The following is a 143059-nucleotide window of genomic DNA, read 5'->3' as shown; positions in this document are numbered from 1 at the left end:
CTCTTACCTAATGGAGCAGCTGGAAAAAAAGAGAGTTAGCTCTTCCTCTTCTTCTTCTGGTTGCCTACCGCCAAGTGACTCTTCCGAAGAGCTTGGCTACGACACTGTCGATATCGGGGATTTTTTTGTTGAGCCACCACCAGTTGAAGTTATGCTGCAGAGACCTTTGGGGCTCGCACGAGACGAATACTGTCTGAATGCGAGCGGGTCTAAGGCGCTGCAGCTCGGCGTGGACTTGCGGACAGGCAAAGCTTACGCACTGCTCCGCGATAATCATAACCACTTTTTGCGCCTCAGCTTTGAAGAAGCCGCTATTTTGCACCATGAAGATATTTTCAAACGGCTGCTGAGTGGCTTCGATGATAAAGCCTTGCAAAACGAGTTTAATATTGGAGGCTTGCGCCTCAGCTGGGTCACCGTAGGGGAAACGGGGCGTGTTGTGCTGCGAGTGCAGCGTGAAGGGCGGCTTGTATCCCCCTACATGGGTTTCGCTCCTTCAACACTTACTTTGTGGAGTCAAATGCGTGAATCCATAGCGGCGAGTCTTGAGAGAGCTCGTCAAAACTGCAAGAATGTTTGTGCATTACTCGGTCAGGTAGTAGAGCAGACTGCTAGCGCTTGCCGGGTCGGCAAAGTACTTCCCAGCCAGATATCTGAGGTGCAGAGGCGCTGCTTGACGGAAAGCGGGAGCTTGGTTTATTGCAACCAGCTCGGTCATGAAACCATGAATTGGGAAAAAGCCCGGGTTGAAATGGCATCGCTGCACTTTGGCTTTCTCTACCCCAAGATTGTTGTGGCTATGCAGCTGAAACCGAAAAGAAAAGCGTAGCCCGCGCAAAAGATGCGCAATTTAAAAAAAAAACATTTAAAATTTTTTAAAATAATTAGATGTGCAAAAAAATATTAAAATATTTTAAAAAGATTTGAAAAAATTTAATAAAACTGGTGAATCAAACTTAAAAACCCTTCTTTGTCTGCTTTTCCTTTTTCCTTCCTACTTTATCTGAAAACTTTCTTTCCCTTCCTTCTTCCTCCTTAATGCGGCATTGAGAGTGACAAGCCTCTCACACAAGCAAGACTTGTGACGCAGAGTCAAGGGGGAATTTTAAAGTACTCAGGTTGGTGCAGAAAGGCCACACTAGGCCAAAGCGCACCCGATCGTCGCGTGAACGGAGCGCCGTGTAGGTAGGCAACACCTTCTTCATGGGTGCTACTTGTGTTGCGTTTCGGCGCGGTAGGCTGACCGCCGCTCCTGTCCACCTTCCGCTCCGCAGAGGTGATGTTTTCGAATTCTCGGTGCTCACTCTGCGTAAGCACATTTTTTTTTTTGTTGTGTAAAAAATTCAAACAATAATTTTTTGCTAAACTTTTTTTGAATTGTCTGTCAGGCTTTTTTCTACCTGCTTCTTTTTCCTCAAATAAAAATCAATTTTCTTTCTTATTGTCCTTGTGGGGAAATAAAGCAGCGCTAACAAATGGTTTTAAAACAACTCTTTATTTGCGAAACATTGTCACTTTATAATTGAATGAAAAGAGGGCTCGCGCCATCAGTGCACCGCGCCTACTCCCCCGCGCGGACCCGCCCCGCCCTCTTGCTCCAGCACCCCGCCGCGGTCCAATTGTTGCGGGAGCATCTATCAGATGCACCAGCGGCCCGTTCACCCCTCGCGGGCCCTGTGATTCAAACCGGCTCGTGCGTACACAGCAGTTGACCGCCACTCTCGAGCCGCCTCTAGCGCCCACACCTCGACGACTCCCTCCGCTGGCAGGGCTCGGCTGCCCCGACCTGCCGTGCGGAGCAATGCCCTTCGCTGCGTTCTGCCACGGCCTCCATATTCCCGCCGAGAACTCTGGTGCAGGCGGTCGCATCGGCACGTGCGCGATGCGCTGGCGTGGACCGCGAGCTTGGTAGGGAGCAGCCCGCGCACGCGCGGCCTCCTCCAGAGCTGCCTGAGAGCGCAAGTGGGCAGGACAGGGCCCGGCCTGCTCGTCTTGGGAGCCACCGTGCGTGTGGCGCTGGCGCGCCCCGCCTCCGCTGCTCCATTCATGGCGTGGAGGGGAGCTCACAGCTGCTCCATTGGAGGGACGCGGGTAGGGGAGGCCCCGCGAGTGCGCGGCGTCGCTGGCCACTGCCGCGGGCGCGGAGCGGCGGTTAAGCCGCAGCACGCCTGGCCGCACGCCGCTTCCGCTGGGCGCCGACCAGCGCCGCGACGAAGCGGCAGGCGCCACGCCTTCTGAAACTTGCTCGCGAGGTGGCCTCGCCGCAGGCGTGCAGACTCGTCCCCGCGACGCCTGCCGCCGCACGGGTGAATCAGGAAGTGCCTAAAAATGAGAGAGAGAAAAAACGATAAGAGGCAAAGTCCGTAATGACGCTACGTTGTGCTTCGCAAGCGCTCACACCCTCGCCCGCCACAGCGGGTCAGAAACAAGGACACAAACACGCGGCACGCTCGGTCGTAGGCCACTGGGCGGCCCGCGAGTGGCGGCAATGGACAAAGAAAGGCAACAAAACAAACGGCTTGGCCGGGGCGGCGGCAGGCACAGAGCTCTCACTCTCGCTTTCGGAGGGTTTATGGTAGGGGCACGAAAGGCGAGGTGGCGGAGCGCAGGCTCAGCGCGGCAGCAGACGGATTCCAAGAGTCGTTTTCGCCGCTCTGCCTCCCTCGCACTCATGGTGCGTGCCGTACAGGCGCGAGAGAGACAGAGCGCAGAGGACAACGCATGGCGGCGCAGCAGACTGATTCCGAGAGTCGTTTTCGTCGCTCAGTCTCCTTCGCACACAAGCGCGCTGAGCCGCGCGTTGCAAGGGAAATAACTCCAACCAGATTTGTCACCAAAATTCATTAAAATTATTGAATTTTAACTGAAATTCATCGAATCTCGGCTAAAATTCTTCAAATTTCGGATAAAATTCTTCGAATTTCGGATAAAATTCTTCGAATTTCGACTACAATGCTTTGCGCACCCCTTGTGGCGCCCCCCACACGCAAGGAGCGACCGTGCGTTCTCCAGGTGTTTTTCCCCCTCACTCGCGAGCGCACACAAGTCCTCTCGCCTCTGCACGCACACAAACTTACCTGTAGACGAGGAACGGCGCAAGAAGTTGGTGGGAAGGGTACTCCGCCGCAGTGGGGCTGCCGCTTCTGCGAAGCCACGGTGTTCTTCATGGCATGGGCTTCACTCCCGCCGGCGCGCAGGGGCTCACCGCACGTGATCACTGCTTCAAGATCCTCCGAACTCACGGTAGCCGCCGCCCGCCTTATCTCTCCCTCGGGCATTTGAAGAAGCTGCTCCAGCTGTGTACAACGATTTTCAAAACGTTAGCCAGCCGCACACGTGCCCAATAAATTACCTGAGCGCACACTCAGAGCGTCTTACCTCTTCGTAAAGGCTGGCGTCTGCCAGCGTCAGCTCGGCCATGGCAGTGCGGAGTCCAGCAGGGTGAGGGACGGAGTGACGGAGACCCTTCTTGGCGAGCAGGGCCGCGCTCCGAGGGCGCGAAAAGGAGGGAGGGGGGAAGCGCCGAGCGGACTTCGGCCGCCGAAAGACATCCGAACAAACCCCCGAAGCCGCTCCAGATTACCGAAGGAGGGGGGCGGGGTGCCACCAAATTGCTGATAATTTCTTGTATAAATATCTGACTCCGGCAAAAATATTTTAGTTGTGTCATGACGGCCATACTCATAGCATGCCTTGTCCTCTCCGCAAGCGCTCTCGCGCAGCCGCAAAACAATGATTTCTGCGAAGAATTTTCAGAAATATACGGCTGTTTTCAAGAATACAAAAACTTTTGTGAAAATTTGACTGACGCGATTAATGAAACAGAGTTCCTAAGCGCCTGGGAGCATGCTGAGCCACGCGCACGGAGCTTCACCTGTGTCACGCCGGAAAATGTTTTTCTGTTCTTAGCTATATTTTTTTTCGCGACAATCGGACTAGGTTTGTGTGGTATCTGGCTTGACCACCGCGTGGGGCTAAGTGGCCCTCCGCCAGTCTTGCAGCGGCGCGCCACAGTGTAGGGGCGCTGAAAGAGCACCATGGCGCTGGACTTTACGTGCTTCCACGCACCAACAACGTGCCTCATAGCTGGTTCGACAGGTGCTGGCAAAACGCACCTCATGTGTGAAATCATCACTAACAGAGAAAAATTGTTTGATCGCCGGATAGAAACAGTGTACTGGCATTACACCGAGGAGGCTGCGGTGCCCACGGCCCTCGCCGCACAAAATGTTGTTTTCAGAGAAGGTGTGCCAAGTTTAGAAGATTACCCACCAGGGCGCGGGGCAGCCATTTTGGTTCTCGATGACATGCTCAGCCAGATTGATTCAAGAGTAGTCGATTTCTTTTTGAAGGGGTCAAACCATAGGGACTTATGTGTGTTCATTTTGGTGCAAAACCTGTTCAATAAAAAAATTCGAGAAATTTCTTTGAACTCGCATGTTGTGATCCTTTTCAAAGCGCGCCGTGATTTGTGCCAGGTCAAAGCGTTTTGCACACAGATAGAGCCAGGAAACACTAAAGCCGTTTACGCTGCATACCTGGACGCGACACGCCAATCCGCCCATTCCTATCTGCTTTTTGATTTTCATCCAAAAACACCAGATGCCTTGCGTTACCGCACGCAAATTATACCGGGGCAGGCTCAAATTGTGTATGTCATGAAAAAAAAGCTATAAATTGGGTGCGCAGCGCGCGCCACTGTCATTCAAAAAGATGCATTGCGTGAAGCCTCATCTCGCCATCCTCCAAGTCTTGGCGAAAGCGAAGCCAAGCCTACGCAAGGCGATCCTCAAGGACCTTGACAAGGAAACGATTCGAGTTCTGTGTGAAATATCACACAACATCGTTTCTGGGGCGGTGCCGCTTACGTCAGCAAAGAAAAAACAGTTGGCGAAATACAAAAAAGTTTTGCGGCAGCTGGCTTTGCGCGGTGAAAAACTTCAAAAAAAGAGAAAAACTCTGCAGCAGCGAGGGGGTGCTTTCTTGCCAGTTCTTCTGGGTACCATTTTGAGCTCCCTCGTGTCTTCTGCATTTTCCAAAACATAGTTGGAAAAATAAAATGGAGAATGTCAAGAAAATGTTGCTCGTTCCCGCGGAGCTGACCGCGCGCGCAGCTTCAAAGCCTCCAATTGTTGGAACAAGCGGCATAATTGAGCGTCTCGATTCTGACATGAACGATATACTTAATGTAAAAAATCTGACCGCGGCAGAAAAGTGGCGGAAATATAGCACCGCGCTGAATCAGTACCTCCATTTTCTGCAAGATTCGACAAAGCCCATCAGCCTCGAAGTGGGGGGCGCTTCGGAGCTCGCCCCAGTGGACGGGGACAGACCGCACCAAAACGACGCTTCGGCGCTGCAGCCGCGACTCATGGAAGCGGTGCCTAAGTCGTATCGCGGAAAAGCTGTCGCAATTCTCAAAGCCCTGAGCGCCCCGGAAGTCGCCGCGACGCTGCGGTGGGACTCGGAAACGGGGAGCGTGACAATAAATGGGAGGAAACTCGACAGTTCGAACATTATCGACTACATCAACGATATGACTCGCTATCGCAAAGGGTTCAACCCACCCGGTTGGAAAACCTTTGCAGAAGCCTTGCGGGAGGCTTCCATTTCTCCCGATTTAATCGGCAACCAAAAATATGGTGACGTCATTCGCGCACAGCACGGCGCAGGAGGCGGTCACGCGCGTTCGACCCACAATTACGCGTGCGCGCACGAAGGCGCGCCCATCCCACACGGGGCCCCAGGCGTGAAGCATCATGATCCTTCGCGCTCGAGCCGCGCCTCGCCAACGGGACGGCGGAGGGTCGCAGTGCTCGCCACCAGACCGCGCGGCGCGGCGGCTCGCCCAAAGGCTGCCAAAGCGAGGCGGCAAGTTGTCGCCAAAAACAGGACAAAAGCCCGGGCGCCACCTTTCCAGAAATGGCAGAGGTGGGTGCCGTAAAGGCGTGAAAAAGGCAGTGCCGCAGCGCGCCGCCCGGCCCGCCGCCCGGCCCGCCGCCCGGCCCGCCGCGGCGGTGGCAGAGACTCAGGGAGCAGTAAACTTCGCTCCACTTTATTACGATGCGGCCGGACACCTCGGGTACGCGACGGCGGACCGGCTGAGGGCTGGAACCAAGAGAAGTGCCACCGAAGTTGAATCCTTTCTTCGTGCTCAGGACGCCCACACAAAGCATTTCCCGCGCAGACAAAATTTTCCACGGAATAGAGTTGTTGCAACTAATATCGATGAGACTTGGGGGTGTGATCTCACGGATTTTCTGTCAATAAAGAGTGAAAATAATGGCTATAGTTTTATTCTTTGCTGTGTAGATTATTTTTCAAAATACGCTTTTGTTGAAATGCTTCGGAGCAAATCAGCGAGCGCTGTGCTTGCAGGGTTAAAAAATATATTTAAAAGGACAGAGCGCCGCCCAGCAAATTTGGCAGTTGACCGAGGAAAAGAGTTTTTGAACACTAAAATGCGCAGTTTTTTGGAAAGCACAAATATTGTATTATTGCCCGCCAACAACCCTGACATCAAGATTAGCATAGTTGAACGCTTCCAATTAACCCTCAAAATAAAATTATTCAAAGCTTTTACTTATCTTGGCTCGTATAGATACTGCGACGGCCTTCTGCGTGACGTCGTGCATGCCTATAACCACACAGTTCATAGGAGTACAAAGTTTCGTCCTTGTGACGTCACTGAGGAGCGCGTTCTAGAAGTGTACAGAAATTTGTACGGGAAACTTAATCAGCTGCCGCACAAGCAACCCAAATTAGAAGTTGGACACATTGTACGCATTCATCGCGAAATGGGCGTTTTTGAAAAGTCTGTTTATGGCGGGTGGTCAGATGAACTGTACCGCATAACTGCGGTTATACGTCACCCGCGACCAGTTTACAGATTAGAAACTGTAGATGGCGACCCTGTTATCGGAAATTTCTACGCCGAAGAAGTACAAAGAGTCGCGCCACCAACTTAGCCCCCCCACCCCCCCCCCCCCCCTTTCCCTCTCCCCCTTTCCCCCTTTCCCCCTTCTTCTGCAGAAGCAAGGGGCTATAAATACACCAGCTAGACATGCATGGGCTCATTGGCGTGGCGGGGCGCAAAGCGAAATGGCCGCGAGTGAGCAGTTTTTTATCCATTTGCCCAGCAACTCCTCGCTGCACATTTATGAGGATAATACGATAGCTACCTATACTACAGCGCTAGCGAGACGCATAACACTGCCGGGCGAAGGCTGGACTGCCGCTCTCATCGAGCTGCAGTACACGCAGTCACTGTGTAATGTCGCGCCTGGCGAAAACAACTTACGCGTGCAGCTGGGTTCATATGACAATGATACGGATGAAGACCCTTTAACAGATGTATTCAAAGAACTCGAAATTCCGCCAGCGTACTACGCAAACCCCGCGGCGCTGTTAAAAGCAATAAATACTGCAATAAGAGGGGTTTTTCTTTGCATGAACCAAGATTATTTTAAGCTGGAAGAAAACGGGTACGTGGTGACCAATCAGTTTCAAGTTAAGCGCGCGGAGAAAAAGGAAGGACCTGTTGCGCTGGGAGAAATCGACTTTTGCGGCGATCTCACAGCAGAAATGAAGGTTGGACCGAAACTACTTCGCCTCGGCGAAACCCTAACGCGCCAACTCGGTTTTGCGAGTCGGAATTTCGATCTTTTTCGAGAGGGGAGCTACAAAGCGGAGCGGCCGGTGTCACTGGATCTCGGCATCGCTCCCATGTGCTACGTTTACTGCGACCTCGTCGAAGAATGTCTTGTGGGACATTCCCTCGTGCCCTTGTTACGCACAATACCTATTGAGAGGGGGCAGTACGGGCAAACAATGACACACTCAGTTGAAAATCCCCTGTATGTACCAATCCGGACACGTGAGTTTTCCTCAATCGAAATCAATTTAAGGGACCACGCAGGGCGCGCGCTGTCATTCGAACACGGGCAGGCGACGGCGGTGGTGGCTTTTAAACGCCGCGCGTGAACATTTAAAATACAAAAATGTCACAAAATCGTTACGAGGAATACTTCCTGAGGCAGGCGGGCTCAGGGCTACCCGTATTTGCGGGCGCACCACACATGCGCGGTTACGGAATAAGCGGGACATACGCCGGAGCGCCGCACACGCAGCGCGGCTTTGGGATCGCGGACTTTTTACGCGGGATATTTCGAACTGTTTTGCCGTTTGTGCGATCAGCGGGGCGAGCAGTAGCAGGCGAAGCAGCACGCGCCGGCATGAATGTTTTGTCCGACGTTACGAGCGGCCAATCAGGCTTCCGGGACTCAGTAAAGCGGCACGCAAGCGATGCAGGTGATTCGCTGAGAGAAAAGTTAGAGAAGAAGGCAAAGCAGCTGCAAGCGGGGAGCGGCTATAAAAGCAAGCACTCTCTTCTCAAACCGCATTTGCAACGCACAGTCCGCCCAGTAAACACGAAGAAAAGGAAACCAGCAGCGAGAAAAAGTGCAGCAGCTCGTGTAACACTCGCGCGAGACATTTTTTCGAAGCGTTAGAGGAAAAATGGCATTTTTACACAACCAATCGCAAGAGAGTATTTCCAGTGCACTGGACTTGTGGGCACTCCCACCGTCACAGGCAGGAGTAGTGGAAGGGAGCTACGTTCATTACCAGCCTCTGGCGAGCCTGGACGACGCCTCGTGTGTCGAATTCAATGTAACCAGCTCGGCTTCAGAATATATAGATTTACCGCATTCCATGCTCTTTGTACGCTGCAAAATTTTGGGTGAAAATGATGCAGCACTCGGAGAAAACGCGGAAGTCGCCCCGGTTAACAATTTTCTTCACTCACTGTGGAGCCAGCTGGACGTAAATCTAAATGGAAAATTGGTGTCTCAATCAAGCCAAACATATGCCTACCGGAGTTATCTCTCAAATCTTCTAAGTTATGATCGTGGTGCTAAAAAATCGCACTTGACGGCCGGAATGTTTTACGCAGATTCTGCTGCCCATATGGATAGTTTTGACAACGCAAATTCGGGTTACACTGTTCGAAAAACACTCTCCGCTAGAAGCAGAAGTTTTGAACTTATTGGCCCGATACACGCAGACATTTTTAGCCAGGACCGCTTTCTTCTCAACAATGTGCAGATGAATTTAAAATTCACTAAAAACAAAGATGCTTTTATGATAATGTCGAGGACTGCAAAAGAGAAGGTAAAACTACTCGACGTGCGCCTTATAATAAGAAAAGTAAAAATACAGCCTGAAATATTATTGGCGCATACAAAGGCACTAGAAGTCGCACCAGCGCGCTACCCAATTACTAGAACAGAAGTCAAATCATATGCAATCTCGGCAGGGCTGCAATCAAAAACTATTGATTATCTGCATACGGGTACAGTCCCACGTCGTGTTATAATAGGTTTTGTTACTAATAAAGCATACAACGGGGACTATGCTTTAAATCCATTTCACCTCCAACATTTTAATTTAAATTATTTGACTCTCCATGTGGACGCCCTGCAAGTGCCTAGCAAACCTTTAACTCCTGACTTTAAGCAGAATAATTACGTAGAAGCTTACTATACACTTTTTAGCGGGAGCGGAATACACTTTTCAGATCATGGAAATTCCATAGACCTTATGGATTACGCCATGGGGTACACGCTTTACTTGCTAGACCTGACGCCGTGTCTGTCGGCAAGCCAGGACTATTGGGACTTGCAAAAACAGTCGAACATGCGCCTAGAATTACGATTTGACGACCCGCTCCGAGAAGGTATAAATTGCATCGTTCTCTCTGAATTTGATAATTTGATACAAATCGACCGTCAGAGATCGGTCATTGTTGACTATTCAACATAAAGAATGGACGGCTACACTGTGCAAGCTATTTTGAAAGGCGAACCACACTTGGCGCCGCACTTCGTCGGCGTTTTCGCAGCGGACACGCTGCCGCGACGCCTAACCTCTTTTCCTGCGCTACTGGTCGCCAACACACACTGCAGCCACCTGCCCGGAGAGCACTGGGTCGCTATATATATAACCTGCGACAAACGAGGGGAATACTTTGATAGCTATGGGCGCTCCCCGATGGTGCAATCACACGAGCAGTTTATGCGCCGAAATTGTATAAGTTGGCGTTTCAACTCGACGTGCCTGCAGTCCATCGGGAGCACAGTGTGTGGGCATTATTCTGTTACATACCTCCTGCATCGCGCACACTTTTTTACGCTTGCCGAATTTGTAACAGATTTTTTTTCTTCGGATACGAAAGAGAATGACCGCATTGTTGTTGAATTGTTAAAACATTATACCAAGCGCGTCAAATATTGTAAAAATTTTCCACCTGTAAATCAAGTGTGCTGCGCACGCCGCTCATGAAAGTGTTGTAAATAAACACTTTATTTATAAAAAACAACTTTGTGCGCTCTTTTACCCCTCCTCCATAGCCTTCTCCCACCACGTACCCTCTCCCACCTACGCAACTCAGAAAAAGGGGGGGATACATCTCCCAGTATAAGAACCGGCGCAGAGAGGCGCGGCGAAGCATTCGTGCACCAGCCATGGCGCTGCACAGAGCAACCGCACGAGCCGTGACACTGAACACGAGCAGCGGGAAGAGGGCCGTATTCGGCGCAAGTGGGCTCGAGATATGGAAGCACGAAGAGCTCCAAGATATTTTCACCCCAGAAGAGCTTCAAACATTTTTGCGGGAAGACCCCCTTTTAGGAGGGAAAATCACTGCACATCTCAACAGCGCACGAGACATGACAGGCGCTGCAGTCCTCCTTGATTCACATGATATACTTTTCATTGCACTGAGAGACAAGCCGTTTATCTTAATTGAGAGGACCAGCTTTACGGAAAATAGCGCTGGCGTACCCCTATTCAAACAAACATACATTGGGCAGACCGCATGGGCGAGCCTCTGCAACGCGCAAGATGAGATCCTCAAAGCGTACGGCGCACGTTTTTCACCGAGAGCTTAGGCCACCCTTCCAGCCTGCGAAAGCGTGGAGAAGCCTAGCGCCAACTTAGGCAGCCACACTGCCACGCAGCGCAATTGGGTGGCCTACTCCCCCGCATCCAGGCGCGCGCCGCCCCTGGCTCGCAGGCGACACCTTCGGGAGAACGCCGCCAGGGGGCGGCAGCAGCACTCAGCCACGCCCCCGCACGGCAGCGTAGTGAGGCCATCTCCACCCCACCACCGCGCCACCCCCACCGCTCAAGCGACAGTTCAGCGGATAGCCACCGACATTCTGCACAACGAGGACCCAAGAGTCCTGATAGCGCAGTGGTACCGCGCACGTTCACGGCGCCGGAGGCGCGGGTTCGAATCCAAACCACGTCAGGACCCAGCCTTTTTTCACGAAGCGGGAATGGCTGACAAGGATACACAGTCAGAAACTTCACACGAGAACGTGAGGGTAACATACAGACGGACACTGCAAAAAATCGCTAAGAAAAACTGTACACGGCAAAAAAGGTAACGGCGCAAGCGCTCCCCTCCCTCCCCCTCCCTCCGTGGGGTAACGCCCCAAACCCTCCCCCTCCCCTCCCCCAGGGTAACGCTTGTAACCCCCCCCCCCCCCCCCCCCTCCCCCCTCCCCCAGGGTAACGCCGGTACGGTAGTACTACTCAGGGAGAGGCGCTCGCACGGGATCCGGTGCACTCACACGAGATCCAGAGAGAGCCGCACTGGATCCGGAGAAGTCTGACGGCACTCTAAGTGTCTTACGAAGAAATTTCCCATATTACGAAGGAAATGGCGCAAGCAGACTCCAGTGGGACTAGTGAAGATAACCTTTCACATGTAAACAGGGAGAACCTAGTGCTCAACCTGCAGCATAAAACGTTTTCATGTCTTGTTAATTTACTGCCAGTGTTTCCTACAGTAATTGAGTCGCGTACACTGTTAAAGGCCGTAGGAGCGCAATTTTTTTTCACTAATTGATAGTGATCGACGTGGTAACCCACCATGTCATACTGCCCAGGTGATTTTATTTTTTATAAAATTTTATAAAGGTTCTTATAAACATTTATAAATGTTTATTAACTTTTAATTAAAATGTACAAACTTGTATTAAAATTTATAAGGGACCCTGTATAAACCTTTATAAAACCCTGTATTAACTTTTATAAAACCCTTTATAAAACTTTATACACACCTGTATGAAACAAAACTTAAGTTTCTGAGTTCACTTTTAACAGAGCAACGAAAACAGACTTTTTAGCTACAAAGAAATAATCAGTACTTCGCAAAAAATGTTTTGTCAACACTGCAAATCTATCGGTCTGACTTCGTGCCGCTGCAGGGGCGTGAATAAAGTGACATGCTAAAAAACGGCATGACAGAAAAGTCACGCCAAAAATCGGCGTCACTCAAAAATTCACGCCAATTTTCGTTGTGAATTTCTTGTCATGCCTCATGCTAGTTTTTGGCATGACTTGTCTCTTTAAACGCGTTGTCATTCACGCCAAATGACGGCGTGACTCACAATGTCATGCCGTATGCCGTCATGCCGTGACTCCGCAACTTTACCCCTCAAAATTGAGAAAATTGGCCGTCGCAATGGAAAAACGGCCGTTGCGCGTTGTTCTTTATTCCATTGTGAGCAAAATCTTAAATGGTGACGTTTGTATGAGTTGTACTTGTGCCCCTTTTGGACTGCTAAAAAATGTCCACCGTGTGTCAACTAAACCAGTGCTCACACCAAAAAAAGACGCTTAAGCCGCATTTCTTCAGTGTTTCATGTGTGGTAACTCTTCGTGCCGAAAGTTTTACTCCTCTCGCATGAGAAAATCGGTGGGGAAGACGTTTGCAACGCATCATTGATTGACGGCACACCCAAGTATCTGACAAAACGGTGGGTTGTAAAAACGATGTAAAATTCCGTATTGGCTACCACAGCGTAAGCTAGGTGAGAGAATAAACCAGTCGTAGCGTGGAAAGTTGTGTTCTTGGATAGGGAAAACGGGGCCGTGAAGGTATTGAACTTTTAGAAAGGAACATTCCGTTGGACGCCTAAAATCTTCACTTTGTAATTTTCCGTCCTTTGTAAATTCCGGCATCGTCTTCGCTCGTTTGACCTCTATTATACTCCAAGGACCTACCAATGCATTCTTTGATGAAAAAAACCAACAAAAGGTCATTTTGATCCATTTCGAGCAATGTAGTCAAAGCTGAATTTGACCTTGAACTTCAATTAATCTTAAAATATCCGGTTATTTTGGCACGCTGCCTCTCTAAGACGGTTAGAGCTAGAGGGTTGAAATTTTTCAAATTCGTTATGGTCAAGACATGTGTGATGCACACCAAATTTGAACGTGCTAGCTCGAAAGGAGGCGCCCTGGTAAGTGGTGTGTAATTTTTCGTCATCACGCTATAACATTGGTTAAAAAAAATGTTTGTATTTTTGTCTGTTGAAAAACCAAATTCAAAATCATTCTTTTTGCATGCCCGTGGTACAGACCATGGCCACATGTGAGAAATTTTCAGATCCCATGCCGTGCTCGAGGCTCAATCCAGAGAGGCGGAATCGTGGCAGGAGTGAAGCAAGGTCGCAGAAAAATGAAGTGCACTGGCGCGCGCGTTTTTTCGTGTTATTTTATGGCTTCGACTCGAATCGGATTCGAAGAACGAACAGACATAACATTTGATTCGAGTAGAAAAATAAAACTTTGAAAAATGCCACTTTGCACACCACTACACAGCTAATGCGTTTGACGCAATCCTATCAGCTCTTCGTGAGTGACGCTGGTGGAGTCGTGTCACTCGTGCATCCACGAAGTGCGCGTCTTTCGGGCGGGGTGCTTTATAAGGGGAGAATTGGGTTGTGCTGGCATATTGCACAGGATGGTCAGGGTCTGCGTTCTTCTGCTGTGCGCCGTCACCCTCTGGGCTGTAAGTTGTACAAATAAGGGGGTCAACTCGAGAGTGTCACGCCAAACATAAAATTTCAGCTTTTTATCGCAACCGATTCGACAGGGAAAAAAAACGCGGCAGAGGACGACAGCTGTTAAAGGGAGTTTCAGGTAAAAATATCACTCGCTTCAAAATAGATCGCACTGTAAAATTAAAAGAAAAAACTGATATCTTACCAAGCGAGCGCCGCAGGTGAAGATACGGGTAAAAGCCTGACGCGAATTGCTGAAACTGGAGCAGCATTGCGAAGCTAGGTTGCGACAGAACGCGGTCTGGCGCCCACCCAACACTACAGGAAATAACCACAACAAAAGTACACAGATTTCTGGCAAATTTTTTATCAGGAATTTAGTGTACTTTTCAAGTACAACAATTGTTGTACAAAGTACAATGGAACCGGCATGACGAGTGCTGTGCAGTCCAGGGCTCGTTGTGGTTTGTACAATTCTCGTTGCACTTTCTACAATCCCTGTTGTACTTTTGTTGTACTATCCACACTTTTTCTTGCAGTGAAGGTTTTTTTCTATCCGTGTGTCTGTCTGTCTGTTTGCACACCAAAATGCAGCTTTGTATCTAAATAAGTTCGGTCATTACAGCAAAAAAAGGCACTTAAAACGTCAGATAAAGTAAACGTCTTCATAACTTTTGTTCTCCGGCCAAGGTTTACACCATTTCATAAGTTTTAAGAGGAAGCTGATGAGGAAATGGAATTCATTTTCACTTCGGTACCAGGTGCCCTTTCCCAAAAAAGGGCATAATAGCTCCAGATTTTCGAGGTTGCCTTCCCAAAGATGTCAGGCAGTTTGAACAGCGAACCCTGTCACACCTTACTTGAGAGGGGGGTCAGCCCTCCAGCTTAAATGTCAAAACCGAATGCCTTTGCGACTTGCGATCATCACTGAGAATAAAAGGGTCACGATCATGACTAAATTTTGGGCGAGGAATTTTTTACTACCCAAATTTGGGTGAGGAAATTTTCCTCGCCCAATTTGGGTGAGGAAATTTTCCTCGCCCAAATTTGGGTGGGGAAAGTTTCCTCACCCAAATTTGGATCATAATCCTATGGTGCTATATAGGGAGCTGATACACCCTTCCTCCCCCAAAAATTGGGCGAGGAAGCTTTCCTCGCCCAAATTGGGCGGGGAAAACATTCCTCGCCCAAATTTGGGTGAGAAAGTAAACCTCGCCCAAAATTGGGTATTGATCATGACTTTTTCATTCTCAGTGATGTCTCTTCGAGGGCCGTGGAAAAAGGGGCTTGCCGAGGGCAGGGCAGGGCCGCAGGCAAAGGTAGGAGTGAAGGCCAGGCGTGGATTGTGGGAACTGGCGCAGCATCGCGAAGCCTGTGACGACACGAAAGGTCATACTTTTGACCGCTTAAACGGTCTTACTTCGATGTATGACCGAAAAACGGTCATACTTTATAGTGTATCACGGGTAAAGGCTGATATATCTCTAAGCTAAACAATAGCCAGTCTCGGTGATGTCTGACCTTTATTTTGGTCATACATTTAAGTATGACCGTTTTTTCGGTCATACATTTGTGTATGACCGTTTTTTGGTCATACTTTTTGCATCACCGAAAATCGGTCAGATGTCTCCCCTTTAAATTTTTAGTGAGCATGTCATTGACTTTTTGATCATTTTGTCAGTACTTATGCAAGTAATTGTACAACCCTACTACGTACGTTTCCTTTTGTAAAGAAATACTTAAGAAGTATTAAAAAATGTACTAAAAATTTTGTTTAGAACCTAATTTTACAAAGGGAAAATATGTCAACCTAAAAGTGCTAAGTATTAATGCCGTTTACGAATACGTAATAAGTGGGGAAAAAGTCAGTAACGTGCTGAGAGTGTATCTGCCGTACACCTACCTTGTCTTAGCTATGTAATGCTGGTTCCGTTTTTTTTTTTTTGGTGATTCTTCTTGATCTCAACCCGGCGCCCTAGAATTCTTTTATGGTGGTGGAGCCGGCCACCTGTTTTTCTCTTCAAGTCTCCCGGGAAAAAAAACAAGCTAGGGCCCGCCCTTCCGTCGAACCGAGTTGCCAGCTCCGCTTCACTGCGCCGGCAACTCGGTTCGACGGGGGGCCGGCCCAGCTTGGCCTGCCGGCGGCCTTTTCTCGGGCCTTGGGCCCCTCGCATCAGACCCAACTTGGCCAGTCGAAGGCCCGGGCCTTCGGCCCGCTCGCATCACACACACCTGAGGGGGAAAAGCAAAGTTATCGATGTACCATCGTGACTTAGGCCCCCCTTCTATTCACAATATGCAATAGCCCCTTACACTTTTTACCCCAAACTGTCCTTAGAATATGCCCATTTCATTTGTCTCTTCGCCCTCATTCTGAAAATACCCATATTTGCCATGCTACTGCAACTCCTTGCAATAGAGGCACAGCAGGAGCGCAAAACGAGTCCGTCGCACTTTTTCCCAAACTCATGAAGGCGGGCTCCTGGACCCCCCTTCCGACCCCTCGTTGAAGAGGTCTTGCCACGACCTATCCAAAACTTAAGAAAAAATTTTCAGTCGGTCGGCCCCCTTTTTTCACGGTCCTGATGTGACTAATAGACGAAGTCGGGCTCCTGGACCCCCTTTCCGACCCCTCGTTGAAAAGGTCTTGCTTAGACCAATCGAAATCTGCAAAAAAATTTTTTAGTCGGTCGCCCCCCTTTTTTTTGAAGATCCTGATCTGGCCAACTTGTAAAAGCGGCCGAGGGGGTCGGGACCAGGTCCATTCATCTTGTCTCGTCGCCCCGATTCCAAAAATCCCCCTATGTGCCCTGCTAGCACCAATAATGACGGAAATCCCCCCCCCGCTCATGTAAACCATGATGCACCTGCAGCAGCCCTTGTGCGACCCGGACGGGATTTGCACCCCCGGGATTATTTGTTTGGACGGTACTCCTGAAGTACCCTCCAAATCTGGTTACTCTAGCTCAACTCCTTCCTTGTACACAGACGCCAACAACAAAACAACAACAACAACAACAACACAACAAAAACAAAAGACACAAAGGCAAATGCATAGGCCCTCCCCCTATTTTTTGAATAGAAGGGCGGGCCAACAACAACAACAACAAAAACAAAAAGACACAAAGGCAAATGCATAGGCCCTCCCCCTATTTTTTGAATAGAAGGGCGGGCCAAAAAGGATTTGGGTGTCAGTGGACACACATGCATCTCAAAAGCCGAGGTGCTTTCGTCCCCCCGCAGCATTTGAAACCCTCTTCGCTTACACCCCCTTTAAACTTCAAAAATTTGAATATTAACAAGAGGAAACTCCGACTAATTCTTCAGATTGTAGTTCTCTGTTGCCCTAGGTTCAGACTTTGCTTTCGAGTTTTGTTGCTATAAAAAATACATTTATTTTGTGTTTTGGGGACTGTGTTTCAGTTGTGCCCAGAGTCCTCGGCGCACCCTGCCCCAACCGGCATCGAAGTCAACTCGGGTAGCAGGGACAAGCGAAATCCAGATGCCGGCACCGAAGTCAACGCGGCCCGTAGAGACAAGCGCAGTCCGCCAGGACGAAGGGCGCCCCCCTTTATCCGAACCCCAACCCCAGGCCCACCCTCGGCGCACTGCGTCCTAAGGGTGCACCTTGGAAAAGGACCGGAAAACCTGGCGGCCTTAAAGAACCTGACCCAAGGATCCCCAAAGGGGAAAAGGGAAAAGACTCTGCCGCCCGGGGGTCGCTGATTTTTTTCCCTTTTTTGCTACGTGTGCTCCCCGAAATAAATAAATTTGGAGTGCCCCTGGAACGGATAGAGAATCTTTTGCATTAAGGTGCACGTTCTTCACTTTAAAAAGAAATAGCAGAATCCGTAGTGGTCTGTGACTCTCAAACTTCAGAAATCGACAGAATGGATATGTCACACACATGCAAGCATTACACGCGATGTCCCACACTGAAAGCGTGGAGCCCGTGGAATTGAACCACAGGGAACCATAGGCAGCGGCCAAAGCGTGTCTCAAACTTCCAAGCGTTGGAAAAGCCGTGTCTGACACGAAAAGGTTGTGGCGCCGCACACTTGGAAGCGTGCGTCATTGACGCCAAAAAGTGTGAGAGTGCCTCACACGTGTATACCCAGTGTACTAGTAAACGCACTGTCAAACCAAGCGGGAAAAACTGCGCTGTGCACCCATTCCGCTTACACGAGTTTTAAGTCATCACGCAAAATCTCGACAAATTGCTGCCACCGTGCGACCGCGGCGGAGATGGCGAGCGCCTGCGAAGTCCAGTGTAGGCAAACCTCGTGGCTACAACGCAACGGAGCGCAGCGGCACGGCCTACCTCCCAGGCGCTTGCCGCTGCACTGCCAAACCAAGTGTGGAATTCCGCACTTGCTGGTGCATCTCTAGCAGGCGGGCCCAGAAACAAGTATTTGTATTTCCCATTATATGTATCATTTTCAACATTCACTGTTTAAAAATCTGAAAATTCAGACAAATTGTCAGACTTGGGGGTCACAATCTATTTTCAGACTTGTTTCAGACTGTTTGTCTGAAAATTTAGCCTTTCGGTATGAAAATTGCGACCTGACCGTCTCAGACCTTGAACAGGGTACTTCGGAGGAAACCTAGACCGGAAGTCAGCGACACAACCGGAGACACAAAAAATCGACGGACAAAACCGAACCGGACATTTATCAGCGGACATTTCTTCACTGTACCGGGCTGGCGGAGCAATTCGATTGTGACCGACTCAGTTGCACTTTTGCTATCATATTGGTACCGATCGATTCGTCTTGAGACGCTCTAACGATCTGCTCACGTATTTTAGTGTACAGGTTAGTGTATCATGAAAAAATGACAAAAAGTGTTCAAAAACTTATGTTTACGCCATCAGTTCCCATTTGAAAACAAAGTCTAGGTCAAAATTAGGTAAGCAGAACTAACAGGGTACTTCCAAAACCAAAATTACCAAAAAAACCGTAAAAAAATATAAGTTTTGACTCAAAATTATTTATTTTAAACAAATTCTTAAAAACCGTCGCACCGTGGGCTCGCTCAAGGCCACGGACAATGCCATTCGGTTTAAGCCTAAAACTGTCGACCTGGACAAGCTTCGGATTCTGTTGGCTGCCCCTTACTTCTCTCTCTTTCCCACATGGTCCAAAGCCGTGTCCCGCGACCCCTCAACCTGTCCCCAATACCGGATATATTGTGTGTTGTTTCAGATGAATTTCAAGCTTTTTGTCGGAAGCTGTCGCCCTTTGCTAAGCTTAGGAAGTTCTTCGGAATCTGTCGGCGTTTCCCCCGGCGGTTTTCTCACTTTCCCAACCCTGAGGGGTCGAGGGCGAGGGGTTTTGATAAGTTGGGAAAGGGTGGAAAACAGCAAGGGGCAGCCGACGACTTGCGATTCTCTTCCGAACCTTCCTGAGGGCGACAGCTTGAGACCATAACCGAACAAAAGCTTGAAATTCGTCTGAAACAACACACAAGTTATCCAGTGTTTGGGAGGTTGAGGGGTCGAGGGCGGTGGTTGGGCAATGTGGGAAAGGAAGAAGAAGAAGAAGAAGAGAGAGAAGGGGGCTGGAGATTGCGGCCGACAGAATCTAAAGCTGTTCGAAGGCGTTAGCTCGCTGTCTGAAGGTTCAAACAGGTTTCCCGTTTTCGTTTTCCCTGAATTTGGCCTACTTAATAGGGTTCAACTTTATATTTTCTCTGACCTTTTTCTCTAGTTATATTCGCAAGGTTCAATACTTTAAGGAGGTAAAAATAGGTATCAAATTAGATATTATTGATTTCCGGAGCGAAACGCATGAGCTAAGCAAGCACCCCTACTTCGCATGCCAGCCTTAAAAATTTTCCCTGTCCTGGTTGCGATTTTCCCTAACCTTATTACGGTGTTCCCTGACTTCCAATACCCCTTTAAATTTCCCTTACCTTACTATGACTCCCCTTATTTCTCTGACCAGTGTGAACGTGTGAACCTTTCGTTGTCCTCAGGCTGTCGACCGCACTCTCAGACTTGACTTGTCTCTAGTTAAAGCGCATTTTACACAGCAATAAAAAGTACTGTTAATGTCTATGTAAGATTTTGTTCGTTATATTGACCTAAAGTTAGTTTCCATTAGACAAAAGGTCAGTAGGCAATCGACTTAAAAAATGCAAAATAATTAATGAAAATTAAGTTCCTTTAAAGAACAATATTGTACATGGTTACAAAGGAAATACTGCATATTATTGCTGCTTAAAAAACTACGTTACCAAAGGACAAAAGCAGATAATGCAGAAAAAAATGTCCAAACGAGACTGAGAGTGCCCCCCCCCCCCTTTCTTCTTTATCCTTTCCCACATTGCCAAACCACCGCCCTCGACCCCTCAACCTCCCAAACACTGGATAACTTGTGTGTTGTTTCAGACGAATTTCAAGCTTTTGTTCGGTTATGGTCTCAAGCTGTCGCCCTCAGGAAGGTTCGGAAGAGAATCGCAAGTCGTCGGCTGCCCCTTGCTGTTTTCCACCCTTTCCCAACTTATCAAAACCCCTCGCCCTCGACCCCTCAGGGTTGGGAAAGTGAGAAAACCGCCGGGGGAAACGCCGACAGATTCCGAAGAACTTCCTAAGCTTAGCAAAGGGCGACAGCTTCCGACAAAAAGCTTGAAATTCATCTGAAACAACACACAATATATCCGGTATTGGGGACAGGTTGAGGGGTCGCGGGACACGGCTTTGGACCATGTGGGAAAGAGAGAGAAGTAAGGGGCAGCCAACAGAATCCGAAGCTTGTCCAGGTCGACAGTTTTAGGCTTAAACCGAATGGCATTGTCCGTGGCCTTGAGCGAGCCCACGGTGCGGCGAGTGCTTTCCAAGCGTCGTTTGGTGAGCTTACCAACCCTCGGCTGTTCAGGCGCTCTAAAGAGGACGCTGTTCAGTAACGCTGTGCCGCTTCACCCTCTTCTTGACTCCCATTGCGCACGCAGACCTCACCTCGAAAGCAGGGATCATGGCTGGTACGGCTCGGGTGCCGGACATTGAGCGAAGAGGTCAAAAGTGCCGGTTTTCAGGCCCCCTAAAAAAACCTCCAACTTTGACGCCTCACAGCTTCTAAACGGTTTGAGCTACGAACCTGGGCGTGTGCTCATTGGCTTCATTAGCTCTTTTTCTACAAGATGGCGTCAACGGATCGTAGATAAAAAATATTTTTGACCGTTTCCCCAAAGTTTGGGTATTTTCAATAAAATTTGGTCGTTTTGGGTAAGTATTTCTCAAGATATCGGTCGTAGGTCAAATCTGTGACCATATTCTTGTTCCTTGGGCAATTTTACAAAAGAATACCAATTTTCAGCCACTTAGCACCAAAAACCTCACAGTAGTAAAGAAACTCCCAAATTAAGTAAAAAAAGTGGCAAATTTAGAAAACATTGGTTTTCTCGGCCAATAAATTTTTTAGCGACCTAATATTTTAGGATGTTTTTTCTTACCATAAGGGCATCTCAGAAAAAAAAATTTGGTCAAAATCGGAGGGGGTCATGGGAAGGCGTTGCACGTATTAAATAAATTAGCTCTCACGTACTCGAATCGTCGCACCGTGAGAGGGGTGAGACCGGCAGCCCGGAATCGGCCCAAGATCGTTTTCAGCTTTCTTGCAAGTGGAGCACCCCGCTTTGCCAGGAACGGGGTGTTATGAAACGGTCCGGGCACGGAGAATTGGTGAATGCCTTGGAAAGGTGCCAGTCGCGGAGCACACACTGTTAAAAATTCACTGTAATATTACAACACAATCACCTACAGTAATGCTGTTAAGGGGAGGTTCTGGTGAAAATCGTGCCATTTTCCAAATGGATCCTTCAGTCATAATTTGTTCCAAATATGAAATTTTTCATTGAGGAGACTAAAATTTGACTTTTGAAGGCACATGCCAGGCTGTAAACCCAGTCGAAGAGTCTTTTTGAGCCTATTTTGGCTGTATCTTAAAAAATCTCCTTGCGCATACTATTTTGTCGTAAAAGGATGACCTTGACTTTTTTCACTTCTTCGACTCATTTTCAAAAGATTCCGGCATGCAGAGCTCAAAACTTCCATTATAATATTAGTTATTAGCTTTTTAAGCTGAAAAGTCCCTAAAATTTGTCTATTTTGTACATTTTTGATCAATTATAGTGAAATGCTTGGTTAGAAAGCTTGGGAATAAAATTGCAATTGACATTTTGAGATGTGCATGCCGGCATTTTTAAAAAATGAATCGAAGAAGTGAAAAATTTCTAAGCCAACCTTATACGACAAAATAGTATGCGCAAGAAGATTTTTAAAGTTATGGCCTAAATGGGAGAAAAAGGTTCTGCGAATGGGGTTAGGGCATAGAATGTGCCTCCCCAATGAAAAATTTACATAAATACTTGATAAGACATCAAATTTTTAACAAATTTTCACAGTGGGACCTATTTAGGAAAAAATAGCGTTTTCACCAGAACCTCCCCTTAAATAACAACCGTATTGTTTTGTATCTGAACGGGAAACCCATCCAGAAACAGCACTTTCGTTTCATAACAACTTCCTTGTCAAGTGACAATAATGTAATCGTGATTCAAAACAGTTTTGCTGTCGTTGAAAGGTTTCATGTTTAAACAGCTTTGGGAATCTTAAAACATGTATTGTTGTCAGGGTTTCAAGGGTCTTGTTTAATAACAGCACGATGAAAACAACACAAAAATTGGGAAGACATCGTCGAAGACCTTAAAGAAGTATTGTTTTATTACAATCGAACTGTCAGAAAACAGCACCGAGGGCTACAACATGCTTGTAATAAAACAAGTCGTGTTGCTATCAAACTTAACAGCATAAGGGTGATTCCGTGCGTAGAGGGTCATTTTGGATGTACCAAATGTTATTTTTTAAAGTTCAACTTAGGGGCTAAATTTGGTGTAGATGGCATACATAGTACCCCACAGTACCCCTCTGAGCGTGGCAGCGCTACAACTTTACTTTTAATTTCACCCCCTAAGAAATACGGCGGAATTTACAGAAATAATGACGGAATTTTTCAGATTACGGAATTTACAAAGCGAAGTGTTTAGTCTCCTGCCCCTTGTTACAAGATAGGTAAAAACTGTTGACGGTGTCATTTTGAGCATCCAAAATAGCGTTTTCCAGCGAAGGTTGTGGGAAATTTTTTCCCTCAGATTTAGGAGCTACGGCCCGAAACGGAATTTTCATCTATTTTTACACCCTTACCGTTTTGAACAATTCTGACGGCCTGGAAGCGTCGTTTCACCGCCCCCGGGCCCGCGGCACGGGCTTCTGGAATCGTTTTGGCCCGCCCTTTTATTTAAAAAAAGGGGGGGGGCCTACCCTTTGCCTTGTGTCTGTGTGTTTTTTGTTGTTGTTGTTGTAGTTGTTTTTGTTGTTTTTTGTTGGCGTCTGTGTACAAGGAAGGAGTTTAGCTGAGTAACCAGATTTGGAGGGTACTTCAGGAGTACCGTCCAAACAAATAAACCGGTGTGCAAATCCCGTCCGGGTCGCACAAGGGTGCTCCCGGTGCATCATGGTTACATGAGCGGGAGGGGGATTTCCGCCATTATTGGTGCTAGCAGGGCACATAGGGGTATTTTTTGGGAAACGGGGCGACGAGACAAGAAAAATGGACCTGGGCCCGACCCCCTCGGCCGCTTTTTCGAGTTGGCCAGATCAGGATCTTCAAAAAAGGGGGGCGACCGACTAAAAAAAAAATTTTTGCAGATTTCGATTGGTCTCAGCCAAAACCTTTTCAACGAGGGGTCGGAAAGGGGGTCCAGGAGCCCGACTTCGTCTATTAGTCACATCAGGATCTTGAAAAAAAGGGGGCGACCGACTGAAAATTTTTACTTAAGTTTTGGATAGGTCTTGTCAAGGCCTCTTCAACGAGGGGGCGGAAGGGGGGTCCAGGAGCCCGCCTTCATGAGTTATGGGGAAAAGTGCGATGGACTCGTTTTGCGCTCCTGCTTTCCTCTATTGCAAGGGGGTTCAGTAGCATGGCAATATGGGTATTTTCGGAATGAGGGGGAAGAGACAAATGAAATGGGGATATTCTAAGGACAGTTGGAGTAAAAAGTGTAAGGACTATTGCATATTGTGAATAGAAGGGCGGGCCTAAGTCCCGATGGTACATCGATAACTGTGCTTTACCCGCTCACGGGGTGTGTGATGCGAGCGGGCCGAAGGCCCGGGGCCCTTTGACTGGCCAAGTTGGGTCTGATGCGAGGGCCAAAGGCCCGAGGGAAAAGGCCCGCCGGCAGGCCAAGCTGGGCCGGCCCCCTGTCGAACCGAGTTGCCGGCGCAGCGAAGCGGAGCTGGCAACTCGGTTCGACGGGAAAGGGGGGGCCCTAGCTTGTTTATGTTCTTTCGATCCCAAGTGGTCGCGGGGGTTTTAAAACGAAAAGGGACCCCAGTAGACCGTCAGTTGTGAAAGCAGCATAGGTCACATGGTCACACGGTGGACATTTTCCCGTAGGCTGTTTCGGGTTCAACAAGTGATGATACAAAGGTCACCTTCCGTAATTTTGCGAAGAATAAGCCAGGGAAGAGAGTGAAATAGCCAGTTTTCTTTTAATGTGGCAGAGTCATATACTACAGCATGGCAATGTTGTCTTAAAGGTTTGGGACCAGGGCGGAACGTACAAAACGACACTTCAGCAATTACGAAACCTAGAAAAAAAAAAGTTAGACTGACTTATCCACATGAGGACATGGTCTTCGTTTTTGTAAAACAAATTTTTAATTGCTCAAGCTACCAAATCAACCTCAGTTCAGGCGCAAGGCCCCGGTGACCTGAAATGACCCCCTACGCACGGAATCACCCATAAGTGCTGTTAATTTACAGCACTTTTTTTAACAGTGCAGAGTGGACGGATATTCTCCGTCGTTACTATGGCAGCGCTGCGGTTCTGCACGGCGTTCATGTAGTTCTGCGTCCACTGCTCTAAAGGCGAATGCGACCCCATGTCTGAAAATCCAGTTTAAATAGGCCAAATTCGAACACCCATTTATACCGGATCCCGTGTACGCGAGATCCATTACCGCACCGGGTCCGGTATGGTAAAGGGGTCCAGTAGACTACCTGGATCCCGTTTAAATGGGTGTTCGAATTTGGCCTATATCTAGTGGATCCCTCTGGCGTTACCGGGTCCGCTTTGGCCTACCGGATCCGCTTTGGCCATATCGGAGCGGCTTGGCGGATCCTGTATGATAGTGGATCCTCTAAGCAAGATGTAATATGTATTTTAAAGACTTTAACAGGGATTTGAGTTTTGAAAAGAGGGCTCCGGGGTACTGAAACTGAGTCCGATCCAAATCTGCAAACCGTTTTTGCTACCATCAGCGGGTTTTTGAGATAGCGAAATCATGTTCTTCGATTGCAAAGAAATTCAAAAGGCCCCAGTGAATTCTCTTCAACATGCCCCCTTTTAAATTTTGAGCTCAAAATTCCAATAATTTCCGATTTTACAGCCACTTTATTTCGGGACGCCCGTAGAGGATCCGCTTAGGTATTGGGATCCGGTAGGGTCTTAGACGATCCGGGAAGGCCAAAGCGGATCCGATATGGCCAAAGCGGATCCGGGATGGCAAAAGCGGATCCGGTGGAATCTTAGTGGATTCGCTACTTTCCGGATCCAGGGAGAGGCGCTCGCACGGGATCCGGTGCACTCACACGAGATCCAGAGAGAGCCGCACTGGATCCGGAGAAGTCTGACGGCACTCTAAGTGTCTTACGAAGAAATTTCCCCTATTACGAAAGGGAAAAGGCGCAAGCAGACTCCAGTGGGACTAGTGAAGATAACCTTTCACATGTAAACAGGGGGAACCTAGTGCTCAACCTGCAGCATAAAACGTTTTCATGTCTTGTTAATTTACTGCCAGTGTTTCCTACAGTAATTGAGTCGCGTACACTTTAAAGGGCCCTAGGAGCGCAATTTTTTTTTTACTAATTGATAGTGATCGACGTGGTAACCCACCATGTCATACTGCCCAGGTGATTTTATTTTTTATAAAATTTTATAAAGGTTCTTATAAACATTTATAAATGTTTATTAACTTTTAATTAAAATGTACAAACTTGTATTAAAATTTATAAGGGACCCTGTATAAACCTTTATAAAACCCTGTATTAACTTTTATAAAACCCTTTATAAAACTTTATACACACCTGTATGAAACAAAACTTAAGTTTCTGAGTTCACTTTTAACAGAGCAACGAAAACAGACTTTTTAGCTACAAAGAAAAACAGTACTTCGCAAAAAATGTTTTGTCAACACTGCAAATCTATCGGGCTGACTTCGTGCCGCTGCAGGGGCGTGAATAAAGTGACATGCTAAAAAACGGCATGACAGAAAAGTCACGCCAAAAATCGGCGTCACTCAAAAATTCACGCCAATTTTCGTTGTGAATTTCTTGTCATGCCTCATGCTAGTTTTTGGCATGACTTGTCTCTTTAAACGCGTTGTCATTCACGCCAAATGACGGCGTGACTCACAATGTCATGCCGTATGCCGTCATGCCGTGACTCCGCAACTTTACCCCTCAAAATTGAGAAAATTGGCCGTCGCAATGGAAAAACGGCCGTTGCGCGTTGTTCTTTATTCCCTTGTGAGCAAAATCTTAAATGGTGACGTTTGTATAGTTGTACTTGTGCCCCTTTTGGACTGCTAAAAAATGTCCACCGTGGGGTCAACTAAACCAGTTTCTCACACCAAAAAAAAACGCTTAAGCCGCATTTTTTCAGTGTTTCATGTGTGGTAACTCTTCGTGCCGAAAGTTTTACTCCTCTCGCATGAGAAAATCGGTGGGGGAAAACGTTTGCAACGCCTCATTGATTGACGGCACACCCAAGTATCTGACAAAAAGGTGGGTTGTAAAAACGATGTAAAAATTTCCCTATTGGCTACCACAGCGTAAGCTAGGTGAGAGAATAAACCAGTCGTAGCGTGGAAAGTTTTTTTTCTTTGGGTAGGGAAAACGGGGCCGTGAAGGTATTGAACTTTTAGAAAGGAACATTCCGTTGGACGCCTAAAATCTTCACTTTGTAATTTTCCGTCCTTTGTAAATTCCGGCATCGTCTTCGCTCGTTTGACCTCTATTATACTCCAAGGACCTACCAAAGCATTCTTTGATGAAAAAAAACCCCCCCAAAAAGGGCATTTTGATCCATTTCGAGCAATGTAGTCAAAGCTGAATTTGACCTTGAACTTCAATTAATCTTAAAAAATCCGGGTTTTTTTGGCACGCTGCCTCTCTAAGACGGTTAGAGCTAGAGGGTTGAAATTTTTCAAATTCGTTATGGTCAAGACATGTGGGGATGCACACCAAATTTGAACGTGCTAGCTCGAAAGGGGGCGCCCTGGTAAGTGGTGTGTAATTTTTCGTCATCACGCTATAACATTGGTTAAAAAAAATGTTTGTTTTTTTGTCTGTTGAAAAACCAAAATTCAAATCTTCTTTTTGCATGCCCGGGGTACAGACCATGGCCACATGTGAGAAATTTTCAGATCCCATGCCGTGCTCGGGCTCAATCCAGAGAGGCGGAATCGTGGCGGGAGTGAAGCAAGGTCGCAAAAAAATGAAGTGCACTGGCGCGCGCTTTTTTTTCGTGTTTTTTTATGGCTTCGACTCGAATCGGATTCGAAGAACGAACAGACATAACATTTGATTCGATAAAAAATAAAACTTTGAAAAATGCCACTTTGCACACCACTACACAGCTAATGCGTTTGACGAAATCCTATCACTCTTCGTGAGTGACGCTGGTGGAGTCGTGTCACTCGTGCATCCACAAGTGCGCGTCTTTCGGGCGGGGTGCTTTAAAAGGGGGAGAATTGGGTTGTGCTGGCATATTGCACAGGATGGTCAGGGTCTGCGTTCTTCTGCTGTGCGCCGTCACCCTCTGGGCTGTAAGTTGTACAAAAAGGGGGGTCAACTCGAGGTGTCACCCCAAAACAAAAAATTTCAGCTTTTTATCGCAACCGTTTCGACAGGGGAAAAAAACGCGGCAGAGGACGACAGCTTTTAAAGGGAGTTTCAGGTAAAAATATCACTCGCTTCAAAATAGATCGCACTGTAAAATTAAAAAAAAAAACTGATATCTTACCAAGCGAGCGCCGCAGGTGAAGATAGGGGTAAAAGCCTGACGCGAATTGCTGAAACTGGAGCAGCATTGCGAAGCTAGGTTGCGACAGAACGCGGTCTGGCGCCCACCCAACACTGCAGGAAATACGTAGTGACTATTCGCACCATGGTGCGGATAGATATGGTAATGTTAATCCGCACCACTGGTGCCGCCAACCAAACAGTACTATTCGCACCACCAGTGGTGCGAATATTAAAAAAAAGGGAAAATTTTCACCCCGGTGCGACTAACTCTTAAAATACTATCCGCACCCCCCGACAGGTCTTGGAAAAAGGGGGGGGACGGGGCTGGTGCAAATAAAATACCTTCACAATTTACACCCCTGGTGCGACCAACCCTTTAAAAAACTATCCGCACCACCCCCCAAAGGTCTTTCGGGTAGGTCCGGGATCCGCACCACCTTTTCCCGGGTGTAGTGGTAATGTTGGCACCAGTGACCGGGGCGAGTACCATAGGCATGCCCAAACCCCAAAGCGTCCCCACCATCACGTCACCCTGCCCCGCCTCACACCCGCGAGCTGCCGAAGCCTGCCGCAGGCCTGCCGTAGCCCCGCCTCACCCCGCGCTTGGGGGGGGAGCGACATCCAAGCGACGTGCTAGCAGCGTCGGCCGCTCCCCCGCCCCCCCCCCCCCCCGTCGCGCTCCTTCCTCTAGACCGGGCCTCCTGGATGAGCCTTACGGGACGCACGGGTGGCCGTCGAGGCAGCCCGGCCCCGAAAATGGGGGGGGGGAAACGCGCTAAGGCGGCATGCGGCCATCCTCCACCCCCCACCCCTCCTCACCCCGCATCCTCGCTGTTTCCGGGGCTCGGAGGTTCCCCCACTCCGTCCAAAAACCCAAGCCCCTTCCGGTCTAGCCAGGGGAGCGCGACGGGGGGAGGGGGGGCGGGGGAGCGGCCGACGCTGCTAGCACGTCGCTTCGACATCCTCCACCTTGCGGGGACTGAGGGGGCTGGTGCGGGTGTAGTAGGATAGAGCGCTATAGCACCGCCTATCGGGGTTCCCCAAAGTGTTTACATTTGAATTTGATGTATTTGAATTGGAGCTGTTCATTTTTACTCCTCTCACTTCTACCTTTAACAAAGAGACAATAGTTTGCCTTCTGAAAGGCATGCAGTCTCTTCTCGAAGTCTGCGTAAGAGTGCACCAGCCTCATCTCGGCCCCTACCCGAAAGACCTTTGGGGGGTGGTGCGGATAGTATTTTAAGGGTTGGTCGCACCAGTAGTGTTAATTGTGAAGGTATTTTTATTTGCACCAGCCGCATGCCGGCCCCTACCCGAAAGACCTTTGGGGGGTGGTGCGGATAGTATATTCAGGGTAAATCGCACCGGTGGTGCAAGAAGATATTTTTATTTGCACCAGCCCCCTGGTGCGATTAGCTATTTATTAGTTGATAGCACCACTTCGTGGTGTGAATAGTATACAAGATTGTATTGGCACCACCTGGTGCCAATAAATATAGCCCAGGAAATAACCACAACAAAAGTACACAGATTTCTGGCAAATTTTTTATCAGGAATTTAGTGTACTTTTCAAGTACAACAATTGTTGTACAAAGTACAATGGAACCGGCATGACGAGTGCTGTGCAGTCCAGGGCTCGTTGTGGTTTGTACAATTCTCGTTGCACTTTCTACAATCCCTGTTGTACTTTTGTTGTACTATCCACTTTTTTTCTTGCAGTGAAGGTTTTTTTCTATCCGTGTGTCTGTCTGTCTGTTTGCACACCAAAATGCAGCTTTGTATCTAAATAAGTTCGGTCATTACAGCAAAAAAAGGCACTTAAAACGTCAGATAAAGTAAACGTCTTCATAACTTTTGTTCTCCGGCCAAGGTTTACACCATTTCATAAGTTTTAAGAGGAAGCTGATGAGGAAAATGGAATTCATTTTCACTTCGGTACCAGGTGTCCTTCCAAAAAGGGCATAATAGCTCCAGATTTTCGAGGTTGCCTTCCCAAAGATGTCAGGCAGTTTAAACAGCGAACCCTGTCACACCTTACTTGAGAGGGGGGTCAGCCCTCCAGCTTAAATGTCAAAACCGAATGCCTTTGCGACTTGCGATCATCACTGAGAATGAAAGAGTCACGATCATGACTAAAATTTTGGGCGAGGAATTCTTTACTACCCAAATTTGGGTGAGGAAATTTTCCTCGCCCAAATTTGGGTGAGGAAATTTTCCTCGCCCAAATTTGGGTGAGGAAAGTTTCCTCACCCAAATTTGGATCATAATCCTATGGTGCTATATAGGGAGCTGATACACCCTTCCTCACCCAAAATTGGGCGAGGAAGCTTTCCTCGCCCAAATTGGGCGAGGAAACATTCCTCGCCCAAATTTGGGTGAGAAAGTAAACCTCGCCCAAAATTGGGTATTGATCATGACTTTTTCATTCTCAGTGATGTCTCTTCGAGGGCCGTGGCAAAAGGGCTTGCCGAGGGCAGGGCAGGGCCGCAGGCAAAGGTAGGAGTGAAGGCCAGGCGTGGATTGTGGGAACTGGCGCAGCATCGCGAAGCCTGTGACGACACGAAAGGTCATACTTTTGACCGCTTAAACGGTCTTACTTCGATGTATGACCGAAAAACGGTCATACTTTATAGTGTATCACGGGTAAAGGCTGATATATCTCTAAGCTAAACAATAGCCAGTCTCGGTGATGTCTGACCTTTATTTTGGTCATACATTTAAGTATGACCGTTTTTTCGGTCATACATTTGTGTATGACCGTTTTTTGGTCATACTTTTTGTATCACCGAAAATCGGTCAGATGTCTCACCCTTTGAATTTTAGTGAGCATGTCATTGACTTTTTGATCATTTTGTCAGTACTTATGCAAGTAATTGTACAACCCTACTACGTACGTTTCCTTTTGTAAAGAAATACTTAAGAAGTATTAAAAAATGTACTGAAAATTTTGTTTAGAACCTAATTTTACGAAGGAAATATGTCAACCTAGAAAGTGCTAAGTATTAATGCCGTTTACGAATACGTAATAAGTGAGGAAAAAGTCAGTAACGTGCTGAGAGTGTATCTGCCGTACACCTACCTTGTCTTAGCTATGTAAGTGCTGGTTCCGTTTTTTTTTTTTTGGTGATTCTTCTTGATCTCAACACGGCGACGACTAGAATTCTCTATGGTGGTGGAGCCGGCCACCTGTTTTTCTCTTCAAGTCTGCCGGAAAAAAAAAGGATTTAGGTGTCAGTGGACACACATGCATCTCAAAAGCCGAGGTGCATTCGTACCCCGCAGCATTTGAAACCCTCTTCGCTTACAGCCCCTGAACACTTTAGAAATCAATGAATATTAACGAGAGGAGAACTCCGACTAATTCTTCAGATTGTAGTTCTCTGTTGCCCTAGGTTCAGACTTTGCTTTCGAGTTTTGTTGCTATCAAAAATACATTTATATTGTGATTTGGGACTGTGTTTCAGTTGTGCCCAGAGTCCTCGGCGCACCCTGCCCCAACCGGCATCGAAGTCAACTCGGGTAGCAGGGACAAGCGAAATCCAGATGCCGGCACCGAAGTCAACGCGGCCCGTAGAGACAAGCGCAGTCCAGCCAGGACGAAGGGCGCCCCCCTTTATCCGAACCCCAACCCCAGGCCCACCCTCGGCGCACTGCGTCCTAAGGGTGCACCTTGGAAAAGGACCGGACAACCTGGCGGCCTTAGGGAACCTGACCCAAGGATACCCAAGGGCAAAGGAAAGACTCTGCCGCCCGGTGGTCGCTGATGTTTTTCCTTTGCTACGTGTGCTCCCCGAAATAAATAAATTTGGAGTGCCCCTGGAACGGATAGAGAATCTTTTGCATTAAGGTGCACGTTCTTCACTTTAAAAAGAAATAGCAGAATCCGTAGTGGTCTGTGACTCTCAAACTTCAGAAATCGACAGAATGGATATGTCACACACATGCAAGCATTACACGCGATGTCCCACACTGAAAGCGTGGAGCCCGTGGAATTGAACCACAGGGAACCATAGGCAGCGGCCAAAGCGTGTCTCAAACTTCCAAGCGTTGGAAAAGCCGTGTCTGACACGAAAAAGGTTGTGGCGCACGCACACTTGGAAGCGTGCGTCATTGACGCCAAAAAGTGTGAGAGTGTCTCACACGTGTATAACCAGTGTACTAGTAAACGCACTGTCAAACCAACACTCTGAGAAAAAATGACCGTAAATCCTGGATAATTTTTTTTGCCAAACTTTACCGTACTTCAAAAACCAGTATCCACCGTACAGTCTACAGTATTTACCGTACTTGTTTTACAAAATATTCCGTAGTTTTTTAACAGTAGTTACCGTTCTTTCGTACAGTCCATGCCGTAGGAAGGACCAGATCTGGTCCCAACATAGGCCGCTCCCAAGAATTGTCCACATCAGGATCTTGAAAAAAGGGGGTCGACCGACTGAAAAATTTTATTGCACCTTTCGATAGGTCTCGCCAAGACCTTTTCAACGAGTGGTCGGAAGGGGGGTCCAGGAGTCCGACTTCAGCAGTTACATACATCAGGATCTTGAAAAACGAGAGTCGACCAACAGAAATAAATTATAGCAGTTTTTGATACGTATTAAAAGTACGGGATCGCCGGGTAAAAAAGTACGGGATACCTTGTAAAAAAGTACGGTGTTCCCTGTAAAAAAAGTACGGTATTGCCTGTAAAAAAACGACGGTATTGCCTGTTAAAGAAAGTACGGTGAAGTCTGGAGTAATCAGTACAGGATTTACCGTGATCTTTTCTCGCAGTGAAGCGGGAAAAACTGCGCTGTGCACCCATTCCGCTTACACGAGTTTTAAGTCATCACGCAAAATCTCGACAAATTGCTGCCACCGTGCGACCGCGGCGGAGATGGCGAGCGCCTGCGAAGTCCAGTGTAGGCAAACCTCGTGGCTACAACGCAACGGAGCGCAGCGGCACGGCCTACCTCCCAGGCGCTTGCCGCTGCACTGCCAAACCAAGTGTGGAGAATTCCGCACTTGCTGGTGCATCTCTAGCAGGCGGCCTAGAACACAAGTATTTGTATTTCCCATTATATGTATCATTTTCAACATTCACTGTTTAAAAAATCTGAAAATTCAGACAAAATTGTCAGACTTGGTGGTCACAATCTATTTTTCAGACTTGTTTCAGACTGTTTGTCTGAAAATGTAGCCTTTCGGTATGAAAATTGCGACCTGACCGTCTCAGACCTTGAACAGGGTACTTCGGAGGAAACCTAGACCGGAAGTCAGCGACACAACCGGAGACACAAATGAGCGTCGCGCGGCCGTGCTGGGCGGTGGTGGGGGCCGGAATGGGCGGAGTGGAGGCAGCATGCGCGCGGCGCCAGCTTCGTGCCCACGTTCGATGCGACATCTGAGAGCATTGCACCATTCGTGATTTGTGCATAGCCTTTGAAGTCAGTGTTCATAAACGATTTATCAAAACGAGATTTAACAAGGATTCCGTAATCCCGGTACCAGTAAAGTTGTGCACAAGATTAACGGTGTGGTGCCCTCCTCGTAATCGACGTTTGAAAGATCTAATAAACACTTTGAATACATTCAATGTTATACGGCACTAGCGCTAATGCTTGTAAAAACTGCAAATACTGGCAAACTGTTTTAACCTGAAATGAATTCTTGAAAGATCATCATTGGATCTGGAAGTTCCGGTACTGATCTACGTGATCACCCATCCCCAAAACACAGAACACCATTAAAACTGAAATCACGGTCGAGTTTCAACAACATCGCTCTTTCCAGGGTCACAAGCAAACCTGAAAGAAAAGGCTTTCGGTACACTCTCGATGTCTTACGGAGAAATTTCCCATATGGCGCAAGCATAATACGAAGGTGGTTTTTCTTCGTATTACGAAGGTTTTTCTCTGTATCTTACAATAATAAAGCTAAAAAGATTCATATTACGAAGGAATATTGCTTCGTATTATGCTTGCGCCGCATTCACTGTATCATACGAATAGCTTAGGTCCGATTTCATTGTAAGATATTTAGAGTGTACACCGGTGCACACTCAGTCCCATTCAATCTTTTAGACGTCTGGAAGGCCCCGGATAGTCAGTGGATCACCCCACTATCCCTTATTTTAGCTTCTCGTTTCATCTTGAGAGTCTTCCTCAGTTGCCTCCGTTTTTCCTTGATGTTGGACGCGTTCAGAGTGACCGTGGAGTCACGGCGCCCCCGCAGCCCTGCAGGTGGGCCAGGCGCAGTGGGGCGGCACTGGGTGTGTGGAGCGCCGACTCTCTCTCCATGACGCACTGGCTGATGTCGCTCACGTACTCGAATCGTCGCACCGTGAGAGGGGTGAGACCGGCAGCCCGGAATCGGCCCAAGATCGTTTTCAGCTTTCTTGCAAGTGGAGCACCCCGCTTTGCCAGGAACGGGGTGTTATGCGGGGTTGTTAACGTTACTTTCTAAAGGTAACGCGTTACCGTTACCGTTACTTCAGGTTTGAGTAACGGTAACGTCGTTACTTTACCGACTTCTGAAAAAGTAACGCGTTACCGTTACAGGTAACGCAGTAACGCCGTTATCGTTACTTCAAATCCTAAAATTCCTTAAAATCCACAATTTTACCGGTTAAAAGTGCTGGGGTGAAGAAGGATTATTTTAAAATTTAAGTAAAGACAGTAAAATTTAAATGTTTCACATTTTTTAATGTAAACTTCTGCACCTACTTCTCCCAATATTGCCAATTCATGGCCAATAGGACCTCTATTTCAAGTGATGCATCGCTCAATCTGTTTCTGAAAGCAACAAATAAGCGTCCACACTCGGAAAAGTGCAAGTGTTGAAAGATTTTTTTCTGAGTGGACGCTTATTTGTTGCTCTTAGAAACAGATTGAGCGCCTTGGCAAATGAGCTGACCACAGCAGGGAGAGAAAGGGAGGAAAATATTGGTTTGTAGCTCTTTTTGATGCCTCACGGTAACGGTAACGCCGTTACCGCGTTACTCCTCTTTGGTAACGGTAACGTCGTTACTTTACTCATTTTTAAAAAAGTAACGCGTTACCGTTATCGTTACAGTAAAGGTAACGGTAACGCTGGTAAAGTCTTTACTCTTTAAAGTAACGTTAACAACCCTGGTTATGAAACGGTCCGGGCACGGAGAATTGGTGAATGCCTTGGAAAGGTGTCAGTCGCGGAGCACAGAGTGGACGGATATTCTCCGTCGTTACTATGGCAGCGCTGCGGTTCTGCACGGCATTCATGTAGTTCTGCGTCCACTGCTCTAAAATCCAGTTTAAATAGGCCAAATTCGAACACCCATTTATACCGGATCCAGTGTACGCGAGATCCATTACCGCACCAGATCCGGTATGGTAAGGGATCCAGTAGACTACCTGGATCCCGTATAAATGGGTGTTTGAATTTGGCCTATATCTAGTGGATCCGCTCTGGCGTTACCGGATCCGCTTTGGCTATACCGGATCCGCTTTTGCCATACCGGATCCGCTTTGGCCATATCGGAGCGGCTTGGCGGATCCAGTATGATAGTGGATCCTCTAAGCAAGATGTAATATGTATCTTAGAGACTTTAACAGGGATTTGAATTTTGAAAAGAGGGCTCCGGGGTACTGAAACTAAGTCCGATCCAAATCTGCAATCCGTTTTTCGCTACCATCAGCGGTTTTCGAGATAGCGAAATCATGTTCTTCGATTGCAATGAAATTCAAATGGCCCTAGTGAATTCTCTTTAACATGCCCTGTATAAGTTTTGAGCTCAAAATTCCAATAACTTCCGATTTTACACTCTAAATGTCTTACGAAGAAATTTCCCATATTACGAAGGAAATGGCGCAAGCATAATACGAAGGTGGTTTTTCTTCGTATTACGAAGGTTTTTCTTTGTATCTTACAATGAAAAAGCTAAAAAGATTCGTATTACGAAGGAATATTGCTTCGTATTAAGCTTGCGCCGAATTCACTGTAACATACGAATAACATAGGTCAAATTTCATTGTAGGACATTCAGAGTGTACAGCCACTTTATTTCGGGACGCCCGTAGAGGATCCGCTTAGGTAATGGAACCCGGTAGGGTCTTAGACGATCCAGTAAGGCCAAAGCGGATCCGATATGGCCAAAGCGGATCCGGTAAGGCAAAAGCGGATCCGGTGGAATCTTAGTGGATTCGCTACTTTCCGGATCCAGGGAGAGGCGCTCGCACGGGATCCGGTGCACTCACACGAGATCCAGAGAGAGCCGGGTGATTCCGTGCGTAGAGGCCGTTTTAGCCACCTTCGTAAGTCAAGAAATCAATCTTGCTTGTTTGGCCGGAATTTGGCCTAGATGGCATCAATTGAACCCCAGGAAGACACTCTGAGCGTGGGCGAGCTAAAAGTTGACTTTCGTTTTCTCCCCCTATAAAATATGACGAAATTAACTGAAAATATGACGGAAATTACGCTTCACGGAAATTACAAACAGGTGTTTCTGGCTCACTGCAACTGCATATCGCCACAGAAATATGCCATAAGTTTGGCACACTAGTTTGACGTCAAGACACATCTTTTCACGTGTAGGATGTCTTTCAAAACCTAATAGACGAGGAGCGAGAGGGGCATACGGAAATTACAGCAATTGTTACAACCCACCGATTTCACACACAACTTCCACTCGCACACTCACCCCTCTCACTTTTTCGTCACCGAAACTCGTTCACATGATAAACAGACCGTGCTGATTCTAAATACGGCGGTGGTTTTGAGCAGGGAGCACTCCTAGTAGTTTTTTTGGTGCTTACTTTGAAACCGCTAAGGTAAAAGTCGGAGTACGGTGGACATTTAGTACGCGTTCTGAAAGTACCGTTCCAGTCAATATACGATCTTTAAATTCAAGCAAGATAGTCACTATTAGTTAGAGATTTGATGGGTGTGTGTGGAATTCGAAGATTTGAATGGAACAAAGGGTTACAGAGCCGTAAAGTTGGTGTAAGGTGCGAATGGACATGACGGAACTTACAAAATCGACCCTTTTGGCCCCTCTCCCGCGTCACATGTCAGCTTTGAAAGTCCGTATACAAAGGGAACAAGCTATTCTAGTGCCAAACAAGATTCTTAAGTGTATAAATGGACTGCACTCGAATAAGTTCGGTCTGGGGAGGGTGTGGACACGAAAACGCCCTCTACGCGCGGAATCACCCAGCCGCACTGGATCCGGAGAAGTCTGACGGCACTCTAAATGTCTTACGAGGAAATTTCCCATATTACGAAGGAAATGGCGCAAGCATAATACGAAGGTGGTTTTTGGCCCGCCCTTCTATTCAAAAAATAGGGGGGGGCTATGCATTTGCCTTTGTGTCTGTGTTGTTGTTGTCGTCGTTGTTGTTGTTGTTGTTGTTGTTGGCGTCTGTGTACAAGGAAGGAGTTGAGCTAGAGTAACCAGATTTGGAGGGTACTTCAGGAGTACCGTCCATACAAATAATCCGGTGGTGCAAATCCCGTCCGGGTCGCACAAGGGCTGCTGCAGTTGCATCATGGTTTACATGAGCGGGAGGGGGATTTCCGCCATAATTGGTGCTAGCAGGGCACATAGGGGTATTTTTGGAATCGGGGCGACGAGACAAGATGAATGGACCTGGTCCCGACCCCATCGGCCGCTTTTACAAGTTGGCCAGATCAGGATCTTCAAAAAAGGGGGTCGACCGACTAAAAAAATTTATTGCAGATTTCGATTGGTCTCAGCAAGACCTTTTCAACGAGGGGTCGGAAACGGGGTCCAGAAGCCCGACTTCGTCTATTAGACACATCAGGATCTTGAATAAAAGGGGTCGACCGACTGAAAATTTTTATTTAAGTTTTCGATAGGTCTTAGCAAGACCTCTTCAACGAGGGGTCGGAAGAAGGGTCCAGGAGCCCGCCTTCATGAGTTATGGAAAAAAGTGCGACGGACTCGTTTTGCGCTCCTGCTGTGCCTCTATTGCAAGGAGTTGCAGTAGCATAGCAAATATGGGTATTTTCGGAATGAGGGCGAAGAGACAAATGAAACGGGCATATTCTAAGGACAGTTGGAGTAAAGAGTGTAAGGACTTTTGCATATTGTGAATAGAAGGGCGGGCCAAGGTCACGATGGTACATCGATAACTTTGCTTTACCCGCTCACGGTGTGTGTGATGCGAGCGGGCCGAAGGCCCGGGCCTTCGACTGGCCAAGTTGGGTCTGATGCGAGGGCCAAAGGCCCGAGGAAAGGCCGCCGGCAGGCCAAGCTGGGCCGGCGGGCCCTAGCTTGTTCTTCGTATTACGAAGGTTTTTCTTTGTATCTTACAATGAAAAAGCTAAAAAGATTCGTATTACGAAGGAATATTGCTTCGTATTATGCTTGCGCCGAATTCACTGTAACATACGAAAAACAGATCAAATTTCATTGTTGGCTGAGCGATAGCGAAGCCTGTTACTCCATTGGGGTTGAAAAGTTTTTCCTGTCTGTGTGCGTGCGTGTGTGCGTGTGTGCGTGTGTGCGTGTGTGTCCGCACTACTCCTCCTGAACGGCTCGGCCGATCTCGGTGAGATTTTGCACACTTTTTGGGCATGTCCTTGGCTCGGCACACGCGAAATTTCACTATCCTAGCTCAACTGGTTCAGTTTTTATAGCCGAAAAACACCTAAAAAACGGCGAAAAATCGAGTTTTCTGCAGGCAGATCACCTCTGCCTTAGAAAGGGGGGGTCTGGGGGGCGGAGCCCCCCAGCATGCACCAAGTAAGAAGTAACCGACGATGGACAAGCCATTGCCTGCCGAAGGCAGACTAGCGCCGCAGGCCAAGGTAGGTACGCCAGGCGCGGATTGGAGAAACAGGCAGCGAGACATCGCGAAGCCTGTTACGACAAGACGCGGTCTGGCGTAAACCTACCTTGTAAGACATTTAGAGTGGGGATCCAGGGAGACTGGCACTGGATCCAGTGACGCCTAACTGGATCCTGCAAGATTATACTGGATCCAGTGAAATCTTACTGGATTTTTGGCTGAGCGATAGCGAAGCCTGTTACTCCATTGGGGTTGAGAAGTTTTTCCTGTCTGTGTGCGTGTGTGCGTGTGTGTCCGCACTACTCCTCCTGAACGGCTCGGCCGATCTCGGTGAGATTTTGCGCACTTTTTGGGCATGTCCTTGGCTCGGCACACGCGAAATTTCACTATCCTAGCTCAACTGGTTCAGTTTGTTCGCGGAGCGAGTTCGCGAGCGCCAGCGAGCGAACTCAGCGTAGCGCTACTCGCCGACAAACGACGGCCGATGTCTGTTAGTCACGCCTTACGTTCCGTCCACCATTTCCGTCCACAATCTTACGTTTAATATTTTAGATTTGTCCGTTAGTCACGCTCCGTCCACCCATTCCGTCGCGCCTTACGTTCCGTCCACCATTTCCGTCCACCATCTAAGGTTTCGTTAATTTGGATTTGTCCGTTAGTCACGCTCCGTCCACGCATTCCATCCCTTGCATTCTAAGGATTTCACGATATTACATTCCGTCCACCATTTGAGTTCACCATTTCCGTCCACCATTTCCGTCCACCATTTCCGTCCACCAATTCCGTCCACCATTTTGTGGCACATTATGAATTTGCCCGTTAGTCACGGTCCGTCCACCCATTCCGTCCACCTTGTTATTCACGTTCCGTCCACCATTTCCGTCCACATGTTACGCTAAGTCAGCTTAGCATTTGTCCGTTAGTCACACTCCGTCCACCCATTCCGTCCACCGCATTGTAACAATATAGGTTTGATAAAAAAACATTACGTTAAGTTTGGTTAAGTAACATCACACCTATGTATACACATCAATTATTTACAAAATATTCCGTCCACTAGAAAAACATCGTTCCATCCAACACAAAGTGTCATTGTTATATTTCAAAAGAAGTTACTATGGTTTCAATACCACGCACCAAAACTCTAAATTGAACGTGAAAACAAACATATTAATACAAACAAATACGGACAATATAAAATTTACGAAAATGTCAAGTGACAGTTCGCAAAGTACAAGTAGTATCGAAAGTACCCGATCGAGATCACCACTTAGAAGGAACAACCCATCAAACCAAGTAAGAAATACAAAAAAAATCAATCTGGGATCATTTCTATTTAGAAAAATTTGACGATTATAACGTTATTGCTTTTAGGAACAAAATCAACAACAAACAAATTGGGCAAATGTGATATATAGAAGACAATCAACATTAAGAAGAGATGTCCAATACGTTGTGTTAAATGTCCAAAGAACAGGACAAGATCCATCTGGACCAATTTTGATTACTCTCCGTGATACATCACATGGATTACAACCTTTCAACATGTATTTACCCATCAGATACAAGAACTTAACACCAGCACAGCTCCATCAATTGAAATCACATGCAAATTTCAATAATTTATATCTTAAAAGAAACTATGAAATTGGCGATTCAGAACCGGTCTCTTTGTATTGGTACGATGGCCAAATTGTTGTGATTGTATAATTCTGTCTAATTTGTCTTCCTACAAAAATCCGTCCACTCTCATCCTCATATATTTTCTGCCTATAACGCTTCATAACTTATAACCAACCAAAATAAACACATTTTATAAAAATCATTCAAAACAGTCAATACAACTTTTTTGTAATTTAATTCAATCCACGTCACAGTCCATCTTTTGTGGTACACCAACATACGGACTTTTTAGAAGATAGTTTTTAGCAACTCCAAGCTCCATAGTCCAAGCTCCATAGTCCAAGCTCCAAAGTCTAAGCTCCATAGTCCATATTCTATAGTCCAACCTCAATAGTCCAATCTCCATAGTCGCACGCCAAGCTTCATAGGCCATTTAGTTTGAGAACAAGATATATCGCGAGTAGGGTATGATCTTTCGCGAATAGAGGAAGATCTGTCACGAGCCCGTTAGGTTAGGTTAGGATTGGTTGGACAATTTAGTTTGAGAATAAGATCTGTCAAGAGTAGGGTAAGATCTGTCACGAGTAGAGTAAGATCTGTCACGAGCCCGTTAGGTTTGGTTAGGATTGGTTGGATCTGTCGCGAGTTGGGTATGATCTTTCGCGAATAGAGGAAGATCTGTCACGAGCCCGTTAGGTTAGGTTAGGATTGGTTGGACAATTTACTTTGAGAATAAGATCGGTCGACAGTAGGGGGAAATCTGTCACGAGTAGAGAAAGATCTGTCACGAGCACGTTACGTTAAGTAAGGATTGGTTGCACATTTAGTTTGAGAATAAGATCTGTCGAGAGTAGGGTAAGATCTGTCACGAGTAGAGTAAGATCTGTCACGAACCCGTTAGGTTTGGTTAGGATTGGTTGGATCATTTAGTTTGAGAATAAGATCGGACGAGAGTAGGGAAAGATCTGTCACGAGTAGAGAAAGATCTGTCACGAGCCGGTTAGGTTAGGTTAGGTTTGGTTGGACCATTTAGTTTGAGAATAAGATCTGTCCAGAGTCGGGTAAGATCTGTCACGAGTAGAGTAAGATCTGTCACGAGCCCGTTAGGTTAGGTTAGGATTGGTAGGACCATTTACTTTGAGAATAAGATCTGTCGAGTGTAGGGTAAGATCTGTCACGAGAAGAGTAAGATCTGTCACGAGCCCGTTAGGTCAGGTTAGGATTGGTTGGATCATTTAGTTTGAGAATAAGATCGGTCGAAAGTAGGGAAAGGTTTATCTACCCTAACAAAAACATTCCGTCCACCCATTCTATCCATCCTACCAAAAAAAAGTCCGTCCACACCACCTTACATAATTCAGTTCAGTGTTTAAATTAGGTTGCGTTGGAGTTCATTACGTTGTGTTATGTTAGGTTACGTTAGGTTAAGTCATGTTGGGTTAGATTAGGTTTGGTCCATTAAACGCGGTCCATAAATTTACTCCATTTACCCTAAAAAAAAAATTCCGTCCACCAACTCCGTCCACCCTAGCAAAAAAAATTTCCGTCCACACCACCTTTCATAATTGAGGTCAGTCACTTTTAATTAGGTTGCGTTGGAATTCATTACTGTCTCATAAGTTCATTAAAACACAAAAATTTGAATAAAACGTTTATTTCAAAGAATGTAACCAATTCATAAACATTTCACGAGTCACATAGAACGAACACTTCTTTACACAATTCAATCGATCAAGTGACATTTTCTTAAAAACAACCAAATATTTGAAATCCTTCACACGACTGAATGCCACATAGGTTAGACCCAGCTGAAATTCTATATCACCAAGATCTAACATACAATAGGACAGAGTTAGTGATTGCGATTTGTGAATAGTACAAGCCCAGCATAGACTAATCGGAAACTGAATACGTGTACACGTATCAGAACCCTTTTTCCAACTAGTGTGAACTGGAACTAAAGGCACAGCACCATCCAACTCCACAAAGCCATTCACACCATCAAAACGTACAATTAAAAACTTTGGTAACAACGGAGGACCTTCATCTTCATCATATAAAATGTCGACCAAATCACCTATGCTAAGGGAGAGTGGGGTAATTCCGGACGCTTTTTTTCTTTATGGTCTTTGAGCTTGAATATGCTTCTTGGGTTAAATGTTATGACAGGAGCGTAAAGTATCGACCTTTACCTTCAAAACGATGTACATGAAAGCCAAATCTCAGCAACGGTTAGGGAGATATAGGCGCCTAACTAAAGCCCTGCACGTGTCCGGAATTGCCCCAGGCTGGGGTAATTCCGGACGACCTATGGGGCAATGCCGGACGACCTTAAAATTTGACACTACTCGAGCTTACTTTCGCTTGTTTTGATGTGAGGCATACTCTAAGAAGGCGTTCAAGGACATTTGCTGCGAACTGAAGTGTTTGATCATTACTCAAAGCATATTATAAGGAATAATTTCTATCAAAACCCCTAAACTGACAACACTGTCTCGAGTAAAGCTCTTAAACATAGCTGCAATGCTATTTTTCGTTCTTTCTTTATCCTTCTTAACGGTGGGGATGCATGTCCACAATTTTGAACCCACTACCTTAACATTGTGCGGGAAATTGAAGAAAATAACCCTTATTGTCCGGATTTACCCCACAGGTAGTGAAAACCTTTGATGTTTAACTGTAAGAAAACGGCGAGCCATACGAGCACTCCCGAAACGCCAAAGTAAAGTCCATTGACCATATAATATGATAAAATTTTAGTCATGGGACTGAACTTGACGGTAAGGTACGATAAGGACATGGAAATACGAGGGAAAGATGCAGCTTTTGCCTATTTTTGATGGTACTCAAATTTCGTGAAGCGACCACAGGCAAACGGTTTGACCTCCTACTTTGGCGATTTGGAATTCTCCTTTTTAACTCATTATCTTCCTCTGTTAGGCGGGCTTTTGAGTTATCTTTACTCAAACCCAGTGAAAATCGAAGTGTCCGGAATTACCCCGTGTCCGGAATTACCCCACTCTCCCTTACCATTTACAAGAGAATATCGCACATTCAAATTCTGCCTTAGCATTACTTTAGCACCAACAACCAGATACAATGTATTAGACAAACCATTAGCTTCATCATCATTTGATAAGAAAGCTTTCCTACTGCTATTACGAGCATTCATTTGAGCAATTGGCATGTTTGTTTCTTGTAACTTGATGTTATTATGACAATTTACATTTTCAACATACGAACATAACCTTAATGCTGATGTAAAAATACCAGAATTCCCCACAACATCAATTGAACGGTCATTCACACATTTCAAATCATTTTCATTACAATTGCCACAAGAAAGTCTTTCCAGAAATTGCGTATAACATTTACTATCAAAACGTTTTGCTGAACTCAAAACAAAAGCTTTATCAAAACTATTTAAAACAAGTTTTCCCCTTTCAACATATTCAGATGAAAGTTTATTGTCTCTCCAGTTAAAGATTGCCTTATCTCCAACTGGAACCAATTGAAAAATGTCACCAGTTAAAATTACACACAAATCACCAAACAATGCATTTGAATCTTTAAACTCTCTGCACCTTTTTTCTAACATCCCCAACAACCGTAATCCCACCATTGAATATTCATCAATGAAAAGAACTTGAAGTTTCCTATACTTTTGTTGCAAAAGCAACAACTCATCTGCACTTAAATCTCTTAAATTATTACTTCTGCCTAACCTCCCAAAAGAATGAATTGTAATACCACAAACATTTCTTGCAGACACACCAGTCGGACCAACTACAACATAACTTTCATCACCGAGTTCTTCAAAACAATGCATTACCATTCCTTGCAACAAAAAGCTTTTTCCAAAGCCAGCCTTTCCTTGAATAATAATAAGTTTCTTCTTCACATCTTTTTTAAGCTTCAAGCATTTAACAACCTTCTTAAAGTATGTATAAACATCAAGTTGATCCTCTTCCAATAAATCAACATCAACATGAGGAACAACAACATTACCTGTCAAATCTTTTAACTCTGCAGAAAGGTTTGTAATTTCTGCGTAATCATACTTAGATACACCATAATCCCACTTAAAGTCAGGATTACTTTTGTTCATCTCTGATTTTCCTTTAGTATCATTACTGACACTAAAAAAATCAACACCAGACTTAACATCATCATCTGAAAAATCGCTATAATCAGAACTATCATCACTATCCTCACACAAAAGTACAATATCTTCCACATCGTCAATAAAAACAGGCTTATGTTTTTCTAATTCACACTTCAATTCATCTTCAGAAACATTAAATTCAGTTAAGTCCCTCCATGGAACATTAAAGATACATTCGGTTTTCAAATCCTGTACATCATTTGTAATTATATATGACCTCCTGGGAAAACAACGGATTATTGCAGAATGCCTTCTACTCACCCATTTTTTCTTGGCATAGTAAAAATGTTTATAAAATTCAACAACTGACATCAACTCTGTATTCATTCGACATCCTCTTACGCTAAGATGCAATGGACGTTCTGCATACCTTTCAATCCAATTTTTACAAACAGATTCATTAACCATATTCACGACTTTCCACAACGCACTTTTTACATTTAGAACAACAAAAGAACGTGAAGCACGGAATAGAGGAAAACCCATAAGTAAATACATAACTTCCTGGGAACCATAATCTCTTTCCGAACAACAACCAATCATAAGTTTTCTAATAATCTTCTTACAATGTTCATTATCGGGCACATTAGATTCTAGAACACTTGATACAAGGTTACCATAAACATCTGATTTGTACTCACATTTAGATGCATATTTAGCAATATATTTGCAAAGTACGGTTTCAGATAATATTGGAGTAAAATCAATATTAGCACGCCATGTGCGCAATAACCATGGATTATAGTTATTAACCAATTCATCATTTCTTTTGAATTGAATATCAAATAACCCATCTTCACCTACAAATATCTCTGTCTTTTCCTTACAAGCTTTTGGAAATCCAAACCTGCATTTGTTGATTGCACCACCTACTTTCCTTTTCATACAATAGGAAGGTGTACATTTTGTATGTCGTTGAATCCTATTAACAAGTTGTGCTAGATCATCCTCTTCATTTGTAACATCACTAGCAGTTTGAGAACATGGATGCACAAGATTAGGCAATGCATTAAGGTCAGGATTACAACAACTAATTATGTTATCAAAAAACTCTTCAGCCTTTTTCTTCATGTCATCTGTTTTCAAATTCTTTATATCTGGGGAATCTTTTAACCATGCCACACCATGGACATGGCAACTTCCTCTATGTTGAAATTCCACGCGATACCAAGAATCTTGAACATCAAAATGGTTTTTAAAACTCTTTTCCATAAAATATTCAACTCTCAGCTTAAAAAAAGTACTAACAATTAACGGATTATCTGCTAATAATTGACTTTTCAAATCATAGGATAAATCATTTGGATCATCATAACCAAACAATCTATAAAGATCTTTCCAATGGAAGTCAGCACTAGATAATGTAAAAAAAACAGTGGGAGGTCCTAATTGATCAACCATATCCTGTAGTTCCGATGATCTTGACTTCCAATAAGCTTTGGTTGATCTTAATCTACTAGAATAAAACAATATTTCATTCAAAACACTTGGTTTTTTTCTTAGATATTCTTTCAATTGAGCAACAGTCATTTTTGAAAAAAACTCATTCTTTTTCACAAAAACGTTGCCTAAAGACAGTGCTTCCCAACGCATTAAACTATTCAATATAAAAAAACGAAAACGTGGATCTTTTGCAAATCTCCCATCTCTATAAAGCATAAGGTGTTCAACATATTTATGTAACGATATAGACTTATCAGTTCTCGTGGAATAGTCAGCTTTACCATAAGGAAACAGACATGGAAACGCCATTGTTATATAAGAAGGACTGCTAAACTCATTAACAGGTACACGACCAACAGATGGCCACAACAAAACATTTTCATTCACTGATTTACTGAGCTTCTCCTTCTGTGTAATAATAGATACATCAGGAACATCTTTATAAACAACTGGAACTATTTCACCATCATCGTCTAAAAATTCACTTTCATCAATATAGTAAACACCTTCCAAATCTTTACTGCAGCAAGGCTCATCTATTTTTTTCAATTTCACATCATACCCCCTCGTTTTACTATACAAATTGCCATCTTCAGGTAATTCATTTAGGTTTTCATCGTTAATTTTTATGTTAGCGTAAACTGGATTATTACACTTCAACCAATACAAAGCTTTACGTACCCGTTCCTTACGTACTTTAAAATCTTTAAATACTTCTGAACCAACAGATCTTACAGTGATGATACCTTTAACATCAGCTATTTTATGAGGCAAACTTGTAGCAATTTCTTGGATGTTCTGAGGGAAATTTATAACATTTCCAGTGTACTTATATTGAACATTCATTATTTTGTATAGTGAAACAACAGGGTGAATCAAACTAATCAATTGTTGTTCAACAACTGTTAAATCCTGAAGTTCTTCTGGAACATCTCCAGGGTCCATATCATTTTCTTCAGTAAACAATTCACAATTTTTGCAAGGCTTTTTGGAAGTTGATGAAACAAATTGTTTCTTTTTACAAACTGAACAAGTATACCACACAAGTGAAGCCATGTAACACTCAAAATTATATTGATCCTTATCTGTTGCTTTCTTTTCCTGTGAATCAAACGCTTGAAAAGTATTCAACTTTTTCGACTCACGAGCAATTCTTCTCCTATCTCTATCCAACTTTTTACGTTCATTACGTTTAGTTTCAGACATTTTAGAACGAAATTCACTCATTTTCACTCTTGCTCTTTCTTTAAGTTTTTCATATTCTTCCTTCTTTAAACGCTTCCTTCTACACCTTTGCCTATTCCTCGCCTGTCTTTTCTTTTTTCTTGCAACCTGAAATACAAAACAAAATAAATAAATTCTTTACAACTAAACCATTACAACAATAAAGTATTTCAAAATAAGCAACGAATGAACACAGCAATGACATTACAATAACAAAAACAACTAAAGAATTTAAAAAAATTAACAAAGACATGCATATATGCCGAAAAAAGCAACTTATAAACACCGCAACTAAGGAAAATCAAGACGTGCAATTAAACTAAAACAAAAAGCTCCAACGTAAAATTTTTTCATCCTCCAATATGCGCTTACACTGTTCTAAACCCTGCCCAGCACCGGCATAAGCCCCCCGCAAACGTCGCCTAAACACGGTTGACACGGATCCAAGAGGGCGGCACAGCTCTCCATTTCGACCTCCTATTACAGACCGCGCTGACCGCGCCGGTCGGCGTCCGACCGCCTGCCCGCCCGCTTGCTGGGCACTACGCTCGCTCCAGCTCCGGCGCATCCCGGCGCAGCGCAGCGTTGCGCAGCGTGGCGCAGCTTGGCGTGGCGTTGACAGAAAGCTACAACCTGCCGCTTGGTAAGCGGTCGTGCTGCGACAGCCCGGTCAATTACTAGACCGGCCCGGTTGCTCGCCACTGAGCACCGACTGGGCACGCGACACTTCGACCACCTGTCGGTCGACAACGGTCGTTCACAGGAAGCCTAAATAAAAAGTCTTGGCTTTTTACCTGGCCGAAAGGCCGGAGCACCAAAACACTTGTAACCAAAGGAAACGGCGACTTATCCTCGGTAAAAGGCAGCAAACACCGCCCCAATAACCCAATTTTGTAACACAACAGTGTACAAAAAGCAATTAGACCATAAAAAAGACTATACATTTTAAAAGGATAAAAACGAAACTCATATTAAACGGACGGAAAAAACACCCTTTACGTGGACAGAAAAAAATGAGTTTCATATGGACAAAAACGAATCACGTTTCAAACGAACTCAAAACAAAAGAATTTCAAATACACGGGAAACAATCGCCTTCTACATGGACGGAACAACAACAAATATTATATAAGCAAAGAATAAACACGTAAAAGATTCAGATACAATGTGCAAACGCTAAACTAACTAAAAGCACGCCAAAGGGCAAATAAAAACTTTATTGAACAAACCAAAAAGAATTCAACCGCGGTATTATGAATATTTTATATGCAAAATAAGTAACAAAAGTAAAAAACAAAAACAAATAATACCAATGTTAATGTTTTAATCGGATTAAATACAATCACCAGATTACAATGGACTTGAAATGAAACAGTTCTCAAAAAATTTGGAAAAACAATGAGAAAAAATTACACTTTCATTAAATTTTACATGAAATGGCTGCAAATAATAATTTTTCTTACCATATGCTAAAAAAGAATATTTTAAATATGACAAACAACAATTTATATTGCTTTAAAACAAGATAAGTAACAAAATACATGCTTATTTTTTGAGCAAATAGCTATTATTTGTAAAACAAAATGCAACAATTCAAACCGCATCAAAATAGACTTCACATTAATTTTCTCAACAAATCATTTTTGTTTTTTGTTTCTTTTCCTCTCCCTATCATAAGCCTTAATCCTCTCTTTATCTTCTTGACTTAAATTTTTCCTCTGCCTCCTTTTTTGGTTACGCCATTTACACTGATTCAAATATTTCTTACGGCGAATTTTAAAATCCTAAAAAAATAAAAGAAAAAAATATGTTATAGCAAAAGCAAAACAATACAAACCCAAAAATTAAGAAACATCAAAAAAACTTTTGAAATTTACCAAAAAAGCAAGAATTGACAAATTATTTCAAAGATACAAGCAGAGCCAACATATACTGCATGCAATTTTTTGCCATATAGGACGTGAACCCCGTCCCGTTTCAGGCTTTTTCGTCTGACCCTACACCTCAGTCTCAACTTAAGCCTCTGATAACCAACAACACAAACTCCAATATCCATTAAGCGTTGCTCAACTAAACCTCAACTAACGATCAAATAAAGCTTAAAATGTTTTAGTCGGCGGTCAATGCGACCTTTGGTTATTAAACCTTTAATTAAACCGCAATTCGAAGCTCAAATTAAGCTTTAATTACGTCTCAAGTCATGGCTCAAACCATCAAGACTCAAACGGGACGGGGCCAATGTTTTTATGGTAATTTTTCTACTGTAATTTGAGTTTACAAATGGTTCTCTACATTTCTAGTAAATAACACCTTGAAGCCACGCCCTTTCATCCCCAAAAAACAAAAATAAAATGGTTTTGCAGACTTAGTAATCAAAAGATACTTCTTCAAGTTGTGGGAAATTTCATCATAAAATCTGCGTGGTAGATGAATGAAAAAAAAACCCTCATCATTATCTTCTTCTAATTTACATCTAATGCATTTGCCCTTTGAGGTTTCAACCTGCTCAAAATCTAACACTTTGTAAGATTGCTTTACAGGAAGATCCTTAATGCTTCTAAACTCTGATAATTTTCCAGAAAGCTTATTCAACTTATTGCAGTCTTCATCACTAGATGAATTCTGTAATAAACAACCGACACAAAATTATTGCATAGAGACAAAAATTCAACATTACAGCAAGTATTACAAGCAACCTAAGTTTAAATAAACAAAAACAAAATTACCTCATCTTCAGAAGATTCTTCAGCAGCTTTCTCATCCTCATCCTTGGACGATGAACCTCCACCCTGAAAATACAAAAAAAAAAACTGTTCAAATATATTTTTACAAAACCAAAATAACAAATATCTTATTGAAAAATATTGACCTAATCGTCATCCAAAGAATGAACATCTAATAAAAGTAATGATTTAAAACAAACATCAAACAGTTGAGACGTGTTTAAAAGACGTCACTTAGGCATCGTTGTAAACAATCGCCTTAACCCATTTCGTCCACCCTTTTCCGTCAATAGATTTCCGTCCATGCATTTTGGTACAACCATTTCGGTACACATATTTCCCTCAATGCACTTCCATCCACGCATTTCCGTCCACCCATTTCCGTCCACCCATTACCTCCCACGCAGTTCCGTCAATCCATTTCCTTTCACCCATTTCCATGCATTCATTTCCGTCCACCCACCTACGTGAACGCATTTCCGTATACTCATAGGTTAGGTTCAAAGCGTCGAAACCTCTTTCAGAAAGGTCATTTAAGGCCATCGCGCAAAAGCGACGCACAAACGCGTTGCCTGAAACAATGGCCCACCCATTTTCGCCCAAAGGCGTTGCCAAAACACGACTCTTAAAACCCTCGCCCAAATGCATCGCTTGCTTAATGCGTCGCCCAAAGCATTGGTCTAAAGCCATCGCCCAAACGCGTCCCACAAAGACCTCGCCCATACACGTCGCTTATAGGCGTTCCCCAAATGTGTCGCCCAAAGGATTCGTCCAAAGGCGTCACCCAAACGCGTCGCCCAAAAACCTCGCCTACAGACGTCGCTTAAAGGCGTCGCTTAGTGGCGTCACCCAAACGAATCGCCTAAAGGCGTCTCACGAAAGCGTCGGCCAAAGGATTGGTTCAAAAGCGTCGCCCAAAGACGTCGCTTAAAGGCGTCGCCCAAAAGCGGCGCCCAAAGGCATCTTCCAAAAGCGTCGCCCAAAGACGTCGCCCAAAGGATTAGTCTAAAGGCATCGCCGAAACGCGTCGCCCAAAGACCTCGCCCATAAACGTCGCTTAAAGGCGTCTCCCAAAGGCGTCGCTCAAAGGATTGGTCCAAGGCGTTGCCCAAACGCGTCGCCCAAAGACCTCGCACATAGACGTCGCTTAAACGCGTCGCTTAGTCGCGTCGCCCAAACAAATCGCATAAAGGCGTCTCCCAAAAGCGTCGCCCAAAGGATTGGTCCAAAGGCGTCGCCCAAACGCGTCGCCCAAAGACCTCGCCCATAGATTTCGCTTAAAGGCGTCGCTTAGTGGCGTCCCCCAAGGAATCGCCTTAAAGTGTCGCACAACGGCGTCGTTCACAAGCGTCGTCCGAAATCGTCAAGCAAAAGAGTCGCCCAATGCCGTCGCTTAAACGCATCGCCCGAAAACGTCACGTAAAGACGTCGGTCGAACAAATTGTCGGAAATCGTCAACTAAAGCGAACGAACCAAGCAAGCGCCCAAACACAGCGATTTTATCCTAACCTTTCACTTTAATCCTTCGCTTTGACCTTGTTGCCCAAAATTGTTGCTTCAAGCCATTGCCCTAAGCCATCGGCGTTTCCATCCCATCATTTCCGTCCACCCTTTTCCGTCAACTGATTTCCGTCCATGCAGTTTTGTACACCCATTTCAGGCATCCCAATTCCGTCCACCCATTTCCAACCACGCATTTCCGTCCACCCATTTCCGTCCACATATTACCACCGTCGCTTAGTGGCATCGCCCAAACGAATCGCATGAAGGCGTCGCCCAAGGGCGTCGTTCACAAGCGTCGTCCGAAATCGTCAAGCAAAATCGTCGTCCAATGCCGTCGTCCAAACGCGTCGCCCGAAAATATCACGTAAAGACGTCGGTCAAACAAATTGTAGGAAATCGTCAACTAAAGCGTTCGAACCAAGCAAGCGCCTAAACAGCGCTTACATTTGTAATCCTAACCATTCACTTTAATCCTTCGCTTTAAACTTGTCGCCCAAAATTCTTGCTTTAAGCCATTGCCCTAAGCCATCGTTTTAAATAATTCCCCTAACGCGTTTCCATACAATCATTTCGGCCCACCCTTTTCCGTCAATTGATTTCCGTCCATGCAGTTTGATACAACCATTTCGGCCATCCCATTTCCGTCCACCCATTTCCATCCACGCATTTCCGTCCACCCATTTCCGTCCACACATTACCACCCACCCAATTCCGTCAACACGTTTCCTTCCACCCATTGCCACACACGCATTTCCATTCACACATCTGCGTGAACACATTTCCGTATACTCATAGGTTAGGTTCAAAGCGTCGAAGCCTTTTTCAAAAACGTCACTTAACGCCGTCGCACAAAGCCGTTGCCTGAAAGATTTGGCAAAACCGTGACCGAAAGCATCGCCCACAGTTATCACCCTAAAGTGTTGCTCTCGGCCGTCCTCCTAAATTTGTCTTCCGAAACCGTGCTTAAGGTTGTCGGCCTAAACGCCCAAATGCGTCGCTTGCTTAAAGGCGTCGCCTATAGGCGTCGCTCAAAAGCGCCGCTCAAAAGCCTCGCCCAAAGGCGTCGCCCACAGCCGTCGCACACATGCGTCGCCTACAGGCGTCGCGCACAGGCTTCGCGCACAGGCGTCGCCCAAAGGCGTCGCTTCAAGGCGTCGCCCACAGGCGTCGCGCACAGGCGTCGCGCACAGACGTCGCCCAAACGCGTCGCTTAAAGGCGTCGCCGAAAGGCGTCGCCCGAAAGCGACGCCCAAAGGCGTTGCCCTAAGCCTTCGCCCAACGGCGTCACCCAAAGCCGCCGCCCAAAGGTGTCGCCCAAAGGCGTCGCCCAAAGGCGTCGCCCAAAGGCGTCGCCCAAAGGCGTCGCCCAAAGGCGTCGCCCAAAGGCGTCGCCCAAAGGCGTCGCCCAAAGGCGTCGCCCGAAAGCGGCGCCCAAGGGCGTCGCCCAAAGGATTCCTCCAAAGGCATCGCCCAAGCGCGTCACCCAAATGATTGGTCCAAAGGCGTCGCCCAAACGCGTCGCCCAAAGGCCTCGCCCATACACGTCGCTTAAAGGCGTCGCTTCGTGGCGTCGCCCAAACGAATCGCCTAAAGGTGGCGCCTAACGGCGTCGGTCAAAAGCGTCGTCCCAAATCGTCAAGCAAAAACGTCGGCCAATGGCGTCTTTCAAACGCGACCCAAAACATCGCCCACAGTTATCACCCTAACGTCTCGTCCGATTAAATAAAAATGAAATTTACCTCATTTTTCTTATTGCTGCCTTTACTCTTCTTGTGTTCTTTTCCATCTGCCTTATTTGATGTCTTCTTTTCCTGTAAATTTTGGACAGAAATTAAACTGTTTACAATTTCCGTTATACTCAAAGAAAAAAGTTAACATTTAAAAATACCTTTTGCTTTTTAGTTTTTACCGTCTTCTTTTGCCCTTGGGTATCAGTAGACGATGAAGCACCATCCTGAAAATTGAAAAAAAAAACGGTCCAGTTAGCTAAAAACTTTATTTACCATTACAACAATTAATCATTACAACTTAAACTCTACATAAACATAAAAGAAATTACCTCATCTTCGGATGACTTTTCAGCTTCTTCATTTTCATCTTTTGATGATGAACTCCCACCCTGCAAAATGAAAACAATTTTTCAGCTTTTTTTATAAAGACAGATAACATCCGGGCTGTACCGGCCGCGCCGTACTGTCGTCGCACTTTCTGGCCATCGACACAGCCAAAACGCACCCCGCTGTTCGTCACCGGCCAGAATGCACGGCACGTATAAAAACTTCCACCCAGAACTAAAAATAAGTTCATCTAACCATAGCCGCAGTGCGGCAGAAGAGCGCATTTCCGTTCACCCATTTACATCCATTCATTTCTGTCCACCAACTTACGTCCAACCGTTTACATACACACATTTACGTCTACCCATTTACGTCCACCTTTTTCTATGCACCCATTTCCGTCCACTCATTTCATTTCCTTCCACACATTTGGGTGCACCAATTTCTTTCCAGCCATTTCCGTTCACCCATTTCCATCTTTTTATTTCCGTGCACCCATTTGCGTCTATTCATTTTCGTCAACCTATTTCCGTCCACCCATTTCCAACCACCAATTTCATCCACCCGAATGCGTCTACGCGTCAAACCGTCGAAACGTCTTTCAAAGACGTCACTTAAAGTTGTCGCCCAACAGCGACAGAGAAACTCTAGAAACTGAAGAGAGTGCATGGCATGCTCCTCCTAGGAATCAACAACAAAGCACACTCTTACCAAGAACATGCTTGCAAGCACGCTCTTCCCAGGAGCATGCTTGGCAAGCACACTCTTCCCAGGAGCATGCTTGCAAGCACGCTCTTCCTGGGAGCATGCTTGCAAGCAAGGAGAGTGCTTGAAAGCATGCTCCTGGGAAGAGTGTGCTTGCAAGCATGCTCTTGGGAAGAGTGTGCTTTGTGGTTGACTCCTAGGAAGAGCATGCCATGCACTTTCTTCAGTTTCTAGAAAAGGCGTTACTTGAAAAAGTCGACCAAAGCCGTTACCCAAGGCATTGCTTTGAGTTATCATCCTAACGTTTCACTTTGGGCCGTCTCCCTAAATTTGTCTTCCAAACCGACCTTTAAGCCGTTACCCTAAATGGTCAAATTAAACTGTTGTCCTAAGCTATTTCCGTCCACCCATTTTCGCCCTAAACACGTCCCCAAACGCGTCGCTTAAAGGCGTTGCACAAATGCGTCGCTTAAAGGCGTCGCTTACAAGCGTCGGTTAAAGGCGTCACTTAAAGGCGTCGCCCAAAAACGTCGTTCAGAGGCGTCGCCCAAAGGCGTCGCCCAAAAACATCGCCCAAAGGCACCGCAGAAAAGCAGCGGACAAAACGAAGGCCAAAGACACTGCCCAAAAGAATCATGCTAAAATGTCCGCCTTAAGCCGTCCACACATCCACCAATTTAACACACTATATTGTTAAAAAATAAAAAAAAAATCCTTTTCTAACATAACCGCTTTAAATAAAAACTTTTCTCGTCCGATTAAATAAAAATGAAATTTACCTCATTTTTCTTATTGCTGCCTTTACTCTTCTTTTGTTCTTTTCCATCTGCCTTATTTGATGTCTTCTTTTCCTGTAAATTTTGAACATATATTAAATCCTTTACAGTTTCCGTTATACTCAAAGAAAAAATTAAAATTTAAAAATACCTTTGGCTTTGTAGTTTTTCCTGGCTTCTTTTCCCCTTGGGTGTCAGTAGACGATGAAGCAAGATCCTGAAATTTGAAAAAAATGCCCAGTTAGCTAAAAACTTTATTTACCATTAGAACAAAATTCATTACAACTTAAACTCTACATAAACATAAAACAAATTACCTCATCTTCGGATGACTTTTGAGCTTCTTCATTTTCATCTTTTGATGATGAAGTCCCAGCCTGCAAAAAAAAAAAAAACAATTTTTCACCTTTTTTTTAAAAAAAGATATAACATCCCCACGGTAACAATTACTCGTTGCCCTAAGCCGTCGCTTACAACAGCGCTAAAAGCCGTAGTACAAATACGTCCCACAAAGCGATCGCCCAAGCACTAACCCGTCATTTCTTTCTGCCCACTCATTTTCGTCAATTTATTTCCGTCCACTGATTTCCGTCCATGTGGAAATTCTAAAACTTCCCCAAACCATTAACAACTTTATACGATGTTCAATCCAAGCCATGTCGCCAAAACCCGTCGCCCAAACGCGTCGCACAACAGGTGTCGCCCAAACGCGTTGGTGAGCGCGTTGTCGGAAAAGCTAACAAAAGCTAACAAAAGCTAACGCAGAAAACCTATGCCCAAAGGCAGCGACCAAAATTATCATGCTAAGCTTTCGCTTTCAAGCGATTCCCCCCTAAATTTATATTCACGCATTAAGCTTAAAATGTGGAACACATGTTGGCCCCCCCTTCAAAAACGTCGCCCAAAAAAGTCGCACCAAGCCGTCCCCATGTAGATTTACAGACAAAATCCGAGTGGAACCCAAACGCGTCGCACAAACGCGTCGCCCTAACGCGTCGCCCAAAGCCATCGTCCAAACGCAACGCGCACAACCGTCGCGCAAACTTGTACCCAAAACCTTGCTTCAAAAACCTCGCCAAAATCGTCTTGTAAAGGCGTGGCCCAAAAGCGTCGTTCAAACGCGTCGCATAAACGCGCCATTCAAACGCGTTGCTTAAAGGCGTCCTTCGAATGCGTCGCTCAAAGACACCGCCCAATGCCGTGCTTTTAAAACGTCTAGCAATAAAATTGAAATTTACCTCATTTTCTTTTTTCGTGCGTTTCATCTTCTTCTTTTCCTGTAAATATTCAACACATATTAAATTGTTTTTTGTTTCCATTCAATTGAAAGAAAGAATTATAATTTTTAAAAAACCTTTGACATCTTTTTCTTTTCTTTCTTCTTTTCGGAATGATCTTTGCTCGGCCCTGCATCACTTGACGATCCGGCATCATCGATTTTCCTCTTCTTACTCATAACCACATTGTCAGTTTCATCACAAGTGAGCATTCCCTAAAAAAAAAGAAAAAGATGAGTCAATAACGCAAACAAAAAAATTTTAAATGGGAAGAAAAAAAAACCGGTTTTAGTTATACACAAGGGCGCTCATACGGCCGCACCACCGTAAATTCAGGAAAGAGAAAGGTTAGGAAGAGGAAAGGAAGTCATCGCTTTAAACGTATCGCCCACAACCTTCGCTATAGGTTCTTGCCGTAAGCCGTTCTACTAATTAATCGCCCTAAGCCATTTCATCCATTCATTTCCGTCCACACATCTTTGTCTACGCATTTCCGTCTGCGCATTTCCGTCCACCCATGTTTGTCCACCCATTTCCGTCCACTCATTTCCGTCCATTCATTTTTGTGCACCCATTTCCACACATTCATTTCCGTCAACCAATTTCCGTCCACCAATTTCCGTCCACCTTTTGTCCCACCGCACATTTCAATCGAAACATTTCTGTCCACGCATGTCCGTCAAAACATTTCTATCTACCCATTTCCGTCCATTTTTCCAATCCATTGATTTCCGTCCACGGAGTAAGAACAACAATAAGTGTTAAACATCCACAAAACCATTATACCCCTTAAAGACTTTTAAAACTGCAAAAAATCAAAACGTGGACGGAAAGAAAACAATTGAAAGGGTAGATTTTAAACACACCAAGGTGTACTATTTTTAACACTCTCCTTTATAAACAAATTTCATAAGCACGGACACAATGAAGATGATATAGTAACACTTACCGGTACAGAAGGCCCCATAATCACATTCAAAACGGCTTCCTCTACTTCTTCCATTTCATTTCTACTAAAGGTTAGACTAAAATCATCCTGAAAGAGAACGCATTATAAACATTACAATTCAGAATAAAATTATACTCGGTTTGATAATTTATAAATATCTTACAGCGGAAAGTTTATCCATTTTCAAGGTTTCAAGGTTTCAAGGTTACACCAGAACGAAACAATCAAAACAATCGGAACTGCGCGGTCACCATGGCAACAATACACAACTCATATCGAAGTTGACAATCGATTAGTCGACCATTCCAAAACGGCCTTTACCTTCCATGAAGAAAAAAAGGAGAAAAATTGAAACTGAAAACTGGAAAACAAAGTTAATATAGACGAAATTTTCTTACTAACCATTTACCAGAAACAATTTTTCAAACTATATTAATATGCGCAAAGAGAAGGATTCACAAAATTGAGACAATTGCTTTGGTAAACTAGCGAACGAGCGACGCGAATGTTCTACATAAAAAATATTTAAAAAAAAACCAACTGACATACATTCGCCCGCGCTGCGCTGCCTTGCAGCTGTCTAGTATAGCCGAAAAACACCTAAAAAACGGCGAAAAATCGAGTTTTCTGCAGGCAGATCACCTCTGCCTTAGAGAAGGGAGGTCTGGGGGGCGGAGCCCCCCAGCCCCGACAAGTTAAAAAGTCACAAGGGATCTAGAATGAAGGGGGGGCTGGGGGGGGGAGCCCCCAGCATGCATCAAGTAAGAAGTAACCGACGATGGACAAGCCATTGCCTGCCGAAGGCAGACTAGCGCCGCAGGCCAAGGTAGGTACGCCAGGCGCGGATTGGAGGAACAGGCAGCGAGACATCGCGAAGCCTGTTACGACAAGACGCGGTCTGGCGTAAACCTACCTTGTAGACATAAGACAGACGGGGCAGAAGGGTATTGGACCCTCAGTCCTATTCCGTTGCAAACAAATCGTAAGATTTGACGCCGCCAGTTCTTCTATAGTTTGTATTTCGCGAGAGGGACATCTGAAGAAAAGTTCGGACAGGAGTTTGCCAGTGTAGGCCGACGACAGGAACCTCCGTGAAGATAGCCTCACCCATTTGAGCACAGTTAAAAAAAACTACGCTCAAGAAACTGTGCTCGAACTGTGCTCTCAGAATATGCCACAGATTTCATTTGTGCTCGAACGAGTCGGTGGAAATCGAGTGCAACGTTTTGGGTGAGGCTCACGTAACGCTGCCCCCACCCAAGTAAGCACTACTGATAAGACTATGCTCAAAAAACTGTGCTATAATTGTGCTCTCAATTTCGCGTAGAGACAAAGGGGTGTGCTCAGATGAAAAAAAAAAGAAATCAAAAACACGGGTGAGGCTCACTTCACACTCGCCTCACCCATAAACACAACACCCTCCAAAACAACGTTATCAAATCAGAAATTAATTGTGCTCTCCAAATTAACCCTCCAAAATAACTGTGCACAAATAGGGACGCCGCTGCATAACACTACAGGCCAGGGGATTTGCGTTTTGTGTCCATGTTGTTGGCCGAACTTACCAAGCCGACCACAAAAACTGGGACTACCAAAAAACTGTGCTCAAATTGTGCTCTCAAATGCACGTATCGAAAGCGTTCTTGCCCCTTCGGAAAAGCCTGGAAACGCCACAAATGCGAAAGTGGAGCTTCGACACCTCAAAAGGGGTGCACAGTTGGGGGGAAAATTACCAAGCCGAGCACAAAAATTAGGACCGCTGCCAAAAAAAACTGTGCTCGAATTGTGCTCTCGAATGCACCCCTCAGAAATGCTCTTGCTCCTCGGGAAAGCTGGAAAATCTCCAGAAAAGCGTGTAGCGAGGCCTGCGCACTAACACGCGCCCCTCGAGCACCAAAAATGGGAACCCTGCCAAAAATCTGTGCTCGAATTGTGCTCTCGATTGTACCCTTCAGAAGTGCTCTTGCTCCTCGGGAAAGCTGGAAAATCTCCGGAAAAGCGTGTAGCGAGGCCTGCGCACTAACACGCGCCCCTCGAGCACAAAAATTGAGAACCCTGCCAAAAATCTGAGCTCGAATTGTGCTCTCGAATGCACCCCTCAGAAGTGCTCTTGCTCCTCGGGAAAGCTGGAAAATCTCCGGAAAAGCGTGTAGCGAGGCCTGCGCACTACACTCTTAATTCTTATGGACTTTTTAAATGCATAAGGACGCATTTTTTATGCATAGTTATTCATGCGCAGAAACGTCCATAAGGTATGTATAAAATTATGCATCACTGTGTACATTTTATGCATCTTCCTGCATGAAATGTACACAGGCCGTCAGGGTGCACTCGACCACGTGCCCTCGTTCCATGGTGGGGTCACACGTTCGGTCCGAGTCCCACTAAGTGACCCTATAGGTTGCCTAATCTTCAGGGTGTTGGCCGCCGGACTGCAAGCAAGAGCTAGGACAGCGCGGCCGCCCTACTGGGCGGTGCCTTGCTGATTCCGCCGCTCTGTCTCTCTCGCACTCATTGAGTGTGCCATAAGGGGTGTGCGGGCAGCGGAATCGTCTGCACACCCTCCGCGTCGAGCGCTCATTCCGTCGCGGCGCCGAGTGGCGGTGGCGGCCGAGGCGACCCGATTGGCGACTTCGCGGAATCGGGTCGGCGAGTTCACTAACTGTGGCCAACAAAGCCACTGTCGTTGTCAAGGGAATGAATGGTCTGGGCAGTTTGGCAACGAGCTAAGAGCTTTATCAAGAGGATGGCTCAGCGCCAGCGAGAAAGACAGGTGAGACCGAAGGAAACAAAAGCGTCGTGGTCAAATTTTGTACAATGATTGTGGAAATCTGTTCCCCCCTCGTGACAAAGGGTTACTGTTTCACCCGCTCAGAGCCGTGCGTGCGGGCGTGCCTATGCTCTGGCTCCGAGCGGGTGCCACCATGAGACTAGTCTCATGGTGGCACAGTAACCCTTGTCTCGCCGTCCGTGGATCACCGGGTACTTACAAAACCCTCACAACACTGCCCGTCTCCATAGGCATACGGTCGGCGGAACGCAGTGGACTTGGACCCGGAAGAAACTCCACCACAGCCGCTGCTGCTGCTGCTCGCGCCGCCGCCGCCGCCACAGCTGCCAAATCAAGAGCTGCAGCTGCGGGCGACGCAGCTGCAGCAGCGGGCGGTGCTCCTGGAGCAGCTGCGCCTGCAGCTGCAGCAACAACACTCTACAAAAAATGTCCTGTCAACGCCGTTAATTTATTACCAATGTTTGCTGTTATGCAATTCACGGTGTTTGCTGTGAATTAGTTCACGGCGTTCACTGTGATCTCGGTTACAGTGTTCACTGTGATCTGGCCACAGTAAACGCCGTGAATTGGAGCCTGATTTGCTGTACTTCGGTGCTCAGCTGCGTCAAACTCACAGTGTTTACTGGGGACCAGATCACAGTGAACACCGCGAACAAGATCACAGTGAATCCCGTGAGCAGATCACAGTAAACGCTGTGAATTGACCTACAGTGAAAACTGGTAATAAATTAACGGCATTTACAGGACATTTTTGGTAGAGTGAAGCCCGTCGGCGCCCGTCGGCTGCAGCTGCAGGCGCAGCTGCTCCTGGAGCAGCCGCAGCAACACCAGGGGGGAGCAGAGCAGCTCCAGATGCAGCAGCAGCCGGCTGAGCAGCTGTTCCACCAGCATATAGAACCGCAGCAGCAGCAACAGCAGCAGGTGGAGCGGCGACCGACGCTATGGTAAGCTTTGTATGCCGGGTGGGCCTATCTTTCTCTGGTAAGGATTACCTGCCCAAATCCCTCCGCAAAGAGGTCCAGACTTTCATAACCACGCTGCCAAACTTAATTTTTTAAATCAATCATCACATTTAGAGATATTTCTAACAAACACTGTCGATTTGGGGCTAGGGACTTCTTTCGGGCAGGTTAAGCTTGCCAGAGTAGTGGCCGTCGTGTGAGCCACGTGGAGCAGGAAGACCAAAATGGGGGGAGGGGGAGGGGGGAGGTCGTCGCGCTAAGGAGCTGCAGAGGCGACAAGGTATTGCAGGCGGCTATTAGGAGTGCGCTGCGCAGCCCCGGCATATCATTACATACTCCATGGATTTGCTCCTCTGCGACCACCCTCCCCGCCGACGGCCACCCGTCCGCTTTGCTGCTGGACGCGCGGCGCGGCCGGCGAGGGTGCGGGCTCGCACTGGTCGAGTGGGTGCCCCGCTCTCCGATGCCGCTCTCTGCGACAGCAACTATGAATTGAGCACATGAGGTATCTCTCGCACACCTTCAGCCAACCAGCCAGATTCGCTGGAAGTCCGGACTCTACTGTGGACACCCCTTGCGCCCCTGCCTTCCTGGCTGCGAGCTAGCAGCACGCGCGGGGCGACGGGGCGCATGCACCACCTTGTGGATGGATGCTAAAGGCAAGGCGGCAAGGCCCGCGTCATCGCGGTGGCACAGCAACTCGCGGTGCCAGCTTTACGGCCGCCCGGCTACCAACAATGAGAAAAACGAGCAGAAAATCTTTTCTTGATACCGCAGCGCTGCAGTCGTGCTGCGGCGGCCTGGGCAAAGCAAGGAGCCATAAAGAACACTCTTTCAGCTCGAAAGTCAGCCCGGATGCATCTCACCCACCTGCTGGTGTCGCTGGACCCGGCCCGGTCGTCCAGTGTCGCCTGCTGCGCGGGTTGTCGCACATCTCTGGTGACGCGCCGCTTCTACAGCCTGACGAACACAGCGCGAAGCCGCACGTCGTGCCGGTCCCATGTTCACCACGACCTCAAAGAAGGGCGCCTGGCGGCGGGCAGAGCGCCTGGGAGGTAGGCCGACCTGTTAATCAGGCAAGCGCGGCGGGCCGGCCTACCTCCCAGGCGGCGCTCCGCCGCTACCCGCACTTCTCGCTCTGTTTCGCACTCACACGGGTCAGTCTATGCTTTGGAGCCGCTCGGGACGCCCCGCCCCGCCGGGTCCGGTCCATGTGTGCAACACAAGCAAGGAGTTGCAGTGCAGTGTCTGAGTTGATCTCATTTAAAGTGTACCTAAATCAGTATTCTATTCCAGTTTTATTATAGCACTAGTCTCTTTTAACCTAATCATATTGTTCAACGTGTTCAGTCGCGCTCCAGGTAGCTTGAGAGCGAGCCGAGAGACGGCGCGCTAGTGACGGGAGTGTTAAAAGACGTCCCCGTGGGAGGTCCTGTCGGGAGGTCCGCTGGGACGTCCCCTCGTGCTTGGGGTCCGGTTGCAGCAGCGTCCTCAGGGTCCTGGAGGCTGGTGCGTCCCGGCAACCCGCTCCCCGACTCCGTGCCCGCCGCCGCGCTGAACGCCCCACCGAGGAGGGCCTCTTTGCGGGAATCGGCGCACCAGGTTGCCGCCGGCCGCCACCACAGCGCCACTACCTCGTCAGAGGGACCGTCTTCGCACACGCCCAGCAGTCCTTGCACACACAGGGCCCAAAATTACTTCGAAGCACTGGTGTGCCTTAAGTATTTCAAAACTATATGCCTTCTTCATACTTGCCTTGCGAAGGCGCAGGCGTGGGGACGGGGGTGGGAACAGTGGCGGGGGCGAGGACAGGGACGGGAGCGGGGGTTGGCACAGGGACAAGGACGGGGGCTGCCTGACTGAAAAGGGAGAGATATGACGTGGAATGGCTTCACAACGTAGCGCCTGTTGGATGAAACAGTGCAGGAATTCATATGCGAATACATATTAAATATATAATTCTTAAAGATTTATTCTCATACGTGAAATTTTCAAAGTTTATTCTTTACAATACAAATTTTAGAAATATACATTATTTCTTCATTAAACTTTGATTTATTTCAATACACTAAAATGAAAATCATTATATGAATTTTTACTACTATATGTAAACTATCAAATTTAGAAAATACAACATGTAAATAATTTATTTGTAGACATTTTGTCAATCATAATGGTCACCCCCTGTCATATTGACAATGAATATAAAATTCATTACTGATTCATGCAAATTATAAAATTTAGAACATACAACATATAGATATACACACAATATTGCATGATAAACATTTTGTCATTCATAATGACAATCCACTATAAAACATGTTCATCAATTTCAAAACAACACATAACTGGGTGATTCCGTGCGTAGAGGCCGTTTTAGCCACCTTCGTAAGTCAAGAAATCAATCTTGCTTGTTTGGCCGGAATTTGGCCTAGATGGCATCAATTGAACCCCAGGAAGACACTCTGAGCGTGGGCGAGCTAAAAGTTGACTTTCGTTTTCTCCCCCTATAAAATATGACGAAATTAACTGAAAATATGACGGAAATTACGCTTCACGGAAATTACAAACAGGTGTTTCTGGCTCACTGCAACTGCATATCGCCACAGAAATATGCCATAAGTTTGGCACACTAGTTTGACGTCAAGACACATCTTTTCACGTGTAGGATGTCTTTCAAAACCTAATAGACGAGGAGCGAGAGGGGCATACGGAAATTACAGCAATTGTTACAACCCACCGATTTCACACACAACTTCCACTCGCACACTCACCCCTCTCACTTTTTCGTCACCGAAACTCGTTCACATGATAAACAGACCGTGCTGATTCTAAATACGGCGGTGGTTTTGAGCAGGGAGCACTCCTAGTAGTTTTTTTGGTGCTTACTTTGAAACCGCTAAGGTAAAAGTCGGAGTACGGTGGACATTTAGTACGCGTTCTGAAAGTACCGTTCCAGTCAATATACGATCTTTAAATTCAAGCAAGATAGTCACTATTAGTTAGAGATTTGATGGGTGTGTGTGGAATTCGAAGATTTGAATGGAACAAAGGGTTACAGAGCCGTAAAGTTGGTGTAAGGTGCGAATGGACATGACGGAACTTACAAAATCGACCCTTTTGGCCCCTCTCCCGCGTCACATGTCAGCTTTGAAAGTCCGTATACAAAGGGAACAAGCTATTCTAGTGCCAAACAAGATTCTTAAGTGTATAAATGGACTGCACTCGAATAAGTTCGGTCTGGGGAGGGTGTGGACACGAAAACGCCCTCTACGCGCGGAATCACCCAACTGCAAACAGGGCACCTGGTGTTTGATGTCCTGAACACGCCGTTCCTCATATTTTACCCACCGATCAACAGAAGTAGGGGTTTTATAAATATCAAATGAAGATCCATCTATTATATATCCTCTTTTCAATTCGGTAAGAGGCAAGATTACCGCTACACGGGTAATAGGCAAGTCAAATTTTGAAATGACATACATTGCCATAAGCTCACGATACGTTCTGTCTGAGGACGCAATACTCTTTGGGAGACCGATCTCAAATGTCACCTATTAAAAAAATAATATAATAGAACAATAATTTAAACACTTATACTACATTTAAACACATTAATACGTACTTGAATAAACTGCACCACAGGTCTAGGATATTGCGGCTTCCAATAGACTGTTGATACATTCGCATTCGTCTTAATCTTCGCTACCTTCAGATTTAAGGTGTCCCCACCAAGAAGCCGAGTACAATTAATGAAGACATCAATGTCACTGAATTCAACTGTCAGCCCAGCAAGATACGCTCCATATCCACCTATCAAAACCAAAATAATATGGTATTAGAATAACCACATAAAATAATGATTTTAGGTAATCACAGACCATAATATAAACTCACCAGCCCCTGTCCATTGATGCCCACCATTGCACCCTTTACATTTAAATTTTTCAAACAATTCAATAGCCCTCTTAATCACACATGGAAACAACAATTTGCCCTGCAGTGACACATTTCTGCCAAGTTTAGTATTCACATGGTTGTGCACAAAATTAGCCGGAACTTTTACCAACTTTTCACTAGGTTCCGGATAGAGCATATTGTAATTATGCTCCTCCTCGTCATGATCCTCTAATCCCTCATCCACTTTTGGATTTCCATTCTCAATCTGATCAGGATTAGCCATTTTTCAGTAGGCAGAAGCACAACACATACACTTGCAGTGATTGTTGTAAATCGATTTTCGTATATTCGCGCTTTCCAGTACTACCAACCTCAGATAATAGGAACAGATCATTCAAAAAATGTGAAAAAAATTTAAAAAATTGAAAAACTTTTTATTGCCATTACTGACAGTTCTATAACACACGGGGGCGGCTCGTTTCTCCGGCGTGCGGTTCTCCGGTCGTATTTATCTATTCTATGTATATAAATAACTATGTTTACATACTTGTATAAGTTATGTATGTACATGCATAAGTTATGTATGTACATGCATAACAATGTTTGTATACTTATATAAGTTATGTAAATAGGGTATTTTAAAGTCAAATAAGATGTTAGTAGCAATGTAATGCAATACTTTGTGATTGAAGAACGTAAGAAGAGCAACATCCAATACATTGTTTAAACAAGTTTCACCTAAGATGCAACACCATTTGAAAAGTCTCTACTTCGCGCTATAGACACCGGAAGCCAGGCCACTCGGGCGTGTTCGGCTCCGTTTCGAATGTGAATCGTGTCCAGAGGGACAGTTGACAGTCGCCATCACTAAACTGTAATGGCCGCAAACGTAAACAAGGTTCATGTCCATTCATTTAATCAATCAATTTATTTTGCTACAACCGTTCCCGCGGCAACGAACGTCTCATACCTCGGTGAGTGTTGATTTTTTAACAAAACAAATTACTTGTGTGCACCACTTGATCGCGTCTACTCGCCATGGGTGTTACATGACGGGCGCCATTAGCAGTAGACAAGTGTTGCTTCTGCTGTGGGTAACATTCGTAATATCTTTCTCAATGTCGTGTTCACTGCCTGGTTGGACTCTGATTTAATTTAAAAAGTATTTAACAGCTCCTTTAATTCTAGTTTGTGTTTCATACAAGAGCCTGTGTCATCATTCCTTTCCCTCATCGAACATGTATAATCAACCAAATAACCCTGCGTCACTATGTCTTTTCTGGTTCTCTGAAGGACAACATTGTCAAGAATTCGAAAGACCAGTCGCCAGAGTTCATCTCATCCTGCTATGATTCAGCTACATACTTCTTGTTCATTTCAACTTTTTTTAAATTAAAAATGTTAGTTCTGTTGAAATGATGTTCTTCATTCCCTTTTCTCAAAGGCTGAGCAGAAGCCTAGAAAAATAAGCCAGATAATAAAGCACTGAAGGGTCTCTAATAAAGTCTGAGTTTCATGTGAGTACTAGAACCCAAACAGGTACTCAAGTTTGTTGAAAGCTGGCTTGCTGCTTGACATGGTCGAAGCGCTGCTGGTGTGTTGTAATTGAGTGAGATTTTGATTTGACTCGGCTTGCCATGTCACAAGGAGATAGGGAGTGTGTTTTCTTTAATCAGTAATACAGATGTTGAGAACATTGTTTACTTAAATCTCATAACTTCTTAATACTTCAGAATACAGGTTAAAAGAAAACACTCGCAACTATTGGAACAATTGCAAGCCATCACTTAGGGCTACAAGTCAGAATAAAGAATACTTAGAACTCAACAGAGAGATCAAAATCATCAAGCTAAATATTTCAGAATAGATGTCACAAAATCACTCGCAACTATTGGAAAAATTGCAAGCCATCACTTAGGGCTACAAGTCTGGATAAACAATACTTAAAACTCAACAGAGAGATCAAAATCATCAAGCTAAAGATATCAGAATACAGGTTAAAAGAAAACACTCGCAACTATTGGAACAAGTGGAAGCCATCACTTAGGGCTACAAGTCTGGATAAACAATACTTAAAACTCAACAGAGAGATCAAAATCATCAAGCTAAAGATATCAGAATACAGGTTAAAAGAAAACACTCGCAACTATTGGAACAAGTGGAAGCCATCACTTAGGGCTACAAGTCAGAATAAAGAATACTTAGAACTCAACAGAAAGATCAAAATCATCAAGCTTAATTTTTCAGAATACATGTCACAAAATCACTCGCACCCTTTAAAAAACAAAGAGTGAAAGAAACGAAAAGAAGGTAAGAAAATAGATACAGAGATGTACAGTTAGGAAGAAGAAAACTAACGTGTCCGGAGACTTAAATTGTTTGGCTAGGGGTTTGACTATTGAATGGTTACTCTTCTCCATCGACTCTGGGTGGCGTTAGTGTGAGGCGCCTGGAGGCCACTGGTAGGGTAACAGATCACCAAGGGGTGTTAACCCTTGGCTTCCTCCAGGCCCCACCCCGGAGCAAGAGCCCGAATGCCTGCTCTAGGGGAAGTGAATCACCTTCACTTATGGACCCCCCACCCTAAGGTTAGCGAGCAGGACTTTGAAATTTAACAGCAGTTCGTGATCGTAAGTAGTTCAAGAGTTAAAGACTTAAAAAAAAATATTTTAAAAAAATCAGCCAGTTCACTTGCAGACTATCAAGGTGACAACATAAAGGAGACAATATCAAGGTGACAGCCTGCAACTAAACTGACTGCATAGGGTTCCCTAAAAAGTGCTGCTTTGAAGTAATTTGGAAGAGATTAATTTAGATTAGGCTGCCAAAGATGAGATTTTAAACCAGAAAAGGCCCCTAGCCACCCTAACACCCTAACTGCACATCCCTGATCAAAGATATACACTGCAAATGCAAAGGCGATACTTAAGTACATTTTTCGGCGATACAATTGTGTATCGCCAATAAACGGCCTTACGAAAAAGTATTGCCATCAGAACGGCAATACACAAAAGTATCGCCAAAATTTGGCGATACTTTGTGGTATTGCCACAACCACGGCATTGACCTAAGAACTTGTCCCCTTGATTTGATCAACGTTTACTGCCAAATTGTGGCAATACTTCGAAGTATCGCCAAATTTTGGCGATACTTTTGTGTATCGTCGTTTTGAAGGCAATACTTTTCCGTAAGGCCGTTTATTGGCGATACTTGATTGTATCGCCAAAAAAGGTACCAAAAGTACTGCCATTGGATTTACAGTGTAAGCAAGTTATATTAGGAACCTCCTAGCCGGTTAAGACGACATCCCAAGAAGAAAATTTCCGTTGGCATCTTGGGCATCTTGGTACCATCATAATTTCAATAATGCGGTTCACACATGTGGTACAGAACATGTGGTAGCAGCGTAGAATGCAGTTGAATTCATTTTGATGACAAAGTGCACACAGCATTCCTGTAGATGAACAGAAATATTACAGTAATACATCCAAAGTCATAAGCAACATGAACACACTATTATACTTACGTGCACTGTGATTGATTTCACTCGCCACTTGAGCAGCTTGTGGAGCTGGGACTTCGACAGGCACCACAGCGACATCTTGTGGATTTTCAGGCGCCATTCCAGGTGCTGCGATTGCTGCAGAAAAGGAGAGAGTTTGGTCAAACTTCACAGACTAGATGCTCAATGAGATCCAAATAGTGAGAGTTAAGTATAAGTTGGGAGCAACCTTTCAACAGAATAGTTTAGGCATCTTAGATCTATCGCATAGTGTGTGAGAGGAGGGAATCAGTTATAGTTTCAAAAGGTTTAAGAGAAAGAAACGGAAAGAAATCACAATAAAACGCCTGAAACAGATCAATGAAAACAAGCTAGGGCCCGCCCTTCCGTCGAACCGAGTTGCCAGCTCCGCTTCGCTGCGCCGGCAACTCGGTTCGACAGGGGGCCGGCCCAGCTTGGCCTGCCGGCAGCCTTTTCTCGGGCCTTCGGCCCTCGCATCAGACCCAACTTGGCCAGTCGAAGGCCCGGGCCATCGGCCCGCTCGCATCACACACACCGTGAGCGGGTAAAGCAAAGTTATCGATGTACCATCGTGACTTAGGCCCTCCCTTCTATTCACAATATGCAATGGTCCTTACACTTTTTACTCCAACTGTCCTTAGAATATGCCCGTTTCATTTGTCTCATCGCCCTCATTCCGAAAATACCAATATTTGCCATGCTACTGCAACTCCTTGCAATAGAGGCACAGCAGGAGCGCAAAACGAGTCCGTCGCACTTTTTCCCATAACTCATGAAGGCGGGCTCCTGGACCCCCCTTCCGACCCCTCGTTGAAGAGGTCTTGCCAAGACCTATCCAAAACTTAAGTTAAAATTTTCAGTCGGTCGACTCCCTTTTTTCAAGATCCTGATGTGACTAATAGACGAAGTCGGGCTCCTGGACCCCCTTTCCGACCCCTCGTTGAAAAGGTCTTGCTGAGACCAATCGAAATCTGCAATAAATTTTTTTAGTCGGTCGACCCTCTTTTTTGAAGATCCTGATCCGGCCAACTTGTAAAAGCGGCCGATGGGGTCGAGACCAGGTCCATTCATCTTGTCTCGTCGCCCCGATTCCAAAAATACCCCTATGTGCCCTGCTAGCACCAATAATGGCGGAAATCCCCCTCCCGCTCATGTTAACCATGATGCACCTGCAGCAGCCCTTGTGCGACCCGGACGGGATTTGCACCACCGGATTATTTGTTTGGACGGTACTCCTGAAGTACCCTCCAAATCTGGTTACTCTAGCTCAACTCCTTCCTTGTACACAGACGCCAACAACAACAACAACAACAACAACACACAGACACAAAGGCAAATGCATAGGCCCTCCCCCTATTTTTTGAATAGAAGGGCGGGCCAAAAATTGGCAGCGAGATCTTGGTCTTCCTGCTGGACCGGATTTTCATGAGCACTGAAACACAATGTTTGGAGGTTAAGAGCTAGAAACACAGGGGGAACCACCGCGAATAACTAAGTTGCGCACAAGAACTCAACAGGAACTAATAATGAGACACCAGCTAGTATAATCGTGGTGTTTTTCGCAGGTAACCAGTTCCTGATCGTTTAATAAGACACAATGTTCACTGAAGACGGAGCTAAGGTGCGCTCGAACAGAAAGACGATCATTTCGGATGGATCGCGAATTGGTTACGTAATCATGAGAACCTTCAGTGACGCCTTCCCCTACACTTACTTCATGTCGACTTTAGGATTAAGGAGATTGATTTAGGAGTTAGACGGTTGAAAGAATTCAGCACGCACGAAGGATAACAGAATCCTCAGAACAATTTAGTACAAGACACGAAGCCGGAAACACGCTGGGACGCATTGTCGTGTTAGTCGCCCCATGACCGTTTCCTGTTTTACTCCTTTTGAATCACCTGTAGATGGCAGCACTGTTGCGAATGGGGAACATGCCGCCACTGCGCCCGATGTTGATGGATTAAACGGCAAAATTACTTTGTGTTTTATGTAATATTGGAATATTAGATTGACCCCACATCCTTTTGTCTGTCATCTCCTGGAGAGCTATGCCCACAACGGCTCCGACAATAGTGGAACTCTCGAGAGGCCTTTCTGAGAGACGCGCGCGTCGTTTACAGCGCTCACGGACAAGGCGGTGACCAACGTGCATGGCGTACACTGGCGAGGGCGGGCGAGGGTAACTCGGCTTGCATCACCCGTCGTCAAGTGGCTGCGCTACGGGCAAGTGCGGGCAAGCCCCATGCCTTTTTTACTCGAGGCACCGTATAGCCGAGCGGCATTCAAAACCAGGGTCAGGACTCTGTGCAGAACTCCCATTGGGGAAGCACGTACCAGCCCGGAGAACTTCATTAAGGGCTCTGGCACCGCATCCAGACTACCACGGATCTCCGCCCCACCACGCACCTGGCATGCGGGGGCGTTGTGCGAGTGCGACCAGCTGCACCCGGCCCGCTCGCTAGCCGCCTGGTCCTGGTCTTGAATGCCTCTCGGCTCTTTTGCGGCAACCGCCGTGGTGAGTAGGCAACCAACCACACGTCGCAGCTACGCAGGCTATGGGCCGCTATTGCCAACGGGGAAATCCGCCTTTTCTGGCGTGTCCATGCCCTTTGTCTCAAGGTGGTGACTTGAACTTGCGATTGTCGCAACCCGGGAGCGTTGCCGAGCACGAGCACCGGGAAAACTACACGAGCTCTGCGCAGCATGGCCGGATCAAGGCTGAGCCCAACGCCGACGGCACCTACAGTGTCCATCGACAATTGCGTGGATTTCCTGGACGTACGTGCGTCAGTCACTATTCGTGGCCCAGGGTGGCGTGCCCCACGACTAAATGAGGCTCACATGTTTGTAGGACGACCTTGCTGAGGCCATCGCTCAAGAAATCTACTGGGCGGCTCGCAGGCGGGAGCTAGAAAGCTCACTGTTTTACCTCCGCGACTATAAACGTGAGTTGGTTGATGTTGGCACTACAGTAAGCACTAGTGCGACTCGGGGTTTTGAAGCCGTTCCGACTCTTCATTCCAAGTGAAAAAGAAGGGGATGCGATTTCTACGCCGTGAGATGGTGCTTAGTAGCAAGGCCCTTTATGCGGAATGCCCTTATGTGACCAAACTTAAATTTGCTTACAGAGAGTGTATCGCGGAGGACTTCTCCGAGCCCTGTCCCGCTGCCTCCTTTGCGGGAAGCGAGGGACCCAGATCTCCCCTCGCGACTGTCGCGGCCTACAGCGCGACGGGCACCGCCTGTCTACCGTGCCCTGCGCGAGGACAGAGGCGTGCCACCTGTGGGAAATAAGCGGCGCAAGTCCACCACGAAGTCAAGCGCCACCGGAAGCAGCGTCATGCCCAAGAAGCTCAAGCCCAACCAGGTGGTGCCTGCGCCTCGCCGCTGGCGATAAAGTGCGAGAAGTGAAGATAGAGGGTGAGAATGCAGTGCCCCTTGAGGCCCATGTGGCCTTCCTGTCCTTCCCTGTTACTCCCCACGGTCTTGGGAAGGAGTAGAAGCCGCAGTGTCCAACTCCCTTCCCTCTCTCGCCTTGCTGGTTAGCGCATGGTTCGCGGCCGGCAAACAGGCTCTCAACAGACCGGACTTGAATGCGGTGGCTGTTCGCGTGCCTGGGCGATGCACCTGTTGAGATGCATTGACAGTCACTATCGGAGTGACAGGAGCGGCGTCATTTCCCAAAACAAAACACTCCGTGGAAAAGCCAAACATCACTCTGACATGAAGAGTCGTTTCAATGCTGTGGCTCTTTCGCACCAATACGGGACACACCATGAGTGCGAGAGGAACACACGAAAACGATTCTTGGAATCAGTCTTCTGGTGCTTGTTTGGCCACCGCCCCACAGTGGGTCAGAACCCCTATTTCCGTGATCATAGGGTCAAAATTCAAAGTGACTTTGGACCCCATCCAACACCGATTCTCCACTCCAAAATGTCCACTGAACCCAAATCAAGCGTCGGTTCGGCGATAGGACGCATCGTATTTGAATGGCAGGGCTGCAAAGTCAGAATTTGTATCTATATTTTCATGATTTGGGGTAAATCGCACATTATCGCTTCCTCCCAGTTTGGATGCAAACCAATCCCGGTAACCTGCATCCCAGCACGGAACTTTAATTAATACTGTGTAGAAAAGTGCCGTGAGTGAACCGGACCCGAACTTCGTCCGTCTAAGGGTTCTACAGACAACGCTTCTAAGCAAAATATTGCCCAAAATGCCCAAATTCGACTTAAATTGGAGGAAAAGTTATGTTACCCCCCTTTACCCCCCGACCATTTCAACTGGGATTGGTAGGTGGATGCTGTAGATACTACGGGCAACCGGCCATTCAACCGCACTTAGCCGCAATTTTTTTTTGCATCGATTTATGAAAATATTAGCATTTTCTATAAATAATTGGTTTTTGACGGTCATGTGTTTTTGCTACCCAATCGGCTTCAGCGCCTTCCCGCATCTGATTTATGTTGCTTCGTGTTGTTCAAACGTGTTTGAATGTGTCCATACCTGTTCGGACGTGTTCAAGCGTGTTCGGACGTCTGAATGTGTCCAAGTTCAAACGTGTGTCCGAACACGTCTGAGCTTGTCCCAACATGTTCGAACGTGTTCAAACGTTTTCGAACGTTTTATCGGTACGCGTCGACGTTCTAACGTTGCGGTTAGTGGCGGTGTGTGTCGCACTGTTAAAAATTGTTGTTTTAAAACAACAACACAATTACCAACCTCGACAACGCTGTTGTTTGTGAACAAGTTTGCTTGTTTTAAAACGACGAATTCGTTGCTAATTATTTTTATGACTTATGCTGTTTCAAAACAATATTTTGCTGCGTACAAACAACCCAGCAATCTAAGAAGTGGTTACTGCGGGGTAACCGGGACTCTACGAGGTCTGTGACCTAATCGGCAATAAAAATTGATGCAAATAAGGCTGTCTACCGGTTTACAAACATCTTGTGGACGAACGACGCAACTCGTTAGTAAACAACGAAAGTCATTTGAAAACAACTTTGATCATTAAGAAAATTAGCAACATATTTACTGTTAAATTACAACATAATTTTTAACAGTGCGGGAATCCTCCCGTCTTGTTAAGTGAAAGAACTTGATACTGTTAAAACTCGTCGATGTGTGTCGGAAAAGGTCCAAAATTCACAATACGGGTTGGTACCGTTGAAACGACTCTGCGCTAAAACAAACTGTTCAGTGCGTGTTGGAACGTCTCAGGTTGCTTAGACGTGTCAACCCTTGTTGGTACTAGTCTACGCTCGATATAAGAATGCACTCTCATTCCAGGAACGTGACGTCACGTTGAAACGAACGCGACAAAGTGTCACGTTCGTTTGATCCGGTTTGAGCATTGTGTCACATTCGTTTGGATGTGTATCTACTAAAAGTTAACTTGTTCACATTCAAACGAATGTGACACAATGCTCAAACGAATGTGACATTTTGTCACGTTTGTTTCAACGTGATGTCACGCTCCTGGAATGAGAGTGTGCACTAGTTTGGGGTGCATTATTTACATCAGACACTAAATAAACCATACACCTTACACAAATACACAAAAATCGTCAAAAACCTAAATTTTCACCGGATTTTAACCTTAAATTGACGAAAGATGCATGTTTTTGTTGTCCTGTGGTCCTGAAATTTTGCCCAGCACCTGCTTATATCATAATCTATGCAACCGAATAGCATTGTTTGCAATTAAGGGTTAATTGGATTTATACATTAGTCAAATTTACCTTTAAACGACAATTATGCAAACCTGACTTTTTCCATCTCTCAAGGGACCTCTTAGGAAGCTTCAGTTAAAATTTGATCCAATTCGGTCGATAAACGGCTTTGCAGGAGGCCGTGATCACGAAAATAGGGGTTCTGGCCCACTGTGCGTTGTACCGTGTGTGACAGGCATGTATCACTATTAAACCTTGCAGACCATTGTGTCCAAATTCTCAAGTTTACAGTAATAGCATACGTCCTACCACTCCACCCCCACAGTGTGATGGCCTTGTTGCAAACCAAGATTACGAGGAGGAGAAGTAAAACGAGGAGAGTAGGTAAGAGTCTTGCAACAAAATTTAAAAATGTCGATGCAGAGCAATCTAATAGCCAATGGGACAAAACACCAAAATTTAACTGAATATGAGACCCAAAACTTACTCGGCACAAAAGTTGAATTGCCATACAAACAACTGATTCCAATACAAATGTCATTACCTGCAGACTCGGATGCCATGATCAAAGCTACTGCTTTGCCACCAGAACGGAAGGAGGAGGTAGAAAAGCACATTCGTAAACACCACGACGTCTTCACATTTGGTCGATATCCATGGATGAGATTTAGGATAGACGCAGGAAATCATCCACTCATCTAACAGAATGCACGTTCAGTACCCCTGCAATTACAATACAAAGTTTGTGAGACAACCATGAAATACTTAAAAATTAAAGCAACCAGGCCTAGTAAGTCACCCATAGCGGTCAAAAACATTCATACTAGCACAAACATTAACACCGGCACAAAACAATTATTGAGTGACTCATGCGGAATTATAAGCTTTGGTAGAATCAGGTAAAGCTTTCAATCATTGCCAAGCAAGACTGCCCTTCCCAATAAAATCAGATCACGCAGCCATGCAGTGGTTCAAATTTTTAAAAATCCAACGGGCATATTATAAGTAAAATAATTTAAAAAAAAAATATTATTCTAGTACAGTCATTATAAATTTACTGTTGTGCATACAAAAGGCACAAACTTAAGATGCATAAAAGCAGGCGTTCAGAGAGGCCTTGCAGCCCCCAATCTAAAAGGGTGCACTAAAGCATGAGCTAAAGACGCAACAGCTTACCTCATCAGTTCTACTTCAGGTGAAGATTGACCATTCGAGATGTGTTCACATCAGTTCTAAAGGCTCTAAATAATGGGCCAGTTGTTCGTTCAATTAGCCCAAAGGGAAATTCACTTCTTCGTTTGCCAGCCAGACTGAAGAACAGTTCCAGGTCCACAAAAGAGTTCCAGTCCAACGTAAACAAAAGGTTTCTAAGGTTTTGTCATTACACTGCAAACAACAACAGATTCCACGTTAATAATGCCCACGTTAGTACTGTCACAGTTGCTGAACAAATTGCGTAGAGATGATTACTCCACAGCATCAAAAACAAATTCCAAGTCAGCTTCATTGCCGAAAGCACACACACAGAAACATTCAGAGCCAAGCAAATAACTTCATGTTGTTCTTACCCAATATCCACGGCGGCTTGTCTTTCTATAGGTTGACCCATGATAAAATCTTTGTCCAGGGTAAAAGTCTGTTGAACATTCTGGCAAACAACGTCGACCTCATAACAACTCTGCAACAATATTAAATGAATTAGTCAAACTTGTCTCACTTTTCTCACGTTCATACATTCAAATGGCAACTTACGTACTTTGGTGAAAAGTCAAGGCAGGCAGATAAATAGAGCGGCACACAGACAGGAAGCACCGAAAGGAGTTTGGCAGACGTCCTAGTCTCAGGCCTTCACAGAATGGATTGCTTGCTCGCTCATGCTCATAAAATTTATGTAGATCTCCTTCCAGTACTCCTAGTCTTCCGAAGGCGACGAACTCCGTCGACGCCGCAGTGCAAGAAACCCAAACCTGTTGCAACAAGAACATTGATTAGTTTCCCTGTCCAACATCGAAACCCAGACAAGGGCCCTATCAATCATTGGTGAAAATGTCCCCCCGGATGCAGTTTGTACGGACCAGCAGAAAGAGGAAATCGACACACTTAACTATCAAAGGAAAAATCACAAGAACTTACCGAAAACCTGGCTCCACATCGAACTGCGTATCAAGAAGTTTCCTCGAACGAATCATCACCCAAGAAATACGGACACTGCAACAGAAACATCAAGGTTTTACTCTCTACAAAATAATACATGCGCCCGAACTGTTTCAAAAAGAAGGGAGGAGAAGACTATACGCTGCAGGAACAAACTCATTGGAAATGCAAATTTTGAAACAACAGGAGGAGTCCAGCAGAGAGCAATTTGAATAAGAAAAGTGCAAGCTAGAAAACACAGACAAGCATTTGAATGAAGGAAGTCATGAAGAACCGGGCGAAGACGCGGAACGGAAGATAAAGTCCTATTATGCACATGTACTGGACTTGTACTTAACAGAGTCAGAACGAGAAGAAATTACACAAGAAATCACTGACAGAAGCAACCACAACCACCCAATCAACCGGTCACTCGAATCACTACAAATGGACGAAGCAAAAGTAATTCAAGAAATAGAAGAGCTTCTCACTTTGGACGAACCTTACTCACCTTCAAACGTAGCGCCGGCTCAACAGCATACTTCAGCAGAAACAGCACAGCATGAACTTCCGGTTTGTGAAACCAACCACGAATTCAGCCAGTGTGACGTCCCCATTCTTCAGCATCCAGGCGGAGGCAGCCTTGAAACACAGCATTACCTGGAGCCATCACAGAAATCCTCATAAACATCAGGAATGGATTGCCTTGAAAATGATTTTAAAACCTCTCTCTTAACATTGTTATCTGCCAGCAGCACCTCCAAAGTTTCTTTCAGTGGAACATACTGAGCAACTCTTGCCATCTTTTCCATGTTTGGAGTTGGAAGTGGAATTTCAACCGATGGTATGTAAGGAGCTATCCTCTTCATTTCTTCTCTTCGGAGGTGAACGCTAGAGACTTGTTCTTGATCATGACCAAAGTGGTGGATACCATGAACGGGATCAGCACTGAATGTATTGTCCAAAATTATTGCAATCTTTCTCTTCTCCAACCCAGCAGAAACCAATTCTTTTTCAAGGGTTTGCCTCATGCAATGATGTGACATCACTGTAAATGAAGCAATTTTTTCACTGATAAATTGAACTGTGACTGAAGGCAACACTTTTTGTCCTTCGAGTTCCAAATAAAATGTTAAAACATTTTTCTTTATGATATTTGGTGCCAAAGGGTTAGACACTGCAACAGACAAATCTTGAGGCACAATGGTAGCTGAAGAAACTTCTGACACACTGGTACGGCTGGTTGATGGTAGGTTTTGGGTGGTTGAATACGAGCTGCATGTTGACTGCTGTGACGAATGTTTCCGAGAGAGATGAACTCTGAATGAGTTTTTGTTCTTGTGAAGAGTCTTACATGAATCACCATAAGGGCAGATAAACTCATGCCCTGCATCTATGTGAGTCTCCAAATGAACTTTCAGAGTTTGCCCTACTTTAGACAAGGAGCAATTCAATACTGGACACTGAAAACTGGGGACGGCTTTATCCTGTGACACATGGCTTCGAGACAAATGGGACTGGAAGGCACTAAAAGTGACAAACCGCCCAAAACATTGACTAAAACAACAGCGTATTGTGCAATGTTCTTCCTTGGTTCTTCCTTCTGGTGATTGAAATATTGCTGAGCACTAATCAGTACCGCAGAGCATTCTTCACATCGGTAAGTCGGACCAGGATTTAGTTCAATGCCCCCAATGAATAAAAGGATGAGAATCAAGACCAGAGAAACTGGCAATTGAAAAAAAAATGAACTGAAGCATTTAGGTTGGCCTCTCCTGGTTCTTACTGATACTCTACTGCTTGCATAGGTACCAATCCTAGCCCGGTGCACTTCTGCAGACACACCCATCTTGCACTGCAACAAAAACAACAGTGAAGCAAATGCGAAATGCTGCTAAACAGAGACAAAGTATCATAAAAAGTACTCACTAAGGTTGCACACTAAAATGTTGTTTCAAGATATGGAAGACCAACAATACAGTACAAAACACTTTCCATCTGAAAATAAAAAAACAACTGTATAATGCAAAATTAAACATTACATTTTCTTTAGGGTAACTTTCAAAATTTTAGGACATACATACCAGGAAAAACAAGTCTGGCACAAATGAAGTTAAAAGATTGACTCACTCCAGACTGATTTACATGTTGAAATTAGATAAATGAGTCCACATGAACCAGAGACATCATTAAACTACTCAGGAAGATTGCTCACTAATGTCGTTAGAAGATAGAATAAGTCCACAACACAGTACAAATCTCTTTGCACCTGAAAATAAAAAGCAAACTGTACAATGGAAAATTTAACATTACATATTCTTTCAAAATTGTTGGATATACATACCAGGAATCTAGTCTGGCACGAATGACAAAAAAAGATTGATTCATTTACATCTTGCCATGTTTACATGTTGAGGTTAGATTCAAGAGAAGTTCCGTATGAACCAGGGAAATCAAATTCAATGCCATGAGATCTGCAAACAGAAAACATCAACATGAACCACATCTCTAAATTGTAGGACATACATACCAGGAAAAACAAGTCTGGCACAAATGAAGTTAAAAGATTGACTCACTCCAGACTGATTTACATGTTGAAATTAGATAAATGAGTCCACATGAACCAGAGAAATCATTAAAGTACTCAGGAAGATTGCTCACTAATGTCGTTTAAAGATAGAATGAGTCCACAACACAGTACAAATCTCTTTGCACCTGAAAATAAAAAGCAAACTGTACAATGGAAAATTTAACATTACATATTCTTTCAAAATTGTTGGATATACATACCAGGAATCTAGTCTGGCACGAATGACATAAAAAAATCGATTCATTTACATCTTGCCATGTTTACATGTTGAGGTTAGATCCAAGAAAAGTTCCGTATGAACCAGGGAAATCAGATTCAATGCCATGAGATCTGCAAGCAGAGAACATCAACATGAACCACATCTTTTCTTATACCAACTTTAAATATTACAAAGTACACAAACCAAGGACAATTCCTACTTTTTAATTCACACTCGAGGCTAACACCACTAAAACCGCATGAAGGTGCATCCAGTAAAGCTGCTTGGGCTGTTTCGAGCTCTCGGATTGGTGAGAATTCGTGCTGGTGGCGGGAACACAATACACGAACGTTCGAAGACAAACGAACTTACTAACATTTTCTAAGCACGGCGAAACACAGGTCAAGAGTATGAAATCTGAAGGTTCTTTTTTATGAACGAATATTTTTGCCAACAATTTTGAACCAAAGCGCTCGTAAAAATGACGTTTTTAAAAAAAATTGGCAGTGCATGGTTGGTAGACTTGACTGGCGGTTTCGTTTCCACAAGAAAAGCGCGGCGACCGTTAAAACGAGAGACTTTGCTTCAAAGTTATTTGACTGATCCACTTGGAATTGGTTCAGTGATTTACATGAATATTTAACGAGAAAATGGCGGTGAGTCTTTGTTCTTCTAGTTGTAGATGAAGAAAATGGTGAAAATGTAGTTTAAACTGCGGTTCTTTGATGTTCGATCTCAGGAAATTCGACCATCCTGCTCGTCCACCCAAAGCACTGCCGCTGAGGCTCTCTTATTACTTGGATCAGATTGTGAGTTATTGCACAAAATTGTATTCTCAAGGATATTTTCATGAAAAGCAAGCATTTATTTTGGATTTTATGTTACAGCCCAAAATGAGACACCTGATGTTGAAATGGATTCTGATGGAGAACCAGCCCAAGGTAACTTTGTGTTGCACAGAAAATAACTTATGGCAGAAGAGGTTTAATCTAATTTTCTAATTTTGGTCGTTTTGCAGAAATTATTAGAAAACAATGGAAAGCTTTTAATTATCAAGTGCCTTGGGATAAGGTACCGCTCAGTATACTACAGAAATTGGATGCTGCACAACAAGCTGGGACCATTGCAGATCAACTTGATGTTATCCGTCTGCGAAAGTGGATATCAAAAGATTTATTCAACTCATATGAGCGTTTCAAAAAACATTACTATGTCAAGACAAAAACAGCTGGCACGAAGATATATGAGTTGATTAGCTCAGAGGTGTGTGAGAGATACACATGTATAAAGGTGACAACTGACAATGAAGTAATTGAAGCAGGATACCCAAGTTTTCTGTTGTCACTTTCTCATTCAATGGAAAACAAAGGAAGATGGGGCACACCTGTTGATGAAGCTCCTTGCGCTTCACATGCACGTCAAGCAAAGGGAACACCAGGAGTCCTTGCTGATCAGTACGCTCCAGACCTCACCGAAACCATGGAGATCAGCCAGGAAGCGTACAGAGATGTTATGATAACCATTAGTAGGCTTACCCACAAGAAGTCCTGGGACATCCAAAAAATCACAAAGCTGATGCACCTTACTTATGAACTCCAAAGGCGAGACATAGGCCAGGCCTTACAGGTGATTGCCGAAGAGCGGGAGGAGGAGGACCAAGATGATCCCGGTAAGTTTATTCCAAAGAAATTTAGAGTTGAAATGATTCAAGGGACTGTTATTTAAATGCATTTATATAAATTTTTCTTTTCAGAGAATGAAAGTGAAATCAGAAAACTGAAATTGAATTGGCCATTTCTCTTTGAATTGCGGTGGCAATCCAGTCATTTTCTAAGGCTCTGTGGTCGAAGTTCAGAAATACCTATGAGGGACTATTATGAGCACCATTTAAGGTTACTGTAAGGTGAAAAAACTATCTTCCAAAGTATAGGTGGCAGTGCTTTGGTTTTTGGTGATTTAGTTGCTTACTATAAAAAACTTTTACAGCCACAGACTGGACTCCCAACTCCCATTAGTTCCAAAGTTATGAGGGTTTTAGTGTTATTTTAGTCGTTTACTAAAAATTCTCCTTGCGATGAACCAAAAAGTTTACGGAGGTGTGACTTTTTATTTTAAGGCTTAATGGACATGCAAACAGACTAGCAAAGCCGGATTTGACAATATATGCATAGAAAAGCTGTAATTACTGTTTGGAAAATGCGTTTTGAATTTTTTACTTAAATTTGGTAAAATTTTGGTATTTTTTTGAGTTTTTTGATAAAAATTCCTGTTTCATGTTGGAATTTTGGAAATCCGGCTTTGCTACGAGATAGGCAAATCAATAAAGAACTTGTAAAACAAAAATCAAGTCTCGACAACTTTTGGTTCATCGCAAGGAGAATTTTTAGTGAACGACTAAATTTGTTACGTAAACTGCAATAACTCAGAAAATAATGGGAGTTGAGTGCCTCAACTTTGGGTTTAAGTTCATCTTATAGTAAGCAACCTGAAACCTAAATACAAACATGATGCCACAATTATTTTGGAAAATGATATTTCACATTTTTTCACTTTACAGTAACCTTAAGAACACTTTTCCAGTTTGTAACTAATCCAAATACTGAAAGTGGGGTGAAAAATATAGCAGAGCAATGGAAATGGGAAGATGCTGGGAAAAAATCAGAATTGAAATTTCTATTGGCCTTTCAAATGCTTGCTAACTATTTTAGTGAAAAACAGATGAATTCATCACAACTGCTGAGGTAAAAGCCTTTTAGTTTGCTTTAACTTGATACTACCTTGATATCTCTTGCCATTAACATAGCTGGATAAATTTTGTTTTCTTTACAGAGAACCTGTACTCGGGATGAAATCGAAAGCCGTGTGCGCTCTGGAGGACTTACTCTAATAGCTCTTGGTAATTTTTTTTACCACTCTTTGCCTTAATGTGACTCAGCAAACTTGCTGCTGAGGAAATTCATAGATTACAAAGAGATAAGCAAATTACTGTCACCATCAATTAACTGATCTGTCTGTCCTTTTTTTGTCTCAGATCGGAACATGTATGCAGCCCAAAAAATTTATGTTACCCTTGATGGGCAAGTAATAATGATGGCGGAAGACAGCACAGATGCGCTGATGGGTTTGATGCAGTGTGCTTTTATATTTGATGCTCATTACCCAAAACAATTGAAATTTACTTTTGAATTTCTTGAGAGGTAATGACATATCCATTAATTCAATACTTTGTATTCATTCTTCTAACATTTATTCATTTAAAGAATATACTGAGTAATGTATTTCCTTGTCTTATTTAGGGTTGTTTGTAAGCTGGGCAGTGAGCACACACGGCGAGATGCACCAGCTGTCTGCTTGTCAGCACTAGTCACACGGATGGTCAACTCAATTGAGAAGTTCAACAATAAATTGAAGAAGTATTTAGAAAATTAGAAAAGACTGTAATAGAGACAGATAGAAGCCATGAAAAACACTTCTCCATATTGTAATGATTGCTTTTTCCTTGTTTTACATGTACTATTTCTGATACACACTTTAGTTGAATTTAGCTAGCAGTGTTTCTTTTAAATGGTTGATTTAAATATTAGGCCTACACACTTTTTTTTTTAAAAGAACAATTCAAAGATTGACTCTGTTGCTTTGTTGTTACCCATTTTATTTGTTAAACATCTGTTGACCAGATGAGCCATTTTTTGTTATTATATTAAACAAATTTTATTCCCTAATGAGATTTACCATCTGTTAAACAGTACTTATAGCAATCCTTGATATTAAAATACATATGCTATTCCCTATGCAGAAGTTTTTCTTGACTCCGCTAGACCTCCCTGAGATCCCAGTTCAAGCAAAAAGTGTCAGTATTTGAAACACGCATCCCCTTTTACAACAGTCATCATCAAATAGAAAGCATCAGCCTAATACAAAAGCCCTGTTCTGAATGGAGCAGTTCGCATCCAGATTGTTCAAGTTAGGATTAGTATAAAAAAATAATGACAAAATACACAGAAGTTTGATTCTTTTTGATAATTTTACTCCCAAACTACCTTGAGATCTCTCAACTAAATACACAGCTTAAAGAAAAAAAGAAAAGAAAACTAAAAAAAGAAACTTTTTGTACACAGCACAGGATGTAAAATATCAATTTCTGTTCTTCCTCTTGTTGGCAAACTAGCAGCACCAATGTGCAGCCAAGGAGAGTCTCCAGTTGGCTGTCGTGGTTCCAAGGAGGTTGCGGCTGATGGTGGTGGTGGTGCTGCCGGCTTGGAGCATTTTTGATTGTGGCCTGGAATTCACACACAATATGACAAGTTAGACACAGTACAAAGAGTTCATTCATAAAGATGTGGGCCTTGTGAAACAGCAGGTCACTAAGTGAAAAATATATTTTATATTGTGGAGGGGAAAAAAGCAGAGGCCGGAAAAATATTGAGGCGATTTGATGAAAATGCTAGTTGGGCACCGTTCAGAGACAAGAATGCGACTCAAAATTAAAGGCTAGTGATATTAAATGGTAGACAAAGCTACATGACACATCACTGAGAGTCAATATGACATGAACTCACCCTGAGGCTCCAAAAGAACAACAGTGGATCACCTCCTTGGCTTGGAGTTGGCAGCTGTCATGACAGAAGCAGTAGCACTGCCAATGAGCACTTCGCAGTCGTCCCACCGGTGTGTGTTCTCCAACAGTGACCTGCATCCGCACACATACACACAACAAGATGTTAGTCAGATATAAAAATATTTTATCAAGAAAATGAGAGCCCACAAGCCTAGGGTCTCACAAGACAAAAGAGCAACCAATTTGCAGCAAAGAAAGCTTTGAGAATAGAGAGGGTCTTGGTTTGCTGGTTGGAAGTTTGGTATAAACAACCACAAATATCGCACTGTGTTGAGGCTGATGTTCACGGCACAATATTGCCCACTAACAAAGAAGTTTAGGATCGCAAGCAAGCATGCTGCACTGGTTCGTATGAAAAAAGGGAGATCGTAAAAAAGGGTCGTGTTGCGAAAGCTGTGCAGGCGTGAGGTTACGTACATAGAAAGGCCAATGCCGAAAACGTACGGCACCGTCTGCAACGACTTACGCACGCAGAGAGTAGTTGTGTAGAGCACAATCATCGCACCAATTGCTGCGCGTCACCAGCTGACTGTTTGAACCACGACTCGCTCATTTTCATTAATAACAACAAAACGTTCCAAAGTTGTGCAACAGTCGTCGTCTGCTTCTGCGCCTTCGAGCGCGGCGCAGGGTACACTGAAAAACCTTAAAGTCACCAACCAAATCATCATATTTTTTTCTCATATTTTTCGACTCTTACTATGCAACAAGGAAATTGAAAAACAGAGCTGTCTTTGATTTTAATTTTCCAGGTAGTGTGATGAGATCACGAGGAAGAGCTGCTCCGAAACGATTCACTGTGACGTTCGCATCAGGTTGGCACCCCTTGTTTTGACAAATGAAGGCGAGAAAAGAACAAAAGAAGTTCTCCTTGTAAACAAAAGTTCGAGTCTCTCTTGTAACCCTGAAGAATTTCACGAAATAGTTTGAGAATTTTTATCTGTCAAGGCTTGTCACCGGGCTTACCCATCGCGAGTGACTCTAGAATATACAGTAGAAGCTCGCGGGTGCTTTTCAAGTCGTTATTAATCGCATTTAGGAAGTGCACAACCCCTGGGAAGATTCACCTGGAAGAACGTTTTTCTTATCTCAGTTTGTTGGCTTTTGGTGGAGGAAGCGGGATGAGATGGACTCTAAAACGTATCGATGCAGTTTCTGCTCGGCCCTCCTCATTTATGTGAGAATGAACTTTTACCCTGGATGAGTAACCTGAAACTCATCCATAATCAAAGTGTCTCAAGTTTTGTCAAGAACTGCTACAGCAACAAGACATCCAGCATGGAGACAGTGGATCCATACAATATCAAATGATGTAAGTAAAAGACACCACATAAACAAAATTGTTTAGTCACTTCCAGCCTTGTGCCATTGACAGCGCACAGCTGTACTCAGATCCCCTTTTCCTCTGCGGTATTAGTTAGTCACTCTCAAGTGAGATTCAACGCAGGGAAGCTAAATTTGTGATACGGATTTGACTTTAAAGAAAGTACGGGATTGCCTGTAAAAAGACTGCAGCATGGACCGTACAAAAGTACGGTAACTTCTGTTAGATGACAACGGTATGTTTTGTAAAACAAGTACGGTAAACACTGTAGGCTGTACGGTGAATGCTGGCTTTGAAAGTACGGTGAAGTCTGGAGTAATCAGTACAAGATTTTCCGTCATTTTTTCTCAGAGTGATCCCTCGTAGAAACGCGGTACAGATAGATGAACCTCTTTCTGATGGTTAAAAATTGTTTCATAACTGCTGAAATTGGCAGGACACAACTTGCAGCTGAATTGTGGTCCAGGGTTTGGCTCTACACCGGATATGAGCAGCAGCAAGCACAGGGTAAGTGACGGTAGAAACAGTCCAAGTGGTCCAATTTTGAGTCCATCAAAGCAAGCTGTGCCACATCCCCGTGTCCTTCCAGGATCAGAGTGCAGGCCAATTCTGGCCCGATACGCTTCCAAGGAAATCCCCACGATAATCTTCCAGAAAGAAAAAAACAAAACAAAAACATGTTATGATGGGCCAAAACAAAAAATGCCATCAGAGGAAGAAAGAAAGCTTAAAACTTACCGAAATCCAGCTTTCAAAGCATCAAAGTGGCAATGCGCACAATGCGTCTATGTAAGCCTCGTTAATGCAAACACTGGAATTGAAGAGGGACAATTTTTAGTTTAAAACTTACGAGAGGACCGTGGTGTTTGATAGGAACAACCATTTAACCAATGTTTCGACGAAACTTCATCCTAGACTACGCAAAGTAAACATGGTACAAAAATTAATATTAACGACTTACAGAAAGAACTGAGTGGACTGATAGATAAAAGAAACTCTTTCGCCCGGCCAGGTAATCCCAGCAGAGGCAGAATTCCGCCATTCTCGTACACAACAGAGCGTTGACTAAGGGAGGTCTGTTCAATGAGCTTCACATGGGTTATGAACTGAAGAATCGACTGGGCCGTGGCGAGCCGCATTCGATCTTGCCATGTTTTGAATTCTTAGTTAGTGCACCATGAGTGCACTAAGTGACGATGTTTCAAAGAAGTTTAGATTAAGTAATTGAAATTAATTTTACGAATTATTCTATGAAATAAACACAAGTAAATCAGAAAACATCGTCCTTGCTTGGCATTCCCTCCCATACCAACGTAACGATACACTGACTTTGTTTTTCAAGAAAAGTTGAAATTGTTCTTAAAAAAAGAAAGTGATGTAGTGTCTTTTTAAGACAACTCTCTTAAACAATTACTTATCAAATGTACTGAGGACTGACCTAAAATTTAAAAAAAAACTAAAACATGATTGGTTTGAGGGCGTTAGTTGGTAGCATTTGCAGCGCCACACTTCAACTTAACGGCTGCGCGCGGACTCATTCGTACAAGTGTTCATTGAAGAAAAATCTTTTCGTTTGTCATGGCATCATCAAGCCAAGCAGGTACAATTGGTGGGCTTTGCCTTATTTTCAGAAATCAAGGAAAGGCAAAATTTAATCTTTTTTTTGTTTTTTTTTTGTCAGGCAACTTGCCCCGAGGCCAATTTTCGTACACCATTCCATGGAACAGTGTGCCAGTTGATCTTCTGCGAGACTTGGATCTGTCTCACTCAATAGGACAGCAAGCTCATCCTGACAAGATAAACCAACTAAAGAAGTGGATTGGAGAAGACCTCTTTCAAAAGGACGAAGCGTTCACTGTTAAAAATGCTATGAATTTTCATTACAAATATGCATTGAAAATTCATGAACGCCATTAAATTTCATAGCGGCCATAAAATTTCATAAATATAATGAAATGTCATAACACATTCCATGAAACGTCATAATATCTCCTTGAAAAATCAAGTCTGCAATGAAACGTCAAGAGATTTGATGAAAAGTCAAAACGTGAAACTACAAATTAAGTGTGATTCTGAAAATTTATTACCAAGATATAAACTTTCATGTCGGTCTCTGACTTGTGATAGGCAGGTTTTGATGGCTCTTACATTGCCCGGGTGGAAGGAACTTCAGGTTTGTCTGAGTTTGAACCTAATCGTGATTCGGAATATTTCTATGCTCTTCCCTGAGTAATGTAGCGTGATGATATGAGTAGTAAATCAAATGTCGCACCAAAAAAGAATTTTAGTATCATTAAACGCAAACCGTGGTCAATCCACTGCTCACATGGTGCGGCCTGCCAGCCACCTGGGCTCAAAGTCAGGTTTCAAGAAGCTGCCGCTAGGTGGCGCTCGGAGCGCCGTGTTCGTTCACTAATAAGTTTTGCCTATTCATTTAAGTAAAATTAATATTTTTTTCAAAAGTTTATCCTTGGTTACCTCAGTGAATATCTACTCTAGACGTATGCTAAAAGTGTTAAACAAAATATTACTCTGAAGTCGAGAAAAACGCAGAACCATGTTGCGACTCGCTGGCGCCTACCGTCGGCCATTAGGTTAGGTCCAGCGAGAGCCTCCTCGTGGTTGTGGTACAACATGTTACCAACTCATCTCGCTGAGTATCGCTCCGGGGCAAGATCGGAGTCTGAGGTGGACTTGGCCCGCTTTCAATTTTTAGAAGTGGTGTGGAACTCAGAGCCAAGATACCGGTCGAGATTTCATTACCCACTTAAGATGTACAATACCTCAATCGGAAATAAAATGTCAAAACTTACATATGAATTTTCATGAACAAATTAATGAAGTTTTACAACACATTGCTATGAAATTTCATGGCGATTTTCTGCAATGAAATTTATTTCATTGCAGAAAATCGCCATGAAATTTCAGAACAGAAAAGTGATAATAATTACATTAACATGTTATGAAATTTCAATCCAAATTTTTTAACAGTGTTTAAAGAAAGGCACCTTGTCAAGCATAAAACGCCAGGAGTGCGTATCTACGAGGCTGTCACTCTGGATGTGACCACAAGGTATGAAAGATGCTTCAGAGTGATAGCAAATGATCGACAGCTTGATGATGGCTACCATACGTTCCTTCAAAATTTCACCCATCACATGGACCACAAGGGGCGAAAGGCAGCCCCAGTCCCCAGGAGAGTACCCCAGGCCAGGATGGCACGAGGAGCTGTGGGGGTCCTAGCTGGGATGTACAACCCTCGACTGGGGGAACCTGACTTGGAAAGTCAAAGAAAATTCCAAGAAGAGCTACAGGAAATCTTTAGAACAATGAGGGAAGGCCATTGGCGAAATCAAGATGTAGACAGATTGATGCATCAGTCTTATGCGCTTCAGCGCCAAGACATTGTGAACGGTGTACAAAGAATCAATGAGACAGAGGAGGATGACCCTCAAGGTAACTTGAAACATCGAAGGTAGAATAAATGAAATTTGGAACCAACTAACAATTTTATTTAACTTTTGGCACTTGCAGGGGAAGTACAAATGGCAGAAACACAAAAACAGTGGCCTTTTCTCTTTTACAAGAGGTGGCAAGATAAGCACTTCCAGCTCCTAACAGGAAACACAATTGATTTGGCTGTTGCGGATTACAAGGAAAATTTTTTGGAGCTGCTAATAGATTATATGACATCCTGTGGCTCAGACAGCTCAATGACTAATGTTGTTTTAAGAAGACAATGGCAAAGAAATGGCTGCAATGTAGAAGTACAGTTTTTGATTGCCATGACAATTATTTCTAACTATTTTCATGAGACTGGCAACTTGTTTGTAGCAGCTGAGGTAAATGATACTGTAGCACATTATTTCCTCTGAATGAATTGACACTCCCTGATACATACATGCTTTGTTTCCTTACAGAAGACAACTTCACCATCTGAGGTGAAATTCTTACCAGGGGTTACTGGTGATCCCTGCATCATAGCTCTAGGTTGGTTATAAATAAAGGATGCCATGTATCAATTTAAGAATGAATCGGATATTGTAATAAATCGAATTCTCAATTCCAGATAAAAATGTCTTCCAAGCCAAAAAATTCTACACAATCATAGATCAAAATGTTGTGTTGACAACGACAAGAAGTGAAGAGGCACTGATCGGACTTGTATCAACAGCATTTATCTTTGATGTCCAATACCCAGTTGCACTGCGCCACACGTATGAATACATAGAAAGGTAAATTAATCAAGAACTAAAATGAAACAGCCAGTTTAAACATAACAGAACATTGAGTTAATCTTTTCTGATTCCCCTAGAGTTGTGTGCCGCTTGGGAACCATGTCCAGATGCCCCGGTGCAGTGGCTGTGACATCACCAGTAGTCTTAAAATTAATTAGTGACTTAAGAAAGTTCCAAGAGCAATTTGAGCATACATCAAACGTAGTTCTTGAAAATTAATAAATGATGATAATTTGGTAAATAATGAACTAAAAGGAAATAGATAATTCAAGCAAAAATGAACTGAAAAAAGGTATATTATTACAAATGTTAAACTGTAAGGAAAAATATTAATGATTTTGAGAAAAAATTAACTGTGAGCTGTCAAAAGACTTGTAAAACTATATGAACCACAAAACTAATGTTATACACAACTATGAAACAAGTATTCTAATTTAGACCCACACCCGAGTCCTTGTACAATGAATTTGTCAAACAAGCAGTCATCTGCATACAATAAAAATATTGGACTAAAAATTGTTCTCTTTCATTAACCAGGGAAGCATAAAAATTTAAACAATCAACTGAGAGACACACCCTGTAGTGACCAGGCTGAGTTACAAAGACTACCATAAATTCATAAAATTTCAATTGATTTGCATTGATTTATGATGGTGTGAGAGGAAAATGATTGAGAAACTTACAAAATCAGATTGTCAAATGAACCAAAGAGACTCTTTACATTTATAAGTTCAACACACAAATGAAGAGTTTACAGCAGAATGGAGCAGTCATTTTTACTTTGCCCTTTTAGTTCTACTTGAAAGGAAACTGAGTAACAAAATAGACTAGGTGGTATTACTGACTTTCTGTCTTATCAATAAACAACCAAACAGTACAATACAACTACAATGAAAACTACTCCCCTGGCACTCAAGTTACCAGCAAAGCAAGGGAAGAAGAACTGAAATTCAAGTTTCAAATGTTTGGCCAAAGAGAAATTGAAATAAGAATGTCAGCCATGAGACAGAAGCATAATTGTTGGTATATCTTCTGATATGTGAATCCAGAAGCTATTCGGTCCACGGCTTGTGAGCACCAACGGATGAGGCAGTCATGAGAAAGTTTCAGCCAGCGCGCCACAGAGGTTTCCTACAAACATTGAATGCAAAAACATTCAGAACATTCAGAGAAAAGAAAGAACAAGTATCAAAAGCAAATATAATTTACAATGATCAGTAAACAAATTAGAAAGTAAACAGGAAAAGTGAAACAAAATGCCACGGGCCGTACTGTGGCTTTGGGCTTCACAATTAATTGAAACAGTTCTAAGCAGTGCCCCCAACACCACCTCGTAAAATTGTAAATGCTCTTCAAGCTTCATTACCTGAGTGTAAAAAAAATTTCACCAGCTGATGAGCGGAGACTGCGACTACCAGGAAAATGTTTCATTCAACACGCCACAGCAATTAACCTACAAACATTTGATACAAAAAACATTCAGGATGCAGTTTGAGTCAGCGCTTATAACAGCCTGAGTCTTAGTCTGATTGTCTATCTAGTGATGCAATGCCAAACAAAGAGTGCCCTCATCAAAAGTTTGGGTTGGTGTTGAATGCACTCGAATTGCACACAGGCTAACGCAATTCACATTTGTGAAGCATGTTTTTAAATGAATTTCGTCTTTTCCCCACTAATGACTGTCTAGACCAAAATATTTCATCTGAGTCGTTGGAGTTTCCCTGAACAGGTTATTTTAGCGACCCTACAGGAGGATCGCTAGGTTATTTACATTACCACCATGCTCTAGCCAGATCCAGAAGTTCTTCTGGCATTCACGAATCGTCCGATTCCCCCGTCGGCCTCTCACAAGCTGTTCTGGTCGATGGGCACCAAATAATACCTTCTTTGTCACCTGTACACACAAATTCAATAGGTTAGCGATGATCAGAAGAAAATGCAACAAGGATGGAGCGCAGCGGCTTTTGTCCAGCCAGCTGACGAAGCAAGGGTTATAGCATGCCGCAAAGCTGCTCTCCAGCGTACTCTGGTCGAAGAGCAAGAACGAATGCAAGAGAGAGAGAAGAAGCGCGTGCTTGGACAGCGGTGTGCGTAGCCGATAGGCAAAAGTGGACAAAATTGAACGCAGCTAAAATTAACGGACGCACTTTGCACTTACGGCACGGTGAACGCGTAGCAGACGCCGCTCGACCAAAACAAAAGCAACCCGTCCCCTCCCCCTTCCACCTCCCCCCGCCCCACCCCGTTATTCGCAGTTCAACGATTTGCGAATATTCTGCACGTTTTAGATACAGTCTTGCAAACAAATGTTGACAGTTTTCTCGCTTCTCTCTCGAGACGATAAAGTGGATCAAATCTGGACAAAATGATTCACTTGTTGTCACTTGGATTTGCACTAAGTTTTAAGTTGTCTGCAGTTTATAATTGCTGTTACCTGGCGCTGGGCGGCATTCGACGTGTGCCCGCCGTCTATCCTTGGTTTCAAAACGGGACAAAGGAGTGTAGTGTAGGTTATAAACAACATGCCAACTTTAAATCTACAAGCACCTGTCCTGGATTGACTTTCGATGTGTAGTGTGATGGCGTGGTGCGAGGCAACTGCACCGCAAACAACAACATTCTGCAAATATGTTTCTACGACTCTTCACCCACTCAGCTGACCATCCACAGATCCAACATTACAAGGTAACCATTGGAACTAGAACTAAGTCAAGCCAGGGAAACAAACATACAAAATAGCTGTTCAAAGTTCACAAAATACTCTTTTTCTGCTTTCTATTGGTTCACGTCTCATTGTATTGAGATCACAGTTTCCTTTGCTTGTGCAATCAAACATGTAAACAATCTTGATAATGGAAATGAGAACCTTGATCGATAGTCTAAATTTAACTTTCACTGTCGTAATATCATAGGGCAGCATTGGATTATGTTGCAAGCTTGCAGCAGCATTTAAAATTGTTGGCTGAGCGATAGCGAAGCCTGTTACTCCAGTGGGGTTGAAAAGTTTTTTCTGTCTGTGTGTCTGTCTGTCTGTCTGTCTGTCCGCGCTACTCCTTCTGAACGGCTCGGCCGATCTCAGTGAGATTTTGCACACTTTTTGGGTATGTCCTTGGCTCCGCACACGCGAAATTTGTCTATCCTAGCTCAACTGGTTCGGTTTTTATAGCCGAAAAACGCATAAAAAACTGCGAAAAATCGAGTTTTCTGCAGGCAGGTCAATTGTGTCTTGAAGAAAGGGGGGTCTGGGGGGCGGAGCCACCCGGCCACGACAAGTTAAAAGGGTCAAGATCGTGTTATCTATAGATGAAGCAACTCTATCTAGAATGAAAGGGGGTCTGGGGGGCTCCCCCCCAGTATGCAACAAGGAAGAAGTAACCGACGACGGAGTAGCCATTGCCTGCCGAAGGCAGGCTACTCAGTAAATCCAAAACTCAGTTTCTGGTCTTGGTTTGTACCAGAAATCGAGAAGAAACGATTCTGTTTTCAAGCACCTCAGACCTAGGAGCGCGGAGATCTGCTTCTAGTACTGGCGTGACGGATGACGGTACTGCCGCCCCGGTTTCTGGGTGTGTTGTCTCTCTTTCTAGCTAGGTGCTGCAGATGCGTGTACCCAACCACGGTTTCTCGTGCATCCCGCAGCGATGTGTCAATGTCGAGAGATGTGTGCTCTCTCTCTCGTTTCATTTACTTGCGATTTTACGCGGTGAGTTCTTTTATGTAAAGAATATATGCGCTGTTGTTACATTTTTCTAAATCCATAACCGCACTTTTACTTTCTTGCTTGCGTCTTGATTAAATGCTTGTGAACATTGCGTGCGACTGCGTTTGAATGTATGTATTTGACCGAAATGTTCGCTCAATGTCAAGTTTTACTGCCTTTTCGCTTGTGGTTTGTCAGCCATGCCCAGAAGTTGCTATGGTTACAAGTTTTTACGATGGCTTGCTTTGTTCAATGATTTGCGTCCTCACACACCTTTGAGTTTGATGTTAAAAGTACTTGACTTGACTGACCGAGTTTGATTCAGGTGAGGAAATAAGAGAGATCTGGACACTTTGGTGGTTCACAAGCAAGAGACGGTTTATTGGACTGAGCATAACGAGGTAGACAGTAGCGTGTACATAGTGAAGTTGTAGGGTGAATAACAAAAATAAAATACTGCAGATAGTCAGTTAATGGTTACCAACATTTGAACATTTACAACACCCCTTCTTAAACATTATCTGACGGTAGAGAAATTGACAAGCTAAAAATGACTATTTAAATTATCAGACATCACAGCAATAAAGATTGCAAGTTACATACAATTTAAAAATACAGACAACGTAAGTTTAAAATAGAAATGAAATACAACACAAAATAAAAATAGAAAATAGCAGTCATAACACAGAATAGTGTTCCGTAAATTAATCTACTAAAGTTCAAACAAAGGAGAGAACACTTTGAGATCGTAAGAAACAAGAAGTTAACACAGATAAAAGAATTATCACACTTCAGTAAAAATTGACAAGATCAGGAATACAAAATCAGGAATAGCTTACAAAGATAAATACCCAAAAAAGGCAAAAATTACAAATCGAGAAAAAATTACATGTTAGGTAAGTGAATTACAACATCGAGTAAAGAGACACAATAGGGATACAACACGTTGCAAAGAACATAGTTAAAAAAAAAATGACACAATAGGGATAACTTGCACAACAAAACAACATTAACACATTTAAATCACATAAACGTGAATATTACATGGCAAGTAGACACAATCGGGAAAGTACATCTTGCAAAAATAGACAGTATTTAACGAGGACACAAGCCAAGTTTGCAAATACAATTCTTTTGCAAGGGGGGAGAGATTTGCTTGGTGAGGATATCAGCGGTCATTTCAGCTGTTGGCACATACTTGATAGCAATAACTTTGCTTGCGACAAGGTCTTGAATGAAATGCAGACGCATATCGATGTGCTTCAGTCTCTTGGATGGACCGACACGATCACTCACTGCAATGGCTCCCTGGCTGTCACACTTAATGTCAATGTGACAGGTCTCACCAATGTCCTTCATCAGTGAGGAGAGAAACAGGGATTCTCTGGTACATTCCACCAGAGCTAGGTACTCAGACTCCACACTACTTAGGGCCACAGAGGTTTGCTTCTTTGACTCCCAAGAAATTGCTCCATCCGACAGAATGATTGCATGGCCAGAGTAGGAGCGTCTGTCAATGATGCAACCTGCCCAATCGGCATCTGAGTATGCCGTGAAGTCACAACCTGCCTTAGTAAAACGTAGACAGTAATTAGCAGTACCTTTAAGATAGCGAAGCACCCTCTTCGCCGCTTCCCAGTGCTCCTTGGAGTAGCTGGAGTTAAATTGGCTCAGAACCGACACAGCATGACAAACATCTGGTCTGGTAGCAACGGCCAAATACATCAGACAACCAACTAGTTGCTGATAAGGTGCGTTGATTGAAGGTCCAGTATGTTTCACCAGCTTATGGGAAACCTCAAGTGGAGTCTTCACTGGTTTACTATCCTCCATATGGAACTTCCTGATGACATCCTCAATGTAAGCAGACTGGTCCAATTCGATCGAGTTGTCAGTCCTCAAAAAATTGATACCAAGATAACTCTTCAGTGGACCAAGAGAGTGCAATTCAAATCTCTCACTCAGCCCCTTCTGGAACTCTTGCACCAGCTGCAACTGTTTACAGAAGACAAGAATGTCATCGACATACAGGGTTACAATCACACGATCATTACCAGATCCTTTGAAGAAGATACATGGTTCAGTCTTCGACCTCTCAAACTTCATAGCACGAAGAATAGGTTCAATAGTCATGTACCAGGATCGAGGCGCCTGCTTCAAACCATAAATGGCTTTCTTCAGACGGCAGACAGACAGGCCAGAAGCATAGCCTTCTGGTTGTTCAATAAAGACTTCTTCCTCTAAAGCACCATTAAGGAAGGCAGTCTTAATATCGAGATGTTCGATATGCCAGTCATACTTCACAGACAAGGCTAAAAGAAGTCTGAAGCTAGAGAATTTCACTGTTGGAGCAAAAGTGTTAAAGTAGTCAACACCCATTTGTTGATCAAAGCCTCTAGCAACAAGGCGAGCCTTGTGACATACAAAATTACCAGAAGAGTCATACTTGGACTTAAAAACCCACTTGCTGGAAATAACGTTCTTATTAGCAGGTCTACTCACAAGTTCCCAAGTGTCATGACTCTTTAGGGACTCAATCTCGGCATCCATAGCCTTCTTCCAAAGGTGGCCATCCGGTCGTTTCAGAGCTTCCTTCACAGTCTTGGGATCGTTGTTGAAGGTTTCAACATAGTGAACGCTCGCATAGATGTAGTCGTCATCCCTCTTAGGTACACGTTGCCTCAGAGGATATCTTCTCCCATCTTGCTCTGGCTCAGAATCGTTCTCCTGCTCAGACGGAGTCTCAGGTTCAGATTCAGGATCGGTTGTAGTCTCAGCCTCAGATTGGTTATCTGCATCAAAGTCTACAGGAATAACAGGGGTTTGAGACAATGGCACACTTTGGATGATTTCCAAAATTCCAGATTCTTCAGTAGTAGCAGGATTAGTCAATCTCTTCCCTTCCAGAATTACAGCATCTCTGGAGACAACGACCTTTCCTGGATTCTTCGGATCAGTGAATTTCCAGGCCTTAGCCGTCTCACTGTACCCTATGAAGACCATGTCCTGGGCTTTCTCATCAAGCTTCTTCCTGCAACTCTTGGGAACATGGACAAGCGCAGGTGTACCAAAAGCACGAAGGTGATTAGCTCGAACTGGTCTGCCACTCCAAATTTCTTCAGGAATTTTCCCATCTAGGACTGTGGAAGGAGAGCGGTTTCTGGTGTACACAGCGGCCTTGGCAGCTTCACCCCAAAATCTCCTGTTAAGTCCAGAGTCAATCAACATACAGCGAGTCATCTCAAGTACCGTTCTGTTGGCTCGTTCAGCAGCACCATTCTGCTGCGGAGTATGAGGTGTGCTAGTTTGGTGAACGATACCACAGCTGGAGAGGTAGGCTTGGAACTCCTTCTTCACGTACTCTCCTCCATTGTCCGAGCGTAGGGACTTAATCTTGAGATTGGTCTGATTGTCCACCAGAACCTTGAACTCTTTGAACTTCTCTGCCAGTTGCGACTTCCTATGAAGAATGTAGATAAAGAGCTTTCGACTGTAGTCATCCAAGAACAACAACACATACCTTGCATTCAAAAACGTCGAAACATTCATAGGTCCCATAATGTCTGAGTGAATCAACTCAAGACGCTCACTAGCCCGTGGGCTGTTGCTGCTGGGAAATGGTGACCTCACCATTTTACCTTTCACACAGGTTTCACAGTTCATTGGAGAAAGTTCTAGTTCACTTACAGGAGATGAAAGCTTTTTCATCTGAGTCACACTGAGGTGTCCATAACGACGGTGCCACAAGGTCTGCTCATCATCATTGTGTACAGCAAGTGCCAGATCTTCTGAGTTTCTGGCATGTTTGGCAACAAAGAGATTTCCAACTCTCGGAGCAGTCAGCACAGTCCTTCCTTCAGAATCAAGAACACGACAGCCACTCTTGTTAAATCTCACGTCAAAATCCTTGTCAACAAGTGCTGCAACTGAAAGAAGATTAGTGCTCAATCCAGGTACAAACAGAACATCAAGGGCTTTAATTCGACCACTCGGCAAGTTCAACTGGACATCACCAACTCCAGGGCACTCTTCTTTCTGCTTATTAGCTGTAGAGACTCTAGTATTAGTTGGCTTCATATTCAGAAAATCTTCCTTTCTTCTGCCCATGTGCCTAGTAGCCCCAGAATCAATGAGCCATGTGTCTTCACTGACACTCACAGTCATGGCACATTCTTCGACAAAGCCACTAGCTTCACTAGATTCATCAGCATAGACACAGCAACAAACTTCCTCAGTCTCAACAAATCTAGCAGAATGCTGACTTACTTGCTTTTTGTCTTGCTGTTTTCCTCCGGGTGACTTGTGATTCTGATTCTGGTTACTGTTATTCTTCTTCAGCTTCTCACATTCAGACTTGTAATGGCCTTGGCCTTTACAGTAGAAGCAGGTCGGAGTGAACTTCTTGTTCTTCTTCTTGCCACTATTATCCTTCTTAGTGAGCAATACAGTCTCTTCTGAAGTAACGGTTTTACAAGACAAAATCTTATTTCTCACAAACTCGGCAGTCAGTTCTTTGTCAAGACTTCCTAATGCAATCTTCAAGGTTTGGTACTCATCGGACAAACCAATCAACATTCTGTAAGCTACCACTTCATCGTCAAATCCTTTCTTGATTTCAGTCAATTTCTCTTGAGTACTGGTAACTTCTTGCAGATACTCTTCAACAGTGTTGAAGTCAGATTGCTTCAGGCTAAACATTCTATTGAGAAGATCCATCTTCCCAGCACTAGTAGAATTTCCATAGCTAGTCTTGAGCTTTTCCCAAGCTGTCTTGGCTTTCAATGCATCACTAATGTTCCAAAGCATTGGGTGCAGCCTTGATGTCACATTAAACACCAGTTTAAAGAAAGCACGCTCTTGCCTCGTAGAGTCAGTATCAGTGCCTTCAATGCAGGCCCACAGACTCTCATTCACCAAAATGCCTTTCATCACGAATTGCCAAGCCATGTAGTTATTCATGCCAACAAGTTTCTGGCTCTCGGCCATACAATAACCAACAACGACAGGTGGTGCCTGTGGAGGCGGCACGTCGTCGTTTCCAGGCATGTTCAGGCTTATTCACAAAACACTTCAATTCGATCTGAAACACGAAAGATCACTCTTAGTAACTTACAGTAGGCACGTGGCCTGGGCCCATAACCTGTTAAAAGTACTTGACTTGACTGACCGAGTTTGATTCAGGTGAGGAAATAAGAGAGATCTGGACACTTTGGTGGTTCACAAGCAAGAGACGGTTTATTGGACTGAGCATAACGAGGTAGACAGTAGCGTGTACATAGTGAAGTTGTAGGGTGAATAACAAAAATAAAATACTGCAGATAGTCAGTTAATGGTTACCAACATTTGAACATTTACAACATTTGAATGGTCTGGCACAACACTTATTTCTCAATGACTCGATGCTTGTAATGAAGCTTTCTAATCTACTGACAGTCATTTTTCTATTTCGTTCTTGTTTGTGTTTTATTTGTTTTTGTTTTGCTGGTGGTTGTAACCCATAATTTGACTATCTCCACTCTGTGTCCATGTTTACTAATTTTGTGTTGTTTTGTTTCAGGTTCCATGTTTCTGCTGCTGGTGGTACTGGCAACTTGTGTTCTTCAGAAGTAACAGAACTATGCCGTTCATTTAATGTGTAGCTTTCCCATATTCAATTCAATAAAGTATCAATGAACATGTTGCGTTGCCTCATTCCCCAAGAAGTACTCCTGCGTCATGTTTCACTTAGGGCTAGTTGTCTGTCTGTGTTCAGTGACACGGGCCAAGAGACTGGATACAAATATTGAAATTGTGAAGGTAAAATGTGATTAGAATGCTTCATGAGATAAAAGTAGGAGCTTCTTTAAAGTAACTAAATGACACAAAGTCAAAGCAGAATAAAAGATTTCAATTCTTTCATTTATATTTTTTGTAACTTGAAGTGATACGATAACATATTTACATATAAAGAAGGAATGAATTGTCTATTCTGCCAACAGTAATAAATATGTCAAATCACATCCAAAAAAAGGACTGTTAATATCAATTATAAAACATAATTATTTAAGATTAAGAACACGAAAGGCACTCCTGTCGGGAATATTGCTTATTTAGGAATTGCAAGAAAAAAACTTATGCACTCTTGTGAAAAAGAAAAGGCATCAAAATATAGAAGACCTTTCTGTCAATACAGTTATTTTTTTGCCTTGAGGCACTTCACCTGCTGTTGCAGTTCAGCGATTGTGGCCATGAGTTGGTCAATTTGGCAATGGTGACAAATTGGATCCGTAGATTCATACTCTTCTTCTGCAGTTTGATGCCACACATGCACTCCATACTCCAATTTCAGTAACGCTTGCTGATAGATGTACATGTGAACTTCAAGGTGTTTGATTTTATCCTGCAGTGATACTATCTGCTGGCGGAGGTCTTCTTCAGTCTGAAAGGAAGCAATAAATATTCAAAATTTTCATTTCATTTTACCAATAAGGTACAAATTTGAGCACATTGAATTCAAATTTCGTACTTCTTGATTTGGCGAAACATCTTGTGAATTATTTTGTTCTGGATACGTCACATCCCAGTCTTCGTGACAGCCTTGACCACTGAAGCTCTCAGCCTGTATTTTTAATAAAATAGTGCATTAGAAGCTACGGTTTTTCTCTCCTGTTCATTACTTATCAGAATTTTGTTTACCTCCTCTACATCAGATGACCTGCTAGATGAATCTGTGCCGTAACCTGTTTCACTCATTTTCTCCATGGTGCTCCTCCACAGCTAATTCAAGAAGATTTCAATTACAGGTGAACCACCAACACTTGTGCAGCTTTACTAAACTTTTGGAATGACTATAACCCTAAGACAAAACAATCCCTGCTCACTGCCAATAACAGAGTTTGGGGAATGGTGGTGGGGAGAGGGTGGTTCGAGAAGGGTCGCTAGGAGGGGGAGGTATTGGCAGGTAAGCAAACCTGTGGTATTAATTTAAAAAAAAAAATACTGTCTAAAATTGTTAAACGTTAAAGAAACCATCCAGTATCAGAAGTATAACATTTGCATACTGTCTCTATTATCGCAGGATGATAAAAGAAATTTTTCTCTTAAATTTAATTTTTTGCAATTTTTATTTGTGTTTTGAAGATGTTTGATTTCTATCGTCATTTTCACATTCCCTTATAGAGGTGGTGCTCAAAACAATATTCAGACAAGTACTATTTATCTATGCTCTCCCAGCCCCAGAGTTATATGTTCCAGACCTCCAGAGCAGTCTGGAAACTCTTCTCTTGTGAGTGATCAATTGCGTTCATTCTGCAGGGTTTACCCAGTAATATAAAGTTATCTCATGTTTTTGTGGGCTGAGCTGAAGAGCTGTGGTCTGTGCTAGGATTTAAAAAGGTAAAAAAACTTCTCAAATCATTCCACCCAAATGTTTTTTATATAAGTCCAAGTAACAGAATGACTTTCCACAAAAAGTATTTTCCCAAGGAATGTAGATTATACAATAGAATCACTAAAATGAAAAAAAAAAGTGCTGGTGGCCACAAATGCAGCATATTTGTCATGAGCATAAAAATACCTACATACAGTAAGAGATAGTTCTTTTAACAAATCAATAAGTTTGTTGTTCTTAGGTAAAAAGAACTTCTAAAATCATTTCACTCAAATGTTTTTTAAATAAGTCTAAGTAACAGAATGACTTTCCACAAAAATTATTTTCCCAAGGAAATATACAATAGAATCACTAAAATGAAAAAAAAAGTACTGGTGGCCACAAATAGACAATGCAGCATATTTGTCATGAGCATAAAAATACCTACATACAGTAAGAGATAGTTCTTTTAACAAATCAATAAGTTTGTTGTTCTTAGGTAAAAAAACTTCTAAAATCATTTCACTCAACTGTTTTTTAAATAAGTCCAAGTAACAGAATGACTTTCTACAAAAATTATTTTTCCAAGGAATGTAGATTATACAGTAGAATCACTAGAATGAAAAAAAGAAAGTACTGGTGGCCACAAACAGACAATGCAGCACATTTGTCATGAGCATAAAAATAACTACATAAGAGAGAGTTCTTTTAACAAATCAATAAGTTTGTTGTTCTTCGCAATTTCCACATTCAGCTTAGCAGCAGTGGCCCCAACAGTGCAGACACATAGGACAATTAGCTGCAGTCTGGTGTGTGGGGGGAATTTAATATTCATTACGAAATAGGCTGCTAGCAGGAGGAGAAGCCCTTTGAAAGGGCCTTCAATCGAAAAGAGCGGTTCTGTGTCCAAGTAACAGCTGATGGAAGAGTCAGGGTCTCTGCCATGAACGAGGAGTCGTGGGGGGTCCTTTGCTCTTGGCATCATCTCAGCAATTGGAGTGCTGGACTGAAAACAAAAATTGTTGGTTTAGTTCAATTATGTCACTTGTTCTGCGTTTTTATCACATACTTGATAAAAGGTTGTCTCACCTCAAACACTTCCAGAACACGGGCAGCTTTATTGTCAACCAAGTTTTTCTTATACCATAATGGAATGAGGTGAAAATGCTCCAGAATACATAAGGTTTTCTCATCTGGAAACAAAGCACCACATTGAAATAAGTTTATTCCTCTTAAAAGGGAGATGTCTATAAAATGTGGAGAGGGCTTACCAAGAGACCCAGTCTGAATACAAATTTTTTTCTGACTCATGTAAGTCATAAGAGAAGTAACTGATTTGGTCCAATTTCTCTCCATAGCATCCAGTTTTAAACCCATCTCAAATTCGAACTCTTCAAGTATCTAACCGAATAAAGAATAATAATGATTATTATAACAGTTTATAATAACACACTAATGTCTGCATCTATAAAATAAACTTACCAAATCAGTAACAGCTAAACAAGGATATGCTCGCATGAGCTGAAGACCAGGGAGTCTCTTGCTTTCATCCTTTCTCAAATCTCGACACTTAGCCATGTGAGCTCTAAAGGATGCAACATTACGTTCCCCACTTATCCACAGCTCTTTCAATTTTTCCTTAGCTTGCTGTGGAGTAACTTGTTCACCATCTGTAGTTGAGGATTCAGTTGACCTTCGTTTGCCTGTTTCATTTAATCTGTCCCTGCGTCGTCGCATTTTGTCATATAGGCCTTTCTGGAAAAGATAAAAACAAAACGTAAATGATGTTGATGTTGCAGGAAGAGTATTGAGGTGCAAACACAATGGGTTCATTGCACCAATAGCATTTTTGGTGAACTGATAGCGACAGTTAATTTGTGTAATGGCATTTAGTGATAGTGCTCCCACAATGGACTCATAGTTAAGGTAATGTTTTAAATGTTTCATTGGTAGGGGGTGGTAAGCCATATGGTTACTCGAAGTACTCAAAGTCTGATAAAGTCTTGAAGAGAACATTATTCCTTATGCTTTAAGACTAATTTTAGTCTGTTCATCACCACATAATATAAATTATAACCAAAATAAAATTGTCTTATGTAACTTATTCAAATTAACAATTTTACTTTAGTTATAATGTATATCATGTGGTGATGAACAGACTAAAATTAGTCTTAGAGCATAAGGAAAAATGTTCTCTACAAGACAATATCACACTTTGATTACAGAGATGAACCATATAGCTTACAACCCCCTACCAATGAAACACTGAAAACATAAGTGATGAGTTTGATGAGTTCATTGTAGGAGCACCTTGAGTGAATGGATAAAATGGAATTCAGTCTATGAGTAAAGTGCACCTCATGTACTTTTCATTGAGCGATATTAAGGAATGAAAAGACCTGCTTTAAATCTGTGACATAACGGGAGCAGGGGAAGAGTTTTAGATACAAAGAATCAATGGCAAAAGTGTTTAGGTTTAACAGTATGAAGTAGAATTGTCCCGGCAGTGATTACCAAATTAGCCTTTCCCCCGATAATATTATACTTTATACTGTCAAACCTTAACACTTTCGCTTTTGATTATTTGCTTCTAAAAGAGTTTATCTAAAAGATTTTATGCTTCTAAAGCTAAAACCGCTACCTAAACTTTTAGAACAGAGTGACTTATAACTCTGGTTCTTAAAATCTAGATTTTCGCTTTGAAAGTTTATAACGCTAGCCGATTTTAGAGCAAGGTTCTGAAATTTTAAACCGTTTAGTCCTGCTGCCTAGTCCTTTATTCATGGTTAAATTAATAAAGAGGTGAAGTTTTCATTTTTATCGGCATGTGTTAACATTTTCCGAACCGCTAAGGTAGGAGTCCTAGGGGCGGTCTACAAACTGAAAAACGTACATTTTATGCACTAACTGGAGCAAGCACGCTTTTGCTAGCGTATGCCTACTACTTTTTAGTGCATACAGTTATTACATTAATGAGAGGTATGGAGAGCTGTCTGCTTCAGTTCGCGTGTACATGGCATGATGCACTAGTTAGTGCATGCTTGGCGGGCATGCGCTTGTTGGAGCGTACTTGCAGGCATGCTCCAGTTAATGCATGTTCAAAATTTGTGTGTAGTATTTCCCAAGAGGCTGCAAATCGCGTCCCTTGCAATGCCTGACCGGCCACCGTCCTCCGGGCCGAGCCGAGCCGAGCCGGCCAAGCCGAGCCGAGCCGAGCCGCCCCGAGCCGGCCGAGCCGAGCCGCCCCGAGCCGAGTCGGCGCTGCTTCCACGGAAAATCACCGCTCGCCGGCCTGCCGGCCGAAGCCGAAGCTACCTGTGCCCGGCGAGGGGTCGCGTAATCCCTCGGCCACACGGGATTTCGGCGACACTGCGTCACTTTTAGTGTGTCTTTGTCTCCAGTGCTGTGCACAGCGTATCCAGTTCGCGTCCGCGTCACCGCAAGTTCGCGTCATCAATTTTGTTTCGCTATGTACCGTTAGTGCGCGTAGTGCGTAGAGTGCAGTTAAAGTGTTGCTTGTGGTGCCGAACAGCCACCACTCGTGTTCAAGAGTTACAAGCTATTTTGGCGACCCTCGGAAAAAGGACGTGTTTTCGCCAAAAGCGGTGTTACTGAGTGCTGTTATTCCATCTTCTTAACTGTAGGGACGGGCGATGAACGTGTGGGTGGCGTATTATGTCAATTCGCTTCTCCTCTTTCATCCTCGTCCCCAAAGTATTTTTCTGCGTGTCGACCGAGTTTCCCTAAAGTGCATCTGGATCTTATGCACTGCTGCGCCTCTGACTGTTAACAGCGTCGACTGCACTACAGTACAATGCTTTTTCCGTTGGCCAGCTGCAACGATTTGCGATAATACTGAGTGTGAAAAGAAATCATAGCTTTCTGAGATTTCATCATTTGTAACATATTCATTAAAAAAGGGAAAAAGGGTTTTTTATTTATTATTTTTTTTTATTTATACTTTTGTGGGCAGTAATGAAACTATTATCATGTTTCATAATATTGGTTGTAGAGATTCAAAACCCAAAATGTGAATTTTCAAAACCAATTGATTCTAAAAATTAATAAACTAGTTCTTACATTTCATAAACCACTTCTGAAATTTTAGAACAGCAAGTTATAAAATTTTAAGAATTTTTTGGATATGAAATTTAAGATCCTTTGTTCTACAAATAACTTCAAATCCAGATTATAAAATTTAAGAAGCTTTTTTTTTTTAGAGTGACCCTTTGGGCGAAAATTTCGTCCGTTCTGCGATATCTCGACTAGTGTTCCGGTTTGGGGTGGGCGGTAAAAAACCCGATAACTCCAGAGCGAGTCTAGAAGTGGGCCCGGTGAATGCAGTGCCGCCCGCAGGCACTGTCAGTGGGCTGGCGTAGGGCCTAAGCTATCCCGTCGGCAGTGCCTGCGGCTGGCACTGCCCAGCCGAGTTCTGGAGTCGCTCTGGAGTCATCGGGTTTTGACCGCCCCCCCAATCCGGAACACTAATCTGACTCCTTCATGCCCAAACGGCCCCCCCAACCGCGAGCATAAACAAGCTAGGGCCCGCCCTTCCGTCGAACCGAGTTGCCAGCTCCGCTTCGCTGCGCCGGCAACTCGGTTCGACAGGGGGCCGGCCCAGCTTGGCCTGCCGGGCCCCTTTTCCCCGGGGCCCTTTTGGCCCTCGCATCAGACCCAATTTGGGCCAGTCAAGGCCCGGGCCTTGGGCCCCCGCTCCCCATCACACCCCACCGTGAGCGGGTAAAGCAAAGTTATCGATGTACCATCGTGACTTAGGCCCGCCCTTCTATTCACAATATGCAATAGCCTTACACTTTTTACTCCAACTGTCCTTAGAATATGCCCATTTCACTTGTTTTCCTTCCCCGCCCTCATTCCGAAAATACCCATATTTGCCATGCTACTGCAACTCCTTGCAATAGAGGCCCAGCAGGAGCGCAAAACGAGTCCGTCGCGCTTAAATACCCCTATGTGCCCTGCTAGCACCAATAATGGCGGAAATCCCCCTCCCGCTCATGTAAACCATATGCACCTGCAGCAGCCCTTGTGCGACCCGGACGGGATTTGCACCACCGGATTTTTTGTTTGGAGGGCTCCTGAAGCCCTCCAAATCGGGTTTACTCTAGCTCAACTCCTTCCTTGTACACAGACGCCAACAAAAACAACAACAACAACACAGACAAAAAGGCAAATGCATAGGCCCTCCCACTATTTTTTGAATAGAAGGGCGGGCCAAAAAGACGCCGCGCGGGCGGTTGGGAAGGCCGTTTGGGCATGAAGGAGTCGAGAATCGCAAAACGGACAAAATTTTTCGCCCGAAGGGTCGTTTTATGGCCTTTTTACCCTAGAGTCAAACTTAGTTTGGTGAAAATCCAAAAAAAAAATTTGGTTTTTTTGCCTTTATATGGGGTTTTGGGGGCACGGCTTTGGTAAGTCTGACGCCCTTGAGCTTTAAAATTTAAAAGAGTTGGGGCTTCCAGACCCATTAGCAGGCCGCGTAGGTGACCACTGCCGATTTCGTTCCTCTTGTGGTCAAATTTACCTACCACTAGGGTAACAACCCTAAATTTCAAGGTCGAAATGTGAATACTTCCGGAGATATCGAAATTTGAAATTTTCTCTTTAAAATTTTTTTTAGTGGTTTTGAACAAAGTGTCAACTTTTGCGCGAATCCCTCCTGCTTCTAAAGTTTTCGACTCAGGAGGTCTAGATCATTGCTCCTTACGTAAATTTATCAAAGGGAAACAGAATCCGTCGCCAAAAAACACCTACGATCGAGTTTAGAGGTCAAAAAGTGGCCTCAAACACAAAATTTTGTTATTTTTTTTGTCTTATTTCAAGGCAAAAATGTAAAGGGAAGCGGGTCTAAACTAAAAATTCCCAATAGTGGAAAATGTTCCTTTAGACTCCCTCTAAAAAGCTGCGGCTCGAAAAAGGGGTTTTTAGGTCAGGATCAGGCAACACAGCCTTAAAATTAGAGAGCGAATTTCAGTGAATTTGATAAAATTTTGTTCGCAGTGGGGTGCGTCGATATAGACGACTTTTTGACTACGACTCTTGGGTTTGCGCTCTATGTTGGATTTTTTGGGGCTGATTCCAAAACTGACCTCGGGACTACGATAGGACAACTTTTTCATGTCCCTATTGGGGGGTTTTAGCGCCAAAAAACCCCGGAGTTTCAAGAGTTTTCCTTGGTTTTTTGGGGCCGCACACCATCCCAAACTGTCGGGGCGACTGTTGCTAGGTCTGTTGGACATCACGTCCACAAAAGACAACTCTTGCAGTGTGGCCGGACTATCAGACACCTTCAATGTGGGTTTCCCGACGTCAATTTTTTTGCTATTCTTACTAATTTTTTTCGTTAATTTGCCTGTTTTTTTAAAAGAAAAGTATTTTAGCGACCCCGTCTGGCTGTACCATGACTAGAGGTTGCAAGAAGGACTGCAGGGACAGGTAGGACGCATTGCAACCCCCGCACAGGGTGGGTAGGGAGAAGAGAGATAAACGGAAAAAGGGGGGGGGGGGACTGAAAATCAAATAGTGATACATCTCACTCTCTGAGGGGTTTAGACATACTGTCTCATCCCGAAAAAAGGGGGATACTAAATGTATCAAAGAAGAAATGATCGTACACGCATGTATTACCCAGAAAAAAGGTCGTACACAAATGTATCACCGGAAAAAAGGTCGTACACAAATGTATCACCGAAAAAAGGGTAAAACTTCCCCCGGAAAACAAGGGTCAATCTCACCTTTTCTCACCTTTTTTTTGGTGATAAATTTTTGTACGACCTTTTTTTCGGTGATACATTTTGTACCGCCGAAAATTGGTGCGATGTCTCACCCTTTAAGAATCTCCCTTATACTTTAAAATACAGCATTCTAGTCGTCGCCGATTGAAAAACGAAAAGAAGAACAAAACCGGAAGGCGGGAAGAAAGAAAGTACGTGGCGAGCCCGGTTTCAAGGAGAGATATCGACAAATATCCTCAATTCCTGGGTTAAAAAGTATTTGAAACAGACGAAAGTGCTTTTGGAGAATATACGCCTCGGACAACTCTAAATCCAGTCCATTAGCAGGAGTCTGCAAAGTTTGTTGCCGACGCGAGTTCCAGATTTGTTCTTCTTCTAGTTCTTCGATCGTGGACGACAAGAATGCTCTATTGAAACGAGTCTAAAGGTCGCAGTGCCAAATTGCTTTATTTGGTTACATTACACCTCTGTCAAAATATAGTGACGCTAAGGGAAAATAAGGGAAAAAATTAGTAAGAATAGCAAAAAAATTGACGTCTGGAACTCACATTGAAGTTGTCTGATAGTCCGGCCACACTGCAAGAGTTGTCTTTTGTGGACGTGATGTCCAACAGACCTAGCAACAGTCGCCCTGACAGTTTGGGATGGTGTGCGGCACCAAAAACCAAGAAAAACTCTTGAAACTCCGCGTTTTTTTTGGGGCTGAACACCCAATAGGGACATGAAGAAGTTGTCCTATCGTAGTACCGAGGTCAGTTTTGGAATCAGCACCAAAAAATCATCAACATAGAGCGCTAACCAAGAGTCGTAGTCAAAAAGTCGTCTATATCGACGCACCCCACTGCGAACATAATTTATCAAATTCACTGAAATTCGCTCTCTAATTTTAAGGCTGTGTTGCCTGATCCTGACCTATAACCACCTTTTTCGAGCCGCAGCTGTTTAGAGGGAGTCTAAAGGAACATTTTCCACTATTGGGAAGTTTATGTTTAAACCCGCTTCCCTTTACATTTTTGCCTAGAAATAAGACACAAAAATAACAAAATTTTGTGTTTGAGGCCACTTTTTGACCTCTAAACTCGATCGTAGGTGCTTTTTGGCGACGGATTCTGATTCCTTGATAAATTTTACGTAAGGAGCAATGATCTAGACCTCCTGAGTCGAAAACTTTAGAAGCAGGAGGGATTCGCGCAAAAGTTGACACTTTGTTCAAAACCACTAAAAGAAATTTCAGAGAAAATTTCAAATTGCGATATCTCCGGAAGTATTCACATTTCGACCTTGAAAATTTAGGGTCATGTTACCCTAGTGGTAGGTAACATTTGACCACAAGAGGAACGAAATCGGCAGTGGTCACCTACGCGGCCTGCTAATTGGGTCTGGAATGCCCCAGTTTTCTCACCACTTCGGTCATTTTGAGTCGGGGAACCCAGCGGAATTCTCACTTTCGCAAAATAAGAGCTGGTCTAACGGGAGGTTCCGGCCAAAACTCGCGACGGACTGATGAGCACGTCGAAACTGCAAGCCAATCTCAGCTCCAGCCGCCTTGCCTGTATTTTCTGCACTCGGGCGTGTGCATATCTAGCGATAGCTGTGCCGTAGTTTGTCATGACTTTGGAAACCATATCATTCTTCTCTAAAGCAAAAAACACGTTGTTGCTCCTCGACGTGTTTTCTTGAAAGAAACATTGCACGTAGAACGGTTCTAGTACTCGGACCCAACGAGCTTTTTTCTGCAACCTGTTTGTCAGAGAGTACTTGGTTGAGTCCTTCCCGGCGTCTCCAACAACAAGAATGACCCTCATATAATGTATCCAAGGTGAGGCTACTGCGATCTCGTGCAGATCTTCCTCCATCCATGCTTCGTCAAACGCAGTCCAAAGCAGTGCTCGAGACGAAAAGGGGACGCCCATGGCTGCCAGGACGTTCTTCAGGTCCGACGCTCTGTTCTCGACGACTACTGCGACTGCCCTCGGCTCCGAGAGAGCGGCGCTCATCCTGGGGGCAGGGATGATACCCAAACCGAAACGATACCAGGGCCGTTACGACACCAGTTTGCACATATGACTTCACCGGTAAAACTGAAGCGTAGTTGTATGCTTGGACTTTACGCTTGACGTCAAGCGTAAAGAAGAAATTCTCCCATGTATTTAGATAGGCGGGAGAGGGGCAAAATGGAGAACTATGCTTGAAGCCGAGCGTAGTTCTACTACGCTTGAAGAAAGGCGTAAAACTACGCTTGAGTTCTACCAGTGATATAGGAACAAAACTCCGGTACGCCTTGATTACCAAGGAAAAGCTGTTCCCTTGGTTCCAGGTGCTACAGTTTTTGAGTTTTAGACATAAGTGCAAACTGTTGTCGTAACGGCCCTGGTATCGTCTCGGTTTGGGTATCATCCCTGCCCGCGACTTGCACCGTGTGCAAAAGAGGCCCAAAAGAGGTGACGTAGTTTTTGCACGCTGTCTAAAGAAAAGTGCGACTTTCGCCTATGCTTAACTCCAACGTGATTCGATCTGAGTATGGTTCAAAAAAATCGTTATTTTCGACATCAGCGCCCTCAGAAACTTGAGAAAGAATGAAAAAAATTCCAATGCTAATCGCATTGCACGGTGTTCCCGTTTCCATAACTGGTTGAGAATCGAGGAAAACATGACAAGACAACCGCAGCCTTTGAGAGCATGCCAAACAATCCAACCTCAGCAACAATGGAGGGGCAGTTTCAATGGGCGCCTGTTCGTTCTTTCAGCCTCGCGATTTTCGAAAGGGCGCAGACGGCAAGCATATTGGTGCCAACCCACGAAAATTAATTTGATGCGTCGTTTCTGCTACGAACTTTTTAGTAGTGACAGACTTTAAAGATGTTCCAACGTTGAGACACCGTGCAATGTGTTAGCATTAGCATTTTCAAATTTCACGGTGTTTAGATTTTTTTAAATGGGCGACTTTAAATTTTGACGGGTGGTACGATGGGACCATGCCGTTGCCATGGAGATTTTTTTTCATGTTTTGACCATTTGCTCAGAACATATACGATTTCTTGTTACTTTGATGAGCCAGGAGGTTTAGTTTTGAGGAGTGGCACATTTTTTATTTGAACCATTTTTTCATATCATTAACGGTTCTCGTTTTCGATTGTTGCAAATTTATGTTTTTCGCGTTTACGGAAAATTTCCACGATGAATTTTCGAAAAAAATTGGAATTTTCGTTTTTTTCATGGTTGAAATAGTTTAGAGTTGTTTATTTGAAAATCGGAGAGGGGGGGGGGGAAGAATCCACGGACCTCGGACAATAGGGGTTCTTGGGAACCCCTAAAAATTAAGAAAAAAACTGTCGGAAAATACCCCAGTGGGATTTTTGGCTGAGCGATAGCGAAGCCCTTGCCGTGTTTTGGCACGCTGAAAAGTGACTGGTCGTGCGTCTGTCTGTCTGTCCCTCTGTTCGTACACGGTCACGTTTCTCAGCGACTTTTACAGGTAGAGTTTTCATACTTCGCATTTAACTTACATGGCGAGGACAGAGAATGCGCCCAAACGCATGGAATCACCCGCTCGACAGAACGTAAGCGTACGAGCCACAACCCGTTCACTGAATCGCACAGGTGTCTCGCCTAAAGTTTAAAAGAAGTGAAAGCGAAAAATGGCCAGGTGGACCGAAATCGATAGGCCGAGTAGCAAGCTTGCTTTTGATGACACGGAATATTACACACAAACCTGACACATGCCGGATTTCTACCTTTGATGGTCCAGCCAGCCGGAATGGAGCGTTCCAGCGAAAATCCGCCTACCGCGCCGGAAAGCGGAAACCCAGCTGCTCATTCTGGGCGCTGTGCCGACCTTTTGTCGCCTCAGGTTCGGCGCTGAGGCGCGAAACTAAAATTGACTATGTTTGAAAACCAGTACACGGTGGACATTTTTTCATCCGATAAAGCGGGAGGTCTGAGTCACTGGAATAAATTGCTGTCAAAGGGTGTCATAAAAGATTGCCAACGGAACAAAAGGCAGTTCGCGAATTTGCTTTCCGACAAATAGTTTAGGAGATTTTCGCCCCGGAACACGGACTTTTTGGACAATGGACAGCACGGAAGTTACATTTTGCCCAGTTTTATCCTGTTTTGTCAGGGAAATGCTTGAACTGCATGCAACAAGAAGTATGCGACCACCAGCCGGACCAAGCGGCCAGAGATGCCTCCGTGTCCAAGAACGTGCTCGCCAACTGTGTGCCGGTAGAGGCCGCAAAGTAGAACAGTGCTGACATTTTCGGGTATTCCACATTGAAGCAGTTGCCTTCTCTGCAAGAGGCGGAAGAGCTGATCAAGAAGCACAGCAAGAATGCACTTAAAATAACAGGAAAAGTAGTGATATTCATCGGCAACTTTGGCCCGTCCCGTACATTAAGAAACGTACAAATTTCGCCTATGTTTGACCCTGACGGGAATTAAACCTGAGTCTGGGGTTAAAATAATTGTAGTTTTCGTCATCAGCCCCCTCAAAAACATCAGAAACAATGCAAAAACTCAAATAAAAAGAATGTTCAAAAAATACCCCGCTGGGATTTGAACCTGGTCCGAACTTCTCCGATTCGCTCGAAACTGGCATCATTGGTTTTTGGCCCGTCCCGTTTATTTTTTTGTAAAAAAATGACGGAGGGACGGGCATATAGTATGATCCCTGCTGTGCGTCCGTTCGTCCGTTCGTCCGAGGACTTCCCGTGGTCCGATCTTGACCAAATTTGGTATGCAGCCTCCTTGGGTGACCCTAAGAACCGCCCGGTGGCAGCAAATCCGATCCGAGCCCCGGGGGCGCTGCTGCAGGTGCATCATGGTCTACATGGGGTCGAGGAGGATTTCGGCAACGGATACAGCTAGCAGGGCATGTAGGGGTATTTTTGGAATCGGGGCGACGAGACAAAACCAACGGTGCCAGTTTCAAGCGAATCGGAGAAGTTTGGACCCGGGTTCAAATCCCAGTGGGGTATATTTTGAACATTCTTTTTATTCGAGTTTTTGCATTGTTTCTTAGGTTTTTGAGGGCGCTGATGACGAAAATAACATCTCTTTTGATCCCAGACTCAGGTTCAAACCCGTCAGGGTTAAACAAAGGCGAAATTCACACATTTGTTAATGTACGGGACGGGCCAAAGTTGCCGATGTATATCGCTACTTTTCCTGTTATTTCTCGTCGCCCCGATTCCAAAAATACCCCTACATGCCCTTCTAGCTGCATCCGTTGCCGAGATCCTCCTCGACCCCATGTAGACCATGATGCACCTGCAGCAGCGCCCCCGGGGCTCGGATCGGATTTGCTGCCACCGGGCGGTTCTTAGGGTCACCACAGGAGGCTGCATACCAAATTTGGTCAAGATCGGACCGCGGGAAGTCCTCGGACGAACGAACGAACGGACGGACGCACAGCAGGGATCATACTATATGCCCGTCCCTCCGTCATTTTTTTTACAAATAACAGGAAAAGTAGCGATACACATCGGCAACTTTGGCCCGTCCCGTACATTTAGAAATGTGCGAACTTCGCCTATTTTAAACCCCGTCGGGATTTGAACCCGAGTCTGGGGTCAAAATAAATGTCTTTTTCGTCATCAGCACCCTCAAAAACATCAGAAACAATGCAAAAACTCGAATAAAAAGAATGTTCAAAAAATACCCCGCTGGGATTTGAACCCGGGTCCGAACTTCTCCGATTCGCTCGAAACTGGCACCATTGGTTTTTTCTCGTCGCCCCGATTCCAAAAATACCCCTACATGCCCTCCTAGCTGCATCCGTTGCCGAGATCCTCCTCGACCCCATGTAGACCATGATGCACCTGCAGCAGCGCCCCCGGGGCTCGGATCGGATTTGCTGCCACCGGGCGGTTCTTAGGATCACCCAAGGAGGCTGCATACCAAATTTGGTCAAGATCGGACCACGGGAAGTCCTCGGACAAACGGACGGACGGACGGACGGACGGACGGACGGACGGACGCACAGCATGCATCATACTATATGCCCGTCCCTTCGTCATTTTTTTACAAAAAATTAACGGGACGGGCCAAAAATGAACGGAACGGGCCAATTAAAACCAAGTTTCAACTGAGTGCAAAACGCTATCTGGAACTTAAGCACTTCCATATTGCCAAACTAAGGAGAGATGTCTGCGGTGCCATCCGAAGATATTACCAAGAAGGTGGGGACATGGCCAGGATGAAAAGAAACCTGGCGAATGCGAAACTTTTCGAAGGTGACACCAAGTTCGGAGGGATTGAAATTGCTAAACTTGAACGTCTGGCTGAAAGAATGAACTGATTTTTTGAGCTGTACTGTTTTTTTGTAAGTCTCTGTTTATTTTGTTATTCTGTGTCTTAGGCACCTGTGGTGTGAATTGGTTTTATATTGCGACGAAAGTGCAATCATCTGTCGCGTTTTTCATTCTTTAGTGAACTTATTTTGTAAGTGCAACAAAAGTTTAATCATATGTTTTTTTTTAAATGAAAACAAAAATTTCCTTTTGTTGTTAAAGTCGATTTTCACCATTGTGACGGTTTTTGGCTGAGCGATAGCGAAGCCCTTGCCCTGTTTGGGTGCGCTGAAAAGTAACCGGTCGTGCGTCTGTCTGTGAGTCTGTACTCACCAACGATTCTCAGCAACTAACGTGGCTATAGTTTCAAGATTTCGTATTTAACGTCGCCTTAGTACCCCCCAACACGAGTTTGTTTCAAATCGTTGTTTAGTAAGGGAAGGTGGGGTACCATGTGACGGTTTTTGTTAAATGCCCGTCAACCCAATAATACCAATCACATTACATCCATAAGTAGACATGTGAACAAAATGATTCTTCACCTTATAATTTCTGTTGAGATTTCTAATTTATCTGTTTTGGTTGCTGAGTTATCGCGAGTTGAATGGGCCAAGTCAAAGTGTCACTTCGTACCCCACGTAGTACACTATGTGACAGCCTTAGTGTACCATGTGACAGTGGCCTTTTGTCTGAGTTTAAATCCTATTCAACGTACCTACACGCAGAGAATGAACGAAGAAGTCTTCCAGCTTTTTATTTCCGTTGAGTTTATCAATTTATCATCTTTGGTTCCCGAGCAATAAAGGTTTTAGTTACTAGTGTACAAATGTCATAGACTGAACACATTCAACTCAGTGAATAGTGGAATCCCATAGCGAATGACAGTGGTGTCACATGGTGCCCAGATCAACAGTTTTAGGGGAAACAGCAATAACGCTCAAAGTTTATGCCGTAGAGAATCGAGCCAAAGCTTATTTTGCGCTTAAAACATCAAAGAAGAACATCTTGCAGAGCATATGTCCTTAAAATGTATTTTAAAGGTAAAAAGCGGACGCGGCGGGAAATAGAAAAAGTTTAATATGAGCTATTTTAAGACGGTTTCCAATTCTGATCGCTACCATTTCCGTCCTTTTCGAAGGAGAGTCACGACCTATTGCACGTCGATTCTCCTTCATGATACCTTCCTTTGAGTCTTCTTACCGCTGTTGGATAGCAAGCCGTTTGGGAAAAAAAGCCAAAGTCACATGGTGGCCGTGTCACATGGTACCCCACCTTCCCTTATCGTTTGAAATATTCAAAACATATTTTTGAATCAGGTCATTAGCATGGTTAGGTTGGCAGCACTTATCAATTTCTCATACCTGCGGGTCCGCGGCTCTCAAACACGGGACATACGCAAATGAGCAAATAAAAGGAAATAAAGAGCAGAAGGGTTTGGAAATGAGATTGGCCTTAATTTTAGAATGATTAAAACACTTTTGAAACACCAACACAGCGAAATATGGAGAATGGATTCGAAAATGATTTACGTGTTTCGTCTCTCTTCGCTTCTGTTGGCTGACATGCTCAATCGAACGCGGTGCTCTCTCGGTACTATATGCCCAAAAGGTGTCTCTAGCGACCTGCATTGGCCGCATCACTAACGAACGCGTACCGTCGACGGGGGTAACTTGGGACACATTTTCACGTTTTTTGAACGCCAGAGATTCTCAACCCAGACCATTGGATCCTATGTACGTATGTTACGTATGTTAAAGTTTGACCCTATCCTCATGATTTCATGCTTGTCTGGTTCATTTGCCTCGATTACATCGTTTCCAAGTGGTCTCGAAAAAGTGTCCCAAGTTACCACATGACCGGGGGTAACTTGGGACAGTAGGTAATTAGCTACGTTCCAATCCATCTATTGATGTAAATGGATGTAATTCGCTGAGCGATAGCGAAGCCTGTTACTCAGGAGGGGTTGAAAATTTTTTGCTGTCTGCGTGCGTGCGTGTGTGTGTGTCCGCGCTACTCCTCCTGAACGGCTCGACCGATCTCGGTGAGATTTTGCACACGTTTTAGGTATGTCCTTGGCTCGGCACACGCGAAAATTCACTATCCTACACTGCAAGAAATATGTTGTGAATTTACGACGATATATTTTCCGAAGAGTTTTTGGGAATGTCCAAAAGTGCACTGTAAATGTTTCTTTCCTACAGGAACTTTTGTAAATCAACGTAGGCTCGTCGTTAATTTACGAAGGTTCTTTGTAAATTTACGAAGAAAAGTCGTTAATTTACAAAATCTGTTGTAAATTTACGAAGGGCTTCGTAAATTTACGACGGGCTTCGTTAATCTACGACGGATCTTCGTAAATCTACGACGGGCTTCGTTAATCTACGACGGATCTTCGTAAATAAACAAAGGAAGTGTTGGCAATTTTTTTGCCGAAGGATCCGTCGTTAGTTCCAGACGTATAATTGGCTGAGCGATAGCGAAGCCTGTTACTCCAGTGGGGTTGAAAAGTTTTGTCTGTCTGTCTGTCTGTCTGTCCGCACTACTCCTCCTGAACGGCTCGGCCGATCTCGGTGAGATTTTGCACACTTCTTAGGTATGTCCTTGGCTCGGCACACGCGAAATTTCACCATCCTAGCTCAACTGGTCCAGTATTTATATGCGAAAAACTCCTAAAAAACGGCGAAAAATAGAGATTTCTGCAGATAGACCACTTCTGTCTTGGAGAAAGGGGGGTCTGGGGGGCGGAGCCCCCCAGCCTCGACAAGTAAAAAAGTGACAAGGGTCAAGATCGTGTTATCTGTAGATAAAACAACTCTATTTAGAATGTAGGGGGTCTGGGGGGGCGGAGCCCCCCAGCATTCAACAAGTTAAAAAACAAGGTAGGTTTACGCCAGACCGCGTCTTGTAACAGGCTTCGCGATGTCTCGCTGCCTGTTCCTCCAATCCACGCCTGGCGTACCTACCTTGGCCTGCGGCGCTAGCCTGCCTGCGGCAGGCAATGGCTTGTCCGTTGTCGGTTATTTTTGGCTGAGCGATAGCGAAGCCTGTTACTCCAGTGGGGTTGAAAAGTTTTGTCTGTCTGTCTGTCTGTCTGTCTGTCTGTCGGTCTGTCTGTCGGTCTGTCTGTCGGTCTGTCTGTCCGCACTACTCCTCCTGAACGGCTCGGCCGATCTCGGTGAGATTTTGCACACTTCTTAGGTATGTCCTTGGCTCGGCACACGCGAAATTTCACCATCCTAGCTCAACTGGTTCAGTTTTTATAGGCGAAAAACACCTAAAAAACGGCGAAAAATAGAGATTTCTGCAGATAGACCACTTCTGTCTTGGAGAAAGGGGGGTCCCAGCCTCGACAAGCTAAAAAGTGACAAGGGTCAAGATCGTGTTATCTGTAGATAAAACAACTCTATTTACAATGTAGGGGGGTCTGGGGGCCCCAGTATTCAACAAGTTAAAAAATTCCAATGCTAACGCATTGCACGGTGTTCCGGGTGTAGGAATCAATTTGAAGTCTGTCGTCTAAACGTTAATCACGTTAATTTTACCGTTATTTACGTAACTTTGAATCCTACCGGTATTTTTACATCCCCAAACCTGATTCAGTTAACACAATGACCATCTCAGTCCATCTCGCGATCTCGCGATTTACAGTGCTCATGTTCGTCAAACGAAAGTCATCCGCGTTCCGAAACCACCCCTCCCGAGTTTGTAAAGTTTGTCAAACCAACCGTCGTGCTGGTTACAGAATTGAGGAAAACATCACAGGAGAACCGCAGCCTTTAAAAGCAAGCCAAACAATCCAACCTCAGCAACAATGTAGGGGCAGTTTCAATGCGCGACTACTCGTGTTTTCAGCCTCGCGATTTTCGAAAGGGCGCAGACGCCGAGAAAATTGTTGCCAACCCCCGAAAATTAATTTATTGCGTCTTTTCTGCTACGAACTTTGACAGACTTCAAAGATGTTCCAATGTCGGGACACCGTGCGATGCGTTAGCATTGGCATTTTCGAATTTCACGGCGTTTTTATTTCTTTTTATCAGCGACTTTAAATTTTGACAGTTGGTACGATGGCACCGTGTCGTTGCCATGGAGACTATTTTTTCATGTTTTAACCATTTTCTCAGAACACAGACGATTTCTTGTCACTTTGATGAGGCAGGAGGTTTAGTTTTGAGGAGTGGCACATTTTCTCTTTGAAACGTTTCTGGAAAATGTGAACGGATAAGGGTGCTTGATTGTTGCAAATTTATGTTTTAGTCGTTCACGTTAAATTCTCACGATAAATTTTTGAAATTTTCAGGAATTTTTATTTGATTATGATAACGAGTAATTTGGCGGGATCCATTTTCCAATCACAGCATACCGGAAAAAAAATAAGAATCTGAGCCGTCCCGGGCAATAGGGGTCCTCCTTCGTCGGAACCCCTAAACATAACCGACAACGGACAAGCCATTGCCTGCCGCAGGCAGGCTAGCGCCGCAGGCCAAGGTAGGTACGCCAGGCGTGGATTGGAGGAACAGGCAGCGAGACATCGCGAAGCCTGTTACGACAAGACGCGGTCTGGCGTAAACCTACCTTGTTTAATTTGTTGAATACTCCCCCTACATTGTAAATAGAGTTGTTTTATCTACAGATAACACGATATTGACCCTTGTCACTTTTTAACTTGTCGAGGCTGGATGGCTCCGCCCCCCAGACCCCCCTTTCTCCAAGACAGAAATGGTCTATCTGCAGAAATCTCTATTTTTCGCCGTTTTTTAGGTGTTTTTCGCCTATAAAAACTGAACCAGTTGAGCTAGGATGGTGAAATTTCGCGTCTGCCGAGCCAAGGACATACTCAAGAAGTGTGCAAAATCTCACCGAGATCGGCCGAGCCGTTCAGGAGGAGTAGTGCGGACAGACAGACCGACAGACAGACAGACAGACAGACCGACAGACAAAACTTTTCAACCCCACTGGAGTAACAGGCTTCGCTATCGCTCAGCCAATAACCGACAATGGACAAGCCATTGCCTGCCGCAGGCAGGCTAGCGCCGCAGGCCAAGGTTGGTACGCCAGGCGTAGATTGGAGGAACAGGCAGCGAGACATCGCGAAGCCTGTTACGACAAGACGCGGTCTGGCGTAAACCCACCTTGTTACGAAGAATATTAACAAGGTAGGTTTACGCCAGACCGCGTCTTGTCGTAACAGGCTTCGCGATGTCTCGCTGCCTGTTCCTCCAATCCACGCCTGGCGTACCTACCTTGGCCTGCGGCGCTAGCCTGCCTGCGGCAGGCAATGGCTTGTCCGTTGTCGGTAATTTTTTCACTTGTTGAATGCTGGGGGGCTCCGCCCCCCAGGCCCCCCTACATTGTAAATAGAGTTGTTTTATCTACAGATAACACGATCTTGACCCTTGTCACTTTTCAACTTGTCGAGGCTGGGGGGCTCCGCCCCCCAGACCCCCTTTCTCCAAGACAGAAGTGGTCTATCTGCAGAAATATCTATTTTTCGCCGTTTTTTAGGTGTTTTTCGCCTATGAAAACTGAACCAGTTGAGCTAGGATAGTGAAATTTCGCGTGTGCCGAGCCAAGGACATACCTAAGAAGTGTGCAAAATCTCACCGAGATCGGCCGAGCCGTTCAGGAGGAGTAGTGCGGACAGACAGACCGACAGACAGACAAAACTTTTCAACCCCACTGGAGTAACAGGCTTCGCTATCGCTCAGCCAACAAGGTTTCTTTGTTTATAAACGACGGTTCCCTGTAAATTTACGAAGGATCTTTGTAGATTTACGAAGGTGCTTCGTAAATTTCCATTGTGATTGGAAAATCAGCAGAGATCTTTCAAAAAATTAACGAAGGTTTTTGTAAATATACGAAGAGCTTCGTAAATTAACGAAGGAACCGTTGGCAATTTTTTTGCCGAAGGATCCGCAGGGTGCGCAAACTTAACATTTATTGATATTTTGGGCGCCTATATCTTTTAAACGGCTAGAGATAAAAAAGTTATGCACAGGATAACTTAAATTTAAAATAAAATTTTGAATTTAAGTTATTCTATGCATAACTTTCTTTTCTCTAACCGTTTCCGAAATAAAACTCCAAAAATTGCAAAATACACTGGTGAAACAAAGGCATAAAAATTATGCCCTTTAAGGGCGTAAACGATTTACGCCTTTAAAGGGCATAAATCGTTAATGCCTTTGGGAAGGGCATTAAAATTTTGCTTGAAATTCCTATACCATTTACGCCCTTCCCAAGGGCATAAAACGATTTATGCCCTTGCAAGGGCGTAAAAGAGTATTTATGCCCTAAAGGGCGTAATTTTTATGCCTTTGTTTTACCAGTGTAATGTTAAGTTTGCGCACCCTGAGGATCCGTCGTTTATTCGGGATATTAATTTTTAAAGGTGAGCTCAACTGGTTCGGTTTGAATAGCCGAAAAACACCTAAAAGCGGCGAAAAATCGGCAGATCGCTTCTGTCTTGAAGAAAGGGGGGTCTGGGGGCGGAGCCCCCCAGCCTCGACAAGTTAAAAAGTCAGGCCAATGGGGGGTCTGGGGGGCCAGTCCTAGGGACGAAATCAAATGCTGTTTTGACCTTCAATCACGCAAATTGGTATGGGGATGCCTGAAAAAAAAACCTAGCCTGCCGAAGGCAGGCAAGCGCCGCAGGCCAAGGTAGGTGTAACGCCAGGCGTGGATTGTGGAAACTGGCGCAGCATCGCGAAGCCTGTTACGACGAGACACGGTCTGGCGTACACCTACCTTGTAAATTTAAGTCACAACATCTAGACCAAGAATTCAGGCCTAGGAACTCTTGTAGGACCGATATTGGACTATATCTAAGGCTCTACGTGGAACTCTCTTTCTTCTGGTATTATCCAGGCATTTTCTGAAAATTTCAAAATATGGATTAGAGAGTATGGGGCGATTTGTAACAGGAGCGATTCGTAACAAATGCGTTAATTAATTTAAGTGGAGGGAGCAGAGGAAAATCTGAGTATGGCCCCTCTTTTGCTTCAAGTACAGGGTCCTTCAGCAATCGAAGCGGATGTGATCGGTGCTCAGGTATAGTTTTGGAGGGCGTCTGAAATATAGGGTACACCGAAAACAGGCAAATCTTTTATTTTGAGTTCTAGGAAGTTTCTGTCTGAGGCTCCCCAGGTATGAATTACCATCGAAGTACCGTTGGGGCCTTGAAGCGTGACCCCTTTACAATGTAACCACGTGGCATAAGTTGCTTTTACTATGTCCAGTGATAGTTAGGGACGTATTTCTTGCGTAACAGGCATTTGGGGTGATTCGTAACAGACCCGTATAAAAACAAGAATTTAAGTAGATTTTGCTTATAAATGGTTGAATTATTTCTCCAATCATCTGCTGCCTAATTCCAATACATTTACACAGCTTAAAATGCATTTTGAAGCGAGTTATTCTATTCTTTCCTCCAAAATTGAAAAAAGTGAGGTTAGGGTGGACATAGCCGGTCAGTTAATGCTGAGGCGGTCAACGGCAGCTTTTAATGTAGATTTTAAGGCGTCTGCTGGACATCCGCAGAACAACTGCTGGAGGAGATAACATTCCCGACGATGTTTCATTTAATGTGTAGGATGTTATGAACAGCCCCATGGCTGTTACAAATCACCCCATGCTGGGGCGATTCGTAACAGCATGCAAGGGTTTGGAAAACGTCTTAGATTTCAAAGATTACGGACTCCAGATTGATCCAATGGAGCTGCACAGTCTAGATGAAGGGCCAGACTGCTCAACTGGCACAAGTTTGACACCGATATGCAGAATGTTCTTAATTTTGTATGGAGAATTCCAAAATCTGTTACAAATCACCCCATACTCACTTACCAGAAGACAAAACTGCCGAGCAAGTAGGGATGCTAAATTACCGGTAAAATTCAACGTTACGTAAAAAACGGTAATTTACCGTAATTTACCGTAAAATTGGTAATTTTCGGTAAAATTCGAGTTTTTGGCTGATTTATCAAATATTCATGTTTTCCAATGTATTTAAAGTGTAAAAAGGGGTTATTTTTATTGATATGACAGTAAATCGACAAAATTTACAAATCAGCAGATAGGGTCAATATTTATTAACTGATCAACCAATTTCAATTTTACAAGAAACCCACTGAGATTCCAAACGCTATGAGTATAGCACGTATGGTGCAATGCACTAAGATAACGCACCATACGTGCAATGCCATAGCCATATGCATGGGAATGGGAAGGCAATGCAAAAGCATTGCACAAATTGACGCTATACTTAAAGCGTTTGGATTCTCAGTGGCGTCGTACACAAAGATCGACGAGCAAAGCAGCGGTGTATTCCCCTTCAGCAGGCACAGTCTTCTTGCTAGAACTAGCTAGCCAAAGCTCCTAAGTGGACTGTTTCACAAGGCCCTGTTGGTGAAGGGCGGTCAGTTTGAATCCGTTACGATGATAATATGTTACACTTCGCTTCTATTTGAGTCCCGAGTTCATTTAATTTACGAAAACAACTATTTGGCCAAAAATTGAATTTTACCGTTAATTACCGGACTTTCGACGTCGCGGTAAATTACGGTAAATTACCGTTATTTACCGGTAATATTACCGTCCTTCGCATCCCTACGAGCAAGGCATCTCTTTCCATCACCAGCGTAAAATCCGAAGTTTAAGTTATGTCAGGGACCGGGTCACTCAACACCTTGGAGGCTAGGACTGCTGGAAACAGGAGGAAAAGACTATATTTTTAGAACTCCTAGAGAAAAGTCTCAGGTACAACCCAGTGCAAACCGCACCTGCCTGAGTCAATCCGTCTCGTCATGAGACCGATTATGTCGGTGCAATCGGGGAATGTCACCATTTTTTCCTGCTTAAAATTTATAGATGATTCGGCTGCTGACTGCCTCCTTCAAATTTAATAGAACATCTGACCAAACACGCCTCTAGAAGCATTCAATACCTTCGTTTTGACTCCTCGGTGGGCTTTCTAGCTCGACTCTCGACCAGTGAATGACCGTTTGAAGGTCGAAATTCGTTCCTTGCAGCCGATTGTGACTCCACCTATCCATGATGGCTGACGACCAGAAAAAATACAAAGAACATAATATTTTGCAGCAGAAAGGTACCAAGGTAAATACAATGAAACTACAAATAGTATGAATGCGTTTCTCCGGTCGACGACCAATCGCTTACAGGCGCGAAATTTTGCCATTTTCAGACCTTCAACAGACCGTCCCGTACGAACTATGACAGCTAGAGATCTCTTCTATGGCTTAAATGAAAGCTTTTGAAACGCACTAAAGGTGATATTAAAATGAACGTGCCCCAACGAGAGCTGTGAGTGGGAGATTGAATGGTTGCCCAGGGACCCAAGTCAGTAAAAGGCTGAGAGTGTGGGCATCCAACACTGTAATAATTAATGTCCGGAATAAACGACGGATCCTTCGGCAAAAAAAATTGCCAACAGTTCCTTCGTTAATTTACGAAGCTCTTCGTATATTTACAAAAACCTTCGTTCATTTTTTGAACGATCTCTGTCGATTTTACAATCACAATGGAAATTTACGAAGCACCTTCGTAAATCTACAAAGATTCTTCGTAAATTTACAGTGAACCTTCGTTAATAAACAAAGAACCTTCGTTAATATACAGAGAACCTTCGTAATTATACGTCTGGAATTAACGACGGATCCTTCGGCAAAAAAGTTGCCAACAGTTCCTTCGTTTATTTACGAAGGTCCGCCGTAGATTTACGAAGACCCGTCGTAGATTAACGAAGCCCGTCGTAAATTTACGAAGCCCTTCGTAAATGTACAACAGATTCTGTATACTTACGATATTTCTTCGTAAATTTACTAAGAACCTTCGTAAATTAACGACGAACTTCCGTTGATTTACAAAAGTTCCTGTAGGAAAGAAACATTTACAGTGCACTTTTGGACAATCACAAAAACCTTCGTAAAATATTCCATTGTAAATTCACAACAAAATTTTTACAGTGAAAGAAGAGGTCCTGTACCAAATATCAAGTTGATAGCCAGTCGGATAAGGTGCATAGCCAGTCAGATAAGGTCTATTTCGAATGATTTTCAATTCTGCCCCTGAAAAATAGGCAAACGCGTGTACCGCCGCTCTGCAGGGGGGTCCACCTGGGCTCCCCCTCTTAAAATGATCCTTGGGGATAGTACAACAACTGTGCCAAGTGGCATTCCGGTATCACATTTTGCAAGGTGGGTTCCACTAACCTCCGGACTAATATGGGTTTGGACGGATATTTAAAAAGTTAATGGGCTTTGAAATTAACAAATAGTCGCAAAAGGTCAAATTGAACTCAAGTTGTTTTGAAGCGCAATATCTTTCATTTTTCATCCGAAACTGTGGCATGTGATGACATTTATTATTCCTCGTGTTGAGGTGGATCGAATATTATCAAGTGGTGTCTATTTGGAAAACTTTGAGGCCTGTTTTACCAATGCTAAGCCCCTGTCCCATTTTAACTCCAGCGTGTCCCATTCTTACCCCAAACTTACAAGTACGAATTTTCACAGTTTATTTTACACAACTGCAAATTTAAATGACTTTTTAATCTTATTTTAACGCCAAACACGGTGAAACCGATGTCTGGAAATTTCCAGACATTTTTTCCCATTTCCAGACATTGTCTGGAAATGGCCGTTTTTTTCCAGACAATGTCTGGAAATGTCTACTTTTTCCAGATAATGTCTGGAAATGGTCAAATCCCAGATATATATCTGGAAAAAAACGGCATTTCCAGACAATGTCTGGAAAGAACATTTTCCAGATAATATCTGGAAATTTCCCAGATAATGTCTGGAAACAAAGGCCTTGACGCCGAGGTCCACGGATTTGCGACCTGGGGGTCCCCGATGGTGTCCTCGAGGTCCCCAGGACACGAGGAGTCCAACGCCAAAGTCGCCGACGCTCTAGGACAAGCGGTTCCGGAGATACGAGGACGTACCACAAGGAGTCCGTCAAAGCAACTTTTTAGTTGGAGGCCAAAATCATCATCGGCCTCTGGCTGCGTTCCACTTGGGTGTCCGGGACTTTTCACTTCAGCATCGTGTTAAGGTAGTGCTAGACTACCAGGAACCCGTCAGAGGTCGCCGTCGGACCACCGGTGCGCCCAGGATGCCGACGTACGCGGCTGCTGTGCCGCCACACGGTTCAACACCGTTGTCGCCACCACCCAGGTGGTCCCCGATGGTGTCCTCGAGGTCCCCAGCACACGGGGAGTCCAACGCCGAGGTCGCCGACGCTCTAGGACAAGCGGTTCCGGAGATACGAGGACGTACCACAAGAAGTCCGTCAAAGCAACGTTTCAGTTGGAGGCCAAAATCATCATCGGCCTCTGACTGGTGGCGTCGACGTACACGTAGGCGGCGTCGGTGCCAACGGCGTCGGCCTCCGTCGTCCAAACTCGCGGTTGGGGCGGAGGACCCGGCGGCAGCGGCCGCGGCGGTGGCGACGATTGTTTAGGCACCCGGCACGCCACGGCGCTCCGGCGTGCCTCACGTTCGTCGGCATCCTGGGCGCACCGTTGGTCCGACGGCGACCCCTGAAGGGTTCCTGGTAGTCTAGCACTACCTTAACACTATGCTGAAGTCAAAAGTCCCGGACACCCAAGTGGAACGCAGCCAGAGGCCGATGATGATTTTGGCCTCCAACTAAAACGTTGCTTTGACGGACTCCACGCGTGGCCCCACCGCCCCGTAGGAAAGTTCACCTGTGGCCCCACCGTATCTCGGCCATTTCTGGTCCGATTTCGCTCGGAGTATGCTCAAACGATTCGTGCGGGCCAGGCCAATGTCCTCCACGCCATGAAGTACGAGTCCGTAGCCCCGCGGGGCAACACGCGTGGCCCCACCGTATCTCGGCCATTTCGTGTCGCAGACCCAGGTTGCGACCACTCGTTGAAAAGGTCTTGTCATTTTGAACTCGAATCAACCATAAAAAAAAATTCTTGGACGACCCCCCTTTTCCCAGTATACAGTTTTTTGATCGATAAACTGGGAAAAAGGGGGTCGTCCAAGAAATTTTTTTCATGGTTGATTCGAGTTCAAAATGACAAGACCTTTTCAACGAGTGATCTCAACCTGGGTCTGCGACACGAAATGGCCGAGATACGGTGGGGCCACGCGTGTGGCCCCGAGGGGCCACGGACTTAGTGTGCATGGCGTGGATGGCATAGTCCGTGCGAATCGTTTGAGCCCACTCCGAGCAAAATCGGACCAGAAATGGTGAAGATATGGTGGGGCCACGCGTGTGGCCCCGCGGGGCCACGGACTCGTACTTCATGGCGTGGAGGACGTTGGCCTGGTCCGTACGAATCGTTTGAGCCCACTCCGAGCGAAATCGGACCAGAAATGGCCAAGATACGGTGGGGCCACGCGTGTGGCCCCGCGAGATAAATATAGAGAATCCCGCAGTGGCGACGGGGCCACGTGAGTGGTCCCGCCCTTCAAATTTTGAAAATCGGCCTCGCCACACGGGAATCACTGGTCCAAGACCCCGTCGCAGTCAACGTGTTAATTCCAGACGTATAATTACGAAGAATCTCTGTTTATTAACGAAGTTTCTTTGTTTATAAACGAAGGTTCCCTGTAAATTTACGAAGGATCTTTGTAGATTTACGAAGGTGCTTCGTAAATTTCCATTGTGATTAGAAAATCAGCAGAGACCTTTCAAAAAATTAACGAAGGTTTTTGTAAATATACGAAGAGCTTCGTAAATTAACGAACGAACCGTTGGCAATTTTTTTGCCGAAGGATCCGTCGTTTATTCCGGATATTAATTTTTACAGTGCACCCTGCCTGTTTCCAGCGAATCCTCCCCCCCACCCCCCTCTCTGTCTCTCTCTCTAACGTCTAACCGTCCTACAGCGGTGTGACATCCGTCCGCCTCTCCAAGGACGCCGCGGAGGAAGTGATGGTCCTGCCGAAGCAGCGCGGCCAACGTCCACCTTCACCGACTGCGCAGGAGGAGTTCGCGAGGCGCCACCAACATGGCCGCTTCCCGGCCTGCCTCAGTTTGACGCCGGAGGACGTGGCGTCCGTCATCCAGGACGCCGTGGACTGCGCCAACCCACGGTGCGCCTGTCACGGCGAGTTGGAGGAGTTCGAGCGCCTCCACCAACATGGCCGCTTCCCGGCCTGCCTCAGTTTGACGCCGGAGGACGTGGCGTCCGTCATCCAGGACGCCGTGGACTGCGCCAACCCACGGTGCGCCTGTCACGGCGAGTTGGAGGAGTTCGAGCGCCTCCACCAACATGGCCGCTTCCCGGCCTGCCTCAGTTTGACGCCGGAGGACGTGGCGTCCGTCATCCAGGACGCCGTGGACTGCGCCAACCCACGGTGCGCCTGTCACGGCGAGTTGGAGGAGTTCGAGCGCCTCCACCAACATGGCCGCTTCCCGGCCTGCCTCAGTTTGACGCCGGAGGACGTGGCGTCCGTCATCCAGGACGCCGTGGACTGCGCCAACCCACGGTGCGCCTGTCACGGCGAGTTGGAGGAGTTCGAGCGCCTCCACCAACATGGCCGCTTCCCGGCCTGCCTCAGTTTGACGCCGGAGGACGTGGCGTCCGTCATCCAGGACGCCGTGGACTGCGCCAACCCACGGTGCGCCTGTCACGGCGAGTTGGAGGAGTTCGAGCGCCTCCACCAACATGGCCGCTTCCCGGCCTGCCTCAGTTTGACGCCGGAGGACGTGGCGTCCGTCATCCAGGACGCCGTGGACTGCGCCAACCCACGGTGCGCCTGTCACGGCGAGTTGGAGGAGTTCGAGCGCCTCCACCAACATGGCCGCTTCCCGGCCTGCCTCAGTTTGACGCCGGAGGACGTGGCGTCCGTCATCCAGGACGCCGTGGACTGCGCCAACCCACGGTGCGCCTGTCACGGCGAGTTGGAGGAGTTCGAGCGCCTCCACCAACATGGCCGCTTCCCGGCCTGCCTCAGTTTGACGCCGGAGGACGTGGCGTCCGTCATCCAGGACGCCGTGGACTGCGCCAACCACGGTGCGCCTGTCACGGCGAGTTGGAGGAGTTCGAGCGCCTCCACCAACATGGCCGCTTCCCGGCCTGCCTCAGTTTGACGCCGGAGGACGTGGCGTCCGTCATCCAGGACGCCGTGGACTGCGCCAACCCACGGTGCGCCTGTCACGGCGAGTTGGAGGAGTTCGAGCGCCTCCACCAACATGGCCGCTTCCCGGCCTGCCTCAGTTTGACGCCGGAGGACGTGGCGTCCGTCATCCAGGACGCCGTGGACTGCGCCAACCCACGGTGCGCCTGTCACGGCGAGTTGGAGGAGTTCGAGCGCCTCCACCAACATGGCCGCTTCCCGGCCTGCCTCAGTTTGACGCCGGAGGACGTGGCGTCCGTCATCCAGGACGCCGTGGACTGCGCCAACCCACGGTGCGCCTGTCACGGCGAGTTGGAGGAGTTCGAGCGCCTCCACCAACATGGCCGTTTCCCCGGCCTGCCTCAGTTTGACGCCGGAGGACGTGGCGTCCGTCATCCAGGACGCCGTGGACTGCGCCAACCCACGGTGCGCCTGTCACGGCGAGTTGGAGGAGTTCGAGCGCCTCCACCAACATGGCCGTTTCCCCGGCCTGCCTCAGTTTGACGCCGGAGGACGTGGCGTCCGTCATCCAGGACGCCGTGGACTGCGCCAACCCACGGTGCGCCTGTCACGGCGAGTTGGAGGAGTTCGAGCGCCTCCACCAACATGGCCGCTTCCCGGCCTGCCTCAGTTTGACGCCGGAGGACGTGGCGTCCGTCATCCAGGACGCCGTGGACTGCGCCAACCCACGGTGCGCCTGTCACGGCGAGTTGGAGGAGTTCGAGCGCCTCCACCAACATGGCCGCTTCCCGGCCTGCCTCAGTTTGACGCCGGAGGACGTGGCGTCCGTCATCCAGGACGCCGTGGACTGCGCCAACCCACGGTGCGCCTGTCACGGCGAGTTGGAGGAGTTCGAGCGCCTCCTGGGTGGAAAGGACTATACTTTCGTTTACATTTCGAAAATGCAGGTGTTACAATACTTAAACTGTAAGAAATTTGTTGTCTATTTGTGCATGGATTAAAGTTAATCTACTGATCACAAGTACATTTTAAATGTAAAGTAATAGTACTTGGACTGCAGTTAGATCATTGCAGTCCAGCTGCATTCCAACTGCACTTAAACTGCTCAAACTACTGTTAAACTATAGTTAACTACAGTTCAACTGCAGTTTATGTACTGGGAAAGTGGTAGTTTTTTCGGACATTTGCAGTTTTTCTGCAGTTTTGAATCTAGTTGAAATCGTTCTTTAAAATACAGCTCCAAAACGTATTTAAACCACAACCACCATTACAATCATAAATGTACTGAACAATGCAAAGCTCAAAAATCAAATTTTTTTGACATTCCGTCTCTTTTTCTCTCCTCCTATGCCCCTCTCCTGTGCCCCCTTCCTCTCATGATATGTTTCGTAGCTTGGAATTGTGAAAGTGTAATGTCAGTGTTGGGATTCGATCCTGGGTCTTTTGTGTTGTGGACTTGTTGTGTTATCCACTACGCTGGTGAGCGCCCGTGGGGACGAGCGTGCGATGCCCCGACCACATGACAAGGCCTCCCGCCGCAACGACTGTTCAGATGAACTACAGTTTTTCTGCAGTTGAGCTACACATAAAATGCACTTGCCGGGAAAAAATTTACGTTTTCTCCGCTACAACTAATGCTGCGCCTTGCCGAACCTAAATTATTCTTCCACGATCAGAGGACAAGAACCCCTGGTCGAACAGCTTAGAGTCTGCAAATTCTGATGACACTTCGCGCCTAACTTAACAAGTGTATGCATTGTAAGAGTTTAACAGCAGTTTCGACTCATCGTGCGACACGCATGGCGAAATGAAGCCTGAAGCGCAAAACTACTAGAATAAAAGTACAATTATTACTTCACTAGCGATGAGCACTTTAAATGTACATTCGAAAATGCATTACGATTGCAGACTCGATACCGCTTAGAACGCTACTTCTAAACTGCAGTCGAAACTATGCTTTGATAATAGTTCACGTACGTTTTTGTCTACTTTCCAGTCTACATGGCGATCTGTATTTTCATAATGCACTTCGTTTGCATTATTCACTACAGTTTAGGCACTACAGTTTAAGACTGTAGTTGGGACTTAGTATGAACTGCAGTCCTTTCCACCCGGGCTCCACCAACATGGCCGCTTCCCGGCCTGCCTCAGTTTGACGCCGGAGGACGTGGCGTCCGTCATCCAGGACGCCGTGGACTGCGCCAACCCACGGTGCGCCTGTCACGGCGAGTTGGTGCGGCGCCATGTTCTGGTGGCTCCGGTGGCACAGCACGTGTACCCGCCCAGCGCCATGTTCCGGTGGAGCAGCACGTGTACCCGCTCGGCACCAGGTGGCCCATCCGGCCCATCCGGCGCTGCGGCGCAGCCGCCTATCAGCCGCCCAACGCCTTGGTCGGCCTTGACCACGCCGACGCCTCCACCACCAGCCACCCCGATTTCGACGGGGGCATAGCCTTGGCCGCCTTGACCACGCTGACGCCTCCACCACCAACCACCCCGATTTCGACGGGGTCATAGCCTTGGCCGCCTTGACCACGCCGACGCCTCCACCACCAGCCACCCCGATTTCGCCGGGGGCATTGCCTTGGCCACCGTGCCCCACCCCCATGGTGACAAGAAGAGAGAAGAGAGGCAGTCCTGAGCGCCGCGTTCCCCCCTCTCCAAGGACGGGACCGTCCCTCTTCGGAGGAGCCGCCTGCCTCATTCAAGATTCAGCCGCTCAGCTGCCCCGGCAATCAACGCTCTCTCGCACCGTGCTGGCGCAACGCCGGGCGAGTGCGACAAAGACGGAGGCTGTACTGTTGATTTTCCTCCGCCCGCTTCGTCGCTCTGCCTCTGTCGCACTCATTGGCGCGCGACAAAGACAGGGCGATGCCCGGCGCACGGTGAAGACGGTCAAAATCCTGGACGGATTTTGAGCTCCAGAGGCGCTAAGCAAGGGGGGGGGGGGGTCGTTTCTTCGTGACCCCTAACCGATACCCCCCTGCAACAAGCAACTATCTACGCCCACTGTCTCGATAACCGACTATCTACGCGCGCTCTCCCGACAACCGGCTATCTACAAGAGCTGTCTGGATAACCGTCTATCTGCTTTCTCCACCTCGCGAGATTGAATGCTTTTATTTATCGAACCAATTAAGTTGCCCTCGCAAAACCTTTACCAAAACTTGTCAAAAGTTTGTCAAAGCAAGATTAAGTATGGTTTAAACGGGTCGCTTTAAGTGTCATGGAGAAAAATACTTCGTTATACGACAACCCTAACCTCGCTACGATGTTGGATAGTCGGTTATCCAGACAGCCCATGTAGATAGCCGGTTGTCGGGAGAGCGCCCGTAGATAGTCGGTTATCGAGACAGTGAGCGTAGATAGCTGCTTGTTGCAGGGGAGTATCGTAACAGTTTGAGGCATCTAGCGGCATTCGGTTACGAGCTCTCACCGAGACAGCAGCGCGCTCCGACCCTACCATGAGCATCAGCAGCTTCACCTGCGGCAGCAGCAGGGAGGCGTGAGAGGCTCCGTGGGGGGTTCGTTTCTTGGCGACGCCTAACAGTTTGAGGCATCTAGCGGCGTTGTTGACGTGAGGTCTACTTTCGCCCTCTTTTGTTGGTACCACGTCTCTGAGGGCCCCCCTGGTGGCTAGGCAACCCGCGCCACGGCCAGAGGCCTTCAACAATGCATTGCGTGCGCCCCCTCTGCTGTGGACCTCGAACACCCCACTGGCAAGTGCCACTGTTGCCCAGCCCATCAATACAAACGAGCCAGAGCTCGGCCAACAGTCTGGGCGGAGCAGCCCAACAATGAACACTGGTGAAGCGAGAGAGAGAGCACCGCGGCAACGCCACTCACTCAACAGAGCTATGAAACTCGCCAAGAGGCTAACGACGAGCGAGGTCAAAGAACGCTACAAAATCCCGCGGCGAGCACCAAACACGGCGAACAGCGCGAATCCCCTCAGCATCTCCCCACTCGTGGAGCCGATCGCTCCGGTGACGTCGCACAGTGGGCCAAAAGCCGGTGGAGGCGGCCAACATTCTGGACGCGTTTTGAGCACCGGAGTCGCTGAATGGGACTCGAACAGGAAGTGTGACGCCACCAATGGATTCTTCGTTCGGAGAGCAATCCATTGGTGGTGTGTGTGGCTCGGTTCGACTCCTATTTAGCGACTCTGGAGCTCAAAATGCATCTCGAAATTTGGCCGCCTCCACCGGTCTTCTCTACCGGCCCGGGAAAGCTGGCGAGACCTTCCAAGCGTTTCGGAGTGGGAAGAGGGAAGTCGCAAGGCTGGACAAAGGCAACCACACAGGTGGAACACAAGGGAGCCGTGGAAGGAGTTACCTGGGCCAGCCAACACTGTGTCACAAAAAGGACGGAAAATTCTGTTAATTTTTTGGCCAGTATTCTCCGTAGCCCTCTTATCAATATTCTCCGTAGGGCCGTACAGTATTGTCAGAAGACAAAGGCCAAGGTTAACAACTTTATTGGCTGAGCGATAGCGAAGCCTGTTACTCCAGTGGGGTTGAAAAGTTTTGTCTGTCTCGGTCTGTCTGTCCGCACTACTCCTCCTGAACGGCTCGGCCGATCTCGGTGAGATTTTGCACACTTCTTAGGTATGTCCTTGGCTCGGCACACGCGAAACTTCACCATCCTAGCTAAACTGGTTCAGTTTTTATAGGCGAAAAACACTTAAAAAACGGCGAAAAATAGAGATTTCTGCAGATAGACCGGGAAGCGGCCATGTTGGTGGCGCCTCGCGAACTCCTCCTGCGCAGTCGGTGAAGGTGGACGTTGGCCGCGCTGCTTCAGCAGGACCATCACTTCCTCCGCGGCGTCCTTGGAGAGGCGGACGGATGTCACACCGCTGTAGGACGGTTAGACGTTAGAGAGAGAGACAGAGAGGGGGGTGGGGGGGAGGATTCGCTGGAAACAGGCAGGGTGCTAGGGACTCGCGTCTAGTTTCAAAACGCGACGGCACTGCGCTTGCTTGAATGCTAATACTTTGCTATCCTGGCCCTGAAATACTCCTCAGCTTAGGGGTGGGCGGTATTTCAATATATTGAATACAATTTCAATATTTTTAAAATATTGGAAATCCAATATCACTATATTGAAACTTTCGATATCAATATTCGATATTGAGTATTGGTGAACCAATATCCAATATTGAACATTCAAATTTACTGTGCGATATTGTTGAGAAAATAGATAAATAGAGAACGATACTTGGTCCAGTCACAAAGAAAACTGTGCAGAGGAGCTTATTTTTGTGCTTAAAGTGAAGCTTATGAGTCTTATGCAGATTCTAACTATCAACATTGGAGATGATCTTCAATATATTGAAAAACAATATTTCAATATAGGTATCGGTACCTCAATATTATCGAAAATTCAATATTCAATATCAAATATTGATATTGGTGGTGTATTGGATATTTTAAAATATTGGATATTGATATCGAGATGAAAATACCGCCCAGCCCTACTCAGCTTGCTGAAATTTGCCACTGCCGGCGGTCGGAGCGCCAAAGATTTGCAAGCAGGTGACGATTTCGGGTCACGTATGCATTGCATTTACGTACTTGGAAAGGGTCCACTGGTCGTCCATCTCTAGCAGTGCCTGCTCAGCAAGAGACGCTGCAAAGGCGTCCATTAGGGCGGGCTTCTTCTGCCACTTCTCGCCTCTTCAAAACTTCGGTGTTACCTCGACTTCCTCCAGCAAGAAATGTTGGTCCTTGAACATGCAAAGATTGACGGGTGTGGAGAACTTCTTTCGGGGTTAGGTTTTCGTTTCATCCTCCTGCCTGCCTCAAGGTAGAAAAATACTGCTCCAGTGGATCCTGATTCATTCTTCTAGAGGACACTGATGGTGCCCCATCTCTTGGCAAAAGCTTGATGACATGTACACTCTTAGAAATTAGCTCTGAAATTTTATGGAGAAAAACCCTTTAGTCACGTGCATGGAGACTCCATTCATTTTCCATCTTTTTTCGGAGAGATACTCTCACACACTAAACTTCTTACGGATACATCCTATCGGTATTACGGACATTTTTGTGCAACTGCAATTACGGATAGATTTTGCTTGCAATACGGATGAAATCATCCGTATTACAAAGAGTTTTACGTCCGTACCACACGGATATTTTCGTCTGTATGTTACGGACGTAAAACTCTTTGTAATACGGATGATTTCATCCGTATTACAAGCAAAATCTATCCGTAATTGCAATTGCACAAAAATGTCCGTAATACAGATAGGATGTATCCGTAAGAAGTTAACTGTGCAGGGCTTATACATATGTTCTTCGGAGCATTCCTTGGGTCCAGAGGGAGGTAAAATGCAAGTCCTTTCTCAAATATATTAAAGAGGACTTCGCTGAAGCATTTTTTTAGTCTGAAATGGTCAAAGAAGGAACAATCTCATCCGAACTCATTTGACTTATATCCTGTAGCCTTCCCTTAATATTATGAAAACTGAGCCACGTAGGCTGCAATGGCTGTGGGCTGCGCGTCGCAGCGTGTTGGCTGCCAGATGCAGCTGGGCTACGGTAGCACGGTGCGAGAGAGCGTTGATTACCTGGGCAGCTGAGCGGCTGAACCTTGAATGAGGCAGGCGGCTCCTCCGAAGAGGGACGGTCCCGTCCTTGGAGAGGGGGGGACGCGGCGCACAGGACTGCCTCTCTTCTCTCTTCTTGTCACCATGGGGGTGGGGCACGGTGGCCAAGGCAATGCCCCCGTCGAAATCGGGGTGGCTGGTGGTGGAGGCGTCGGCGTGGTCAAGGCGGCCAAGGCTATGACCCCGTCGAAATCGGGGTGGCTGGTGGTGGAGGCGTCGGCGTGGTCAAGGCGGCCAAGGCAATGCCCCCGTCGAAATCGGGGTGGCTGGTGGTGGAGGCGTCGGCGTGGTCAAGGCGGCCAAGGCAATGACCCCGTCGAAATCGGGGTGGCTGGTGGTGGAGGCGTCGGCGTGGTCAAGGCGGCCAAGGCAATGCCCCGTCGAAATCGGGGTGGCTGGTGGTGGAGGCGTCGGCGTGGTCAAGGCGGCCAAGGCTATGACCCCGTCGAAATCGGGGTGGCTGGTGGTGGAGGCGTCGGCGTGGTCAAGGCGGCCAAGGCAATGACCCCGTCGAAATCGGGGTGGCTGGTGGTGGAGGCGTCGGCGTGGTCAAGGCGGCCAAGGCATGACCCCGTCGAAATCGGGGTGGCTGGTGGTGGAGGCGTCGGCGTGGTCAAGGCGGCCAAGGCAATGACCCCGTCGAAATCGGGGTGGCTGGTGGTGGAGGCGTCGGCGTGGTCAAGGCGGCCAAGGCTATGACCCCGTCGAAATCGGGGTGGCTGGTGGTGGAGGCGTCGGCGTGGTCAAGGCGGCCAAGGCAATGACCCCGTCGAAATCGGGGTGGCTGGTGGTGGAGGCGTCGGCGTGGTCAAGGCGGCCAAGGCAATGCCCCGTCGAAATCGGGGTGGCTGGTGGTGGAGGCGTCGGCGTGGTCAAGGCGGCCAAGGCAATGACCCCGTCGAAATCGGGGTGGCTGGTGGTGGAGGCGTCGGCGTGGTCAAGGCGGCCAAGGCTATGACCCCGTCGAAATCGGGGTGGCTGGTGGTGGAGGCGTCGGCGTGGTCAAGGCGGCCAAGGCTATGACCCCGTCGAAATCGGGGTGGCTGGTGGTGGAGGCGTCGGCGTGGTCAAGGCGGCCAAGGCTATGACCCCGTCGAAATCGGGGTGGCTGGTGGTGGAGGCGTCGGCGTGGTCAAGGCGGCCAAGGCAATGACCCCGTCGAAATCGGGGTGGCTGGTGGTGGAGGCGTCGGCGTGGTCAAGGCGGCCAAGGCAATGACCCCGTCGAAATCGGGGTGGCTGGTGGTGGAGGCGTCGGCGTGGTCAAGGCGGCCAAGGCTATGACCCCGTCGAAATCGGGGTGGCTGGTGGTGGAGGCGTCGGCGTGGTCAAGGCGGCCAAGGCTATGACCCCGTCGAAATCGGGGTGGCTGGTGGTGAAGGCGTCGGCGTGGTCAAGGCGGCCAAGGCTATGACCCCGTCGAAATCGGGGTGGCTGGGGTGGAGGCGTCGGCGTGGTCAAGGCGGCCAAGGCTATGACCCCGTCGAAATCGGGGTGGCTGGTGGTGGAGGCGTCGGCGTGGTCAAGGCGGCCAAGGCCATGACCCCGTCGAATTCGGGGTGTTTGGTGGTGGAGGCGTCGGCGTGGTCAAGGCCGACCAAGGCGTTGACTCGGTTGGGCGGCCGATAGGCGGCCCCGCCTCAGCGCCGGATGGGCCAGATGGGCCACCTGGCGCCGAGCGGGTACACGGGCTGCTCCACTGGAACATGGCGCCGAGCGGGTACACGTGCTGCTCCACCGGAACATGGCGCCGCACCAACTCGCCGTGACAGGCGCACCGTGGGTTGGCGCAGTCCACGGCGTCCTGGATGACGGACGCCACGTCCTCCGGCGTCAAACTGAGGCAGGCCGGGAAGCGGCCATGTTGGTGGAGGCGCTCGAACTCCTCCAACTCGCCGTGACAGGCGCACCGTGGGTTGGCGCAGTCCACGGCGTCCTGGATGACGGACGCCACGTCCTCCGGCGTCAAACTGAGGCAGGCCGGGAAGCGGCCATGTTGGTGGAGGCGCTCGAACTCCTCCAACTCGCCGTGACAGGCGCACCGTGGGTTGGCGCAGTCCACGGCGTCCTGGATGACGGACGCCACGTCCTCCGGCGTCAAACTAAGGCAGGCCGGGAAGCGGCCATGTTCGTGGCGCCTCGCGAACTCCTCCTGCGCAGTCGGTGAAGGTGGACGTTGGCCGCGCTGCCGCCGCACAGTGGGTCAAAACGGTCAAAAGTGCGAAAAAAATATTTTATTGTTGAAATGGACTCAGTTCGACCCCAAAAGACTACCAACCAAGTATTTTGAGGTTTGGGCCAAAAATAGCGTTGTAGGGGGTCAAAATCGAAAGTTACTATCCCCGCACGCTCCAGGCGAGGTCAGATTCGGATTCCTCGCTAAAAATTGGTCCAGAATCATTAAGAAAAAACTTCACTTTTTCAAAAACAAAAAATTGGGGGTCAAAATCGAAAGTTACTATCCCCGCATGCTCTAGGCGAGGTCAGAATCGAATTCAGCGTCAAAAAGTTATTCAGAATCACTTGGAAAAAACTTTACTTTTTTGATGCAAAATATTGAGGGGTCAAAATCGAAAGTTACTATCCCTGCATGCTTTAGGCGAGGTCAGAATCGAATTCAGCGTCAAAAAGTGATTCAGAATCACTTGGAAAAAACTTTACTTTTTTTGATGCAAAATATTGAGGGGTCAAAATCGGAAGCTACAATCCCCGCATGCTTTAGGCGAGGTCAGAATCGGATTCCGCGTCAAAAAGTGATTCAGAATCACTTGGAAAAAACTTTACTTTTTTTGATGCATAATATTCAGAGGTCAAAATCGAAAGTTACTATCCCCGCATGCTTTAGGCGTGGTCAAATTCGGATTCCTCGTTAAAAATTGATTCGGAATCACTTGGAAAAAGCTTTACTTTTTTAATGCAAAATGTTCGTTGGTCAAAATCGAAAATTACTATCCCCGCATGCTTTAGGCGAGGTCAGATTCAGATTCCTCGTTAAAAAGTGATTCGGAATCACTTGGAAAAAACTTTACTTTTTTGATGCAAAATATTCATTGGTCAAAATTGATCAAAATCAAAAATTACTATCCCCGCATGCTTTAGGCGAGGTCAGATTCGGATTCCTCGTTATAAAATGATCATTTGGGTGTTTTGTAATTGGATTTTGCGCCTACGAGGTAGGCACCCGGTGCCACTGAGGGCGGCAGGACCTGTCGAGGGGGTGTCGTGGGACTAGCAGTACTCGCGGGAGTGCCACTGACCTCGCGGAAGTATCTGAGGAATCCCGCCACCCTCGCAAAGACAGCCGTGAGATCCACTGTAACGGGGGCCACCATGACAGCCTCTTCAGACCCGCGGCAACCCCTCCCAAAAGACATTTGCAAGGTCCGCCGCACCCCTACGAGACTCGAAGCACCCCTCCTAGACCCGCGACACCCCCACGCGGGGTCCTGCGACCACCATTGGCTGAGGGTGCCTACCTCGCAGGCGCGAAGCCCAATTACAAAACACCAATTATCTCCGTACTTAGACGTTTGCGCCCACTAGTTCATTGGTAGAAAATGATCGCCTTGGGGTGCCCAAACTACCTACAAATTATTGACACATTGAGAAAACTCACCCTGTATTATGCCTGTCAAATGTTATGTCTGACAACAGTTATGTGAATGAGCGATTTGGTTATTTCTGTAAAATGTTATGTCTGTTGCAATTATAATTTTAATTTAAATAATAAATGCTTTTTATTTCAGAAATAAAGCCGTTATTTCTGTCACCAGTTATGTGGATTTACAGTTATGTGGGTCGAAAGTTATGTCTGTCAACAGCAACTCTTTATATCTGCAATAGTTTTCAAGAAAAAAAAATAAAAACAATTTTTTGTTAAAAAATTTGTTCAAAAAAAATAAAAACAATTTTTTGTTAAAAAATTTGTTCAAAAAATTGTTAAAAAAATTGTTTTTATTTTTTCTTGAAAACTATTGCAGATATAAAGCCCATTGTAGTCAATTCTATGACACTACAAGGGATGAGTCTCCCTGATTTTTTCCCCACAGATCTGAGCAAGTATGCGAACAAAATCTTACGAGAACCAAAATTTTAAACGTTTCGACTTAATCTCCAAAAAATGTCCAAAGTCACTTTCCTTTAAGCCAAAATGAAGCTTACTCAATTATCTAAAAGGGTTTTAACCCAGAAATTGTAAAATCTTAATCCATCTACATCAAAAAAAAAATTTTACAAAGTGTGTTTAACACGTATGAGCCCCCTTAAAATGGGACAGGGGCTTAGCATTGGTAAAACAGGCCTCAAAGTTTTCCAAATAGACACCACTTGATAATATTCGATCCACCTCAACACGAGGAATAATAAATGTCATCACATGCCACAGGTTCGGATGAAAAATGAAAGATATTGCGCTTCAAAACAACTTGAGTTCAATTTGACCTTTTGCGACTATTTGTTAATTTCAAAGCCCATTAACTTTTTAAATTCAAAGCCCATTAACTTTTTAAATATCCGTCCAAACCCATATTAGTCCGGAGGTTAGTGGAACCCACCTTATGCAAAATGTGATACCGGAATGCCACTTGGCACAGTTGTTGTACTATCCCCAAGGATCATTTCAAGAGGTGGAGCCCAGGTGGACCCCCCTGCAGAGCGGCGGTACACGCGTTTGCCTATTTTTCAGGGACAGAATTGAAAATCATTCGAAATAGACCTTATCTGACTGGCTATGGACCTTATCCGACTGGCTATCAACTTGATATTTGGTACATGACCTCTTCTTTGGATGCCCACACTCTCAGCCTTTTACTGACTTGGGTCCCTGGGCAACCATTCAATCTCCCACTCACAGCTCTCGTTGGGGCACGTTCATTTTAATATCACCTTTAGTGCGTTTCAAAAGATTTCATTTAATCCATAGAAGAGATCTCTAGCTGTCATACTTCGTACGGGACGGTCTGTTGAAGGTCTGAAAATGGCAAAATTTCGCGCCTGTAAGCGATTGGTCGTCGACCGGAGAAACGCATTTATACTATTTGTAGTTTCATTGTATTTACCTTGGTACCTTTCTGCTGCAAAATATTATGTTCTTTGTATTTTTTCTGGTCGTCAGCCATCATGGATAGGTGGTGTCACATTCGGCTGCAAGGAACGAATTTCGACCTTCAAACGGTCATTCACTGGTCGAGAGTCGAGCTAGAAAGCCCACCGAGGAGTCAAAACGAAGGTATTGAATGCTTCTAGAGGCGTGTTTGATCAGATGTTCTATGAAATTTGAAGGAGGCAGTCAGCAGCCGAATCATCTATAAATTTTAAGCAGGGAAAAATGGTGACATTCACCGATTGCACCGACATAATCGATCTCATGACGAGACGGATTGACTCAGGCGGGTGCGGTTTGCACTGGGTTGTACCTGAGACATTTCTCTAGGAGTTCTAAAAATATAGTCTTTTCCTCCTGTTTCCAGCAGTCCTAGCCTCCAAGGAGTTGAGTGACCCGGTCCCTGACATAACTTAAACTTCGGATTTTACGCTGGTGATGGAAAGAGATGCCTTGCTCGGCAGTTTTGTCTTCTGGTAATCCATATTTTGAAATTTTCAGAAAATGCCTGGAAAATACCAGTAGAAAAGAGAGTTCCACGTAGAGCCTTAGATATAGTCCAATATCGGTCCTACAAGAGTTCCTAGGCCTGAATTCTTGGTCTAGATGTTGTGACTTAAATTTACAAGGTAGGTGTACGCCAGACCGTGTCTTGTCGTGACAGGCTTCGCGATGCTGCGCCAGTTTCCACAAATCACGCCTGGCGTTACACCTACCTTGGCCTGCGGCGCTTGCCTGCCTTCGGCAGGCTAGGTTTCTTTTCCAGGCATCCGCATACCAATTCGCGTGATTGAAGGTCAAAACAGCATTTGATTTCGTCCCTAGGATTGGCCCCCCAGACCCCCCATTGGCCTGACTGTTTAACTTGTCGGGGCTGGGGGGCTCCGCCCCCCAGACCCCCCTTTCTTCAAGACAGATGCGATCTGCCTCCTCAAAAACTCGATTTTTCGCCGTTTTTAGGTGTTTTTCGGCTATACAAACCGAACCAGTTGAGCTCACCTTTAAAAATTAATATCCCGAATAAACGACGGATCCTTCGGCAAAAAAATTGCCAACGGTTCGTTCGTTAATTTACGAAGCTCTTCGTATATTTACAAAAACCTTCGGTAATTTTTTGAAAGATCTCTGCTGATTTTCCAATCACAATGGAAATTTACGAAGCACCTTCGTAAATCTACAAAGATCCTTCGTTAATTTACAGGGAACCTTCGTTTATAAACAAAGAAACCTTGTTAATATACAGAGATTCTTCGTAATTATACGTCTGGAATTAACGACGGATCCTTCGGCAAAAAAATTGCCAACACTTCCTTCGTTTATTTACGAAGGTCCGCCGTAGATTTACGAAGATCCGTCGTAGATTAACGAAGCCCGTCGTAGATTTACGAAGATCCGTCGTAGATTAACGAAGCCCGTCGTAAATTTACGAAGCCCTTCGTAAATTTACAACAGATTTTGTAAATTAACGACTTTTCTTCGTAAATTTACAAAGAACCTTCGTAAATTAACGACGAGCCTTCGTTGATTTACAAAAGTTCCTGTAGGAGAGAAACATTTACAGTGCACTTTTGGACATTCCCAAAAACCCTTCGGAAAATATTCCGTCGTAAATTCACAACATATTTTTTGCAGTGTAGGATAGTGAATTTTCGCGTGTGCCAAGCCAAGGACATACCTAAAACGTGTGCAAAATCTCACCCAGATCGGTCGAGCCGTTCAGGAGGAGTAGCGCGGACACACACACACGCACGCAGACGGGAAAAATTTTTCAACCCCACCTGAGTAACAGTAGGGTTCTAAAAAAACGCGAAAAATAAAATTTGGAAAAAAAACGATGAAAAAAAACGGTTTTTTTCCGAAAAAAACGGAAAATTATCTTCGGGCCTGAAATGTCGTTTAAACGGGTGGCGCGAAGCTAAGGGGGGAGCGTAGTGGCGCGTTAGGTGGCAAAAAAACGAAGCTCACGTTTTTTTTTTTATTTTTATTGTCATACCTGGGTGTTGATATTGACCTAACTAAGCTTGCCAGCATGTCAAATAAGCACAAATAGCAAAACAACACCAAAAAGTACCAAAATTAGGAAAAAAACATATTTTTCCGGAAAAATTGCCGAAATCTATAAATTTTAAGCAGGGAAAAATGGTGACATTCACCGATTGCACCGACATAATCGATCTCATGACGAGACGGATTGACTCAGGCGGGTGCGGTTTGCACTGGGTTGTACCTGAGACATTTCTCTAGGAGTTCTAAAAATATAGTCTTTTCCTCCTGTTTCCAGCAGTCCTAGCCTCCAAGGAGTTGAGTGACCCGGTCCCTGACATAACTTAAACTTCGGATTTTACGCTGGTGATGGAAAGAGATGCCTTGCTCGGCAGTTTTGTCTTCTGGTAATCCATATTTTGAAATTTTCAGAAAATGCCTGGAAAATACCAGTAGAAAAGAGAGTTCCACGTAGAGCCTTAGATATAGTCCAATATCGGTCCTACAAGAGTTCCTAGGCCTGAATTCTTGGTCTAGATGTTGTGACTTAAATTTACAAGGTAGGTGTACGCCAGACCGTGTCTTGTCGTGACAGGCTTCGCGATGCTGCGCCAGTTTCCACAAATCACGCCTGGCGTTACACCTACCTTGGCCTGCGGCGCTTGCCTGCCTTCGGCAGGCTAGGTTTCTTTTCCAGGCATCCGCATACCAATTCGCGTGATTGAAGGTCAAAACAGCATTTGATTTCGTCCCTAGGATTGGCCCCCCAGACCCCCCATTGGCCTGACTGTTTGACTTGTCGGGGCTGGGGGGGACCGCCCCCCAGACCCCCCCTTTTTTCAAGACAGATGCGATCTGCCTCCTCAAAAACTCGATTTTTCGCCGTTTTTAGGTGTTTTTCGGCTATACAAACCGAACCAGTTGAGCTCACCTTTAAAAAATTTAAAATCCCGAATAAACGACGGATCCTTCGGCAAAAAAATTGCCCAAAGGTTCGTTCGTTAATTTACGAAGCTCTTCGTATATTTACAAAACCTTCGGTAATTTTTTGAAAGATCTCTGCTGATTTTCCAATCACAATGGAAATTTACGAAGCACCTTCGTAAATCTACAAAGATCCTTCGTTAATTTACAGGGAACCTTCGTTTATAAACAAAGAAACCTTGTTAATATACAGAGATTCTTCGTAATTATACGTCTGGAATTAACGACGGATCCTTCGGCAAAAAAATTGCCAACACTTCCTTCGTTTATTTACGAAGGTCCGCCGTAGATTTACGAAGATCCGTCGTAGATTAACGAAGCCCGTCGTAGATTTACGAAGATCCGTCGTAGTTTAACGAAGCCCGTCGTAAATTTACGAAGCCCTTCGTAAATTTACAACAGATTTTGTAAATTAACGACTTTTCTTCGTAAATTTACAAAGAACCTTCGTAAATTAACGACGAGCCTTCGTTGATTTACAAAAGTTCCTGTAGGAGAGAAACATTTACAGTGCACTTTTGGACATTCCCAAAAACCCTTCGGAAAATATTCCGTCGTAAATTCACAACATATTTTTTGCAGTGTAGGATAGTGAATTTTCGCGTGTGCCAAGCCAAGGACATACCTAAAACGTGTGCAAAATCTCACCCAGATCGGTCGAGCCGTTCAGGAGGAGTAGCGCGGACACACACACACGCACGCAGACGGGAAAAATTTTTCAACCCCACCTGAGTAACAGTAGGGTTCTAAAAAAACGCGAAAAATAAAATTTGGAAAAAAAACGATGAAAAAAAACGGTTTTTTTCCGAAAAAAACGGAAAATTATCTTCGGGCCTGAAATGTCGTTTAAACGGGTGGCGCGAAGCTAAGGGGGGAGCGTAGTGGCGCGTTAGGTGGCAAAAAAACGAAGCTCACGTTTTTTTTTTTTTTTTATTGTCATACCTGGGTGTTGATATTGACCTAACTAAGCTTGCCAGCATGTCAAATAAGCACAAATAGCAAAACAACACCAAAAAGTACCAAAATTAGGAAAAAAACATATTTTTCCGGAAAAATTGCCGAAATCTATAAATTTTAAGCAGGGAAAAATGG

General features: G+C 45.3%; 6 protein-coding genes and 2 long non-coding RNA genes across 10 annotated transcripts; 4 read left to right on the top strand and 4 right to left on the bottom strand.

Moving 5' to 3' along the window:
- The first annotated feature begins 13706 nt into the window (after positions 1–13706).
- On the top strand, positions 13707–17582 carry LOC117647894. Its single transcript, XM_034389868.1, has 2 exons — positions 13707–13864; positions 17280–17582. Exons 1-2 carry the CDS (start codon positions 13817–13819, stop codon positions 17580–17582), a joined length of 351 nt encoding a protein of 116 aa, XP_034245759.1. The 5' UTR covers positions 13707–13816.
- Positions 17583–27675: 10093 nt separating this feature from the next.
- LOC117648377 lies at positions 27676–31771 on the top strand. Its single transcript, XM_034390888.1, has 2 exons — positions 27676–27750; positions 31414–31771. Exons 1-2 carry the CDS (start codon positions 27703–27705, stop codon positions 31711–31713), a joined length of 348 nt encoding a protein of 115 aa, XP_034246779.1. The 5' UTR covers positions 27676–27702; the 3' UTR covers positions 31714–31771.
- Positions 31772–41993: 10222 nt separating this feature from the next.
- LOC117647893 lies at positions 41994–65102 on the bottom strand. The gene is made up of 14 exons (XM_034389866.1): positions 64817–65102; positions 64545–64732; positions 64267–64473; positions 57164–57250; positions 55255–55314; positions 55089–55154; positions 54941–55012; positions 53459–53518; positions 53288–53353; positions 53139–53210; positions 49900–49962; positions 49676–49795; positions 43357–47281; positions 41994–42418 (listed from the first exon to the last, which is right to left on the bottom strand). Exons 1-14 carry the CDS (start codon positions 65100–65102, stop codon positions 41994–41996), a joined length of 5697 nt encoding a protein of 1898 aa, XP_034245757.1.
- A 10489-nt stretch (positions 65103–75591) lies between these two features.
- LOC117648333 lies at positions 75592–77739 on the bottom strand. Of its 3 annotated transcripts, none has more exons than XR_004587894.1 (4): positions 76668–77739; positions 76157–76231; positions 75780–75990; positions 75592–75701 (listed from the first exon to the last, which is right to left on the bottom strand). XR_004587894.1 is itself a non-coding variant. In XM_034390806.1 (2 exons), exon 1 carries the CDS (start codon positions 77200–77202, stop codon positions 76813–76815), a length of 390 nt encoding a protein of 129 aa, XP_034246697.1. In that variant the 5' UTR covers positions 77203–77739; the 3' UTR covers positions 76105–76231; positions 76668–76812. The 3 variants fall into 3 exon arrangements, 1 of the variants encoding a protein (XP_034246697.1); XR_004587895.1 differs by having other exon boundaries at positions 75598–75701; positions 75776–75990; XM_034390806.1 differs by lacking the exons at positions 75592–75701; positions 75780–75990 and having other exon boundaries at positions 76105–76231.
- Positions 77740–77755: 16 nt separating this feature from the next.
- Positions 77756–79230, bottom strand: LOC117648332. Its single transcript, XR_004587893.1, has 7 exons — positions 79166–79230; positions 78947–79076; positions 78733–78871; positions 78501–78630; positions 78241–78425; positions 78086–78154; positions 77756–78011 (listed from the first exon to the last, which is right to left on the bottom strand). It is a non-coding gene; the product is annotated as an uncharacterized LOC117648332 (long non-coding RNA).
- A 703-nt stretch (positions 79231–79933) lies between these two features.
- LOC117648330 lies at positions 79934–82763 on the top strand. Its single transcript, XM_034390805.1, has 6 exons — positions 79934–80614; positions 80699–80837; positions 81513–81686; positions 81775–81841; positions 81977–82142; positions 82242–82763. The coding sequence occupies exons 1-4, from the start codon at positions 80302–80304 to the stop codon at positions 81830–81832; spliced, it is 684 nt and encodes a 227-aa protein (XP_034246696.1). The 5' UTR covers positions 79934–80301; the 3' UTR covers positions 81833–81841; positions 81977–82142; positions 82242–82763.
- Positions 82764–88221: 5458 nt separating this feature from the next.
- On the top strand, positions 88222–89641 carry LOC117648221. The gene is made up of 2 exons (XM_034390602.1): positions 88222–88343; positions 88422–89641. The coding sequence occupies exons 1-2, from the start codon at positions 88259–88261 to the stop codon at positions 88760–88762; spliced, it is 426 nt and encodes a 141-aa protein (XP_034246493.1). The 5' UTR covers positions 88222–88258; the 3' UTR covers positions 88763–89641.
- An 869-nt stretch (positions 89642–90510) lies between these two features.
- On the bottom strand, positions 90511–91327 carry LOC117648222. Its single transcript, XR_004587878.1, has 3 exons — positions 91284–91327; positions 90902–91019; positions 90511–90578 (listed from the first exon to the last, which is right to left on the bottom strand). It is a non-coding gene; the product is annotated as an uncharacterized LOC117648222 (long non-coding RNA).
- Positions 91328–143059: the final 51732 nt, after the last annotated feature.

The sequence above is a fragment of the Thrips palmi genome, unplaced genomic scaffold, assembly GCF_012932325.1.
Source record: "Thrips palmi isolate BJ-2018 unplaced genomic scaffold, TpBJ-2018v1 HiC_scaffold_3, whole genome shotgun sequence".
Lineage (NCBI taxonomy): Eukaryota > Metazoa > Arthropoda > Insecta > Thysanoptera > Thripidae > Thrips > Thrips palmi.
This window is presented reverse-complemented; position numbering and strand designations above follow the sequence as displayed.

What these genes read in the sequence shown, in the direction of transcription:
- LOC117648221 (XM_034390602.1), top strand. Translation starts at nt 88,259, where the DNA reads ATGCATCAGTCTTATGCGCTTCAGCGCCAAGACATTGTGAACGGTGTA. An exon ending in AGAGGAGGATGACCCTCAAG is followed by an intron (nt 88,344 to 88,421) that starts GTAACTTGAAAC and finishes TGGCACTTGCAG; the next exon opens with GGGAAGTACAAATGGCAGAA.
- LOC117648330 (XM_034390805.1), top strand. Translation starts at nt 80,302, where the DNA reads ATGGAAAACAAAGGAAGATGGGGCACACCTGTTGATGAAGCTCCTTGC. An exon ending in GGAGGACCAAGATGATCCCG is followed by an intron (nt 80,615 to 80,698) that starts GTAAGTTTATTC and finishes TTTTCTTTTCAG; the next exon opens with AGAATGAAAGTGAAATCAGA. An exon ending in TATTATGAGCACCATTTAAG is followed by an intron (nt 80,838 to 81,512) that starts GTTACTGTAAGG and finishes AGTAACCTTAAG; the next exon opens with AACACTTTTCCAGTTTGTAA.
- LOC117648377 (XM_034390888.1), top strand. Translation starts at nt 27,703, where the DNA reads ATGGTCAGGGTCTGCGTTCTTCTGCTGTGCGCCGTCACCCTCTGGGCT. An exon ending in GCGCCGTCACCCTCTGGGCT is followed by an intron (nt 27,751 to 31,413) that starts GTAAGTTGTACA and finishes ACTGTGTTTCAG; the next exon opens with TTGTGCCCAGAGTCCTCGGC.
- LOC117647894 (XM_034389868.1), top strand. Translation starts at nt 13,817, where the DNA reads ATGGTCAGGGTCTGCGTTCTTCTGCTGTGCGCCGTCACCCTCTGGGCT. An exon ending in GCGCCGTCACCCTCTGGGCT is followed by an intron (nt 13,865 to 17,279) that starts GTAAGTTGTACA and finishes ACTGTGTTTCAG; the next exon opens with TTGTGCCCAGAGTCCTCGGC.
- LOC117647893 (XM_034389866.1), bottom strand. Translation starts at nt 65,102, where the DNA reads ATGGCTAATCCTGATCAGATTGAGAATGGAAATCCAAAAGTGGATGAG. An exon ending in TTATGGGGCCTTCTGTACCG is followed by an intron (nt 55,315 to 57,163) that starts GTAAGTGTTACT and finishes TTTTTTTTGCAG; the next exon opens with GCTGGGACTTCATCATCAAA. An exon ending in GAAAAACTACAAAGCCAAAG is followed by an intron (nt 55,013 to 55,088) that starts GTATTTTTAAAT and finishes CAAAATTTACAG; the next exon opens with GAAAAGAAGACATCAAATAA.
- LOC117648333 (XM_034390806.1), bottom strand. Translation starts at nt 77,202, where the DNA reads ATGTCACATCATTGCATGAGGCAAACCCTTGAAAAAGAATTGGTTTCT.